The sequence below is a fragment of the Cupressus sempervirens genome, chromosome 10 (assembly GCF_028749045.1).
Source record: "Cupressus sempervirens isolate cs-2001-9-10 chromosome 10, ASM2874904v1, whole genome shotgun sequence".
Classification (NCBI taxonomy): domain Eukaryota; kingdom Viridiplantae; phylum Streptophyta; class Pinopsida; order Cupressales; family Cupressaceae; genus Cupressus; species Cupressus sempervirens.
In genome coordinates this window covers 376,644,780-376,788,958 of record NC_143127.1, presented here as the reverse complement: position 1 = coordinate 376,788,958, position 144,179 = coordinate 376,644,780, and positions in this window count along the sequence as shown.

The following is a 144,179-nucleotide window of genomic DNA, read 5'->3' as shown; positions in this document are numbered from 1 at the left end:
ATTTTTATTTTTTATATATATATGATAACAAAGATATTTTATTCACATCTATTATGACTTACATGTACATTCATTTAATAAGTTATAAATATAATCATAAATAACTTGCATGATATTAAAAATTTACCACGATTAATATTCAAATATGAAAAATATTGATTGTTTATTTATGGGTAAGAGCACAAACTTGGGTCACAATTACGTGGAATGAGACCTTTCCAGAAATGGGTACCCAATTTTAAAACATTGGGTACTCATTATGATTCGGTTACCTGATCCATATTTAGAAAATTAGATACCTAATTTTTGAATATGGATCAGGTGCCCAAACCATGTTTAAAAATTGGGTACCTAATTGCAAAAAACTACAAAACCCAATTTTCTGGGGTTTTTTGGCCATTTTTACTATGTGCAAAATGGGAGCCTGATTTTAGCACAGAAATGAGAGCCTATTTTCAGATTTCTACTAACTCCCTATTGCTCTTTTTTAGTATACCAGGTGTTTTACTTTGTTTTTTAATATTTTATTTCATTGTTTTTAGTTTTACACTTTATAATTCTGTTAATTTATTATTATTTTTCAATTTTAATATGTAAAATTGTAAATTTCCATTGTTAATAGTTTTATCTTTAGATTATTGTATCTATTAATTTAAGTTTCGTATATTTTATTTTTTTTAATTTGTAGATGTTCATTTAAAAATTATTATTTTATATGTTTTGCTGTATTTAGTAAAAATTACAATGTTGAATGATTAGATATATGTAAATTAGATTGTTTAAAAATGTAATTACATTGATATTTTATATTTATTTGAACTAAATAGTAATTAATTATAAATTAGTTTGAAAAACATATAACGAAGAAAGTAAAACTAACTATAATCCTAAGTCTAACCTCAACTTAACCATAATTGTACGATAACTTAATCTAAACCCTAAAGATAAAACTAAGTATTTAATGTGTAATGGCCAGTCGAGTGATCCAAACACAAAACTAAGTATTTAATAATTTTACTTATTTTATTGTACTTTGTTTCATTGATCCAATAGGGATGATGTAGTCTATTTTATAAATGTATATTCTTTCAGCCTTTCATACCATGTGGCATGTACATTGGATGATTGTGTATTTCAAATTAATGCCAAGTGGCATTCGAAACAAATGTATATTATTTAAATGGATTGAACTTGTAGTTATTCTTTCATGTGGATGTGTTATTTATTTTACTTAGTATTATTTAAAAATTAAATATGACTCAACATCTTGGGATCCTTAAGGAATGTAATCTGTTATGTTTTCTTATGTATTATTGTATGTTATTGTTTACTTAGTAAAACTTTAGGTTAGTTCTTCGGATCCCTTGGCGGGGTATTACATAATGTGTTTCCTTACCTTAAAACCATATCTTTTTTATTAAAACTACACACTAACCATAAACATAGTATTAACCTTGATGTAAAATCTCACTTTCACCATAATTCTAAGCCTAACCCTAACACTAATTAAAATTTCAACAAAATTATATAATTAAAATTGAGAAACCTAACCCTAATCATTAATAAAATTAATCCTAAATGTTAAACCCTAATTGTAATTGTAACTTCAAATCTTAAACCTAACACTTTATCCCTAGCTAGGCAACCATAACAATAGGTCCATAATGGAAAGTAATCTTAATCCTAGGTTTGAAAACATTATTTAATGATTTTAAATTGGGGTGAAGAAATATTGAAATCTTAAATGATAAACTATAAACTAGTGCTTCAATAAAAACTTATTTTGTACACTTATAATCTAATTATATTAATTTGTTAATATTTCTCTTGATAATGATATTATAAACTAGACGATTTGATAATTTGTTAAATCTCATGTTTTTATTGAAGCACTAGTTTATAGTTTATCAAACCGTTTATGTAGATAATACATTTCAATCGATATAGATTTTATCTTTAGATGTGTGTTTGATTCTTTTAACATGAGATTTGTTCACATTGGACATGTTTTACTATTTGATACATAATTTACTTAAAACTATATTTAGAATGGTTTTTATAATTAGACGTCAAGGTGTGAATAATTTCATGTCTATGTCTAAGTTAAATTTGGATTTGTTTTCTTGAAGCATTATTTGGTCAAGAGTTTTAGTTTTTGGGAAATATAACTATCTATTGTAATAGCTAGAGTGTCATAAATTTGACAAAGAATCCAATCCTCCATAAGAAAGAAAAACACATGGACATCCAATAGTATCTTCCAACTAAGATCTTGTTATCACCCTAACTATTACTATGATATTTACACAAAACATAATTGTGATCTACTAATAAAACATGAAGTTGCGTATAAGTAAACAACACTTTTTGATACACATTCTTGGTTACATAAATCTTCACTGAACATCTAAGGTCACGATCTACATGAGTCTCCAACTTAGCCTCTTTACTAAAATTTATATACTAGAGTGAGAAACAATATTCTAGTTACTTTTGACTACATCCTCCTCATGTTCACTAAAAAGATCTTCTAAAACCATTACTTTTGGGACCACCTTCTTCTATCGTCCATTAACTATCCAAAAATTTATTAAAGAAAAGGGCACTAAATCTTACCACCATGGACACCTCTATTCAATTATTGAAACATCACCTTGTTGAGAAGGGAGAAAAATTTTACCTACTTTTATTTTCTACATATCACTTGATAGTTCTTTAACATCTAAACCTTTTGAGAAACCCTTTTGAATAGTTTAATTCATAGAGCACATATCATTTCCTTTGGTTTACTAAGATCCAATAGGACTACAAAAAATGTGGCAATGATAGTGTTCACATGCATTGTATGTAAATTACTAGGTCAATTCTAAAAATCAACCCTTTTAATACTATTCTCCAAAATCACCCCTAAGAAAAGCATTTTTTTTGTCTTATATGAGTAATACTAATCAACATATCCATATGATGGCACCTTAAGTGCAAAGTGTCACTAGTGGAATAGAAAGGAAAATTAATATTTCTACCTAGCCCATGATATATATAACCTTCACTATCTTGCTTGATAATGATTAAATTGGTTTCTAAAGTCCCATTATTAATTTCCAAGGTACTGATAAACCTGGTGAGCCACTTGGGATTATTAAACTTTAGCCTTACAAAAATGATAATTCCCTTCTTATGGGGTAAAATTTATATTTTTTTATGAATCCATATTTTTGATAACAATAAACAAAATGAAATTGTCATTTCCATCTTTACATTACCAATGCATATTGCCCTTCCATTTTTGGATATGGCCACTAAGGGAAAGAAAATCTCATAATTCTTCCCTCTTCCATTTAGTGGTATCACCATATTAACTCCACTTTTGAATAATGATATTGATCACCATCTAGATTTATAAGATGGTATGCCATGCTTTCTTAGTCTATGTTGTTTCTTATGACTCTTTTTGCAACCCTTTTTCTAGGACATTTAAAGTCCCATTATCTTTTCGTATATATGAAAAATTCAAATATCTTTACATTTTATTATTATCTATGTGATTGGTCTGAACCATTTTTTAAAAAAATAATTATGTGTGATATTATATTACATAGAATTAGTGCAATGATAATGGAATCTCATTCAAGATGCACACACTTAGCATTAAGGAAAATCCTCCATTTTAACCCCAAAAGAGTAGCCCCAATCATAATGCTAATCCTAAATCTTATATTTTGTGCCTCAATCATAATGCTACTTACTCTACCCTAATTGTAAATGGATAACCCTAAATCCTAACCCAAACCACAATCTTATTTATATGTTCAATCCTAATTGTTTTAATATTGAACCTTAATCATACAAATTTTCTAAGGCATATTAATAAACATATTTATATAAGATATTTTTAGAATTAACATTTAAGTTGATTTATTAATATTGTTTTTTGGAGTATTCTTTTATGATTAGGCTTAAATTTGGTATAATGTTCAATTAGCCTTAACATTAAAGTTTACTTAAGTGTTTAACTTTATTTATTTAATTGACATGGTTTTAAAGATCTATGCATTTATATAATTGATATTTGAGATTCATATTATTAAATAGTAATTTTATGATTTTTTTATGTTGTTTAAATGTATATGCAGATTATATTTGATGGACCCATCCCCACCCCCTCCCCCTCTCCCACCCCCGCCTCTGCCCACCTCCATCTCCACCTCCACCTCCACCCCTACCTTCACAACCACCTAGTCCTCCTCCAACACCTACCAAAGAGGATCTAAGGGAGAGCATAAGGCACAACCTTCATGACCTCATGCACGATATTGAGACCATTAAGCATGAGGCCCACCGCCCCGCCCCCCCCCCCCCTTCACCTACTTCAGCTTGCAGATAGTATGCAAGGCATTGTTCACTATATAGAGCATTTGGATTATGATATTGACAACTTTAGATTATGGATGCAAAACATCTATGCCTTTTATTATGATGGCCTATCCTATAGAGAGGTCCATAAGCTCAAAATAAATAAATGACATTTTACAAGATATTTTGTAAACCCTAAGATGGATGATGAGATTAGCGAGAAGAAGCCTTACATTTCTATTAGATGGTGCACACATCCACATGTATCAGCACACTTTTGGGAGTGGTGGTGGATGGTATTTGACCATCCACAACACCCAAATCAAGAGGTGCCCATGTAATTCCTTAGGAATCTATGGGCTAAATTTGAATTGGGTTTGAAACCCAATTATTTTGATATTAGATCATTTCAGGGGGTTGGTGGAGGGATGCCTCAAGATAGGCCTTGGACAAAGATGAGTAATAGAACAAGAAATCACATATGGCCTTAGCCTCTTGTACCTCTTCCTGCACTAGTTGTCCTAGTGCCACACCATCATCAAGTAGTGTCATCTACATTACCTCATTGAGTGCCCTTTCAGGAAATTTAGTAGAGTAGTGGATGCAAGTGAGAGATATTTGTCCATCTGGACACATTTGTACAAGTTGTGGAGGTATATGCAGAGGCCCTTAGAGAAATGTTAATGTAGCACATGATGACCATTATACTGAGGGTGCTGATTTTGATGATGATGCATATGCTGCCCATGGTGATGGTAGTGATAATATTGTTGTGTCATCATTTGTTGACCTTCTACAAAGAGAGCCTAGAGACAGTAAAGAGAAACAAGTAAAATTTTAATTAAATTTTAAATAAAGTACATATTTTTTTTACTTTCTACATACATATGTAATTGTATTAACCATATTAATGTATGTTGATTTTGAAATAATAGAGGATGGATGATACTGCTCCTCCTAGGAGGCAGTATAGTCTTTTTTTGAGACCCATAGATGTTGGTATCCCTCATATAGTATGCACTTTGAATAACACTATAAATAATGTTCATTTGAATTTGAATATAATAACATGTCCTCATATGTTCTTTTTATCTAATTTTGTAGGGATTGTCAGCTGCTACATAGTTTGATGTCAGTACAGGTCCTGATCCATTGACCACTAAGGCATAACCTCAAATATCTATGGTATGAACATTCGACTGAAGAAAAATAATTTGTATTATTTTTATGTATGTACATTTTTATTAACTTATAATATTCAACTTTGATTCATGTATAAGTTTATATGTTTTAGTTTTATGAACATGAGATGGATTGTACTTATCCATATAGGCCTTGGTATAGTTTATTTTTGACTCCATCTTTTGACCATGTGAGACATGTTGATGACCATCATGGTAGCATATCTTTAGACACATCTATGACATTGGCTACTACTCAAGTATGATATATATGTTTTTATAGTTTATAAAAAATGTAGTTTAAATGATGTACTTTTTAGTTTACATACTTTGTAATTCATGTATATATAATTTTGACTCAATGTTTATGTATCCATAATTTTAGGACTATGTCACCATGAGGGTTGCTGAGAGTATGAGACTAAGCTAGATGGAGTTATCTACATCATCCTTTGAGGTTAGTGTTGTGATTTATGTATATACATATTTCATTATGCTCTTTATCAAATTTTAAAAGTGTATATATTGTAAATTACATGACCTAACCACTACCGCATTCAACAGCTCTCATAGTGCACCTCCTCCCATTATAGAGGGACACCCATCTCACGTGGTATTATTTTTATTACATAGTGAATATTTAATTTATTTGCAAGCTAGATTTTGAAACCCATTCCAATTAAGCATGTACATGATGAGACACCTCATGTTACACAAGATGATCCATCTGCCTCATAGGGTGTCCCACATGATGAGACAACTCATGTTACATAGGATGATCCATCTGAGTCCTCTTTTCATGGACTAAAGAGAACTACAGATCGGACATATTAGGTCTTTTTGGCACCTTTAGATTGTGCTTTTATGATGTAGATATTTTTTATTTTGATACACTTTGTAATAGGATAGTTAACTATATTATATGTATTTTTTGACTTCATAGATCATGTTATGACATGTTAGACCATATACTATTTTTTTACAACTTCTTATCATGCTAGTGTATGTAGTATAGATTATTATGTTATCACGTTGTAAGCATGAACCATTTTCTTTATTGCGACATATTTTAATCATGTTATGACACATTTTGTAAGTATATGGTACATGAACAATAATTTTAATAATTTTAATAATTTATATAGAAACATTAATTAAACATGTTTGAATGTAAAAGTAATGGGAAAAAATAGGAGTTCATTATTTGAATTGACAATTACTTTATAATATCAAGTGCACACCTTTAACTTTCAAATAGAAGTAAACTCCTATTTTTAAATGTTTACAACATGTCTCACAATATATGTAAGACAATGTCAATGACATAAATAGAAGTGAACTCAAAATATAAAATTGGATCAACACCTTTCTTCGAATGAGGTCCTGCAAAATAAAATTATAAAACAAAAACATTTTCTAATAAAAGCATAAATTAATATGAGCTATTTGAATTATGTAAATACGTGTAATTTGTATGTACTCACTATGTGTAATTGCACAAGATGTTGATTTAAATTTTCATAAATTATAATTTAGACTTGAATAAGAGGTATATAAAAGTCCTCTAATTTTCTATTGACAGCGCATACATACATATAATTAAATTATATAAGTACATTTATAAAAATAACACAATAAAAAACTTACATGAGTTTGATTTAAATGTAGTCATCCCACTATACCATCTGCATCCTCTATCTTTTGCAATGCATCTATAATTGTCTTGTGCTCGTCCATTGAAATTGTCCATAATACCTTATTGGTGGGTCTCCCTTTGTATCTTTCTAATTTGATATTCATTGCCACAACCAAATGAGAATAGTGTAAAATATTCTTTTCAGATTGGTAGTGTTCAAATGCTGGTAAACCATTTCCTCTTGTTAGCTATGTACATAGCCCCGTGCCAACTACAATGACAGACCCAATTGGATACTCAAAACCATCATCATCTACTTGATGATATATCAATTATTTCTTAGGTTCCACACATCTAGCTAGCCAATACTCATTCTTTTCATCATTATAGTTATATCCATGTCCTACAAGATAAGATAAAGTACATAAACACTTTAATCACATGTGTACATATATAATTAATATCTTAAAGAAATGTATTTGAATTATATTAATGACATGTACATAAATATATAATATAAACTGAACCATTATCAAGAAAAAATTTAATTTAATTGTGCATACCAGGTTGTATGAGGTCTAAAATATGATCATAGTCTTCTGATGCAAAAGTAAAATTTTTGCCTTCATTTACTATATCATCTTGAAAATGTGTGTCAGTAGGTGCTAATGATTTTTTATTCCAATCTTCAACCCATTCTGTATTCTCACATTCTTCCCATTCACCTGCAAGACAAAGCTAACAAAAACAAGCAAGCTCCCTAGTCCATATAGTCCAATTGTTAGAATTTGAACTCCTAAATGAATGCCATTTAGCTAACACGCTAATTGTATAAAAATCATATCTTGAAAGGATATTCTTCTCTTCAACTAGGTAGAAGAAATGTTTGATTGTAGAATTTTGACTTGAACATGTGTGTAAATATTTGTTACACCATTCGACAATCTCATGTGCATTTTTGAAATTGGCTTTTTCCTCAAATTTTAATTGCTCTCTATTAAGGGCTCTCTTCATGCATGTACGAGCACCATCATGTTCTGCTTTACCATGTCTAGCCTCAAAAAACTCCACACATGTTGAATATTAGTTTGCCTATGTGTCCTACTCAACCAATAGAATAGTCTAGCATTCTTAAATTGTCCTATACAATTATCTGACCATAGCTAATGTTGTGTCATTTGAATTTGTCTCTCTTTTAAATTATCATATAAGACCTTAAAAAAATATTGGAAAAACTCATATGAATGAAGTTTATTGTTACTCATATGGAAATGATACTTTCTCAATATTTTTTGATCCTCCTTTGTATTATTAGGTGCATGCCTATAAACTATATGAACATAAATTTTTACTTGCACTAAATTGTAATAATGTGGTTGTACCTCATCTTGTGGTGCAAGTGTGTAGTTCTCTACAAAGTCAACAACTAAAAGAATAGTAACAATTGGAAATGTATTCTTACATATGCAAAAAAATTCATCAAGTCATCTAGCATATTGAGAGTGTTTAACATATTTTATTATGATCATACTCTTAAACTCATCCATAAATGCATGACAATTAACTTTATCTATAACTAGATCACACCTTCTAGTCTTCACATCCTTTAATGGATATTCAATAGTTTTGAATCTTTTTACATCAACTAATTTTTTTCCAAAAGTAGTCAAAGCATTTTCATGCAAACATTCATCTAACAAAGAAAGATTGCCACACATATCACTTGTACTAGAAAGACATGCATTGAAAAGAAAGTATTGATCATTAGGTGGCTTACAAAACAAACCTACTATGAAATTCTTTATTGTTTGAGGTGGTAATTTTATACCACATTCCTACAACATTTCTTTACTATGCATGGTATGACGTATAGATTGAAATACATCATAATGGTAACGGAATTGAACATGAGTTTTACAACAACATGTGATTCTTTCCTTGTTAATATTACATACCATGGTTTACACTTTTCAAAAGATCTTTGACTAATGGTAATAGTTAACACCTTACCATCTACAAATTTTTTGAACAATTTAGTTTGAGTCATGTCCAAAAGGTGTTCAGAATGTGGATCATGTATTTTTGAGCAAACTCTCAATTTAAGAGCATCTCTCTAATTAGGTGATACTCTTGTATTATAATGCCAAAAATTTTCAACCAAACTTTTGACTTCACTAGTAAGTTTCATATCACATCTTAGGATTCTACCACTACAAGTCCACAAAATATTTTCTAGATCATATTCAAAGTTAACCCTTCTCTTTATAGCTCTTTCTAAAGTCTTACGATTCACATTAAGATCTCCACATATGTTACTAATCAATCTTTTGTAAATTGTTGATTTGTTAACTAAACTTGTTGTTATTTCTTATCGTGTTGCATGATTATCTTTAGACTGACTTGTCTTTCCAATAAAATCAAAGGCACTAGTAATAGTGGATACAACTTGTTCTAAAGATTCATTTTTTTTCTTGGATTTTGCATATATTCCCAACCTTTTCATTACTTTTCACATTTTAGATATTTTAATTAGTTCCAACATTAACTGACATTAAACACAAATTTTTTATTATAAAAAAATTTTTTATATAATATATTAGCATGTGTCCTAATTTGTCTCCATGAAACCAATCCCTCAAGATTATCTAGCACATCATTAGGAAAAAAAAAAATTATGTTTAGACACTTTAGTATCATTCTGACATGTTTATTCAATAATTGGTGTTTCTATGTCTACATTCATACAATTGTTATTTTCAATTGGCATTTCATTTTCATTTTTATTTGGAGTTTGAATCTCATTTTTATTTTTTCTTGGTATTTCTTTTGGGGCATGCATTTCTATTAAAGTTTGTTGTGCATGATCATTCGGCAATCTATTCTCATGAAGAAAATCTAAATCATTTAAATCATAACCTAGTTCTAAAAAATTACCACTTTCATCATGACTAAAAATTTGAGGGTTTGGAGATACACTTGTATTGAATGTTTGATTAGAATATGCACCTGAATCTCCTTGTATTGAGTTTTCTTCTTCAGCCTCTTCATCCATCATGTTATCCTCAATGTCTTTCTCCTTTGAAACATTGCTCAATTCTCTAATTCTTTGTCTTCTCTCTCGTTGATGTTGTGCTTCATTCTCTTTATTTTTTGCAATCTCCACATTTGTTAGAACTTTTATTTTCTTCTTTCTTCGTTGTTTTTTTTCCATGGTTGCACTAGTTTTGAATTCAAATCAATAGCTTGCAAATTGTAGAAGAAGACAAGAAAATAGAATAACTATGTCAAAAATTTATTGTTGCAAATCAAAACTATTATTCAATCATTAATATCATTGAAAATTGGTTTGTAGGGCATCTTTTGGGGCCCAACAGATAGATTAGAATCAGGTACACGATTGTTTAAATATTAGGTACCCAATTATTAAACAATCAAGTGCCCATTTTGGTTAATGGCTAAAACCAAATCGGGCATCCAATTTTTTAATTACAAATCGGGTGCCCAGTTCTAGTGACATGGGTAGGAATTTGGAATGGCCACAAATTTGTATGGGGTTTTGCCTTGCGGACCGGTATGGCATAGGCTTGGTCCCACCAAGCCTATGCCTTTATGAACCAATTTTTTACTAAGGCATTTAATCGACAGTTTCAAGAATTTTCATAATTTTTATATGATCGTCCCCTTTGAATTTTTTGACAAAACAAAAACCCATTATAACTCTTACTAGTCTGATTTCATAAATGTAAATTTTTTAGTATTATGAGTTCATTATATATTTTTCCATTATTTATAAATCAAAAGTATCTCTTAAATGTTAAATATAATAACTTTTTAAATTTTTCATATTTTGAAAATTAATTTACATGTTATCAATCCTCACACAATTCTTTTAAAGTTAAAAGTTTAAAAAATAAAATAAAATAAAATTTTGATTAAGTTTTGGTGTCTGTACATAAGAGGTTTTAGAAATTAGCTTAGTCGTCAATTAAAAATTAATAGAAAAGTATTCATTAAAAAATTCAAGAAAAATATTATCATCAATCTTTGGTGTGTTGGGTAACTTTGTTTAAAAGGATTCTCAAAAATTCATTTAGTTTTGTCAAAATATGGTATCTGTACATGAGTGTGATATGGTCCTAAAATAGGCATTTTAAAAAAGTGGTTTTTAAATATCCATACCAAAAAAAAATCTATCATATGGGTATACAAATAAATTCAATATTCAAAAAGAAAATCCTAGGCACTACTTTTTTTATTTTTGAAGTTTTTTTAAATCTTTAATCTCTAAATGGCTCAAATATTGGCATCAATTGATAATATATTTCAAAAAAAGAAAAAACACTTCCACTTTTTGGCCAAAAGTGAGTCCCAACTTCTTGCACTGACCCTTATCAAACATTACAAAGTTTAATTATTAGAATATTAAGAGGAGAATAAAATAGAATTAAAAACATTTCCAAATAGTTGATTGAATCATTATAATATTATAGATGGCAATAAATAAAAATAAAATATTTTATTTTAAATAATTTAAATAATCCAAATTTTTACTATATAACATTGATATTTCTACAATTACATCTTAATTATTTCATTATCCTACAGTACCTTCAAACAAATTAGTACCAAATAAAATTTTATTAATATCAAAAAAAATTTCTTAGTGATCTCGTTCAATGTCACAATTAACACTTATAATCATTTCACTCTAAACTATTGACTCATTGTTCCTATTATTACCGCTTGTCACTATTAGAACTGTTATGTTACCTAGTTGTTGCCGATCATTTGTCAAGTACCAGTAAATATTAAATATCATGAAAAATAAACTTGCAATGTAACAAAAAGCACACATTTGACATCAATTTTTTTAATGTGGAAACCCTGTAAACCTAAGTAAAACCATGCAAGACAAACAACCCAAAAATATTCACTCTTCTAAAGTGAGCTCTAGTAAGAGAAAACCTTATTAAAAATCAACATACACATTATTAATGTTGATAGTGTAAATAATTATTATTTACACTTTACTTAAGTTTACTTAGGATAAATGTATTATTTTATTATTTATTAGGTTAGGCACCTAGGAGTTTGCATACTCATATGAGTTTTCATGTTGACAACACAGGCGTAAGCAACTCTAATTTAGCACATGGTGTCTATAACAGTAGAGTATGCATAATCAACTAAGTTGTCATGTTGACAACACAGTTGTTCACACTCTTAATTAAGAAAATGGTTTCTACAACATAATTGTACATGACACACCTTTGTAGGCTTATCCTCTCATTATCACACTAATTCTTATGCTTAATAGAGGATAACCCATTCTTGGTGGACATGTTCTTAGTTGTGAGGCTTATCATATAGCTAACTCCTAGACATTCTAGATGCATCCTAGAGGCCTTTATATTCAGGCACCTCTAGTGTACTATAAAATCAATCAATCAATAAATAGAATATCATATTGTTATTCTGATCATACTTTGTTGGTCTATTTTGTGCTAGTTGTTCTACTTCTTGGTCTTAGGTGATTTTTTCTTAGGAAAAATTCTTACATGGTATCAGAGCTATACTAAATTTTTACATGATATCATAGCCATAAGAGTGCCATCTCATAGTCATCAAAGAGCATTCTTGCTTCACCTCTTTGAGGACACCTCGATTCAGATATGGAGTATCTGTAGCTATTAAGAGCATCTAGAGCCAAAGAAAATCTCACCATTGCATCCAGAGCATCGATTCGATGAATTTTGACTATAAATTTGCCTACATTGGGCAATAGTAAAAATTGAGTCAAATTTTTTTTGCAAACCAACACCCAAATGCCTAATTTGTAAATTTGGTATGATCATTTCAGATCTTTGTATTTAATTTTCAGATCTGCATATTTTATTATTTCAGTCTCTACAATTTCTCTATATTATTTTTTAGATTTGCATTATTTTCTAGAAATTTTTTGGCCATCATGCTTATAGTAGAGATTTTTTATAGGTGAAAATTGGAGATTCCTGGTGCAAATTAGATATTAGCATCATATTCATAAGGTCAAAAAGCTCCCAGATCAAATTTTGTTTCACCAAAATTAGACATCTGAGGTGAAATCTAGAGTCAATTGATTTTTGGAAGCTTGACGATGGTGATTCAAGAAAAATAATTGTATAAGTAATTTTCAAATAGTGATATCTCCCTCATATGGACAACTTTTTAGAAGATTTTTTTTTGTTTTGGGTTAGAATTTTGTGATTTACGCATTGGTGTAGGATGTTTGAGACCTTTGTTCCTAAATTTTTCTACAAATTGTAAACCCTGATTTTTGCAAATTCAAATGCTTAGTATGGGCTCATCTAGACACATAATCATGTTTCATTTTTTTAAAGTGAATATTTTTTTTTGTCTACTTTCTAGATTTGCAATCAAATTATAGGCTTGTATGGATAGAAATATCACTTTCAGAAATAGTTTATTTATTTGCATTGTATTGCTTCAATTTTTTGTATTTTTGAGCTACATTGTAAAGTTCTAGATTTGAACTATAATAGGAGGTTGTAAAAAATAAATTAGAAGTCTACTAAGGTCAAAATTGACAAAGTGGCCCATTGTAAATGCACTACCTATAAAGTGTTAGATCATACATTAGAGGGTGTTGATTGCTTATTTTTTCATTTTAGGGGGTGTATACATTAATTGATCTCATGGAGGTTTGTTTCACATGTTGGGGTGGTTTTAAACCAAAGTTGACAAAGGGGAACTATTAGAAATGGAGTGCCTTGATAATTGATCATCTAAGAAGAGAGAATAAGGAAGTATTTCCTTATCTATGTTCCAACAAACCACACTCTTCCCTTATTGAGGCTACCTTGGACATGCTACCTTGTTTGCCACCATATTTTAGGCATCCACTAGATTGGTTTGTGGCATCATCAAGGACTTGTTGACATCTAAGAAAACTTTAGAGGTAACATCCACACAAGACTACATTTGGATCCCTCTTCCTATCTAGAGTAGGAAGCATATTTGCACCTATACTTGGTGTATCTTCTTCCTAAACTGAGAAATGTTGTTTGTAGGCATTGGATTTTCTTTTTTCTCCAAGCACTCATCATTAGAAAATCCTTCACTAAGGGGGGGATTTCATTGATGGATTATCTATTGTATATGGATGATGTATGTCATAATGGGGGGGGGGGGGGGGGGGGGGGCTTGATTGTACTCCATCCATATATATATCTTTCTTTATTGTACTTATCTCTCTTTGAGGGAGGGTTTTTCCCATGGGGTTTTTCCTTTTTCTCCATTTGGAGAGAGATTTCATTGCATTTCAACATTACATTTATACTTGGGTACCTAATATGGCCTAGTAGTTGGGATCCATTATGCATTTCATCACAAATTTTGTCAGCTTAAGTGCATTTCTCTAAGTTGCACTTAAGGGTGGGTGTTAGTGTAAATAATTATTATTTACACTTTACTTAGGTTTTCTTAGGATAAATGCATTATTTTATTATTTATTAGGTTAGACACCTAGGAGTTTGTGTACTCATATGAGTTGTCAAGTTGACAACACAGGAGTAAGAAACTCTAATTTAGCACATGGTGTCTACAATACTGGAGTTTTCATAATCAACTAAGTTGTCAAGTTGACAACATAGTTTTTTGCACTCTTAATTAAGTACATGGTGTCTACAACATAATTTTATGTGACACGCCTTTGTAGGCTTATCCCCATATCATCGCACTAATTCTTGTGCTTAATGGAGGATAACCCATTCTTGGCGAACATGTGCTTATTTCTAAGGCTTATCATATGGCTAACTCCTAGACATTCTAGATGCATCCTAGAGGCCTATATCTATATAGTCACCTCTAGTGTACTAAATAACCAACCAATCAATCAATCAATAGAATATCATAATGTTATTTTGATCATACTCTATTGGTCTATTTTGTGCTAGTTATTGTGCTTCTTGGTCTTAGGTGATTTTTCCCTAAGGCAAATTCTTACATGGTATCAGAGCTATACCAAATTCTTACAAATGTGACCTAGTTAGAGGATTTATACCAAAAGATCATCTTGATCATTTCTAAAGAGTGTCATTCTCTAAAATTCTTATAAAGATGACTAATCGATGTTACCATATAGGATTTCATAAACTGGTTAAGTCCACTCGGTTAAGAGACTTTTCTACTACTGTGGTAAGAAAGTAATACTACAAATGATTTGTTAGGTTTAAAACTACCTTGCTTGTTCAAATCTCTATTATACTTAGTCTCTTCTTGATCTTTCTTCACCTAATCTCTTTATTGGTTGATTCACACATTTTCACTTTCACTTTTACTTAACTATTCTTTGATCTCTTATTTTCTCTTCTCAGTTCATCTTTCTTCTTTTAGCTTCAACAAATTTGTACTTTGATCTCCTTTCTTAACATTAGATCATCATTCAACTAGCAGCCAAAAAAATTCTCAACTACTCCTTAAATAATAGTCTCTCTACTTCCAAATTCTTCCATATTTTTGTGCTTAACCATAATCATCGATCTAAGGTTCATTGTGTTTAGTCACTTAGAAAACAAATCTTTCATAGAACTATGTGCTCATCCTTAACCATCTTCAATTTTTATCATCAAATCTTTTTTTTTTTTTTTTTCTAGTAACAGATCTTCTAACAAAATTTGACTCGTGTCTTCGAAATCTTAAACATTCTTTATTCTTACCAAAAATTGCCCTCAAATTCTATCTTCAAAAACTTATTCTTCTTTCTATTACTCAATGAATATATAATTTCATTTAGGCAATATTTCACTCGATTAATACTAAACTTACTTGATTTATATTCACTTTCTTATCAAACTGCTCAATGATAACTATAGTCATTCAATGAAAACTATCTTCTTTCTTTCACCTTGTAACTTAGTGTAGCTTGTGTAGCTCATTAAATCACAATATTACATGATTGTAAAATAATCAAACCAACATTACATTATCACATTCCAACTCATTCAAGTTCCTATTGAATACCATACTTATCAACTTTGTCATCAATATACTTTCTTCAAGTCATCTTCATCAATAAAATGATGTGGCACTCTGTGGAAGTAGCATATTGTCTAATCAACTAAGACTTTCACATAAATGACAATAAAAAAATTGATATGGCTCTTTTACATACATTCATAGAATTCTTAGTTACATCATTAGTTGGGGCCAACAATCTCCCCCTTTGGCATTGATGGAAACATAACATATGATTTTATATCACAAAACATTATATAAGATAATCAAATGTATATGTATTAGTAACAATACAACTATTTAGTTTTCAAACTTTATATGAGCTTCTCTGAATCATATTTTGTCAACATCTATACTTGATTTGTATTCACAGTAGAATTAATCTTTTGCATCATTTGCCCCCCTTAGGATATGATATTCTTCTTATGTTAAACAAAAAAATCATTCATTCTAATACCATTTTTATCATTCTTTATTATTTCTTATAGATTCTCTTCCTCTTAGTCATTTACTCCCATTTCAGTTATTTGCTTCCCCTTTAATCTTAATCTTTCTTACTAATATTCTCCCTATTCATTCTATCCACCTTTTTTGATCCTCATCTTCCCCTTTGACAACAATGCCAAAGGTAACTATAAGTTCCAATGTGAAACTTATAAAACTTTGTATATATCCTTATACCTTGCATGTATTATTTGTATTAGTTTCATTATAAGCATATTCACAACTTTGGGCAACTCGTAAAGGGTGAACTCTTTGCATTGAATCCATAAAGATATTTTTGTTCATTCATAAATTGATGTAGCATACATCTTCACCTAGTGAATTTTGGATTAGGGGTCCAAAGACACTCAATTTATCTCTTAGATACTCAAAAGTATCCCTAGGCAATGAATTAGTAAATATGGTTGTGATTTTTGCTTTAGACTTCACATATTCAAGCCTTACTTATTTCTTTTATACTTTTTACCTCAAGTAATGATACTGAATTGATATATGTTGTGTCTTTGCATGCATCACCAAATTCTTTGATATAATTATTGCACCAGAGTTATCACAATAAATAGTAATAGGCATTGTTATCTCTTCTTGCATACCTTTCAATAGTTTCCTAATCCATACAATATTTGAATAAATGGTTACAACAACAACAAACTCACCTTTAGTAGTAGATTATGAAATGGAGTTGTGTTTCTTTCTTAACCATGTTATTAATCTTTCTCCTAAAAATATAGCTCCACCACTTGTGTTTTTTCTATCATCAAAATTACCATCCCAATCAATATCAATATATACCTTAATAATAAAGTTACCACCTTTCTTATACCATAGGAAAAAATAATAAATTCCTTTAACATATATGAATATCCTCTTCACAACAGTCATGTATGTTTCCTTGGGATTAGATGAAAACCTTGCAACTATGCCAATATCATGTGCAATATCTAGTCTACTATGCACAACATAATGCAATTTACCAAACATTGATTTTTTTTTTTTCATTTATCTCTCCAATAGTATCTTCCTTTGATAATTTCACTCTAGTCATTGTAGGTATACTAACTTTTTTACGTTGGACTATCATTTTGCATGATGCTTAATGCTAGGAATCCTTTTGAACTCCTCTCTTGAAAAGTCAATCTTGGGGATCAACTCCAAGGTTTTGGGTGATCTTGTGACCTACTAGAATCCTCTCAGTTGAAGATAAATGTTAGTATTCATGAGGAGGCCTTTGTTGGTTTGGATAACTTTAGATAAGATGTAAAATCTATTTGTTGCTTCAAAAGAATAAAACACACAAAAGAACTATGTTTTTGTATTTTTTGTTTTATGATGAATGTAATCTAACAATGCAACTATATGAATTCCTAATTGAACCAAGGGGTCAGTAAAGAAAATAACAAAGATAGGGTGAGAAGAAGTTTAAGAAAGTAACATGAAAAGTAAATCCTAAAGGACTTAAGCCACAAAAAATAACGTGTCTATGAGTTAAGTTTTCGAAGAAATCTATGGGTAACCATTGAAATTAGGAGCAATGCTTCCTCAATTCTACTCATGCAATTATCAATGGGAATTTAGAAACCATAAGATGTTTCACTTTTCATCAAATCACAAGGCCACAGAAAGTGCACTCATGCAAGAAAAAAAGTTATGTAGGAACAAAATCGATGATCTCTTCTCAAATTAGCTATGTCAACACAATTCATAAAACTATAGCAAACACTAGAATTAAAAGATCACACAACCAGAAATAATGTAATAAAATTTTGGCTCAATTACATTCCATGAACATTCATCCACAAAATATAACACACTTAGGCAAGAATCAATACACTCCAAATGCGAGCACCAAAAGCATATATTATTGCAAAATAACGGCAGCCCATAATACATATTACATTCCTAAATTTATGAGAAATTCTCTCCTCAATTTGTGTTGAGTGAGAGATACCTTTATGCAAACACATGCTTCTAAACTAATCAAAAAAATCTATTTATGTACAAACTAATTCTCTAAATTGTGCTAAGTAGGACTCTACCCTTGTTTATATCATTTAATTGGTGCATGAGCCTTTACATGTCTTAAAACAAAGAAAACATGAGAAAATAAGAAGAAGAAAGCTATCAGACAATGCAGGAGTCTCTGGAGGTGGAAAAAATAGAAGCTCCATCTTCACTACGCATCTGCAGGAGTTAAACTAGCATCAGAATGAGTTTCCAATGCTTGGAGAGCTCTAGTTTTAGAACTAGCAATTAACTGTTAGTGCACCTTTGACTTCTTCAAAAAGTTTTGAGAACACCATTGAAAAAATGCACTTGTGCACTTGGTGCACCTATGACTTCTTGAAAAATATTTCAAAACAACACTGAAAAAGCACACCTATGCACTTGGTGCACCAGTATAGCTTGGAAGAAATTTGTGCAAGGTGCTAATTTCACCAAAAAATCAAAGTTCTCGATTTTGAAAATGATATCTGGGTTTTTCTCAAATGGGATTTTAGATTAATTTTTTGTACTTACTTTGATCCTTTCGATGATTTATACCCTCTTTATAGCCAAAAATGTTCATAGACCTGAACTCCTTTTGCTTCTAAAATCCCAAGGCACCTATGTCGAATCTTGTCATTAATAGTTGGATAAGATGAAAAATTGGTTCTAATTCATGTATCCAAGCTCTGTATGTTTTAACTTTAGTGCAAATTGCTTGATTCTTTCTTCTCTCTAAATGCTCGATCCTTCTTGATCAGAGACTAGATGATTGACGTTATCTAAAATGATCAAATGTTTGAAACTTTTCACAGGATTTTCTAGGCATTTTTAACTAGCTTTCTCAATGGTATTTTGCTCAAAATTTCAAGTTGAAACTTTCATCAGTCCCTAACACTGGGCAGCTAAAGGCTCATTGTTTTAGGGACTGAAATAATATTTTTAGTTCTTCTTTCCAATAGTGTAAATAATTTTGAATTCTGAGCTCTAGGTCAAAAGTTATGACCCCGACAAGTTAAGGATGCCTTTTTAGCTGCACAAAGAAGCAAACATTAGTCCAAAGGGTTGAAAATAAAACCTTAAAAAAAAACCTAATTATGGAAAAAAAGACTAACAATGCAAAAACATTGCAAAACACACAAAAACCTCATTCAAATCTCTAATAATGAAAAAAGAGCTCACCTGGCGTAGTACTGAGGTGCACTTGATGCACATCATTCTTTGTTAAGTTTTAATGCATGGGGTGCATATAAAGGTTTATCATAGAAAGGTTTAAGTATTTAAGGGTGCACAGTAACACACCTAATTAGGGTGTGCTAAGTTTTGCATGAAAAAGTAAGGTGCATAGTAGTGCACCTAATTAGGTGTGTTACCATGCACCTTAATTTAAAATCTAACATTTGTTTTGTGTTTTTTGGGTGGGTAGGAGAATGAAGGAGGCACACCTCAACTAGCATGATGATGCAGAGCTTAGAGTTTGGAAAAAAGCAAGTGAAGAGTTGGGGGGTGCACAGCTACACTAATGTACTGCATCTATTAGCTAACCTTTTGTGAGTAGTTTCTCCATTCTTTGGCACACTAGCACACCTAGGAAGGTGCACTAATGCACCTTTTTCTTTTGCAAAATGACTTCTTCCCTCAAAAAGTTGACTTTTAGTGACTGGGCTTTTGAACTGAGACCCAAATTAGGTTGAAAAACTTTAGGAAAAGACTTGAACCCCAGACTAAGGATCTGAAAAGCCAAAAATAAAGTAGTGGGTCCCCATTTCTAGTCAAAATGGGGCATGTTTTGTGAAACCACAAAAAATAGCCCCAACAAAAAGGAGAAATGACAAAGACATTTCTTCATCAACAAACATTCTTCTAATATGTGTCAAACACCAACTAAATCTGAAACATTCCAAGCATATTTCAAGTCACTTTACAATCAAGACCTTAGAATCTTGAATCTCCAAGTTTAATGTGTGTTTAGTGTATCTATTTCCTTCAACATCTCAGAATGTAGTCTATCAAAAAATTTTGACAACTTGGAAGCAATCTTCCACCCCATCTAATCCAACCATCAGGAATCTTGACGAAAACTATTTATCTATCCTTTATATTACCTTTATGAGAGAATTAGTTCAGTGGGCTATTAGCGGGTTATCAAATTTTATTTGAAGTCTTGGGTAACCTTTTGGATATATTCTTCAGGTAGCTCACATGTTTCCATTTGATTCTTCGATGAAGCAATGATTTTAATACTGGATAGTTTCTTTAGAGTGCATATCCCAATAATCAGATTACCTTTCATAGACTTTGTAGAATCCTTCATTCTTAACACCTTTCTTTCTTTTTTATTTTCTTTATATATCCTAACCATGCTTAGGCTGTGTGGAAAATACATTGGTGTCGTTTCACAGATTCAATATTTATTGAACATCCCTTGCATTCCTCTTTTAAGAACTTTTTTAGAAACTCTCACCCCAAACAAGGATCTTAGAAATTCCTTTGAGAAGATCCTTCCATTTGAACTATTATCTAGTTCAGACTATCCCATGGTTCTTTCATCCTTGGTTTGAAAACACCTGAGATAGTCGATCTTTAAATTTGCAAAGTGTTGAAAACTTGTTGAGTTGTAACTCTAAATTGAAGACTAAAAGTCACCTATTACTATAAGTAACATCCATTCCTCCGTATAAGAAAAAAAATATTTAAAATTGTTTGACAAAGAAATGCCTCTTCCAAAAACTTGAAACTACAAGGAGTGATTTATGAAATGCATCAAGAATGAGTCTTGATTGCATCAAATCCCCAGACTGACACAACTAAAAGAGAAAAAGAAACAAAAAGACTTGACTTAACAAAAACTAACACCTAACTAGAAAGACTAAAAAAAGACTAAGAAAAACAAAAACAAAAACTTATCCATAGAAAACCTTGAATAATAAGAATATGGGGTGGTTGTCAGTAGATTTCTCATGATGTTCAATACTAATGAACCACCCCATATAGTCCTAAGAAAAGTTGATTTGTCTTTGTACTCTAAAAAATAAAATTTGACCAATCTTGGTTGAAATTTTGAGCATAAATCACATAAAATAAGAAGTTGTGGTAACTCTCCATGACCATGATTAATCTACAAACAAATTCTTTTAGCTTTAGCATCATATTCAAATTGAAAATCATCAAACTAAGAGGTATAATGGAAATATATCACATGATCTAGCAAGTCTCCCACCATAGGGGTATACTCACACATTGTAATTTCTCCTTCTAGTGCTCTTATCTCTTGGTATACAAATCCATGCACACATGGAAACACTTTAGGTTCCTCCAGACTAGAAAAATCAATCATCGACCTTCCTTTCTAATTACAGGATTCACTACTATCATCAACCAAGATGTTTTTTGCCTCATATCCCAAAGAAGCCTATTGAAAATCATACTTTCCCTCCATTGCAATCTCCCAAGCAAGCTACCAAGGAATCAAGACAACTTTCTTCTGAATGGAACCCAAATGGGTGGATTTGACATGATCATTTATTGCATGGTTTGGTATATGATAAGAATACCCCCAAGTAGACATTTCCGCACTCAAGTTGGAAACCAAATTAAGCACTCTATCCATCTCTTCTTTAAATGACATGTCTTGTTTTGAGGGAGGTATCTTATCATTATCCAATGGGGAATCAATATCATAGTAGGAATCATTGGTATCCTTTTCTTGATGACTTCGTGATTCAAAAATCTTACCAACTTTAGGATCTTCTATATTTTCATCACTTTTTGCAACTTCATGGAGTTTTGGAACTTAAAAATTTTCTATGTCCTCAAAATTTCTAGGCATGTCCAAACTTATTGAAATATCAACACCTGGAAGAATTTCTTCATTGAATGGGGAAAAAAACTCCTCTTGACCATCTTCATCATTTTGTCCTCCTGCATATTTATCATATGATTCAAACACCATTGCACTAAACTGCAAATGTTGTTTCTCCATGATTTGAGAAGGCTGATGAGAAACATCATTGTACCCATATCCATTTTTAGTTGGACTCATACTTGTAATACCATTATTCTCATTGTTGATGTTACTATAAAGGCTGAAATTTTTGCTTTGATTTTGAGAATAATTGTTCTCGGCAACAAGTTGTCTCAGATGATCACCTTGATTTCTTCAAGAATTCAACTTTATTTTGATGAGTTCATTGAATAAAAGAGACAACATCTCCTTCATGTCCTTAAACTCTCTAGCCATATTATTTTTTGCTTCAATAGATGCAGCTACCTTTTGCTCAAAGAAAGCAGTCTTTTGGAGCTCATACATTGAGTATGTAATTGTTGGCATTAGAGTAGCCATAACCTATTTTTTGAATGTAACAACCTCTTTGAAGACCTTTTCAATGGTATCAATTTCTTTGGGTTGGAGCCTTCTTAGAAAAATAAAAGTTAATGAATCCATTGTTTCAAAATAGATTTGGATGGTAGCATCTTGTGGTACAATGTATGGAAACTCCATTCTTTGATACATCTTATAGAAGCAATGATTAAAATGTAAAATACTCTTGTGGGAATGCCACTTAATTGAGATGAACTAATGGTGTAGGATAGCTAGTTCAATATAGATTTTGAATTGTTCTAGAAATTTTCTTTGAAAAGAGTTCCAATCCCTTAGTGATGCCGGTGGAAGATTGAGGTACCAATTATATGTCGTTTCCCCTAAAGTGTAAGGATAAAGATGGCATGCCATATCCATATGCTAAATCTAGTTTCAATTACAGATCTCCTTGAAAATTTCAGTATGATCTTCTACAGTTTGTGATTCTCCATAGATGAACCATGGCCAAAACTTTTTAGGATTTTTGGGCAAGTCATGTAATGGACCAATTAGATTCAAAGGTGAACTTTGGGCATTGAATAAAGACGTGGTGCATAATAATGGGAATGTGTGAAGTAGTACATAGAGTGGATGATGATGAAAAAATTTGTAATGTAAATGGGTGGATTTCTTGGAATCCCTTTATCACTATGATGCTTGTGAAAGTGATTGAGTTCTAGGAAGTTGTGTTTATTCTAGAAAAGAACACCTCTAAGGAAGAACACTTTCTCAAACTAGTGCATCAGTGTAGCTGCTGAAAAATTCACAGACTTTTTTTTTCAAAAAATGTGGAATTTTCAAACACCAACTTGGGTTTTTTGAGTTGAATGGTTTTTAGGCCCTCCTTCTAGCACCACTTTTATTGAGCTTTCATTTTGCACGATGCTTAATAGCAGGAATCTTTTCAAATGCCTCTCTTGAAAAGTCAATCTTGGGGATCAACTCCAAGGTTCTGGGTGATCTTGCAGCCTACCAGAATTTGCTCAACTGAAGATAAATGTGAGTGTTCATGAGGAGGCCTTTGTTGGTTCAAATGACTTTGGATAAGATGTAAAATTTATTTCCTACTTCAAAACAATAAAACACACAAAAAACTATGTTTTTGTATTTTCTATTTTATGATGAATTCAATCTAACAATGTAACTATATGAATTTCTAATTTAACCAAGGGGTTAGTAAAGAAAATAACATGAAAATTAAATCATAATGGACATAATCCATGGAAAACAATGTATCTGCAAGTTAAGCTTTTGAAGAAATCTGTGGGTAACCAATGGAAGTAGGAGCAGTGCTTCCTCAATTCCATTGATGCAATCAATGATGGGAATTGAGCAACCGTAATATGTTTTACTTTTCATCAAATCACAAGGCCACAAAAAGTGTGCTCATGTGAGGCAAAAAGTTATGTAGGAACAAAATGGGTGATCTCTTCTCAAACTAGATATGTCAGGAGAACTCATAAAAACATAGAAAATTCTAGAATTAAAAGATTGCACAACCAGAAATAATGCAATTAACTTTTGGCTCAATTATGTTTCATGAACACCCACCCACAAAATATAACATACCCAGGCAAGAATTACTACACTCCAAATGAGAGCACAAAAAGCATATATTATTTCAAAATAACGGTGACCCGTAATACATATTACATTCTAGAATTTATAAGAAATTCTCTCCTTAATTTGTGTTGAGTGTGAGAGATCCCTTTATGTAAACACATGCTTCTAAACTAATAAAACAAATTTACTTATGTACAAACTAACTCTCTAAATGGTGCTAAGTAGGACTCCACACTTGTTTAAATCATTTAATGGGTGCATGAGCATTTACATGTCTTAAAAAAAAGAAAGCATGAGAAAATAAGAAGAAGAAAGCTATCAGACAATGTAGGAGTCTCTAGAGGTGGTAAAAATAGAAGCTCCACCTTAACTACGAATTTTCAAGAGTTAAACTATCATTAGAATGTGTTTCTGATGCATGTAAAGCTCTAATTTTAGAACTAGTAGTTAACTGCCACCACACCTCTGACTTCTTCAAAAAAATTCCAGAACACCATTGAAAAAGTGCATCTGCACACCTTGTGCACCTCTAACTTCTTTAAAAATATTTCAAAACAACACTATAAAAGTGTACCTATGCACCTAGCGCACCAGTGCAACTCAGAAGAAATTTGCACAAGGTGCTAATTTCACCAAAAAATCAAAGTTCTCAGTTTCGAAAATGGTTTCTGGGTCTTGCTCAAATGGGGTTTTAGATCATTTTTGTGTACTTACATTTATCCTTTTGGTGATTTATACCCTCTTTATAGCCAAAAAAATTCATAGACTTGAACTCCTTTTGCTTCTAAAATCCCAAGGCACCTGTGTCGAATCTTGTTACTAATAGTTGCATAAGATGAAAAATCAGTTCTGGTTCATGTGTCCAACCTTTGTATCTTTTATCTTCAATGTAAATTGTTTGATTCTTTCTTCTCTCTAAATGCCTAATCCTTCCTAGTTAGAGACTAGGTGATCCACATTATCCAAAATGATCAAATGTTTGAAACTTTTCACAAGATTTTCCAAGCATTTTTAACATGCTTTTTTGGATGTCTTCTACTCAAAATTATAAGTTGAAACTTTCATTAGTCCCAAAAATTGGACAACTGAAGGCTGACTATTTTTGTGACTAAAATTAGATTTTTTGTTCTACTTTCGAAGGGTGTAAATGGTTTTGAATTCTGAGCTCTAGGTCAAAAGTTATGACCCCAACAAGTTAAGGATGCCTTTTTACCTACACAAAGAAGTAAACATTAGTCCAAAGAGTTCAAAATGAAACCTTAACAGAAACCCTAATTACAATAGAAAAAATTCATAACGTAAAAAACATTGCAAAACACATAAAAACATCATTCAAACCTCTAATAAGAAAACAAGAGTGCACCTGGTGTAGCACTGAGGTGCACCTGGTGCGCATCATTCTTTGTTAAGTTTTAATGCATTGGGTGCACAACAACACACCTCTATGGTGTGTTGATGTGCACCCTATGATCTCTTTATCATAGAAAGGTTTAAGTATTTAAGGGTTTGCAGTAGTAGGTGAGCTCTTGCACACCTTAAATGAATGTTTTTGTTTAAGTTTTTTTGAGTTTTTTTTTCAGTTTTACATGAAAAAGTAAGGAATGCAGTAGTGCACCTAATTAGGTGTGCTATTGCACACCTTAATTTAAAGCATAATTTTTGTTTTGTGCATTTTGTGTGGGTAGGAGAGAAGAGGAGGTCACCTCAACTAGTGCATGATGCAAAGCTCAAAGTTTGGAAAAAAGCAAGTGACGAGTTGAAGGGTGCACAGTTGCATTGCTACACATCTTCGCAGCTGAGATTTTGTGAGCAGTTTCTCCATTCTTTAGCACATGAGTGCACCTAGGGAGGTGTGTCGGTGCGCCATTTCCTTTTGCAAAATAACTTCTTCCCTCAAAAAATTGACTTTCGAAGACTAGTTTTTCAAGCTAAGACCTAGATTAGGTCAAAAAACACTAGAAAAAGACTCAGACCCCAGACTAGGGATCTTAAAAGAAAAAATAAAGTAGCGGGTCCCCATTTCTACTTGAAATAGGGAATATTTTGTGAAACCACAATATTTTAGGCTCATCCATTCCAAATATTTTCAAGATTTCCCTTACATACATAGATTGAGTCACACATTTGCCTTTCTTTGTTTCATGAAATTGTAGATCAATCAAATTTTTTATCTCATCAAATATTTATATCTAAGATTCCTTACTCATTTTATTATAACATATATTACATCACATGTCATTTCCTTCAATTATAATATCATCCATAGATATTTGAGCAATCAACACTATATCATTAGATTCACATTTCAAATAGAAGTTACTATTTTCACTTTTTCTAGAAAATCCAATCTTAATCAAATAGGAATATAATCTTTCATACCATTCTCTAAGCTTTTATTTCAGTCCATATGCTGCTATATTCAATTTCCAAACCATTTTCCTCTAATCAAGTTTAATGAATCCTTCTGGTTGTTCTATATAGACTTCTTCTTCACGTATTCTATTTAGAAATGCAGATTTGATATCCATTGATATACTTCGAACTTCTTGTAGGTAGCATAGGAGAAATTTTTTTTTACACTTTCCAATCTTTCCACAAGTGCAAAAGTCTCACCATAGTATATTCCTTCATCTTGAGCATAACCTTTGCAAACCATCCTTGCAATTTTTCTCACCACATCTCCATTTTCATTCAACATATTTCTAATAATCCATTTTTTTCCTGTCAAATTCTTGTCCATAGGTCTTGGTACTAATGTCCCTTTGTTGTTCTTCTCTATTTGATAATCACTTCATTTGTAGCATTAATCCAATTCTCATTATCCAATGCATCCTTAACTATTATTCATTCAAAATCAACTATCAAATAGGTATTGTCTATTAATTTATTTCTTATCAATACCCAAGCACTTTTATCTCCAATGATTTGTTTGGGTGAATGATTCTTTCTCACATATTTGGATAAAATGGGTTCTAATTTTTCATTCTTAACATTTTCTTCACTCAATAGAGGGTTCAACTTCCTTAACTCCTAGTTGTAACTTGGGTAGTGTCTCTGGTAGAACTTCATACACATACACAAACTTGTTTTACTCTTTAAGTTCCTTCTTTTTTTTCAAATCATTCTTCTCTAAAAACTCATCAGTCCTTACATTTGCACTTTCAAGCATTTTTTCAGCTAGCCTTGTTCAAACATTTATAAGATTTCTATTAGATGAATTGTTAAGGAATATACCTTCATCTCCTTCTAAATCAAGTTAACCATTCATTTCATCCTTAGGAATGTAATACATACTTCCTTGAAGTATTTTTAAGTTACTTACATTTGGTGCATGACCATACCAAAATTCATAGGATGTTTTGTTTATTCCTTTCTTCAACAAAAATTAGTTGAGAGTATAAACAACAATACTAAAAAATTATGTCCAGGACATTTTTGTAACATCTTTCTCAATCATAAATATCCTTGTGCAATCAAAAAATGATCTATTTCTTCACTCATCAATTATATTTTGTTGTGGTGTCCTCGATGCATTGAACTATCTCTTGATACCATTCCTAGCACAAATGTTAGTGAATTCAATATAGATAAATTCACCACCTCTATCACATCATAAACATTTCAATAATTTACCATTGTCTTTATAAACTCTGGATTTTTACAATTTGAACATCTCAAAAGGATCTGATTTCAACTTTATGAACATGATAGTCATCACTCTAGAATAGTCATCAACAAATAAGATAAAATATCTTTCAACATAATATCTTTTTGTACAAATAGGTCCACAAAAGTCAGTACGCACAAGCTCCAAAAAATCATTAGAAGTGTGTGTCTTTCTTGAAAAGCTTTATTTTGTCATATTATTAAGTTGACATTATTTGCAAATAGCATTCTTATGCTTTTGCAGATTTAGCAAGCCTCTAACTCTTTTATTTCTACTAACTTTCATCATATTTTAAAAGTTTAAATGACACAAATATTTTTAACACAATGATACATCATCAACTTTAGAAAATAAATATGTCTCAATGGTAGGAACAAAATAAAATAAGTTACCTTTGTTTTGCATCCCAATTTTAATTAGATTTCCTTCATCATCATAGATCTTGACTTTTCTATTCTGAAACTCTATTTTGTGAGCTAAATTGTTCAACTGAGTAACACTCAAAATATTTTACTTTAGTTCTTGTACCTGGTAAGAATCATCAAATCTAATTTTATCATTCAAAATTAATGTTCCTCTTCCTTTCACTGGACATACTACATCATTACCTAACTTAATAGTTCCACTGTTATCAATTTGTTCAAGTTTTTAAAACTTACTTAAGTCACAACTCATATGATGTGAGAATACAATATTTATAATCCATGAATCATGCTTGCTCACATGTGAAATAAGGGTAGATAGTTTCATTCACATACCTTTCTCCATTTGAATCATCCTTGACAGAAACATATACCATCTCTACTAATTCCTTTTCTTCATCAACATTGGACTTGATGTGCTCTTCTTTGGAAATATGGCATGATTTCTTTCCTTTGGCTTTGTATTCCTTGTTCTTTTTGTTCTTGTAATATTTTTTAATATTTTTTTCACTCTAATTTTGGTTAGGACACTTAGTAGGAAATGACCAACTTCATTTTACTTGAAACAAATCACGGGGAAATTTACCTTTAACTCATGAAAACCTTCTAGTAAGAAATGCTTCAAGTTCATCCAAAACAATATCTTTAGATTCATACTCACTTTCTTCCTTACCTTTCTTCTCCTTCTTTGAACTTCCAATACTTAGTGAAGTATTTAAATAATTTCCAAATGTAACCATACTATTATCATAATTTCTCGATTGAAATGCATTCGCCCAACCAACTAAGCTAGAAAGTATCCAAACATTACCAAGAAAAGTTCTTACTTCTTGAATTTCAAAAATTTTTATAGCTTAAACAAGAAGAAGATTTCTAGGAACTTACTTAAAATTTCACTATGACTAATAATACCTCTAGAAGATTTGATTGTACTCACATATTATTTGATTTGGTTCACATATTGTGCAAAATTATCACCTTCTTTTATTCTCTTTCATCATACTTGCATCTAAGACTTTTAGCTTTAGCTTTCAGGACATTTCAATTTCCACCTTGTAAAAGTGCCAATTTGTCCTACATATGCTTAAAATTTGTATAGTTCTTCATATTTTCAAACTTGACATCATTAAGTGCAGATGCAATCTCAACCATCTGGTTATTGGGATTTTTCTTCTCAATCATTTCTTCCATAGTCATAGTTACAATAGGTGAAGTGTATTCAATGTCCAACTAGTTTTTTATATTAGCTCCAACTCTGGATAGGTGTAGCCTCAATATATCTTTCTATGATGAGAAATTCTCCTTATTTAGCTTTAGTATCTCTCTCTTATACATCTTTGGATTTTTATCTCATGTTCCTTTGAAATTACTTCTCCAAGCATTGTGCTCTAATACGTATTGTTAGATAACTAAAAGGGGTAGTGGGGTTGAAATAGAAATGCTTAGCTATCCTATAATCCCTTCAAAATATTTAGTACCAAATCAAACTTAACTAACATTAAAATCATTTACTTGGTGATCTCATTCAATTTAACAATTAACGATTATAATCATTTCACTCTAGAATATTAATTTATTGTTCCTCTTATTGTTGACTATCAATATTAAAATATTTTCATTACCTTGTTGTTACAAATCATTTTTTGAGTAGACTTAAAAAGAAAATATCATAAATATTAGCTTGTAAAATAACAATAATCACATATTTGACACCAAAAATTTTCATGTGGAAGCCTTGTAAAGTGAAAAAACACCTAAGATAGGAAACTCAAAATTATTCACTCTTCTCAAGTGAGCTCTTCTAGGAGTCAACCTTGTTAAAAGTTTACATACACATTATTAATGTCACCTTGTTAGAGGATTTACAATAAAAGATCATCTAGACCTTGTCAGTCCTTGATCCTTTCTAAAGAGTGGTCCACTTTAAAGGATTTAGAAACACCACTATTAAATGTTACCATATATAATTTCATAGACTTCTTATATCCACTTGGTTAAGATATTTTTATGCTACAATGGTAAGAAAATAATAATAAAACTAATCTATAAGCTTGACCACTACCTTTCTATCTTTGTTTTGCTTGGTCTCTTCTTGATTTCTTTTCTTTTGATCTCTTTACTGGTTGATTCCAACCTTCTCATTTTTACTTTATCTTAACTCTTCTTTGATCTCCTCTTTTCTCCACTTGGTTCACCTTGATTCTTTGAGCTTCAAGAAATTTTCACTTTGATCTTCATTCATAATATTCAATTAGCATTCAACTAGAAACAAAAAAATTTCTCATATACTCCTTAAATAGTAGTCTCTTTGCTTCCAAATTCTTCTAGATTTTTCTTCTTAACCAGAATCATCAATCTAACGTTCATTGCATATAGTTACTTAGAAAATATAATTTTGTGCTGATCCTTATCCTTCTTCAAACTCCATCATTAGATCTTCATTGTATTTTTCTAGTCATAGATCTTGTAACAAACTTTGATTTGTGCCTTTGAAATTCTTGAACATTCTTTATTTTCACCAAAGTTGGCCTCAAATTCCATCTTTAATAACTTGTTCTTCTAGTTTTTACTTTTTGAAGACATCATTTCACTCGGGTAATGCATCATTCGGTTAATACTGAACTTTCACTTTCTTAGCCAACTACCTAGTGACAACAATAGTCACTCAATGAACACTATCTTCCTTCTTTCACCTTGGTATTCGATGTAGCTTATATAAATCATTACATTGCAATATTACACTGTTAATCCAAGATTACATTATCACTATCCAACCCATCCATGTTCCCATTAAATACCATACTTATAAACTTTGTCCTCAGTATACTTTCTTCAAATCCTATTCATAAATAAATAGCTCTTCACCAATTGAATTATGTGGCATTCTAGTGAATTATCATAATGTCTAATCAACTAAGACTTTGACATTGATGAAAATAGAATAACTAATATGACTTGTTTACATACGTTCATAGTGATCTTAGTTGAATCATCACTTGGGGCTAACAATAATTATCTTATGTCATTATTTTCATCTCCAATCAAGCCAACATATAAATAATTTGTGTAGGTGCAATATATATTAATAAGTTTGTAAGTTCAACAAGTATAAGGTTAATTATGTCTTAAAATAGTACATCTATAGAAAATGCACATATGCACATATGTTCACCTACATAGGTAAAAGTAGAAAGTTGTGTCACCTTTTAGGCTAACTTATCAGAATGAATGAATTTGAGTATTTCTATCTCAAAATATTTCAAACATATGATCTAGATTAATTCATTCTAGCTAAGTTATATATGGTCTCACACTTTTCCAATTGAAAATGTCTATTAAATGCATATTTTCTACTAGTTTGTATCCAATTACTAAAGAACTAAAATCATTTCAGAAAAGTGGTGTTTCAATAACTCTTGCTATTTTTTATGATTTTTTTATTAACATATAAACATCATTTTATAGAGCTCAAAGTCAAGAATATTGTCATATATAATTTATAGTGTTTTAATTAGATATAGTATATTATACTTAACAAATTCTAAAATTACATATTTTAACACTTGTAAAGATGTCGATTTTGAGAAAGAAAAAATATTAAATCATATCAAAAAAATTAAAAAATTATATGACATTCTAGAGGAGAAAGTCCTCTTATAGAATGTATAAATTTTCTCCTTGTTAGAATAGATTTGTTTTGAAGAATGTGGTGGGAGATAAAAACTATGGATTACATGTGAGTTAAAATTTCAATCATTATAAGAGAGAAAATATAGATCTAAAGCTGATTTTTATTTTTGATTGTTCTAGCTATATATATTATGTATAACATAGTCTGAAATCAAAGGGAAATAAGTAAAATTCCATATAGTTTTGTGGTGGGAACTAGACCCCCAATTTTTAGTGTTTTTTAGTGGCTAAATTTTTTGTCTTAAACATTAGGAATATTTATCAATTCTTATTCTAAATAATTATTAAAAATTATAATCCTAAACTTTATCCAATTCTAAACATTTCGTTAGTTTACTTCATTTTTAAATTCAAAATAATAATCCCAATTTTATGTCATTGAAGGTGAATAGTTATACTTTTGTTAGCCTTTTCCTTTACAAAAGGGTGACATAGATTTGTGCTTTTACCCACCTTCAATCAACCTACATTTAATATATTTATTTAAGATTAACATTAAAAATTAAACCAATTTAATGGACAACCCCTTTAAGCTATTGGTTCGGTTTCCATTTATAAATTTATTATGCATGATATTTCTTGTTAGAATTTTCTCTAATACTGCATCTTTCCATATTTTTTGGTCCATACTAACTGTAGGTATTGACATCTTCTTGACTAAATAAAAAAACAACTTAATATGTTTTGTCCAAATGATCCACTTTTTAAATAAATATTGAAACTTAAAACCTTAAATCTTATCTAAGTCAGAAGACCACCTACATTAAAATAATTGTAAGATATTTCACCAAAAGTGATCTTCAATAAAACTTCAGCCTAGATTGTTTAAAATAAAAGTTAGATGAAATAATACCAAAATTGAGCACTTTTGGTCAATGATAATGAATTATTTGATATAAAATTAAAAGTGTGCAATTATTAATCATCAAGCTTGTTGCATATTGCAGCATCCTAAAGGCAAATCTTGATTTTTTTTACTAGTTGTTGCTCTTTTACATTCACTTTTGTAGTTAGTTTGTAATGCAGAAGCATCCTGGGTGTAAGAGCAATCTTGCATCACCCAAAAAATATTTTCTTTTCAGTCTTTTCTATTGTAATAAGGACTAGTAGACATGGTGGTTACTATTTATATGGGGTTACTATTTTTAGTAATTTTTTCATACTAGCTCAAAATGTTCTCATTTACTACATGAAGACTTATTTTAGAATTATAAGCCTACCATAAAAATCTCATTGCTCTAGCTTAAGTATCAAAGAAGTTATTGTGGATTTTCAATGGAAAATTTAGGAGAAAAATCTTAAGGCTCACAATTGGAGGCCTTAGAGTGCCTGATGAGGTCTAAAAATTTTATAAAATGGCATTGATTCTCCTTAGAGCTTCTAGATCAAGAGCTTACATTTCTAAAAAGTGGTTATAATAGCCAATCAAAGCAACAGTTCGAGAGTTATGGCTTTCCAAAGTTGGGTTAACCAAAATTTCTAAAATAATTGTCAAAGATGTATTTAGCTAGCTCTATGTGTATTGTTAGGGTCTGTTGGCCTTAGGTATTAAGTTTCAATCTCTAGAACCTTCCTAGGAGGCATACAATTGCCTATTTAAGAAGGCCTTGCACATTGTCTAGGAAACTCTAAGTGGTAGTTCATAGCTTATTCTTGTAGATTATTGTAATTAAAGTGCCCATGTGCGTTAGCATATTGTAAAGTGAATTATGTAATCTTGCATTTGTGGTGATAATAAGAATTCCATATTTTGTTCTCGCATTTGATTTTTTTCTTTGTTTTTGTTATGGGTTTATGGTATTAAGGGGAGCACCCTTCATCAAGTGGTATCAAAGCTAGAGTTATTGAGTGTGTGGATAGATCACTGACTGTGAGGTAGTTTGCACCAAGATCATGGTTTGGGTTGAGCATGTAGACATATCACCAATTGTGAGGTAGTTTGTACTAGGGTTTTAGTGGAAATGCAAAAATTCCTCCACAAAGAGAGCATGGTGGAAGAGCTTTAGGTGTTAAACCTGAGGGTTTTAGAGCCCTCCAAAGAAAAATGCAATCATTGGAAGAAAAAATGTTTAGAGGAATAAATCATCCCATAAGAGATGAAATAAAGGATGAGGAAAAAGTAGAAGAAAATTCCAAAGAAAAGGCAATTCTAAACCTAAACGAAGAGAGGCTTTTTAAGGCCATCTCCAAGATTCAGAAAAGACCTAAGTTTGAAGTTCCCATATTTTTGGGAAATCTTAACGTAGAGGAGCTAATTGATTGCATAAATGAACTAGAGGAGTATTTTGATATGAAGATATTGATGACCCTAATAGGGTCAAGTTTGTGAAGGAAAAATTGAAGGGACATGCAAAGATCTAGTGGCACAAGGACCAAATGGAGAAAAATACAAAGGGAAAGGGAAAAAAATGAGATTGGACTAGATGATAGCTAAAATGAAGCAAAAATTAATTCATGTGGATTATGAACTTGATCTATTGAAGAAAATGCAAGGGTTGAAGCAAGTAGGAAAATTTGTTTAGGATTATACTGAAGAGTTCTACCGAGGTCTCATTAGAACTGGCCATGCAGAAGCTAATAAGGAGAAAGTGGCCCATTATCTAAATGAGTTAAGGCCATGTATTCTAGATGAGTTGGGTTTGGTTTAGATGAATAGTATTGAGGAGGCATACTAGTTTGCCCTAAGAGTTGAGGAAAAACTAAGCTAGAAGTTTGACAACAATAATAGCGAGAGTAATCATAGTGGAAGATTTGGTGGTTGATCTTATGGAGGTAGTAATGATGATTAGAAGAATAAGGATGAGGCTAGGAGTAGTAGTTAGAATCAAAGGGGAAACAATTCCAATCATTTCCATGATCATAACAATCAAAATCCAAGAGGAAGAGGCAAAGGTCAAGGATCTAGAAGAGGAGGCTTCTATAGGAAATGTTTTCTCTATGAAGGAGAAGGGCATAGAGTATTTGAATGTTCCTAGTGCCAAGGAAGGACATATCAAAGAATAGAAGGCTAGGCTAGAGTTACACATGTTGATGAAGATGCAAGATCATCACATTCTAAAGATGCCAAAAGAGAAGTCCTAGTTAATAAAAGAGTCTTGTTGGGTGGTGAGAATGAACCTAATCAAAGAAGGAGCTTGTTTTGTGCAAGGTGCAAATGTGAAGATAAGTGTTGTGATGCAATCATTAATGGTGGAAGTACTAAAAATTTGGTTTAAGAAATGATGGTCACAAAGTTGAAGTTGAAGAGATAGAAACATCTGCATCCATACTATATTGCTTGGTGCAAGATGACCACAAGGTCATTGTCGATGAGAAATGCTCAGTGAAGTTCAAGATTAGAATCTACCAAGATGAGGTACTATATGATATTATACCTATGGATATATGTCATATGTTGTTGGGTAGGTTGTGGCAGTTTGACAGGCATGTTGTACATGATGGGTGAGAAAATACTTACACTCTAACCAAGGACGAAGTGAAGAATAAGTTGAAGCCATTGAAGAAGAAAGAAGAAAAGGTATGTAATGCTGATAGAATATGTTTTGTTGATGTAAAAATGTTTCTGAAATGTATGAAGCATAATCATATTTGTTTTGCTATAATTCCAAAAGTTAGTAAAGAAGAAGTAGAGGAGGTACCCAAAGAAGTTGTAGATATGTTGGGAGATTTTTTTGATATTGTATCAGATAATGTACTTGATGGATTGCCCCCAATGAGGAAGATCAATCACTAGGTGGATTTTGTTCTAGGAGCTAGTTTTCTAGACAAGGCAATGCACAAATCAACACTAGCAGAAAGTGAAAAGTTGAATAGATAAGTTCATGAGTTGTTATAGAAGGGATTGATCTAAGAGAGTCTAAGTCCATGTGTTGTACCACCCATATTAGCACCAAAGAAGAATGGAGAATGGAGGATGTGCATAGATTCTCATGCTATCATCAAGATCAGAATCAATTATAGATTTCCATTGCCAAAGATGGATGATATTATGGACCATTTGAGTGGAGTTGAGTATTTCACAAAGATATATTTGAAGATTGGTTACCATTAGATTTGTATCAGAGAAGGTGAAGAGAAGAAGATTGCTTCCAAGATAAAAGGGATTGTATGAGTGGTTAGTAATGTCTTTTCGGCTAACCAATGCATTGAGTACTTTCATGTGGCTCATGAATGAGGTACTTAAGGAGTTTCTAGGTAAGTTTGTCATTATTTACCTAGATGATATTTTGATCTTTAGTAAGACATTGGAGGATCATTTGATCCATATTCACAAGGTGTTTGATAAGTTGAGGGAAGAAAATTTTGTTGATAAATTCAAAGAAGTGTAGCTTTGTAAAGGAGTTGGTGTACCTAGGATTTATAGTCCTAGTAGAAGGTCTAAAAATGGAGCCAAAGAAAGTGAAGGATATCCTTTGATTGCCTACTCCAAGAAGGGCAAGAGAGGTAAGATCTTTTCATGGATTATCTAGTTTTTATGTAGAAACTTCTTAAGAGGTTTTAGTAGTATTCGTAGATCCCTGACTCAAACAATCAAAGGGGATAGGAAAGAATTTAAGTGGACTATAGGAGTCTAGATAAGAGTTTTAATTTGTTGAAACATAAAGTTATTGAGCATCCTATTTTAGCACTTCCTAAATTTAACAAGGTGTTTCAAGTAGACTATGATGCTAGTGGTACTTCAAATGGAGCTATTTTGAGCCAAGAAGGTAGACTTTTTTCTCTCTTTAATGAGAAGTTGAATGATAAAAAATTAAAATATTCTATTTATGATCAGGAATTTTATGCTATAGTTCAAGCATTGAAGAAGTGGAGACACTATCTTCTCCCTAAAGAGTTTTTTTTTTTGTATACTAATCATCAAGCTTTGCAATATTTGAATAGTCAAGGAAAACTAAACTAGAGGCATTTGAAGTAGGTTGAGTTTATGCAGAGTTATACATTTTTTTTGAAATATAGGAGTGGGAAGTCTAATAGATTTATACATGCTCTTACTAGAAGACAAATTTTACTGACAAAAATGTAGATAGAGGTGGCTAGGTTCAAAGAACCCAGTACTTGGTATCTAGATGATCCTAATTTTAGTGAAGCATAGAAGGCTTATACAAAACCTATTACACTTGATAGGACAAAGTGATTGGATTTCATTATCTAGGATAATATGATGTTCAAAGGAAGTTAGTTGTGCATTCCAAGAAGTTCAATGAGAGAGAATCTCATCAAGGAGAAGCATAATGGAGGATTGGCTAGAAATTTTGGCAAAGATAAACCATAGCTTTGGTTGCTGAGAATTATTACTGGCTATAGCTATAGAAAGATGTGAAGAATTTTGTATAGAGTTTAAGAGTATGTTAGATGGTGAAAGGAGTGAAACAGAATATAGGGTTGTATCAGTCATTACATGTGCTAGAGAGGCAATGAGAGGATGTCGGCATGGATTTTTTTCTAGGATTACCAAGGACATAGAAAGGGCATGATTCCATTTTTGTGGTGGTTGATAGGTTTTCAGAAATGGCACATTTTATTCCTTGCAAGAAGACTAGAGATGTTGTTCATGTCACAGAGTTTTTTTGAGAAATGTTGTGAGACTACATGGTCTACCAATGAGTATTGTTTCAGATCAAGATATCAAATTTGTTAGGTATTTCTAGCATCATCCATAGATGGATGAACACATAGAAGTTGTGAATAGGAGTTTGGAAAATTTACTAAGATGTTTGGTTTTGGACAAACCAAAAGGATGGAATCTGATTTTACCATAGTCAAAATTTACATTTAATAATTCTATGAACAAAAGTACTAGTAAATCACCATTTTAGATTGTATATGGAAGTAGACCTAGAAATTCTTCTGAATTATGGCAGTTGGATAAAGGAGAGATAAGTAGTGCTGAAGTAGAGGAATTTTTTGAACATTTGAAGAACATCCATGAGGAGGTGAGGAAGAACATCATAAAGATGAATACCATGTACAAGGTTAAGGTAGATGTGAAAAGGAGGTATAAGGAATTTCAAAATGTAGATGAAGTCATGGTTCATTTGTGAAAGGAACATTTTTTAGTGGGTACATATAACAAGTTGAAGATGAAGAAGTTTGGACCATGCAAGATAGTGAAAAGGAATGATTCTGGAAATGCTTATGAAGTGGAGTTACCTACTGAATTGAACATTTCACCAGTATTTAATATTTTATATTTGACAAAGTATTGTGAAGGAGGTGATGGAGATGAAGTTATAAAAGTGCAATGGATTATTCTAGCAGCTAGTTCAGCTACAAAGGAGATTGAGGACATAATAGATAGTCATGTTGGAAAAAGTATAAGGAATAGAACTTATGAGGAATATATGGTCAAATGGAAAGGGAGGCCAATAGAGGATTCATCGTGGGCTAGCAAGGGGGGAGGTTAACAATCTTTGTTTTCCTCTGAGCATCTAAGACTTGAAGGAGTCACTTCTCAAATTAATCAGAGTGTCTGATGCAAGATCATCCTGGGTGTAAGAGCAATCTTGCATCACCCAAAAATATTTTATTTTCAGTCTTTTCTATTTTAATAAGGACTAGTAGACATGGTGGTTACTATTTTTGGGAGCTTACTATTTTTAGTAAGTTTGTATACAAGCTAAGAATGTTTTCATTTCCTACATGAAGGTTCAGTTTAGAATTATAAGCCTACCATAAAAATCTCATTGCTCCAGCTTAAGTATCAGAGAAGTTATTACAAATTTTTGGTGGAAATTTTAGGAGAAAATTTTTTAGGATCACTATTGAAGGCCTTAGAGTGCCAGGATGACATCTGAAAACTTGACAGAAGGCCACTCACATCATACTAAGTCTATAGATTAGGAGCTATCATTTCTAAAAAGTGGTCATAATAGCCAGTTCGAGCAATGGTTCAATAGTTATGGCCTTTCAAAGTTGGGTTACCCAAAATTTCTAAAATAATTATCAAAGATGTATTTGGCTGACTCTAGATGTATTGTTAGGGACTTTTGGCCCTAGGTATTAAGTTTCAATTTCTAGAACCTTCTTGGGGGGCATAAAATTGCCTATTTAAGAAAGGCTTGAACATTGTCTAGGACAACTCTAGGTGGTAGTTCGTAGCTTAGTCTTGCTTATTACTATAATGAAGGCACCCATGTCGGTTAGCATATTGTACTTGTGAATTCTATAATTCTGCATTTGTGGCAATAATAAGAAGTCCATTATTTTTCTTTCATTTTATATTGTTTCTTTATTTTTTTTATGGGTTTATGGTATTAAGGGGAGCACCTTTATTAGTTTGAGTAGTCTCTAAACTGGTATTCATTATACCCTCTAGCAAAAATGACCCATCCAATGTGCTTGTTGGTAAAAATGGAGGAAATTGAAGTGAAACAAAAGAAGAGAAAAATGATAATAAACATAACATCCAAGTAAAGCCTTGGTAAATAGGAGTAAAATTTTTTAGATGATTTTTAGATGTAACTAACTTCTATATTGTATTGAATACTAACTAGGTACATTAAGTTAATAGCTGCACTACTAGCGAGTGGCTCACTTAAAAATTTTGATTCTGAAAATGCATACCTTTCTTGAAAAGAAACTAAAAGTGAAGGGCTTCCTTTCCTTATTAAAAAATAATTGATTAGTTAATTTGATGATATTTATGAGTCTCGACTCTCACCTTCTGCATCCAGAATTATGTTTTCTATGGAGCTATTTCAGTAATTGGGGACATTAGAGATGGAATTTTTATAAACACATACTATTTTGCTATCAAACACTCTCATCATCAATATGTTAAAAAGTGGTAGCTCAAGGGAATTGAAGGATTTGATTTTCTGGCGAACAAGAAACCTAGGGCTCATAGTCTTATCCAAATTGAGTTGTAATAACATACAATTCAAGGTCATTATTACATTCCCAATACCATTTCAAGTATTTAATGATTATAATTAATAATTATTTGATGCATAAAGGACTGCCACCAACTATTTTTTTAAACTGTCTTTCCAATGTAGAAAACTCAAATGCTTTCATTTAATAGAAAAACCCAATCATAGGCATGGCCATATATGTTTTATACCATTTAATGAACCAATTTGAATACAAATACAGTAGAGCCATTCATATTGATATATGTATCTTTCAACAAGTCAATCTTTAAGTGTGTCAACATATATAAATACTCCATTGACTACTCATTTGACTATAAATGAAGTCAACAAACATGAAACCGTAGTAGGCAATGGGTGACATGGCCAAAATCTCACATATGAATAAATATGTGTTGAAGAAGGAATAACAAAGACTCATCAATGAGCATGAAGCCCTAGCGAAAAATGGTAAGCATGAAGAATTAAGCAGCAGGGAAGGAGGAATCATGGGGCTCATCAGCTGGTTAAAAATAAGAATTGGAGAAACCTTAGGATATTTTTCATAATGTATTTTAGTGAATAAAGGAGCTTTCCTCCTCATAATATAAAGTTTCTCTTCATTCCTCCAATTAAATTAAATGTCCAATTCTTCGCCCACAAAAAAGAAAATGTTTCATAACAAAAACATGCACTTAATCTTCAATTATAAACATCAAGGAGATTGTTGTTATGCATTAGAGTGAATATAGGAACATGTAGATATAGTCAATGACACATCAATTACTCTTTCAACTTCCACTACTACATTTCTATTTTCTCATTCTTAATTTTTCTGAAATTTCCCACTCAAATAATGGAGAAGAATAGGAAAAATGTCCATAAATAATAAAACAAGAAATAACAATCACAAAATTTAGTTTGATAGGAAAATGGTTAAAACAATAGACTAAATGAAATATTTTTAAATTTTCCAATTTTTCAAAATTCAACTAATACTAAAAAAGCTAACTGAAAACTATAGTCTTATGCAAGGACGAACAAATCAAAATATATTATGTTTTTCCTTCAATTTTTTTAAGGTAACTTACAAGGTCTATAAATAGATTTGTGGTGGTACATATATTCATAGAGTGGGATGATAGATATCTCCATTACAATTGTCTATTAGTTGTGGAAAATGGTTAAAGATATTGTTTTTCGAATTGTAGCTAATGTAATCTATATTTTATTATCCATATTAGTGATCATTTATTACCTAGTATGGGTAGTTAAGTTCACAACATAATAATCTAAGATCGTGAATATAATCTAACTTTTATATTGTGATTTATTTGGTTGTGAAAAATGTTTTTGGATTACAATTAGTTTCTAATATTCTCCATAAAAATATTTCATTTGTTTCCATGTTTTCAACGTTCCTTAAGTTCCCATTCAAATAGGAATTTCAACTTATCTCTTGTGCTAATATAACCTAAACTAATCATTCTTAATGTGGCCCTATGAAAAAATATACTTTTATTCATGAGTTGAAATAAAAAATTGAGCAATGTATTTCAAGCTCACTAATTTCAGTTTTTTAAAATTTGGGGTTGTATGTTAACTTTGGGGATGTAAAATGAACAAAAGAGGTGGGCCAATGCATACAAGAGAGATTGAATTTCCATCCTCTTTCTAATGGAAAATAAAAATGAACATAAGACACTAGGCTTAAGGTATGACTTAAGTTTTAAGATTTCCAATGATCCTTCATAAACATCTATTAGAATAAGTTTAATAAAAGGGATATTGATTGGATGATCCAAGATAGAAGGATAATTAATAATTTCTATGAAAAGATTTAGGAAACATAAAATGGTAGAAAAAAAATTATAACTATAGATACCTAAAACAATAACCAATTGACCATACAAACTTCTCATTTCAATTTGGAGCTAGTATGCAGGGAAGAGGATGCCCAAGCCTCCCTACTCCATGGAAAAGATTACAAAAGCCATTTTATTTCTTTCACTTTTAGTTGATCTTACTTATATCCATTTCATCTAATTGAGTACTTTCTTAATTAATTCTCAATGTGTTTATTAATTTTTCCTACTCACATAAAATAGGGTTGAAAAAGTTTTTGCATATATAGCTCCAGTTAATGAATCAACCTTAAAGTATAGTTAATATTGAATATGTGCATATCATGTAAATAAAAAAGCTAAATATTTAATCTACCTTTTAAATATATATACCTTCATAAATGTATACTTAGATGATGATGTCTAAGAAGATTCTTTCTTGAATGTAGTTGTATGTTTACTTTAGTCTTGGAATATGAAGTTGAGTCAAGGAGGCGTTTCATAAAACCATAGATCCACAAGTAATCCTTAAATTTCTTCCCTAATTTTATGCTTGATAGGCTCTTTCTATGAGAAAGTGATGGAATAATGTGAGTAGACGGAGACAATTATCTTCTTTCTTAATTGAAGGAATCCTCTTCTTGTTCATGGGAGATTCTTATCTAAAATAAAGAAGATTGCCTTCAAAAAAATTATTTGATGCTTGAAACGTAATTTGGAATGCTCAAATGAAAATTTATAGGAGAACCTAAAATATTGAGATTGGTTCTTGCTAAAACAAGGAGATATAAATCATTTTTATATCTCTTACAATATCTTGTGATTAATTATTTTGAGGAAAGATAGCAAACTACTACTAATACCCAATAGATAAAACTCCAATCCAAATCTTGAGAAAAACATTTCTAAAGTGGATGAGCATCCTCTTCCTAACCAAGGATTCATCCTCTAGCTAGAACAGGATTGAATTATATTATAAAAAAAGGAGGAAAAAAAAAGTGTGTAATGTAGGAGGTATGATGGTCAACTAGACATAACAAACATAAAATCCTAAAAGAGCTAAAATGGGGATTAATTGAGCATCTAATTATAGGTTCTTACAATTTAGGATGGTATGAGAGTCATAATTGAACTTCTTTTTCCATTACTCTTTTTTCACATTATTAAATCCATTTAATCAAAGCCCTAAGTCCTTAATCTTTTTTCCTTTGATCAAGTTTTATATTTATGGTCTTTATTTATACCCTATGCTTTTGACTCATTCATGCAAATATTAATCACCATAAAAATTATTTTTGGAAACATATTAAATGTATTCTTTTTAGTTATCTATTTTATCCAACTCTCAAATTATTATAAATTGGAGTTCTATGAATTCTCTCATCTCTATAAATTTCTAATTATGTACTATGATTATTAAGTAAAAAAAAAATATACAACATTTCATTTAATATAGTATCCATATCCATGTTTCAAACATGTCAAATCTGATTTTTCCTAAAGATATACTATATGACAGTAAAATAAAATTTATTTTATCTTTTCTCTTGGTCAAATGAGAAACTAGGTCCATTTTTTGTGGACCAAGAACAAAAACATAAAATTATAGATTTCCCTCCTCTTAAGAATCTCATACTTGTGTATGTTTTTGATATAAAAAGAATTCAAAAATTGGTGACTAGCCTAACTAAATAATCAAGCAAAAAAACTACTTCAACCAACAACAATAGGAAGACCAACAAAATGAAAGATTTTCCAATACCATTCATTGACATAAAAAACAACCATAACTAAAAGAAACCCAACCAGATAATATCACTACTAGCTATCCATAAACAAAAATTTCATATAGCATCTATGAATAGTAGATTACTATAAGAACTTAACACATTAATACTACTAGTGATCATTATATTAGTTTATAGGATAAATTACCTAGTTTGACTTAATGAGCTAGGTGAAAGGAGATGAAAATGGATGACCATCTTACAAGAATTTGATCTAAAAATTCAACCTATGAAGTTAGTATGAGGACAATGCCTAACCAAGATGATGATGAATAATGTAGAAAAAGGCATAGTCTACTATTTGTATACCAATGACGGGGTCATATGAGATATTTTGAATTGAGATATTGTGCATTACCTCCTATATAATTGGTACGCCCAAGGCATGATTAGTTCACAATGACAAGACCTAAAGATGAAATGTGAGTCCTACATGCTTCAAGATGGGAAACTCTACCAAAGAAATTATGAAGGGATATACTTGAAGTCATTGAATCATGAGGATGCCAAAGATGTGTTGGAACAATATCACAATAAATGCAACACTTGGCATGGATCAACAAAAGCTATGAATCATCATATTTTTTGGTCCACATACTATTGGCCTACACTTTTGAATGATACATATGAGCATGTGTGGTCCTGTCATATCTGTCAAACTAGTGCTAGTAGAGAGAGAAATCAAACAATTCCATTACAACCTGTCTTCAAAGTTCACCCCTTTGCCAAGTGGGGGTTGGACTTTATTGGGCCTCCAAACAGACCATCTTCAATAGGGAATGCTTTGATATTGATAGCCTTAGACTATTGCACCAAGTGTACCGAGGCCAAAACATTTCAGAACTACACTACACAAGTGGCCACCAACCTTCTTAAAGAACATATCATGACTAAATTTGGGATGCCCTTTTTCCTAGTATGCAACAATGGATCCTCCTTTACATCAATCTTCCTTACCCAATGGGTCTTGGAGAACTAGGTGATAATAAATTTTTCATTCAATTACTATTTGTAAGGAAATGGAGTTGTTAAGTGAAGCACTGTCATAAAATGCTTCCTCGTAGAAAATCCAAGAGACTTACATACATATTTAAAATGCACCTTATCGACAGATAGATCCAAAGTGAATAATTCAATTGGAATCTCCTCTTATTTGTTGGTATACGATGAAGAGTTGGATGAGAAAAGTATTGTGGCATTGGAACATATGTCAAAACATAAAGCTCTCATCAAATGTTCGTTCAAAAAAAGAGCTACAGTAAAGACTCACAATCTTTGACCCAGTTCTCATGTGAGATAAAGCTAAGGAAAAACTAGAGTCCTACAAAATTCTAACACCTACGGATCAGGGCTTACAAGATCACAATAATTCTAAGGGTCAGTACTTTTAGGATGTGCACACTTGAAGGGGTTTGGATTCATTTTCCATTCAATGGCCAATTCCTCAAACACAATTTTGAGGTCTGATTTATAAATAAATAAATAAAAATTGAGTCAAAGTTAGATTGATTATTGGGTTGTGCTTATTTTGGTTTGAGGCAGGAGGAAGTGTGTATTTGGGTATTCCCTAGGTACATGAACTACCCCAACTAACCTTGGCCTTGGAAAAGCTATTTCTTCATCACAATAGTTGGACAACATTATCTCTTCCAAAGGCTCAATACTAGTGTCATGTGTAGGTAATAAGAATGCCTGGCTCAAATGCTAGGGGGATTGCTCACAACACTAATGATTCATATAAAGAAATGACCAAAAAAGTTTCTTAAAACCTAGATAGGTGGTGGCTAAGCCTAGTTTAAGGGTTTCTAGTTTGATTGAAGGTTTCTTTCCATGACCAAATCGAGATTTATTGTTTGCATGTGAGTTTCCAAAAACATCACTAAAAGAGGAATGCAAAAGATATCAAAAGATGAGGGTCCAAGAAACAAAAATATTCTAAGTGCAGTTGAGAGGGAACAAAAGAAAGAAACAAAAAAATAATAAATGATGTCACAAAAGAGCCCCCTCAAATAAACAAGGTTAGCAAGACCTAATCACTACCTTGTTGAGACAAACTAAAACTTCAAAGAATGTAATATCCCCATCTTTTAACAACTAAGTGGAGTTCTTAGCCTTCACATTCTCCAAAGGCTAAGTGGAGCATAAGAGAAAATTAAATTAATTTCTCATTAAGTCATTAAATAAATTTAAAATTAAAAGGTGACTTTTTAATTAATTAATTAAATTAATTACTGTATTACCAAGGAGAAGCTTCTAGAGTGTGTATTAATTTTGGAAAGGGGGAAGCCTCTAGTAATTTAATTTTCTAGAGGCACAATTAATTATTGTATTGCAAGGGAGGAGTTTCTAGAGTGCATTAATTATTGGAAGGGGGAAGCTTCTATTTCTTGTAATTAATTAATATTTGATTTCCTTTTAGAAGGGTCTAGGGAAAGTATAAATAGAGGTGAGAGCCTCATTGTTTAGCATTGGATGATGGTGAATTGCATTTGATAGGAACTTGGATGTAGATTTTTTTTCTTGGCATTAGAGGATGTTCATCCTCTCTTGTGACATTCTAGACATCATTCCCTTGGGGTTTGACCTTTGAAATTAATTTCTATCAACTCATTAATAGGCAGCTTGGATGCATTTCTACCTACAGGCTGATTGGATGTAATTAGTGAGTTGAACAGTTTGTTATGCATTTGATGATTAGCAAATTTCTATGTATTGAATTTTATTAGTTTGAGAACGAATAATATTTCAGCAGTAGTTCAATTTTTCATTTGCATGAATTCCTTTGTTTATGTTCATGTTATATGTTTATGTTATGTGGTTTAAATATATGCAAAGATCTTAAAATCTCTATTAGTAGTTGGTTCAGTTATTGGGCATTTCTAGGGTGCCCATTTCAGTGGTATTAGTGCTATAAGTCCTACCATCTTGTGGAGATCTTAAGAATTTATGTTTCAACATGCGACAAGGGCTTTATAATTTTTGCAATACCAAAGTAAGACAAAGTAGGAGTTCAGACTTGTAGAACGAACAGGGTAGCTCATCTGTACTGAGGGACATACAATCCAGTCATATAGACACATAGGAGATATTCTTTGAACAAGACAATAGTATGGGTGACCGAGATGATAGGAATATAGGATTAGATGGAGGCAAGAATACAGATTCAGATCAGGAAAATGTAATTTTTAGGTTATGGGTTACATTAAAGGAGGGGCAACGTATGCAATAGGAGTAGAATAGGTGAATGGATATGATGTTGCAGCTTATGGCTAGATATATGGGCATCAATATTAATCTAGGTGATGCGAACAATGGAAACAATAATAATAGGGGCAATGATAATGGAGGTCGAGGCAACATTAATGGTAATAATGGACATGACAACAATGGGAATGAAGATGATAACTTTAGACATGTTGCATGCCCAGCTCAAATAGCTAGCTTGAGACCTCTTCTACCCACTATCCCACCTAGAGATCCAGTTCAACTGGTTAATGAAGCATAGATTACGAAGTTACATGATCAGTTCAGGAGGGATTGGGAGGCTAGTGGACCAGAGTTTCAGGTGGACATTTCTCTCAGAGATTACATGGACTTGAGGATGAGACACATGCCCTAATCAGAAGGAAGAATTCAAAACCTTGAGCTGAGAAAGAAAGTTGGGAAACTTTCTTTACCTTATTATGATGCTTCAAGGAATATGATCACACTAGCTTGGGTGCAGAAGATGGATACATACTTGTAATTGAATATTATGCCTAAGGAGGAGGCTATAAAGTATGCAACTATTCACTTTAATGGACCAACACATGACCGGTGGCACCATGGCATGGTAACCTTGGGATATAATTAGATTACATCTTACGAGGAGTTCACTAAGAAGCTCATAGAGAGATTTGATACAAGGGATCCCGAATTATAGTTTAAGGATTTGGCACAACTCAAGTAGTGTGGATCAATTGAGACTTATATCAGTGAGTTCTAGAGCTTAATTTTGTTGGTCACAGATATTTCAGAGAGGAGGTTAGTAGTATTTTTTATGGATGGACTCTCAAAACCCTTGCGAGGTTGGGTCAAGCGGCATGACCCAACTACATTGCAAGAGGCCACTAAAAAGGCTTGTGACTTAGTACCTTCTTCATTTAGGAGTAGATTTCAGCATAGGGATCCTTATATGAAAAAAGAAAAGGAGAAGGACAAAAAAATTGTTCATAATGATGCTCAACCAAACAGACATAAGTTGGATAATGACACCTTGAATGATTTAAGAAAGAAGAAGTTATGTTTTCATTGCAAAGAGCCTTGGAATTTATCTCATAAATGTCCTCTCAAGGCTAAGGAAAATCAAATGAAGTATTTCTTAGTAGAGGAGTTACAGTCAGAGAGGGAGGATCAACACTCTGATTCAAATGAGGATAGCACTACAAAGGAGAGTAGTATTCCTAAGGATGAGAAGTCATTAGCACAATTAACAGGGGCCCAGAAGGCAATTACATTTAAGGTTAGGGGTACTATCCAACTGAGGTCTACAGACCGAGGAGCACATCGGGTTTAGAGTCATCGTAGCTAATGGTGACAAACTATTCTGCACTCAAAAGATATCTAATCTTCACATCAGGTTTGGAGATGGCTATGAGTTTGAGGATGAGTTCTATGTGGTAGACACAGGAGACTATGATGGCATCCTCGACATGACATGGATGGCCTCACTAGTAGAGTTCACACTTAACCTAGAAAAATTGGAGATGAGGTTTTAGCATGAGGGAAGAACTGTTGTACTTTGACGACTTTCAAATGGGAGTTGTGGAGTAGTTTCCCTTAGGAGAATGTAGAGACCTTTTCAGCATAATAACATAGAGTTGGCAGTAGAATGTTTCACTATGCCAACTTCACAAGAGTCACACATAAAGAGTCATCCACCAGATATCTAGGAGATACTTGATAGACACACTAAGGTATTTGACAAGATTTCGCATGGGGTTCCTCCCCACAGGTGGATAGAGCATGTTATTGATCTTGAGGAGGGAGCCAAACCAGTTATGATTACTCCCTATGATCATCCTAAGAAACATAAGGATGATATAGAGAAGACAATTAAGGAGTTGTTGGAAATAGGGCATATTAGGCCTATTAAGAGCCCCTTTGCTTCAGCAGTAGTGATGGTAAAGAAGAAGGATGGAACGATGTGCATGTGCATCGATTATAGGGAATTAAATAAAAGGACCATTAAGAACATATATCCCATCCCACAAATAGATGGGCTAATTGATGAATTGCATGGTGCATGTTTTTTTAGGAATATTGATTAACAGTTATGGTATCATCAGATCAGGATGAGGGAGGAGGACATTAAGAAGACATCTTTTTGGTTTCACTATGGCCACTTTGATTTTTTGGTTATGCCATTTGGGCTAACCAATGCCCCTGATACATTTTAGAGTTGCATGAATCAGGTGTTTAGGGAGCAACTTAGGAGATTTTTCTTGATTTTCTTTGATGACATTTTAGTCTTCAGTAAGGCTTGGGAGGAGCATTTACAACATCTTGAGATGGTGTTGTCCAAGGAATCTAAGTGTGACTTTGGGATGATTGAGCTACTATACCTTAGGCATATGATCAGTGCAAATGGAGTTTGGGTAGATACTGAAAAGATTAGGGCTATTGTTGATTGGCCTACTCCTATGAATCTTACATAACTTAAGGGATTCCTTGGTCTCTATAGGTTTTATAGGAGATTTGTTAAGGAATTTTCATAGATCACTGCACCCTTGATAGACCTTGCGAGGAAAAGGGCCTTCACATGGATAGGGGCAGCTTAGAGAAGCTTCAATCATTTCAAGAAGGTGATCTTATCATGTCCATTACTAGCTCTACCAAATTTCACAAAGCCATTTGAGCTTCATTGTGATGCTTTAGGAGATGGGATTGGGGTAGTGTTGATGCAGGAAAAAGCATCCCATTGTTTTTGAGAGAAAGAAGCTCTGTGGAGTGAAGAGGAGCTATTCCATCTATGATTGGGAGATGTTGGCTATTATGCATGCATTGGCTAAGTTTCAGCCCTACCTATTTGGGGGACAGTTTGTTATCAAAATTGATCACAACAACATCAAATACTTCATGAGCCAAGATGATTTGAATGATAGAAAATAGAAGTAGATTACAAAGATACAAGCCTATGAATTTGACATTGAGTTTGTCAAAGGTAACAAGAATGCGGTGGCATATGCTTTATCCAGGAGACATCATATTTGTTCTCTAGCTAAGATTATAGGAGATTGGAGAAATAAGATCACAGAAGAGTATGCAAGGGACACTTAGGCTTCTGGAGTAATTGCACGCACCATACATGATGATCATTATGTGGTGATGGATGGATTGATTAAGTTCTAGGATATGATATATATTTGATTCCTTCATCATAGTTTAGGGAAATAATAATAAAGGCATTTCACGATGCACCTACAACTAGACATCCAGGGGTCTTTAAGACCTACAGGTAGATCCATGAGTAGTTCACATGGAAAGGGCTCAAGAATGATATTTAGAATCATGTTAGGGAGTGTGTAGTTTGTGGGTAGAATAAGAGAGAACACACATATCTTGCAAGGTTGTTACAACCTTTGCCCATTCTGAATAGGAAATGGGAAACTATTTCTATGGACTTCATCACTGGGTTACCACGAGTACAAGGGAAAGATTGCATCTATGTGATTGTTGACCAACTGATGAATTTTGCTAACTTCCTTGCTATTCCATCCACTTACATAGCAGCACAGGTGGCCAATCTTTTCTTCAGAGAGACATTCAGGTTACATGAGCTACCTAGTTTTATTGTCACTGATCGAGATAGTAAACTTATGAGTACTTTTTAGCAGGAATTGTTTAGGTTGTGTGGTATAAATCTTACACCTAGCACTAGTTATCATCCACAAATAGATGGCAGATAGAGATTGTGAATAAATGGGTGGAAGGATATCTAAGGAACTATGTGACTACACAACAGAGGGCTTGGGTTAAATGGCTACATATGGGAGAGTACTGTTATAACACCACTTATCATATGTCCATCAAGATGACTCCATTCATGGCACTGTAAGGTTATGAAGTAACTAGTTTCATGGATTTGGTTTTGGGGGATAGAAGAGTGCCCAAAGCCAAAAACTTCTTGTAGGATAGTCAGGATATTTTGAGGGTGCTCAAGGAGAATATACAACAAGCCCAAAATGAGCAAAAATTGTATGCTAACCAACACCGGATAGAGCACAGTTTCGAGTTTGGGGATATGGTTTACTTGAGGCTAAAATCATAAAGATAGTCATCGCTCAAGAAGAGTGGAGTAGAGAAGTTGAAGCCTAAGTTTTATGGCCCATACAAAGTGATTCGCAAGGTGGGCAAGGTTTCTTACGAGATTGAGCTTCTAGAGGGCAGTTAGGTGCATAATGTGTTTCATGTGTCAAGGCTTAAGAAAGTCATCAGTCAGAGAGTTGTGCCTTCTATAGAATTGCCACCATTAGATGAGGAGGGAAATCTCATATTGATTCCTGAGGCTATTCTAGATACTAGGGAAAGGACTCTGCGAAACAGGTTGATTAAAGAATATTTAGTCAAATGGAGATATCTACCAGAGGAAGATGCTACTTGGGAGAGTGAGCAGGTGCTATAGCAAATAGGACTGAGATTGCTTGAGGACAAGCAATTTCAAGGAGGGTGGACTGTAATGTCCCCATCTTTTAGCAACTAAGTGGAGTTCTTAGCCTTCACGTCCTCCAAAGGCTAAGTGGAGCATAAGAGAAAAATAAATTAATTTCTTATAAAGTCATTAAATAAATTAAAAATTAAAAGGTGACTTTATATTTAATTAATTTAATTAATTATTGTATTATCAAGGAGAAGCTTCTAGAGTGTGTATTAATTATTGGAAAGGGGGAAGCCTCTAGTAATTTAATTTTTTAGAAGCACAATTAATTATTGTATTGCAAGGGAGGAGTCTCTAGAGAGTGCATTAATTATTAGAAGGGGGAAGCTTCTAGTACTTGCAATTAATTAATATTTGATTTCCTTCTAGAAGGGTGTAGGGAAAGTATAAATAGAGGTGAGAGCCTCATTGTTTAGCATCAGATGATGGTGATTTGCATTTGATAGGAACATGGATGTAGAGTTTTGTTCTTGGCATTAGAGGACATTCATCCTCTCTTGTGACATTCTAGACATCATTCCCTTGAGGTTTGGCCTTTGGAATTCATTTCTATCAACTCATTAATAGGCATCTTGGACACATTTCAAGCCATAGGCCAATTGGATGTAATTAGTGAGTTGAATAGTTTGTTATGTATTTTATAATTAGTGACTTATTATGTATTTAATTTTATTAGTTTGAGAACTAATAATATTTCAGTAGTAGTTCAATTTTTCATTTGCATGAATTCCTTTTTTTATGTTCATGTTATGTGGTTTAAATCTATGCAAACATGTTAAAATCTCTATTAGTAGTTGGTTCAGTTATTGGGCATTTCTAGGGTGCCCATTACAAAGAAGAATCAACCTAGAAAAATGCAATCTCTATGAAGATTGTAAGAGACCTACAAAACCCAATTTTTAAAAAAAATGATGTCTCATTAAGAGTGCTCTTAATTGGTTCTCGCATATGGTCAACAATCATTGAATGTCTATTTATGAGAAATTTTTGAAGCTCTTGTTGGTGAGCGAATTATTGTTTTGAACACTAGTTAATTCTCATGGTGACAAGCACTCAGGAAAGTTGGTAGAATTAAGACACTAAACACACATTGAGAGGCAAAGGGTTTTTTTGACACTTCTTAATGGTCATGGTTTCAAGTGCTTGGGAAAGTTGGTAGAATTAAGACACTAAACACACACAAAGAGTGAAGGTCGAAGGTTAGAGTTTTGAGTAAATTTTTTTGAATAACCTCTCATAACATTGGGAACCAAATCCAAGTTTGATGCATGACTCAAGATTTCTTGCTGATAAAGAAATGTCCTTGTCATTCCTCCCTTTGTTATTGCATGGATTTTCATTCATGACTTGTAAATGTTTAAGAAGTGCATTATCAGAACCAAGAACAATTATGATATGGAACAATATTATATTTGCAAATTAAAGGGTTGAACTCAAACAAAATGACTACCTATCTTCTCTTCAAGTCAGATAGTCAAATGTGATTTGTATTGTGCCATTATCACATTCTCTGATCCCAAAAACTTGTTGAAAACTTGATTGAATTTCAAAATTCCACACTATGAAGGATATGCTAATGCTTATACCTCTTTTCACAAAAGTTCATGAAGGAAACCATAGTGTTTAGAGAGGAAAAGAAACTTGTCACAAGTTGACTTTTCCAAATAAATGTGAGTCTATTTCTATAATAAACAATCACACACTTTGGTTTCTTTGTAACATTCAATCTTTGGTTGATAGATGAATAAGATTAACATGATTTATAAGAGAAGAACATGTTTATCCAAAAAAAAAAAAAGGCTACGAGATTTTTAAACTCTTTAAATACTAACTTGCATTATTTATTTATTTTTTGTACGAAAAATAATTATAAAAAAACTTTAGTAAAAAAGGAAGTGTTGTACATACCTAGAAAAAAAATTAACTTACATGGGTGGTAACCTATGTCAACATGTGTTTATTGGATATGATTCTATAATTTGTAGATTCAAAAGTGAAGTCAACTCAGCTAAGCAAAGTTAGCAACCCAAGCAAATGGTGGTAAATCTCATTAATGACCTTCCACATCACCAAGTGTTTTGTCCATAACAGCCAGTAACTATTTTCAAGAAAGTAGGAGTCAAAGCAAGAAATTCAGGGGTTGTGAGCTCCTAAATTCATGTTCCAGAATATGATTTCCTTTGTGTTTGTAGCTTGTTGAGATCAAATGAAAGTGATTTTGGTGAAAATGATTTTGGCAAATTCAGTAGATTCAAAAGTGAAGTCAACTCAGCTAAGCAAAGTTAGCAACCCAAGCAAATGGTGGTAAATCTCATTAATGACCTTCCACATCACCAAGTGTTTTGTCCATAATAGCCAGTAACTATTTTCAAGAAAGTAGGAGTCGAAGCAAGAAATTCAGGGGTTGTGAGCTCCTAAATTCATGTTCCAGAATATGATTTCCTTTGTGTTTGTAGCTTGTTGAGATCAAATGAAAGTGATTTTGGTGAAAATGATTTTGGCAAATTCATTTCTAAAAGTTAAAATCCTTTTGCTAAAAAAATAATGTGTTTTTCAAACCACCTACCTATTTAGTTTCAAGAACACAAACCAAAATGCATATATATTTTAGATATCTATTTCAATGTTTTAAATTAAACACCTAAATCTAAATATATACAAATTTAGTGTTTCTAACCAGATTCCAAATTTTCCCCAAGTTAAAACGCAACTTCTTACATATACCTTACAAAACCGAAACTATTTCCTAAACACCTATATGTATGGAGAATTGAACTTCAATGTTTCTTTATAACCTCCCGAATTGCCTCTAGTAAACGGACTTTTGAGTTAATTTTGAGACTAAACGTAAGCAAACTAATTTCCTTTTGCCCATGCGGGATAAGAAGATGACATCTGACTGCATCAATCAAGTTGAATTTTATAAGATGTTTAAGACAAGATGGTCCCTGTTTTTTTTAATTCAATGTTGGACTGCTCAACAATGGCAGACACGCGTCACGCAATCCCATGCCCTCAATTATGATTGTGCCACCTTCTTTTGAAGCACATTAATAATTATCAAGGCATTTGCACGTATTTTCATTGGCCAAATCACGCGTATTGCTGTTTAATCATGAATCGAAATTTGAGCAGGTGTATTTTAGCTTATTCAAAGACAGGTCTGAAAAAACAATAGAAATCTCTTGTACTTAATTCATACAATATAGAAAGCTTTTCTAATGGCTTTAGAGTTTCCGAGATTATGGGATATGTGCATTTTTTCGATGGGCTTATTTAGTTTTTTTTATGTTCTGTATTAATATCTCTCTTCCTGGCCTTGTTTACAAACGAGATTTAGGGTTTTATCGTAATCGTTTTTAATTTTAGCATAGTAATTGATTGTTTCACTATTTCTATCTGAGCTTTGAGATGTAATTTTTAACATTTCGACTCGAATAAGATTGATAACTACATTTCTATTCTTTCCTTGCGTTATGTTTGCATTTCATCACATTGCTAAATAGAAACACTCAGATTACATCAGAGAAATGGTTTATAAATACCTGCAGAGTACAATACAAATAAATTAGTCGAATTGTTCGATAGCCTATGTAACTGGTTTCTGGAAGAAATATTGAACAGAGTTGCAGCAAAATTTATGCATGGATTGATGGATATAAATCAAGCTATACCCCAAATGTGAGACCAAAGGAAGCATGATTCGACGCACCTCTCTTTCAATAACTTTTCATTAAAGTCTAATGCGGTTTATGTTGTATTCCATGTGAGAGCGAGCATTACTATTTTAATATAGGTAAGTAGTTTTTTTTGCATGTGTTAAAGTAGTTATGGAGTTTAAAACGAATGAGAACAAATAAGACATGGGAAACATGCGCTCCCAAATTTACTCAATCTCTCTCTATATATAATGATCTAGATTGCTTATAATTTTTTCTTTTAGAATGACTTCTTAAGATTAATTTTGAATGGACTACTTCCAGCCCAATTTCATACCTCAAATATTGTTTGAAAAGGAGATAAGTGGGACTTTATAGATCATATATTTCACTACAATTAGAAAGTAGTTTAATATAAGTTTCTGCATCTACTAACTTGACCTAAGTTTTATAATATTATTAATTAAACATATGATATCATATCTTTTAGAATAATTAATAGTTCATAGAGTTAATATAAACCTTATAAGCTTGGCATAGTATTATTTATAATATTCATCATCTATCATTCTTTTTCCAAAGATATTTGCTAAATCTACTTTTAAAAAGATTTTCTTTATAAGAAAATTCACTTCAAGATGAAAAATGGGGTCCCCATCTCTTGAACAATTATCTAGTATCTAGTCATTCAATATAGTTTAGTATGTTATTGATAGACAACGGTGTGGGATTAAACATTATTTTCTTTGGTGTGGTTCAATAACTGGGATTATCTAAATTCATCATTGATCCTAGGTGCAAAATTACCATTAGGGCTTATGATGAGGTTCAGAGATCTTCTAAGGGTCTTATTGTGTTACTTGTTTGAGTTGGTCCTATTGAGAAGGATGTGGCATTCCACGTATTAGATATTCCTCTTTCTTACAACCTTTTGTTAGAAAAATCATGGATTCATGACATGTAAGTCATGCCGTCAACCTATCACCAATGCATAAAATTCCCCCTTAATGCTACTAAGATTTTGATTCTAGGAGATAGCTCTATGTCTATCAATATGCTGACTTCTACTGATTCCTTAGTATCACATTATAGGCCTACCAATGATAGTACACCCTCACTTGCTAAATTTGAGAAGAAGATGAAAATGATGAGTATCGGTATGGGAGAATACACCTTAGACTATATTGTGACACTGCATATTTCTTGATGTCCCTATAGAAAGCTATTTGAAAAAATGAAACCAACCTCTTTGACTATAACTATCTATGACACATTTGTCTAGTCTTCAATTCCCTTAGAGGATCAAAAAGAAGATCAAGTTGTTTGAGACTAGATACATAGGGAAGATGACCCAATGATTGAAGTCACACTTGCTATCCCTATTTCTCCTTACAGATATGGGAAGTGCTAACAGTTTCTTAGAAAAATGGGTTATTGTGTCCAAGGACCTTTAAATGATAATAAAGATGCTCTCGTAGAACTTATGAGTCACAACAAGGGGAAAGAAAGAAGAGATACTATAGGCTTAGGTTATAGTGTTCATGATAGTTTGCTAGTTTTTTCCCAAGAAGTCCCCATAGCTAGTAAGTCTAAAGATACAGTTCAATCTGCTGCTACTACTTTAACACAAGAAGAGTAATTTACCCCTTCTATTTCATATCGCTCAGGGGGAGATGTGTTGTTCAATGATAACATTGTTGAAGTATCTACCTCTAAAAAACCTGAATTTAATGAGTTAGATGTCAAAGACCCTAATAAGGAAAGAGCTAGAAGAAATATTTCTCATCTTGTGGAGCATAACCAAACTATTGATTTGAATGACTATAAATGGGAGTCTCTTTTTTGACACATCTTGTGAAGTAGGGGTTGATCTGGTACATAATTATTTTAACCAAACTAATGTATTTATTGAGTCTCTCATAGTGTCTAACAAGTTAGACTTGTAACTCACTTTAGTAGATCACATTGGTGCTCCTAGGATTAATCCTGCCTTGGATTCCTGCAAAGAATTTCTTATAGACCCCAACTTTATTGTCACCAAAGATGATTCCTTTTGCATTAATAACCTTGAATCTTCCTCCTCATTATCTATTATATACCCCAATCTCATTGAAAGGTCTATACAAAATCAAAGACCTAATCCTCCATCATTCCAAAATGACTATGAGACCACTTTCTATTTGAATGTTGTTGAACCTCTAGTCTCTTCCTCTGGTGAACCAGTAGTTAACATGACTGAGTCAAACATTAGGTACCTTTGTCATAAGCTAAAGAGAAAAATCACAAATAAAATATTAGATGGAAAAAACCGCTTTGTGGCGGTGTCTAAGCCACAAAATAGTAAAAAGAAAGAAGTACCAAAGGGTGAAATTCTCTTCAAGATGACCGAGGGTGAGGTAATTGGTATTCTGCCCATTTATTTGTAAGGAAGGTCATTTGTTTTGATTGAACCTATGTAGCCTATCAAACTTGGTACTAAGGAGTCTCCCAAAATCAGATATTTAGCTCAAGCGAAGAGAAATAATAGATCACTATATTTTTCCAAGAGAAGAAGGTCAACTTTTTCTAGACCTATGTTGAAATGCTTTGTCTTGATACAAACCGTATTATGCATTATCTTTCTATAGTTCCTTGTGTTAAACCAGTTAAAAAATTTTTTACGAAGTTGCACCGATATGTGGCCCTACTTGTGAAAGTTGAGTTAGAAAAAATCCTAAGCACAAAATTCATTAGAGCTATTGATTATGTCAAATGGATCTCTAATATTGTTCATGTTTCTAAACATGACAATTCAAGTATGTACTCCAAAGGATGACATTCCACTCCTAAATATTAATATTGTAGTGGATATAACCAGAAGCTATGAGATGCATTCCTTTATAGATGGTTTCTCAAGTTATAATTAGATAAAGATAGCTCACAAGGATCAAGAGAAAATAGCTTTTACATGTGCATGGGGAGCCTTTTGTTGGAATCCCATGCCTTTTGGTCTTAAAAATGTAGGTCTTACTTATTAGAGGGCTATATCCACAAATTTCTATGACATGATGCACAAGAACATGGAAGGCTATGTGGATGACACCCTTTCCAAATCCAAACAAAGATGCACTTACCTAGCTAACAAGAGTTTGATATTAGACTGGTCGCATGGAATTATTTCAAAATAGGCTTAATTCAAAGAAGTGTATTTTCAATGTCAAATCTAGAAAATTGTTAGGTTACATTATATCATTTAAGGGTATAGAAGCTGATCAAAAAAAGGTCAAAGAAATAATGGAAATGCCACCTCCCTAGAATATCAGTCAATTAAGGAGTTTAAAAGGGTGCTTGCAGTCCATTAGGAGGTTCATCTCTCAACTAGTTGATTGATCCCAACTGTTTAACAAGAAATTGCATATGGGATCTACTTGTTTATGGAATGAAGAATGTGAGAAGAGCCTAACTCAAGTCAAGGACTACCTTGCTAATCCACTAATCCTCATGCCTCCTATTCATGGAAAGCCCTTGATATTATACATCTCCTCTATGAACACTTTTCTAGCACAACATGATGACAATAGGAAAGTGAAAGCTATCTATTATATCATTTGAACAATGGCTTCTTATGAGATCAACTACAAAAATATAAAAAGGGTTGTCTTGCTATAGTGTTTGCATCATAAAAGTTTTATCACTACACGCTTGTGCGTACTACACACCTAGTGGCTAAGATTGATCCTCTAAAGTACCTTTTGTGTAAGGTTGCACTTACAAGAAGACTAGTTAAATGGATGATGATTCTCTCTAAGTTTGACATTTAGTACATCAAACATAAGGATATCAAAGGACAAGCCATTTCTTATCAGTTTGCTGATTTATCACTTCAAGACAATTCCCCATGTAGAAAAATTTTCTAGATTTTTCCATTATGTATCTCATAGAAATAACTTGCAAAATGTTCTTTGATGGGCCCCACATGAAAAATAGGTTTGGTGCTAGCATCTTTCTCATTACATCTCATGGATATAAAAATCCTAAGTCATACAATTTTCTATTTCCTTGCACCAACATCATAGTTGAATATGAGGGCCTTCCTAATACTATCAAGCTAGCTATTGAATAGTGGATGACTAGGATGTGGATTTATAGAGATTCTTAGCTTGTTATAAATCAGATGAATAATGATAATCAAACTAGAGATAAAAATTTGATACCTTACAGAAAAATTATTGATGCCTTAAGGAACTATTTCACTTATGTTACATTCCAACAAATTTCTAAGGTTGAGAACAAGGTTGTAGATGCTATGGCTATGTTGGTATACATCTTGCCATTACAAGAATATGAATCTCTCCTTGTGTTTCTAGTGGAAGAACAATGTTATCATGCTTATGATTCCCCCAAAAACATAATTATTTGCACCATTATTTTTCATGGTTCCTCTCATTATGTCACCATCTATTCTTAGCTATGAGACAAAATTATTCATAATAATATTACTCATAATTAGAAGCACCGACATATCTACAATGCCTCACACTATACCCATGTCTATAGTGACCTCCTTAGGAAAGGTCTAGATGGAATGCTTCTTAGGTGTCTAGAAATAGGATGAGTCTAAGAAAAAGGTAGCCAATGTCCATGATGGCATTTGTGGGTCACACTCTAACTGTCTTGCACTTGTTGGGAAGCTACTTCGGGTTGCTTATTATTGGCCTACCATGTAGTAATATATTGTGTGCTATTCCAAAACTTATAAGAAATGTCAGCTACAGGGAAACCTAATTCATGCTCTAAGGCATGAGTTGATTCCATCCATCATGCATTGGCCTTTTCAGTAGTGGTTCTTTGATCTAGTTGGCAAGATCCATTCTAGTTCATTGAGTGGAAACAAGTTCATTATTACAACTATAGAGTATTTTAACAAAAGGGGTTAACCAAAGAGGTTGTGTCTCTTTCTATTCCAATGGGGAAGCATGTTTCTCTATTTATTTGAAATCACATCATTTTTCAGTGTGGAATTCCCTCCTCCATGGCTACTAATAATGGGGGAAAAATAATAAACAAGGACCTTAGGAAAGTCTGTAAGAAATTCAAGATCAAACAATACTTGTCCTCTATTTCCTATCCATAAGGGAATGAACAAGTTGAAGCATCCAATAAAACATTGCTGAAAATTTAGCATAGAACTCTACACAAATCTAGGAGAGATTAGAACCTACAGATCAATCATGCATTATAGGCTTACCAAACTAGTATAAGCACCCCTACTAGAGCTACCCTATTTTTAGTAGTTTATGGTTCTAAAGTTAAGTTGTCATTAGAAGTTGAGATTCACTTTGTGTGAGTCTCCTTAAAAGTCTAGATCACAGATGAAGATTATAGGGTTATGCAAATACATGATCATGAAATGTTCGATGAACAACCTAAGGCTTCTTTTTATTATATGAAAAATTATCAAACACGCATGTCTAAAAGATATAATAAGAAATTTTATCCTACAGAGTTTCAACTAAGAGATCTTGTTCTTTGTGAAAATCCAAAAAATCAGCAAAGTCAGGAACAAAAGGGGAAGTTTGAACTTAACTAGATGCATCTATAAACATTAGGAATATTTATCAATTCTTATTCTAAATAATTATTAAAAATTATACTCCTAAGCTTTATCCATTTCTACACATTATGTTAGTTTACTTCATTTTAAAATTTAAAATAATAATACCAATTCTATGTCATTGAAGGTGAATAGTTATATACTTCTGTTAGCCTTTTCCTTTACAAAAGGGTGACATAGATTTGTGCTTTTACCCACCTTCAATCAACCTACATTTAATATATTTATTTAAGATTAACATTAAAAATTAAACCAATTTAATAGACAACCCCTTTAAGCCTTTGGTTGGCTTTTAATTTATAAATTTATTATGCATGATATTTCTTCTTAGAATTATCTCTAATACTACATCCTTCCATATTTTTTGGTCCATACAAACTATAGGTATTGACATCTTCTTGACTAATAAAAAAACAACTTAATTTGTTAGGTCCAAATGATCCACTTTTTAAATAAATATTGAAACTTAAAATCTTAAATCTTATCTAAGTCATAAGACCACCTACATTGAAATCATTGTAAGATATTTCACCAAAAGTGATCTTCAATAAAACCTCAGCCTAGATTGTTTAAAATAAAAGTTAGATGGAATAATACCAAAATTGGGCACTTTGGTTCAATGATAATGAATTATTTGATATAAAATTAAAAAGTGTACAATTAATAATCATCAAGATTGTTTCATATTGCGGCATCCTAAAGGCAGAAGTTCATTTTTTTTTACAAGTTGCTACTCTTTTACATCCACTTTTGTAGTTAGTTTTTAATGCAAGAGCATCCTGTGTGTAAGAGCAATCTTGCATCACCCAAAAATATTTTCTTTTCAGTCTTTTCTATTTTAATAAGGACTAGTAGACATGGTGGTTACTATTTATATGGGGTTACTATTTTAGTAAGTTTGTCATACGAGCTTGAAATGTTCTCATTTTCTACATGAAGATTTATTTTAGAATTATAAGCCTACCATAAAAATCTCATTGCTCTAGCTTAAGTATCAAAGATGTTATTGTGGATTTTTGGTGGAAAATTTAGGAGAAAAATCTTAAGGCTCACCATTGGAGGCCTTAGAGTACCTAGATGAGGTTTGAAAACTTGACAAAAGTGCACTCATTCTCTTTAGATCTTGTAGATCAAGAGCTTGCATTTCTAAAAAGTGGTTATAATAACCAATCAGAGCAATAGTTTGATAGTTATGGCCTTCCAAAGTTGGGTTACCAAAAATTTCTAAAATAATTGTCAAAGATGTATTTTGTTGACTCTATGTGTATTTTTAGGGTCTGTTGGCTATAGGTATTAAGTTTCAATCTCCAGAACCTTCTTGGGAGGCATACAATTGCCTATTTAAGAAAGGCCCGAACATTGTCTAGGAAAACTCTAAGTGGTAGTTTGTAGCTTAGTCTTGTGGATTACTATAATGAAGCCACCCATGTGGGTTAGCATATTGTAAAGTGAATTCTGTAATCTTGCATTTGTGGTGATAATAAGAATTCCATATTTTGTTCTTGCATTTGATGTTGTTTCTTTGTTTTTGTTATGGGTTTATGGCATTAAGGGGAGCACCCTTCATCAAGTGGTATCAGAGGTAGAGTTCTTGAGTGTGTGGACAGATCATTGACTGTGAGGTAGTTTGCACTAGGATCGTGTTTTGGGCTAAGCATGTAGACATATCGTTGATTGTGAGGTAGTTTGCACTAGGGTTTTAATGGAAATGCAAAAATTCCTCCACAAAGAAAGCATGGTAAAAGAGCTTTAAATGTTAAACCTAAGGGTTTTAGAGTCATCTAAAGAAATATGCAATCATTGGAAGAAAAAATGTGTAGAGGAATAAATCATTCCGTAAGAGATGAAATAAAGGATGAGGACAAAGTAGAAGAAAATGCCAAAGCGAAGGAAATTCTAAACCTAAACAAAGAGAGACTTTTTAATGCCATCTCCAAGATTGGAAAAATACCTAAGTTTGAAGTTTCCATATTTTTGGGAAATCTTAACCTAGAGGAGCTAATCGATTGGATCAATGAACTAGAGGAGTATTTTGATATGAAGATATTAATGACCCTGATAGAGTCAAGTTTGTAAAGGCAAAACTGAAGGGACATGCAAAGATACTAGTTGGAACAAAATACAAAGGAAAAGGAAAAAAACATGAGATTGGACCAAATGATAGCTAAAATGAAGCAAAAATTAATTCATGTGGATTATGAACTTGATCTCTTGAAGAAAATGCAATGGTTGAAGCAAGAAATAATTTTTTTTAAAGATTATTCTAGAGAGTTCTATCAAGGTCTCATTAGAACTGGCCATGTAGAAGCTAATAAGGAGAAAGTGGCCCATTATCTAAATGGATTAAGGCCAATTATTATAGATGAGTTGGGTTTGGTTCAGATGAATAGTATTGAGGAGGCATACTAGTTTGCCCTAAGAGTTGAGGAAAAACTAAGCTAGAAGTTTGACAACAAGAATAGCAAGAGAGGTCGTGGTGGAAGATCTGACAGATGATCTAATGGAGGTCATAATGATGATTAGAAGAATAAGGATGAGGCTAGGAGTAGAAATTAGAATCAAAGGGGAAATAGTTCCAATCATTTCCATGATCATAACAATCAAGATCCAAGAGGAAGAGGGAAAGGATAAGGACCTAGAAGAGGAGGCTTCTGTGGGAAATGTTTTCACTATGAAGAAGAAGGGCATAGAGTATTTGAATGTTTGCAGTGCCAAGGAAGGATAGATCAAAGAATAGAAGGCTAGGCTAGAGTTACACATGTTGATGAAGATGCCAGATCATCACATTCTAAAGATGCCAATAGAGGAGAAGTCCTAGTTAACATAAGAGTCCTGCTAAGTGGTGAGAATGAACCTAATAAAAGAAGGAGCTTGTTTTGCATAAGTGTTGTGATGCAATCATTGATGGTGGAAGTATTGAAAATCTAGTTTAAGAAATGATGGTCACAAAGTTGAAGTTGAAGAGATAGAAACATCTACATCCATACTATATTTCTTGGGTGCAAGATGACCAAAAGGTCATGGTCAATGAGAAATGCTTAGTGAAGTTCAAGATTGGAATCTACCAAGATGAGGTACTATGTTAGATTATACCTATGGATATATGTCATATGTTGTCGGGTAGGCTATGGCAGTTTGGCATGCATGTTGTACATGATGGGTGAGAAAATACTTACACTCTGACCAAGGATGGAGTGAAGAATAAGTTGAAGCCATTGAAGAAGAAAGAAGAAAAGGTATGTTGTGTTGCCAGAATATGTTTTGTTGATGGAAAAGAGTTTCTTAAAGGTATGAAGTGTAATCATACGTGTTTTGCCATAATTCCAAAAGATAGTAAAGAAGAAGTAGAGGAGGTACATATAGAAGTTGTAGATATGTTGGGAGAGTTTTTTTATATTGTATCAGATAATGTACTTGATGGATTGCACCCAATGAGGAAGATCAATCACTAGATGGATTTGGTTCCAAGAGCTAGTTTTCCAAACATGGCAACACACAAATTTACACTAGCAAAAAGTGAAAAGTTGAATAGATAAGTTCATGAGTTGCTGCAAAAGGGGTTGTCCTGAGAGAGTCTGAGTACATGTGTTGTACCACCCATATTAGTACCAAAGAAGAATGGAGAATGGAGGATGTGCATAGATTCTTGTGCTATCATCAAGATCACAATAAATTACAAATTTTCATTGCCAAGGATGGATGATATTATGGACCATTTGAGTGGAGTTGGGTATTTCACAAAGATTTATATGAAGAGTGGGTACCGTCTGATTTGTATCATAGAAGGTGATGAGTGGAAGATTGCTTTCAAGATAAAAGGATTGTACGAGTGGTTAGTAATGTCTTTTGGGCTAACCAATGCACTGAGTACTTTCATGTGGCTCATGAATGAGGTACTTAAGGAGTTTCTAAGTATGTTTTTCATTGTTTACCTAGATGATATTTTGATCTTTAGTAAGAAAGTGGAGGATCATTTGATCCATATTTGCAAGGTGTTTGATAAGTTGAGGGAAGAAAAGTTGATGATAAATCCAAACTTGGGATTTGTTGTCTCAGTAGAAGGTCTAAAAATTGGCCTAGAGAAAGTGAAGGCTATCCTTGAATTGCCTACTCCAAGAAGTGTGAGAAAGGTAAGATCTTCTCGTGGACAAGCTAGTTTTTATGTAGAAACTTCATAAGAGGTTTTAGCAATATTTTTGGACCCCTGATTGAAACAATCAGAGGGGATAGGAAGGAATTTAACTGGACTATAGGAGTCTAGATAAGAGTTTTAATCTATTGAAACATAAAGTTACTGAGCATCCTATTTTAACACTTCCTAAATTTAACAAGGTGTTTCAAGTAGACTATGATGCTAGTGGTACCTAAAATGGAGCTATTTTGAGCCAAGAAGGTTGACTTGTTGCTCTCTTTAGTGAGAAGTTGAATGATGCAAAAATAAAATATTCTATTTATGGTCAGGAATTTTATTGTATAGTTCAAGCATTGAAGAAGTGGAGATACTATATTCTTCCTAAAGAGTTTGTTTTGTATACTAATCATCAAGCTTTGCAATATTTGAATAGTCAATGAAAACTAAACCAGAGGCATCTAAAGTAGGTTGAGTTTTTGTAGAGTTATACATTTGTTTTGAAACATAGGAGTGAGAATTCTAACAAACTAGTAGATGCTCTTAGTAGAAGACAAATTTTGTTGACAAAAATGTAGATAGAGGTGGCTAGGTTCAAGGAACTTAGTAGATTATATCTAGATGATCCTAATTTTAGTTAAGCGTAGAAGGCTTGTACAGAACCTATAACACTTGATAGGAAAATGTGGTTGGATTTTATTCTCTAAGATAGTATGTTGTTTAAAGGATGTTAGTTGTGCATTCCCAAAAGTTCAATGAGAGAGAATCTCATCAAGGAGAAGCATAATGGAGGATTGGCTAGATATTTTGATAGAGATAAAACCATAGCTTTGGTTACTAAGAATTATTACTGGCTATAGCTACAGAAAGATGTGAAGAAGTTTGTATAGAGTTGCAAAGTATGTCAGATGGCGAAAGGAGTGAAGCAGAATATAGGGTTGTATCAATCATTACATGTACCAAAGAGGCTATGGGAGGATGTTGGCATGGATCTTGTTCTTGGATTACCAAGGAGATAGTGAGGGCATGATTCCATTTTTGTGGTGGTTGATAGGTTTTTAGAGATGGCACATTTTATTCCTTGCAAGAAGACTAGTGATGTTGTTCATGTCGTAGAGTTGTTTTTTAGAAAAGTGGTGAGACTACATGGTCTTCCAATGATTATTGTTTCAGATCAAGATACCAAATTTTTTTGGGTATTTCTAGTGTACGTTGTGGAAGAAATTAAAAACAAAGTTTAAGTTCAGTTCATCGCATCATCCATAGATGGATCGACACATAGAAGTTGTGAATAGGAGTTTGGAAAATTTATTGAGATGTTTGGTTGGGGACAAACCAAAAGGATGGAATTTGATTTTACCATAGTCAAAATTTACATATAATAATTCTATGAATATAAGTACTAGTAAATCACCATTTTAGATTGTATATGGAAGTAGACCTAGATTTTCTTTTGAATTATGGAAGTTGGATAAAGGAGAGATAAGTAGAGCTAAAGTAGAAGAATTTGCTACACATTTGAAGAACATCCATGAGAAGCCAAGGAAGCACATCATAAAGATGAATACCATGTACAAGGCTAAGGTAGATGTGAAAAGAAGGTATAAGGAATTTCAAAATGTAGATGAAGTCATGGTTCATTTGTGAAAGGAACATTTTCCAGTGGGTACATATACTGAGATGTTTGGTTAGGGACAAACCAAAAGGATGGGATCTAATTTTACCATAGTCAAAATTTGCATATAATAATTATATCAACAGGAGTATTGGTAAATTACCATTCTAGATTGTATATGGAAGTAGACCTAGAAATTCTTCTAAATTGTGGCGGTTGGATAAGGGAGAGATAAGTAGTGCTGAAGTAGAAGAATTTGTTGAACATTTGAAGAACATCAATGAGGAGGTGAGGAAGCACATCATAAAGATGAATACCATGTACAAGGTTATGGTAGATATGAAAAGGAGGTATAAGGAATTTCAAAATGTAGATGAAGTCATTGTTCATTTGTGAAAGGAATATTTTCTAGTGGCTACATATACTAAGTTGAGGATGAAGAAGTTTGGACTATGCAAGATAGTGAAAAGGAATGATTCTAGAAATTCTTATAAAGTGGAGTTTCCTGCTCAATTGAATATTTCACTAGTATTTAATATTTTAGATTTGATAGAGCATTATAAAGGAGGTGACGGAGATGAAGTTGCAGAAGTGCAATGGATTATTCCAGTAGCTAGTTAAGCTACAAAGGAGATTGAGGAGATAACAAATAATCAAGTTGGAAAAAGTACAAGGAATAGAACTTATGAGTAATATATGGTCAAATGGAAAGAGAGGCCAGTAGAGGATTCATCATGGGCAAGCAAGGGAGGAGGTTAACAATCTTGGTTTTCCTCTAAACACCTAAGACTTGAAACTTCTCAAATTAACCTGGGTGTCTGATGCAAGAGCATCATGGTTGTAAGAGCAATGTTGCATCACCCAAAAATAATTTCTTTTTAGTCTTTTCTTTTTAAATAAGGACTAGTAGACATGCTGGTTACTATTTTTGGGTGCTTACTATTTTTAGTAAGTTTTTCATATGAGCTAAGAATGTTCTCATTTTCTACATGAAGCTTCATTTTAGAATTATAGGCCTACCATAAAAATCTCATTGCTATAGCTTAAGTATTAGAGAAGTTATTACAGATTTTTGGTGAAAAATTTAGGAGAAAAATCTTCAGGATCACTATTGAAGGCCTTAGAGTGCCAGGATGAGGTCCAAAAACATGACAAAAGGCTGCTCACATCATACTAAGTTTATAGATTAGGAGCTGACATTTCTAAAAAGTGGTCATAATAGCCCATTAGAGCAATGGTTCGATAGTTATGGTCTTTCGAAGTTGGGTTACCCAAAATTTCTAAAATAATTATCAAAGATGTATTTGGCCGACTCTAGATGTATTGTTAGGGTCTTTCGGCCTTGGGTATTAAGTTTCAATGTCTAGAACCTTCCCAGGCGACATAAAATTGCCTATTTAAGAAAGGCTTTAACATTGTCTAGGACAACTTTGGGTGGTAGTTCACCGCTTAGTCTTGTAAATTATTGTAATGAAGGCACCCATGTGGGTTAGAATATTGTACTTGTGAATTCTATAATTCTACATTTGTGGCGATAATAAGAAGTCCATATTTTTTCTTACATTTTCTATTGTTTCTTTGTTTCTATTATGGGTTTATTGTATTAAGGGGAGCACCCTTATTAGTTTGAGTAGTCTCTAAACTAGTATTCATTATACCCTTTAGTAGAAATGACCCATCCAATGTGCTTGTTGGTAAAAATGAAGGAAATTGAAGTAAAACAAAAGAAGAGAAAAATGATAATAAACATAACATCCAAGTAAAGCCTTGGTAAATAGGAGTAAAATTTTTTAGATTATTTTTAGATGTAACTAACTTTTATATTGTATTGAATATTAACTAGGTACATAATAGCTGCACTACTAGCAAGTGGCCCACTTTAAAATTTTGATTGTGACAATGCATACCTTTCTTGAAAAGAAACTAAAAGTGAGGGTCTTCCTTTCATTCTTAAAAATACTTGATTAGTTAATTTGATGAGATTTATGAAACTCAACTCTGACATTTTGCATCTAGAATTATGTTTTCTATGGAGTTGTTTTAGAAATTGGGGACATTACAGATGGAATTTTTATAAATGCCCCACATATTATTCTGCTAACAAAAACTCTCATCGTCAATATGTTAAAAAGAGGTAGCTCAAGAGAATTGAAGGATTTGATTTTCTTTCAAACAAGAAACCTAGGGCTCATAGTCTTATCCAAATTGAGTTATAATAACATACTATACAAGATCATTATTACATTCCCAATACCATTGCAAGTAGTTAATGATTATAATTACTAATTATTTGAAGCACAAAGGACTACCACCAACTATTTTTTTTAACTATCATTGCAAAGTAGAAAACTCAAATGATTTCATTTAATAGAAAAAACCCAATCATAGTCATGGCCATTTATATTTTATACCATTTAATGAACCAGTTCGAATACAAATACAGTAGAGCCATTCATATTCATATATGTATCTTGCAAGAAGTCAATCTTGAAGTGTGTTAGCATGAGGTTCTTTGTAAGTGTGTCAACATATATAAATGCTCCATTGACTGCTCATTTGATTACAATGAAGTCGGAAAGCATGAAACCATAGTAGACAATGGGTGACATGAAAAAAATCTCACATATGAATAAATATGTGGTAAAGAAGGAATAACAAAGACTCATCAATTAGCATGAATCCCTAGTGAAAAATTGTAATCATGAAGAATTAAGCAGTAGGGAAGGAGGAATCATGGGGCTCATCAGTTGTTTAGAAAGAAGAATTGGCGAAACATTAGGATATTTTCCATAACGTATTTTAGTGAATAAAAAGAGCTTTCCTCCTCATAATATAAATTTTCTCTTTATTCCCCCAATTAAATTAAATGTGCAATTTGTTGCCTACAAAAAAGAAAATGTTTTACATAGGAAAATGCTGATATAGTCAATCACACGTCAATTACTCTTTCAACTTCTGCTACTACATTTCTATTTTCTCATTCTTGATTTTTCTAAAATTTCCCACTCAAAAAATGTAGAAGAATAGGAAAAAAGTCCATAAATAATAAAACAAGAAATAACAATCACAAAATTTAGTTTAATAGGAAAAATGTTTAAAACTCTAGACTAAATGAAATATATTGAAATTTTCCAATTTTTTAAAATTCAACTAATACTAAAAGAGCTAAATGAAAACTATAGTCTTATGCAGAGACTAGAAAATCAAAATATGTTATGTTTTCCCTTCAATTTTTTTAAGGTAACTTGGAAGGTCTATAAATAGATTTGTGATAGTACAATATTCATAGAGTGGGATGATAGATATCTCCATTACAATTGTTTAGTAATTGTGGAAAATGGCTAAAAATATTGTTTTTGGAATTGTAGCTAATGTAATATATATTGTATTATCCATATTAGTGATCATTTATTACGTAGTATGGGTAGTTAAGTTCACAACATAATAACCTAAGATCTTGAGTATAATCTAACTTTTATATCGTGATTTATTTGGTTATGAAAAATTTTTTTGGATTACGATTAGTTTCTAATATTCTCCACAAAAATATTTCACTTGTTTCCATGTTTTCAACATTCCTTAAGTTCCCATTCAAATAGGAATTTCAACCTATCTCTTGTGTTAATATAATTTAAAGTAATCATTCTTAACGTGGCCCTATGAAAAAATATACTTTTATTCATGAGTTAAAAGAAAAAATTGAGCAATGTATTTCAAGCTCACTAATTTCATTTTTTTAAAATTTGGGGTTGTATGTTAACTTTGGGGTTGCAAAATGAACAAAAGAGGTGGGCCAATGCATACAAGAGAGATTTAATTTCCATAATCTTCCTAATGCACAGTCAAAATGAAGATAACACGCTAGGCTCAAGGTATGGCTTAAGTGTTAAGATTTCCAATGATCCTTCATAAACATTTATTAGAATAAGTTGAATAAAAGGGATATTGATTCGATGATCCAAGATAGAAGGATAATTAATGATTTATATGACAAGATTTAGGAAACATAAAATGGTAGAAATTCTTTTATAACTATGGATACCTTAAACAATAACCAATTGACCATACTAACTTCTCATTTCAATTTGGAGCTAGTATGCAAGGAAGAGGATGCCCAAGCCTCCCTGCTCCATGGAAGAGATTACAAAAGCCATTTTATTTCTTTCACTTTCAATTGATCTTACTTATATCCTTTTCATTTGATTGGGTACTTTATTAATTAATTCTCAATGTGTTTATTAATTTTTCCTACTCACATAAAATAGGGTTGAAATTTTTTTTCTATATATAGCCACAGTTAATGAATCAACCTTAAAGTATAATTAATTTTGAATATGTGCATATCATGTAAATAAAAATCCAAATATTTAATCTACCTTTTAAATATATATACCTTCATAAATATATACCTAGTTGATGATGTCTAAGAAGATTCTTTCTTGAATGTAGTTGTATGTTTACATTAATCTTGCAATATGAAGTTGATTCAAAGAGACCTTTCATAAAAATATAGATCCACAACTACTCCTTAAATGTCTTCCCTAATTTTATGCTTGATAGGTTCTTTCCATGAGAAAGTAATGGAATAATGCGAGTAGATGGAGAAAATGATCTTCTTTCTTAATTGAAGGAATCCTCTTCTTGTTCACGGGAGATTCTTATCTAAAATAAAGAAGATTGCCTTCAAAAATTTTCTTTGATGCTTGAAACATAATTTGGAATGTTCAAATGAAAATTTATAGGAGAGCCTAAAATATTGAGATTGGGTTTTGCCGAAATAAGGAGATATAAATCATTTTTATATCTCTTACAATATCTTGAGTTTAATTATTTTGATGAGGATGACAAAGATAGCAAACTACTACTGATACCCACTAGATAAGACCCAATTCAAATATTGAGAAAAACATTTTGTCAAGTGGATGGGCATCCTCTTCCTAACTAAGGATTCATCCTCTAGCTGGAATAGGACCAAATTATATTATAGACAAAGGAGAAAAATACATGTGTAATGTAGGAGGTATGATGGTCAACTAGACATATCAAACATGAAATCTTAAACGAACTAAAATGGGGATCAATTGAGCATCTAATTCTAGGTTCTTACAATTTAGGATGGTATGAGAGTCATATTTTAACTTCATTTTCCATTACTCTTTTTTCACATTATTGATAATCCATTTAATGAAAGCTCTAAGTCCTCAATCTTTTTTCCTTTACTTGAGTTCTATATTTATGGTCTTTATGTATACCTTGTGCTTTTGACTCATTCATGCAAATATTTATCACCATAAAAAATATTTTTGGCAACATATCAAATGTATTCTTCTCATTTATCTATTTTATCCATTTCTCAAATTAATATAAATTGGAGTTCTATGAATTCTCTCATGTCTATAATTTTCTAATTATGTACTATAATTATCAAATCAAAATAATCTATAGGACATTTCATTTAATATAGTATCCATATCCATGATTCAAACATGTCAAATCTAATTTTTGCTAAAGATATATTATATGATAGTAAAATACCATTTATTTTACCTTTTCTCTAGGTCAAATGAGAAACTCAGTCCATTTTTTGTGGACCTAAGAATAAAAACATAAAATTATAGATTTTCCTCCTCTTAAGATTCCCATACTTGTGTATGTTTTTTCTACTAAAAAAATTCAAAAGTTAGCAACTAGCCTAACTGAATAATCAAGCAAAAAAACAACTTCAACTAACAACAATAAGAAGACCAACAAAATGAAAGATTTGCCAATACCATTCCTTGACATTAAAAACAACCATAAGTGAAAGAAATGCAACCAGATAATATGACTACTAGCTATCCACAAACAATAGTTCCATATAGCATCTATGAATAGTAGTTTACTATAAGAACTTAACACACTAATACTACTAGTGATCATTATATTAGTTTATAGGATAAATTACCTAGTTTGACTTAATGTGCTGGTGAAAGGAGATTAAAATGGATGATGACCATAATAGAATTTGATCTAAAAATTCAACCTATGAAGTTAGTATGAGGATGAGGCCTAACCAAGATGATGATGAATAATGCAGAATAAGGCATAGTCTACTATTTGTATACCGATGAGGGGGTCATATGAGATATCTGGCATTGAGATATTGTGAATTACCTCCTATAGAATTGGTATGCCCAAGGCATGATTAGTTCACAATGACAAGACCTGAAGATGAAATGTGAGTCCTACATGCTTTAGGATGGGAAACTCTATTAGAGAAATTATGAAGGGATATACATAGTCATTGAATCATGAGGATGCTAAAGCTGTGTTAGATCAATATCATAATAGATGCGGTACTAGGCATGGATCAATAGAAGCTATGAATCATCATATTTTTTAGTCCACATTCTATTGGCCTACACTTTTGAAAGATATGCATGAGCATGTGTGGTCCTGTCATATCTGTCAAACTAGTGCTAGTAGAGAGAGAAATCAAGCCATGTCATTACAACCTATCTTCAAGGTTCACCCCTTTGCCAAGTGGCGGTTGGACTTTATTGGGCCTTCAAACCCACTATCTGCAATAGGGGATGCTTTTATATTGATAACCTTAGACTATTGCACCAAGTGGACCGAGGCCAAAATAGTTCAGAACTATAGTACACAAGTGGTCACCAACCTTCTTGAAGAACATATCATGACTAAATTTGGGATGCCCTTTTTCCTGGTATGCAACAATGGATCCTCCTTTACATCAATCTTCCTTACCCAATGGGTCTTGGAGAACTAGGTGATAATAATTTTTTTATCCAATTACTATTTGCAAGGAAATGGAGTTGTTAAGTAAAGCACTATCATAAAATGCTTACTTTTAGAGAATCCAAGAGACTTGCATACATATTTAAAATACACCTTATGGACAGATACATGTCCAAAGTGAAGAATTCACTTGGAATCTTTTGTTATTTGTTGGTATATGATGAAGAGTCTTTCTTTCACGTCAATCTCACGATATCAGTGTTGAAATTCATAAGGGCATATGTTGAAAATGCAGATAGAATCCAAGTTAAATTGATGAATCTTTTGGAGTTGGATGAGAAAAGTATTCTAACATTGGAACATATGTCAAAACATAAAGCTCTCATCAAATGTTGGTTCAAAAAAAGAGCTACAGTAAACACTTTCACAATCTCTAACCTAGTTCTCATGTGGGATAAAGCTAAGGAAAAACTAGGAGTCCTACAAAATTCCAACACCTATGGATTAGCCCCTACAAGATCACAATAATTCTAAGGGATAGTACTTTTAGGATGTGCACACTTGAAAGGGTTTGGATTCATTTTCCATTCAATGGCCAATTCCTCAAACACAATTTTGAGGTCTGATTTATAAATAAATAAATAAAAATTGAGTCAAAATTAGATTGATTATTGGGTTGTGCTTGTTTTAGTTTGAGTTAAGGGGAAGTGTGTATTTAGGTATTCTCTAGGTACATGAACTACCCAACTAACCTCGGCCATGGAAGAGGTATTTCATCATCAAAATAGTTGGACAACGTTATCTCTTCCAAAGACTAAATACTAGTGTCATGTGTAGGTAATAGGAATGCTTGGCTCAAATACTAGGGAGATCACTCACAACACTAATGATTCATATAAAGAAATGACCAACAAAGTTGCTTAAAACCTAGATAGGTGGTAATTTGATTGAAGGTTTCTTTCCATGACCATATCGAGATTTCTTGTTTGCATGTGAGTTTCCAAAAACATCCCTAAAAGAGGAATGCAAAAGACATCAAAAGATGAGGGTCCAAGAACAAAAATCATTCTAGTGTAGTTGAGAGGGAACAAAAGAAAGAAACAAAAAAATGAGAAATAGTGTCACAAAAGAGCCTCCTCAAACAAACAGGGTTAGCACCACCTAATCGCTACCTTGTTGAGACAAAATAAAACTTCAAAGAAGAATCAACTAGAAAAATGCGATCTCTATGAAGATTGTAAGAGACCCGCAAAACCCAAATTTTTTTTAAAATGATGTCTCATTAAGAGTGCTCGTAATTAGTTCTTGCATATGGTCAACAATCATTGAATGTCTATCTATGAGAAATTTTTGAAGCTCTTGTCGTTTAACGAATTGCTGTTTTAAACACTAGTTAATGCTCATGGTGACAACTTCTTACATATACCTTACAAAACCGAAACTATTTCCTAAACACCTATATGCATGGGGAATTGAACTTCAATGTTTCTTTATAACCTCCCAAATTGCCTCTAGTAAACGGAGTTTTGAGTAAATTTTGAGACTAAATGTAAGCAAATTAATTTCCTTTTGCCCATGCGGGATAAGAAGATGACATCTGACTGCATCAAGCAAGTTGAATTTTATAAGATGTTTAAGACAAGATGGTCCCAGTTTTGTTCAATTCAATGTTGGACTGCTCAACAATAGCAGACACGCGTCACTCAATCCCATGCCCTCAATTATGATTGAGCCACATTCTAATGGAAGCACATTAATAATTATCAAGGCATTTGCACGTATTTTCATTGGCCAAATCACGCGTATTGCTGTTTAATCATGAATCGAAATTTGAGCAGGTGTATTTTAGCTTATTCAAAGACAGGTCTGAAAAAACAATAGAAATCTCTTGTACTTAATTCATACAATATAGAAAGCTTTTCTAATGGCTTTAGAGTTTCCGAGATTATGGGATATGCGCATTTTTTCGATGGGCTTATTTAGATTTTTTTATGTTCTGCATTAATATCTCTCTTTCGTGTCTTGTTTACAAACGAGATTAATTTTAACATAGTAATTGATTGTTTCACTATTTCTATCTGAGCTTTGAGATCTAATTTTTAACATTTCGACTCGAATAAGATTGATAACTACATTTCTATTATTTTCTTGCATTATGTTTGCATTTCATCACATTGCTAAGTAGAAACACTCGGATTGCATCAAAGGAATGGTTTATAAATACCTGCAGAGTACAAAACAAATAAATTATTGGAATTGTTCGGTAGCCTATGTAAGTGGCTTCCCGGAAGAAATATTGAACACAGTTACAACATAATTTATGTATGGATTGATGGATATAAATCAAGCTATACCCCAAATATTAGACCAAAGGAAGCATGATTCGACGCACCTTTCTTTCAATAACTTTGCATTAAAGTCTAATGAAGTTCTTGTTGCATTCCATGTGAGAGCGAGCATAACTATTTTAATATAGGTAAGTAGTTTTTTTGGCATGTGTTAAAGTAGTTATGGAATTTAAAACGAATGAGAACAAATAAGACATAGGAAACATGTGCTCCCAAATTCTCTCTCTCTCTTTCTCTATATATAATGATCTAGATTGCTTTTATTATTATTTTTAGAATGACTTCTTAAGATTAATTTTGAATGGACTAGTTTCAGCCCAACTTCATACTTCAAATATTGTTTGAAAAGGAGATAAGTGGGACTTTAGATCATATATTTCACTTACAATTGTAAAGTCATTTAATATAAGTTTGTCCATCTAGTAACTTGACCTAGGTTTTATAATATTATTAATTAAACATATGATATCATATCTTTTAGAATAATTAATCGCTCATAGATTTAATATAAACCTTATAAGCTTGGCATAGTATTATTTATAATATTTGCTAAATCTACTTTTAAAAATATTTTCTTTATAAGAAAATTCACTTGAAGATGAAAAATGGGTCCCCATCTCTTGAATAGTTATCCGGTATCTAGTCATTCAATATAGTTTAGTATGTTATTGATAGACAATGGTGTGGGATTAAACATTATTTTCTGTAGTGCAGTTCAATAACTGGGATTATCTGAATTCACCATTGATCCTAGGTGCAAAACTACCATTAGGGCTTATGATGAGGTTGAGAGATCTTCTAAGGGTCTTATTGTGTTCTTGTTTGAGTTGGTCCTATTGAGAAGGACGTGGTGTTCCACATATTAGATATTCCTATTTCTTACAACCTTTTGTTAGGAAGATCATGGATTCATGACATGTAGGTCATGTCATTAGCCTATCACCAATGCATAAAATTCCCCCTTAATGGTGCTAAGATTTTGATTCTAGGAGATAGCTCAATGCCTATCAATATGCTAACTTCTGTTGAATCCTTAGTATCACATTATAGGCCTACCTATGATAGTACACCCTCACTTGCTAAATTTGAGAAGAAGATTAAAATAATGAGTATTGTTATGGGTGAATAGACCTTAGACTATATTGTGACACTACATATTTCTTGATGTCCCTATAGAAAGCTATTTGAAAAAATGAAACCAACCTCTTTGACTATAACTATCTATGACACATTTGTCTGGTCTTCGATTCCCTTAGAGGATCAAGCTATTTGAGACTAGATATATAGGAAAGATGACCAAGTGGATGAAGTCACACGTGCTATCCCTATTTCTCCCAAGAGATATAGGAAGTGCTAATAGTTTCTTAGAAAAATTGGTTATTGTGTCCAAGGAACTTTAAATGATAATAAAGATGCTCTTGTAGAACCTATGAATCATAGCAAGGGGCAAGAAAGAAGAGATACTCCAAGCTCAAGTTATGGTGTTGATGATAGCTTGCCAATTTTTTACCAAGAAGTCCCCATAGCTAGTAAGTCTAAAGATAGAGTTCAACCTACTGCTACTACCTTAACACAAGAAGAAGAATTTACTCCTTCTACTTCCCTTCTTTGGGGGGAGATATATTTTCCAATGATAACACTATTGAAGTATCTACCTCTAGACAACCTAAATTTAATGAGTTATATGTCAAAGACCCTAATAAGGAAAGAGCTAGAAGAAATATTTCTCATCTTGTGGAGCATAACAAAATTAATGATTCGAATGACTATTAATGAAAGTCTCTTTTTGACATATCTTTTAAAGTAAGGGTTGATCTGGTACATACTTATTTTGACCAAACCAAAGTAGCTAATGAGTTTCTCATAGTGTCTGACAAGTTAGACATGCAACTCGCTTTAGTAGATCATGTTGGTGCTCCTAGGATTAATCCTACCTTGGATTCCTGCAAAGAATTTCTTATAGACCCCGACTTTATTATCACTAGAGACAATTCCTTTTACATTAATAACCTTGAATCTTCCTCCTTGTTATCTATTATATACACCAATCTCATTGAAAGGTCTATACAAAATCAAAGACCTGATCTTCCATCATTCCAAAATGACCATGAGATCACTTTCTACTTGAATGTTGTTGAACCTCTAGTCTCTTCCTCTAGTGAACCAATAGTTAACATGGCTGAGTCTAACATCAAGTACATTAGTCATAAGCTAAAGAGAAAAATTAGAAATAAAATATTAGATGGCAAAAGCCACTTTGTGGCAGTGTCTAACACACAAAATAGTGAAAAGAAAGAAGTATCCAAGGGTGAAATGCTCTTCAAGATGCTCAAGGATGAGGTAATTGGTATTCTACTCATTTATTTGTAAGGCAAGTCATTTTTTTTAATTGAACCTATGCAGCTTGTCAAACTTGGTACTAAGGAGTCTCCCAAAATTAGAGATTTTGCTCAATCCCTATTAGGTGAAGAGAAATAATAGATCATTCTATTTTTCCAAGAGAAGAAGATCAACTTTGTCTAAACCTATGTTGAAATGCCTAGTCTCAATATACATGTTATTATGCATTATCTTTCCATAGTTCCTTGTGTTAAGCCAGTTAAAGAAAAATTGAGGAAGTTGCAACCATATGTGGCCCTACTTGTGAAACTTGAGTTAGAAAAAATCCTAAGCACAAAATTCATTAGAGCTTCTCATTATGCTGAATGGATCTCTAATATTTTCCATGTTTCTAAACATGAAAATTTAAGTATGTACTCCAAAGGATGACTTTCCACTCCAAAATATTAATATTGTATTGGATATAACCACAAGCTATGAGATGTATTCCCTTATAGATGGTTTCTCAGTTTATAAGTAGATAAAGATAGTTCACAAGGATCAAGAGAAAATAGCTTTTACATGTACATGGGGAACCTTTTGTTGGAATCCCATGCCTTTTGGTCTTAAAAATTTAGGTGCTACTTATTAGAGGGCTATATCCACAAACTTCTATTACATGATGCACAAGAATATGGAAGTCTATGTGGATGACACCCTTTCCAAATCCAAACAACGTTGCACTCACCTAGCTAACTAGAGTTTGATATTAGACTCCATGGAATTATTTCAACATAGGCTTAATCCCAAGAAGTGTATTTTTATTGTCACACCTAGAAAATTGTTAGGTTACATTATATCATTTAAGGGCATAGAAGTTGATCCAAAAATGGTGCAAGCAATAATGGAAATGCCACCTCCCTAGAATATCGACCAATTAAGGATTTTACAAGCGTGCTTTCAGTCCATTAGGAGTTTCATCTCTCAATAGGTTGATTGATCCCAACCACGTAACAAACATTTGCATAAGGGATCTACCTGTGTATGGAATGAAAAATGTGAGAAGAGCCTAACTCAAGTCAAGGACTACCTTGCTAAGCCACCAATCCTCATGCCTCCTATTCATGGAAAGCCCTTGATATTATACATCTCATCTAAAAACACTTTTCTCACACAACATGATGACAATAGGAAAGATCAAGCTATCTATTATATCATTCAAACAATGGCTTCTTATGAGAACAACTACAATATTATTGAAAAGGCTTGTCTTGCTATAGTGTTTGCATCACAAAAGCTTCATCACTACATGCTTGTACATACTACACACCTAGTGGCTAAGATTGATCCTCTAAAATACCTTTTGTGTAAGGTTGCACTTACAAGAAGACTAGATAAATTTACGATGACTCTCTCTAAGTTTGACATTGAGTACGTCAAACATAAGGCTATCAAAGGACAAGCCATTTCTTATCACCTTGCTGATTTCTCACTTCAAGACAATGCCCCATGTAGACAAACTTTCCAAATTTTTCCATTATGTATGTCATAGAAATAACTTGCAAAATGTTCTTTGATGGGCCCCACACCCAAAATGGGTTTGGTGCTAGTGTCTTGTTGACTACACCTCATGGATATACAAATCCTATGTCATACTACTTTCTATTTCCTTACATCAACATCATAGCTGAATATGAGGGCCTTCCTAATGTTATCAAGCTAGCTATTGAATAGTGGACAACTGGGATGTAGATTTATAGAGATTCTTAGCTTGTTATAAATTAGATCAATAATGATAATCAAACTAGAGATGACAAGTTGATACCTTACAAAAAATTTATTGATGCCTTAGGAATTACTTCACTTTTGCTACATTCCAACAAATTCCTAAGCTTGAGAACAAGGCTACAGATGCTATGGCTATGTTGGCCTACATCCTACCATTACAAGAATTTGAATCTCTCTTTCAGTTTATGATAGAAGAACTATGTTATCATGCTTATGATTCCCCCAACAACATAATTATTTGCACCATTATTTTTCATGGTTCCTCTTGTTATGTCACCATCTATTCTTACCTTTGAGACCAAATTATTTCGAATAATCTTACCCATAATTAGAAGAACCAACATATCTACAATGCCTCACACTATACCCATGTCTATAGTGACCTCAATAGGAAAGGTCTAGATAGAATTCTTCTTAGGTGTCTAGAAATAGACGAGTCTTAAAAAAGCTAGCCAATGTCCATGATGGCATTGGTGGGTCACACTCTAACTATCTTGCACTTGCTCGAAAGCTACTTAGGGTTGGTTATTATTGGCCTACCATATAGGAAGATGTTGTGTGCTATTCCAAAACTCATAATAAATGTTAGCTACATGGAAACCTAATTCATGTTCTGAGGTGTGAGTTGATTCCATCCATCATGCATTGGCATTTTTAGCAGTGGTCCTTTGATCTAGTTGGCAAGATCCATCCTAGTTCTTTGAGTGGACACAAGTTCATTATTACAACTATAGATAATTTTAACAAAGGGGTTAACCAATGAGGTTGTGCCTCTTTCTACTACTATGGGGAAGCATGTTTCTCTATTTAGTTGAAATCACATCATTTTTTAGTATGGAATTGCCTCCTCCATCGTTACTAATAATGGGGGGAAAATAAAAAAACAAGGACCTTAGGCAAGTCTATAAGAAATTCAAGATCAAACAAAACTAGTCCTCTATTTTCTATCCATAAGGGAATGAACAAATTGAAGCATCCAATAAAGCATTGCTGAAAATTTAGCATAGAACTGTACACAAATCTAGGAGAGATTAGAGCCTACATATCAATCATGCATTATAGGCTTACCAAACTAATATACACAACCCTACTAGAGCTACCCTATTTTCACTAGTTTATGATTCTAAAGCTACTTTTTCATTAGAAGTTGAGATTCATTTTGTATGAGTCTCCTTAAAAGGGTAGATCACATATGAAGATTATAGGACTATGATAATACATGAGCTTGAAATGTTGGATGAACATTGTAAGGCTTCTTTCATTCATATGATAAATTATCAAACACAAATTTCTAAAAGATATAATAGGAAAGTTCATCCTATAGAGTTTCAAGTAAGAGATTTTGTTCTTTGAGAAAATCCAAAAAAATAGCAAAATTGGGAACAAAAGGGGAAGTTTGAACTTAACTAGATGGGTCCCTACAATTTTACTACTTCTTTTGGAGCCGGTGTGTATCAATTATCTACACTAGAGGGAGAATAGCTCCCTAAGCCCATTAATATTCATCTAAAAAAATTCTATGCTTAAAACCTCTATTTCTAAAATATTTGTATCAATAGACAATAGGTGCTTGATGTATCACCAATAAAAATCAAATATCTCTAAAACACCAAAAAAAATCATAAAAAAATCTTGAAAAAAAAACAAAAAAAAACTACCAAGTGGTGAAAACTTGGAAATAGTGACTACTCAAGACCCTTGCACCCATGTTTATTAGTCTTTCTTTGTACTCATTTCACTTCATTTTTTCTTTGCCTTGCCTAGTTTGGAACTCACTCTCATCAAGGTCTAGGGGGCACAAAATATTTAGCTTATAAGGGTTATTTTATGCATCGATGTTTCTTTGGAAAATTTTGCAACAATATTTTTCAACACTTTCCCTTGACATTGAGTGTTTCTCAACACTTATCAAATACCTTAGCTAGAACCTAGGATGTTGCGATCTCACTGGAAGATTTGAGTGCTGAAGATATAGTCATGTGACTTACACACATGCACTTGAACATCAAACTTCTTGAGACTTGTTTCCTTTATTTTTCTTTGTGTGATGGACCTATGATGGTTTATTTGTTGAATGTTCCCTCCTTAACATTTCCTTGAGGATTTCATGAACTAAAGAACTGGGGGCATGGGGCATGTTTTCTCTTATTTTTTGTTTATGGCTATTCTTTGTCGATCTTAAGTGTCATGAGAATTAATTCTTCTCCTACTTGACATTTGGGATCTACAACATGTCATCCTTGTATATTTTTTGGAAGACCATATTTGAGAGTTATCTTGGCACTCAAGCCTTGATACAGGTGTAATCATGTTATATCGAACTTAGGGAATCTAATTGTACTAGTCATCTTGACCTATATGCACTTTGATGCATAGTTTTGGTTATTACATTTCAATTCGATATAGATCATATTCATATCCTCATATTTATACTTGTGACAATTGTATGATCTTTTGATGTCCATAATAAGGCTCAATGATGAAAAACTAGAGTTTACTTATGCATCCCTTGTAATTGTACCCTTTTCATACTATTTTGTATCTCTAGACTCATTCTCTTTTAGCTTTCACATTTTTTATGTCGAGAGAGCTCTATTTTTATCTCTTATAGACATGTCAGCTAACTACATTCACCTTTTTCTGCTTCCTCTTGATGATGTCTTTCACTCCTTGTTGGTCTTATCAACTTAATGATTCTTTGATTCCTATCCTCACAAGGATTAATATCATCATCATATATAATATATTCAAGTGCTAATTTTCCAAATCATAAGTCTATATCATAAGATGAGAGCTAAACATCTATAGGAGAGATACATACATACATCCATAAGCAGATAAACATAAGATGAGCATAAACATAAACATGAGTACTAAAATATACATGAACCTCCATGACATAAGAAAGAAAGAGAAAAGTACATAATGCTTTATCAAATCTAGTATCTCATATATATAATGATGAATGGGTAGAAGTACAATGTGAGATCGAAATGTGGATTATGTCTCCCAATATGATACATCAAAATGTCATAAGGACATCAAAAACCTATACCTATAACTTAATCCCTCCCTTGTGTGTTGGAGGAGGCTATGGTAGTGGTGCATGTGTCATGTCTAGTGGTTGTACCACTCCCTTTGACCTACCATCTCTTTTAGAGTAGTCAGGTTGTCCATGTCCTAGAGCCACAATGCCTCTATAGGTTGCATAGTAATAAGTTTCCCTAGCTCCATGTTGCTCAGACTCTCATCTAGTCATGTCCTGCTCTCATCTTAGCTCCTCACTCTAGTCTTTCTCTTCTATTAGATGCTAGTCTCACACACCAATGATGGTTTGTGCATGTTGCAACTTTGTCTCTAGTGCTCTGATCCTTTGGTCCCTAGGATCATCCCCCTTTAGCTAGTGTGAGTTACCCCTTCCTCTTCTCTTGTCTAGGATTCTACCTCTCCACTCTATGTTGTCTAACCAACCTCTCCTCCTCTGCTAGCTCCTCATCATCATCCTCCACTACCCTCTACACCCTACTTCTCGACCTAGTTTGATTCTCAAATGGACCCACAGAGCTACTCGTTATGTCTCCTCTCCCTCCTCCCCAAAAATTGCTAGGCCTACCTCCTCTCCCTCCTCTAAACTATATATCTCCTTTCTCCCTCCCTTCCCTTTCATCTCCACCCTCTCCTCCATATCCTCCATCACCTACCCATCCATCATCTCCTTGGAGTGCATGAGGCACTGTGAACCTAGGAAATGGGTGTCTCATCTCGCATGCATAATCTGGTGATACTCTCACATCTATTTGTGTAGGAAGATATTCCTATACCTACCTCTACAATTCTGCTATCTCCTAGAGACATGCTACATAATCAAGCATCAGTAGCCAACCCCTTGTGGCTAGCTCCAAAAAATATAACCCATCTCATTATAAGCCTCTTATCATCACTCACAACATATATAAGGTCTCCACTCAAAAACTTCTAGCTCATCAAATTTATGCCAATAATAAGTCACATCGCCACTATGAGGCTATGATATGAACCCATAATACTTATATATGTATGGGTACCTCCTCTCCCTTGTCTGAACTCTTGTTCAAATCACTACAATGTGATCCTATGCCCAGACATGACCCTCTTAGTACATGATCTTGTATAACTCATGGTACATATATACTAATATAGATAGACCTCATGCATCCATTGTGGTCTCTTTACTAGGTCCATCACCAATCTGCCTCAGCTGCAAGGGAAGCCTCTCTAACTCTTTTCTGTAACTTGTGTCTGTCACACTAGGGATCATACTATTCACTCCACTGGATACTGATCTTTGTAATCTATGATCAGTCAATCCCATCCAATATGTCTATCCAAAATCATCACACATGGAACAATTCCTAGAGTGTTGCTCTAACATCTTGTGGGGTCTGCTCATAATACTCATGTGACACATAATATTATATCAACACGCACATCAAAAGGATCTATGTAGAAAATAATCAATAAACATGTTCCTCACACTTACTATTTCTCCATGATAGGGTACTCGTAGGATGCGATACACATCCTCTAGTGTGAAAGTGAAATGTTTTATGCTCATTGTTCCACCACTCTACTAAGGTTTTAAGGAGACCGTAGTTTTCCTAGATATGGGGCATCTATAATAACCACCCAAACCCCATGGTCTATAGTCTATCTCTGTCTACATCATCAAGTTTTCACACGAGTCTTAAACTGACCACCATGAGTTCCCTAACATTAAGGGCTGGGAACACCTCTTACATCTTCACAATTCATAAAATAGCTAGACTCTATTAGATGACAATCAAAGTGACACTAAACACATCATAACTTACTTGTTCAAGGATGCATAAAGCATGCAAATATGGAAAAACCTATGAAAAGGACATCAAACGTATCTAGTCACTCAACAAGTATAATGTGGTACTTTTATCAATAGGCATGTGTTACGTTATTTCCATGTGATACTTTGCATGGTATCATCTGATAGATGGGTAGGGCCCATATGATATTCTGCATACTGCATGTGAGATACTTTCTGTATGCCACAATTATCGCATGATGGTTTTCATAACTACCATGCAATACTTTCTAAAATATCGCATGACTATTTGAAAAAAACATATTTTAACCTAGAAACATGTGCTAAAATGCTAATAAAACCACTCAAAATGCTTGAAAAGTCAAACAATTACCGGTGCTTCATACTATAAAGGCTAGTTGTGGAGCTAGTTGTGATCAAATTAGTGTTGGTTGGTTAGAATTCCTTGCTAGGCCATCATAATCACTCTATAGATTCTCTTGTCTCTCAAAATATAAATAAGACAAATGAATTGAAAATGATTCCTTGGGCCCCTTTGATACCCTTTTGACCTAATTTTTGAACTCCTCACATTTGCAAAAAATTTGTATCCTTAGCTAATTTTGACATACTAGATCCATTTTTGGGATCCAAATAAAAATCTTAGTTCTTCTTGATAGTCAAAATCACATTTTAAAATTATCCCCCCTTCTATGCAATTGGATGACCTCCTTAAGGCTTAATATTTGAATCTCATCGAGGCATCATCATTTCTTCATTCATTTATCATTTCTACCCTCTTTTTCTCTTCTTATTCATTCCATTTCGGTTCATTTCACCTTTCTTCTTATTTTGACCTAATTCTGATGCTCTTCCTTTCTTGGTCAAATCTAGTCAAGGGCATAATATCACTTCTTGGTGTTCACTCTTTAGTTTAATCACTTATTTCTCATCTTGGACCTTACTCTATCTTGGTTGATTATATTTGGCTTATTTTTGCACCTCTATCTCATTTCAATTTTGATCCTAAAGAGGTAGGAATATTCTATTATGGCTACAAATTACATTTCTATGGCTATCTATTTCTTAGGATCATAGGCTTGACCTTTCATTTTCTCTTGATCTATCTTCTTTCTTTACTTGACATATTAGCATTTATCTTGGGTTCTGATTCTCTCTCTCTCTCTCTCTCTCTCTCTCTCTCTCTCTCTCCCCCCCCCCCCCCCCCAATATAGCCTCTAACAAACTATGCATTTAGGATGTGTTATCAAGCTCCACTTCATTCTTCAAAGTCAGATCATTTTTTCACTCACTTGGCTTCTTCATTGTTTGACTTAATGTGTTCCTATATCGATCACACATTATTCAAAGAGGGGAAAATGTAATCAACAAAAAATGGTCATCTAGACTATTAGCTCCCTTTCTAGCATTTTTTTCTAAATTTATTAAATCACTTATTTGATTAAATCTTCAAAAAATTATTTATTTGATTTTAACCTATAGTTTGACCACCATATCCTAAGTTATTATTTAATTAAAAGGAACATGCCAACCTTTAATTAAATAAAATACCCTACTCCCCACTTATCCTAAGCTATGGATAGATAATGTAATATTCCCACTTTAAAAATAAAATAAAATCCTTTTTTATCTCATATGGGGCACAAAAGTCAAATCTTTATTATGATTGGTGGAAACTATTGTGCACATGGATCACTCTGCTTTGATCCTCCACCCTTGATTATATCAATCATTTCTCATGATATCCACTTTTCATTCTTCTTTAAAAGGGAGAGCTTTCTCCTCATTTCACATCACTCATTTTGGTACTAACATTATGTTGCAAGAATCTTGGGTACCCGTTGGATCTTTTGAAAACTTGTTGCATCACCTCATCTCTTGCACATCATAATATAATAGTATCATATTTTTATTAGCATACCTTCTATTCTCATGCATTATAATAGTATATCTAGCTTAAATAGGAAGGTTGTAACACTTCATGTTTGTTGGTTAATCTTGCATTTCTCATTCTCTTAGTTTAGCTACACTTACATTGCATAGCATCTTTGGTTCTTGGACATTTGAATTCTTTCTCTTGTTCTTGAATCTCCCATTTCATAGTGCACCTTTCAAGGGGCTACATATCTAAGTTTATTTGAGAGGCACAGTCCTTCATTTGCACCCTTTGCACATCATGACCAGGGAGCTCTAAGTTTCCATTCAAACTTCTCAATCTATGAGATACCTTGGATAGAAGGACTTAGAGAAGTGCACTCTTTTGTGTGTACAATCATAATTGTTGAAATAATCACAGAGAAACCACTTTGAAGACACCTTGCAATCCTATAGAAAGGGATAACTAGAAGGCTTCTTCCGAAAAGAAATAACATTGTTTTCCTGCATTAGTTTGATAGCCATGAAAGAAAACACCCTCATAGAGTTCTTTGTATCTCTAAAGATTTCATTATTTCTTTCCTTCCAAACATTCTAGTAGATTTTTGGGGGGGTGAATTTCAAAAGAAGCAGTGCGGGTGAATGAGTGGAGGGGAGCCATTATCAAACAAAAAAGTGATGAATGCTCCCCCCAAGTATCCAAGAGAGATAAAATTTCTTTAGGATAAAAGTTTATGTTTCCAAGACAATTGGGCAAGAGAAAAAGAGGTGATAAATGTATTTCTTTGTGTTCTTGCAAAGAACACATTTATTGAAAAGTTGAAATTGCCTCCTCAAATTATTCATAGTGAGAATTTTCTCATGCATCGTAGGCTACAAAAATAAGTTAATTTTGGGTGTTAATTATTGCATCTAATTAAACATTCTTCTAGTAGATTGGAGAAGCCTCCAAGAAAACCAAAAGAATATAGGCGTAAAAGTAAAAATCTATGTCACCTTTTAGGCTGACTTATTAGAATGACTGAATTTGAGTATATCTATCTTAAAAACTATTTTTTTAAACATATGATCTAGATAAATTTATTCTAGCTAAGTTATATATGGTCTCACACCTTTCTAATTGGAAATGTCTATTAAATGCATGTTTGCTACTAGTTTATATCTAATTACTAAAAAAATAAAATTATTTTAGAAAAGTGGTGTTTCAAAAATCTTACTATTTTTTATTAATTTTTTTTTAATAATAAGCAAAGACCATTTTCTAGCGGTCAAAGTCAAGAATATTTTCATATATAATTTATAGTATTTTAGTTATATATAGTATATTGTAATTAAAAAATTCTACAACCATGTATTTTAACACTCAAAAAGATGTTGGTTTTGAGAAACAAAAAAATCTTAGATCATATCAAAAAAATCTTAGAATTATATGATAATCTAGAGGAGACATTCCTCTTCTAGAATGTATAATTTTTCTCCTAGTTAGAATAGATTTATTTTGAAAAATGTGCTGGGAGATGAAAACTATCGATTTCAAGCAAGTTGAGATTTCAATCCCTACAAAAGAGAAAATATAGGTCTAAAGCCAATTTTTATTTTTGATTGTTCTAGATATATATGTTATCTATAACATAGCATTAGATCAAAGGGAAATAAATTTATTTCCATATAGTTTTTAAGCACCTAAAAAATTATCTATAAAAATTAGGAAATTATATCAATTCTAATTCAAAATAATTTAAAAAAATTATAATCCTAAACTTCATCCATTTCGACACATTTCATTAGTTTACTTCATTTTCAAATTCAAAATAATAATACCAATTTTATGTCATTGAAGGTGAACATCTATACTTTTGTTATCCTTTTCCTTTATAAAAGGGTGACACAGCTTTGTGCTTTTCCTAATAGGAGAAGCAAATGGAGGAAACTCATGTGTAGCATTTATCCTAGACAAACCTATCATTAGCGGGAGTAATACAGATTTTTCAATGATCAACCAATTGTTAGAGTTCCTTCACTAGCTCAAGGTTCTAATAGGACCACCTCAAATCCATATCAAAGCTTTTCTAAGAACGTAGACAAGAGATATAAACCCTGACCAAAAATATGAAATGTTCCTTCATATTATTCATAATATGAGATAATTATTTAAACATAGGAGACCTTCCATCTGTCTAGTTATCCTCCAAAAATTTAATTTTATCACCTTTATTCAAAATCCACCTTAGATCCTAAATAAAAGAAGTATAGTTCTGAATCACATTATGTCTAATGTTTGATCCATAAGTGAGGTCATTTTCAAATAGATGAAAGGTGGATGAGGAGTTATGAATGTACATGTACTTCATGATCTATTTCCACCACCTTGAGACCTTCATTAGGTTCCAACCAATTTTAGTGAGGAAATCCTTATTATGATCCCCCAATTTTCTAACAGCCAAGAAACCTGAGGTTTTTTATTTGCAAATAATTTTTGAGTTGACCAAGATGATCCTAGCTTTCTCTTCAAGACCAATCCATAGAAAATTCCTTTGGTTACTTTCTAGGATCATATCCATAGAGTTATATATTTAATAAGAAGAGGAAATAGATTGGGATACCTTGAACAGAGGTAGTAAGGAGTGGATATTTTCCTGCATTACTAAGAACATTCCCTTTCCATCCTATAAGCTTCATATATAGCCCCTCAAGGATAGAGTTCTAGAATTGTTGAGTGACCTCCTTGAGAGTGAGAGGGAGACTCGAATAGGTTTCTAGAATGGTAGAAACTTTCAATACGAAGATATGGGTAATGCAATCCTATAGGTTAGTCTCTACTTTGATGAGATGGACCTTTCTTTCTCAAAGTTTATATGTTCACTAGAGACCTAGACATTCTTATGTGTTTCTACTTATCCCCTCTCAAATTTAACAATCTATGTATCCTTTTTATGGTAGTTTTAATTTCATATTGTGACATTTTTAGGATATCACTTCCTAATCTCTAGACATTTCTCAAGACCCATTTAATCATGTTTGTGTCTTTTATCAAGATTTATTTAGTCACTTTCATTAGTCAATTTTTCCTTAAAAATATTGGTTTACATTATCTTGTTCATATTTTCCATTTTCCCACTAATGATTCCAGTGTTCTTAGAATAATTATCAATCAAGAATAATATATCCATATTTTTCATTTATCATTGACTTCAATCATGATTTTTTTAGTTTATGTAGTTATGTAATCATGTCTAAAAAATATTTAATGAAATTCATTTTCATTGACATTGTCCAAATTTTCAGATGGTGGTGTGAATTAATATCTATAATTTAAGCATTCATTAACTTCTGTGTTATTTGAATAGATATGTAGAATTAATGGAAAATATACACAACACAAGCCACACAAGAAAAAAAAAAACTATTTGGAAAACCCCATAAGTGAAAAAACATCTAGTGAAGAGGAACTCACATCATATGAGAAATATTTACAAGAGGATCATTGTTCAACTTGCAACTAAGAATCACTATTTTAGTAAGATATTCAATAGACTCTTAAGGTAAAGATTAATTCTTCAAAGAAAGATACAATTTGATGAAAATAATATTATGTAATATTGTAGAAGACACATCAAACTAAGCTAATAGGTAAATCCTTGTTGAAGCTCTATTCTTTTGTTACATTTTCTCTATGCACTTGAACACTTGATCTCCAACCAATTTTTCCAATACCAACATTCACATTGATTCACATAATGTTAGAATTTATGTATTATTCCTTGTGTATTCTTCACAAAATTCTAAAGCATCAATTTGGTTGGATCATGGGAGACACAAAATTGATTAGGTCCAAACATAGAACACAAATAAGGAGAGATTAAATGCTTATCTAAATCAAAAGTATATATTTAAAGAACATTAAAAACATTAAAAAAAGTACATGTCATAACACTTTATAGATTAAATAATCCCTATAAAACCCCCCTTTCTCACAATCTGGCCATCTCTCCAAAAAAATGTATTTGAACCTTGAAGATGAGTTCAAGATGACCCATGTTTAAGTTTAGAGACAAGATTTAAATTTTGAATTGTGAAATCTAGATGTTGCAAGAAAAAAATCATATTTTAATTAGGAAAACTAACAAGGTAGTTCCAAAAATACAATCCAACTTTTGAAAAACATAATTTTTTTTAAGTCCAATTAGCGAATCGGTTACACTATCATAAAGCACATTATGTGAAATATGACCTACATAATGTATTTGACCATTCTTGTATTTTGGAGGCCATACAAAGCAATTCATTTCTTAAACCTAACCCCCCAAATATTTTTTTGGTAGATTTTTAGAAACTTATAAAATTAATAACTTTGAAGAGATGAATTCTTTTAACTTGATTCTTTTTACAAAGTAATAATTTTCCAATTTTAGGATTACCTTAATTTTATTCTTTTATCTACCTTAAAATCAAAACTTACTAAAGATAGCAAGTTGACCAAAAAATGTCGCAATGGAAATTTGAGAGTTGGAATTTCTAATTTTATTGAGAGTTGGGTATCTTGAAATATACATAAATTAAATTCAAAGTAGAACAAAGTAGTATTTTTTAGTGATGCAAGATTTCCTTGACATTGTTAGATGCTCCTATATCAAGAAAACAAGCACGTCACCGAGAGTCGATAAGCTCTAAGATTATAATTATACCAAATTAGGACATAGACAACCCTAGAACATGATTGAACCTTGAACATGTTATAACACATCCTTAAAACCCAAATGGAAGAGGACAAAGATCAAATGCAATTGATGGAATACACATAGTCCACCCAATATCAACAACACTATTAAGGTTTCCAACTATTAATCATTTTACCATAAAGGGGGGACATGAATCATCACATGGACCTTTGCTATGGCATATATAACATCTAATTACTTTCTAAAAAATGCCTTTAATAGATAAATCATCAAGCTCTAGTACCTGATAAAATCATCACTAAACTTGTAAACACTATACAATCTGGACCAACTATAATGACATCTACATGATATATACTATGGAAGAAAGAGCCAACACATTTGAAGCTTATTTCACTAATGGAATTCATTATCCTAAACACCTTCCTAAAATTCCAAGGTCATCCCACTCATTGCAATACAATGTGGAGTATTCTAGTGATCCAACTAAAATATTTCAATCTAATAAACACTGATCCAAACTTAAAAATCTTATAATTTTTTATATGGAAGATACCATGGATAACTCAAAAAATTGACAATAGTTCCCTAAAAAGTACCTTAATCAAAATCCTAAACTACATAACCATAGTATGCAATATGCTAAATGAAGCTAAAAATAGTATCTTATAGTCATAAGGCAGTTTACTAGTCCAATACTAAGAAAATTTCAATATTCAGTAAAAAATGATTTTTAGTACAAAATAAATCCACTAATCACTAAACTAAGAATGTAACTACCAAGGGCCCACAACATGTAATTAAACTAAAATTCAAGTGATCAATACATGCTATGGATATGAATTAGTACACTATTATATGATGAACCTAAGGAATTACTTCTATGTTTCTTAATATAATAACATGGTACACCATCTCTCAAATACATCTTAACCTAAAAATGTATCTTATCTAAAGTATCATAGGTTCTTTCCAACATGAATCATCCAAAAAAATAAATTGAATCACTAATGACTACATAATAAATTCATATAACTTAATGACAATACACATTATCAAACATTATGTTGATGTCAATGAAAAATATATTATTAACAATATCTCCCTTTTCATTAAGAAAAATAATGTAATATATGTCTGCAAAACCTATATGTGTGTGTAGACTTATCCTTTCACCAACATCAGACAAAACCACTCTCTATCTTTGCCATTAATGATAAAGGATATAATACATATACATCATCAAAATAATATTTGAAATAATTCTATAAGTGTGGATATATTCAAATTCTTTCATTTGAAGATGGAGAGAAACCAACATGTAGATATAGGATCTAGAAATTTTGTTGGAAAAACTATCTTATTTTATGTTTTACATTAACCCTTTTTATAGTAAAATGCCTTTATAGTTTACCTTGATATATAAAGGCCTTAAATCATAATAAGTGTGTATTGAGGTGCAAATCTATTTTTTACTTTGCAAATACAAGTCCTCTATAATATCATTACCATCCAAAACCTTCATTTTCTTCTACCTATTATTTGTCTATGAAGGTTCTAGATAGAGAAACCAACTCCATATATACCATTTCTTTTAGCTTGAAAATATGTTTCTTAATTTTATCTCCTTTCTCTTCCAAAAAACCTTGCTTTACATGAAGTTGTTTTATTTGAAGGAATATTGTGTAGTTCTTATAAGTAACAAAAATTTATGTAATGTCTAATTTAAAATTTGTGACTAAATCAAAATTTGTCCACCTAAAAAGTTTGGAACCATGTATATAGCCTTTTAATTTATTAAAATTATCCTAAAAATACATGTGTGCATTATCATATTATTCGTATTAGTTAGAGACCTCAACTATATTCTTATCATTTTTCCTTCATAAAACATCATCCTCTACTTAATTCTCCAAATAGTTTGATAATATTTAGAATATTACATAAGTCACTTTAACCTCTATTGTCTATTTATTTAAGCCCTGGTATATCATGTATATTGCATCAACTATTACAGTTGTTTTATTTTCATGATCTTGTAGTATTTTTTGTTATTATTAAAGCATGTAGAAAACCTCATGTTAGTAGTAATTTTGATTGCACCAAAAGGACAACCTTTATATTTCTAATGCAATCACTAGACTTATAGAAGACACAAGAGGCTATTGAAACATTTCATTAATTAATGTAAGGGTAAAGCACCACCAATAATTTGCCTCCCAATGTTACTTATCATAGCTTGTGTAGATTTGAACTTATGACCAAGTGGAAAGCTATTATATTACTTGTTACAATTAGTGATTGTCATTACAACAAAAGATAAACCTTTAAATTTTGTACTCAACTAGTAGACTTATAGGAGACATATAAATTTTTTAAACCATTTCATGGACCCCCCTAATGGATGTTGGTAGCTATCAAAATGTATAAATAAGGCAATGTTAGAAAAGTCATTTTTTCATAATACTTTGGCATTTTCAATAATTATGGAGTTACCAAAGGATAATACTAAATTTGAAATTTTCATAAGCCTTTGAACAAAATAGATAATTTTTCATTGTCATCTTTAGTTGAACAATCCACTCATTCTTATCCACCTCTATAAAATATTAAGAGTGTTCACTTCCTTGTCTCATCTATCCATGATCATTCTATCAAACTTTTAATTGTCTTTTTTTAGAAATTATTAGAATAACTGAGGGGAGGGGGGGGGGGGGAGTGAATCAGTTACTAATGGTCTATATTTCCATTTGAACAATTAAATATTAAACACTTCATTGTTCTAAGTATCCTGTTGTTGCTAGGTCTCTACTCTAAAACTATCATAAACATAACTTGCATTGCATAATGGAAACATTGTCAAATATAAACATTCATAAAACATTCGTCACAATTTGACACTAGGATTTTTCAAGAAAACATAATTTGGAAAAAACAATTAGCAACATGTCAATCTTTTTTACTTGTTTGAAGTGAGCTTCATTAGGAGCCAACCCTATTAAAGGTTATAATACACATTGTTAAATGTGACCTAGTTAGAGGATTTAATCACCTTATTAAGAGTTTCCTTGTCAGAGGACTTTCATCATTCCATTTAGAATATCACCCAGTTAAAGGATTTATACAAATTGTTAAGTCTTCAAATGATTGTTAGTTCAACCTCTATTAAAAGGATTTCATTAAAAACTATTCATAATGATAAGAAAGAAAATAGTAGGTTTGATCTTTGTGATTACAACTCACTTTTTCTCATTCAAATCTCTATTCAGTCCATACATTGGTTCACTAATTAGCCTTTCACTATCATCTATGATCTTGATCTACTTGGACACCTTTCAAGAAATCAATCCACTCTTCTCATCAACACTTAATTTTTCTGCTCTAATTCACTTATCAATAACATCATATCTGCAAGGTTTCTCCTTTAGCTTCATAGTCAAATACTTTTGTGTTTCTAATCAACATTTCTCTGTATGATTTTCTTCACATACAAAATTGCTAATACACACACTAGCTGGGATCAACTAGGCTTGAATTGACATGGCACCAAATGTTTAGTTTTTCATCTCTTTAAATAGGAAATTATTGCTTTACCATTTTCTACATCCACCATAGATCTTAGGGTTTATGATCAGATTCAATTTGATTCAATGTACCTATTCATCTTCTTGATCATCCTCTTGAAACTTCTCTAGAATCCATTTGTTAGGTTTTTACCTAATTACCTCCTTGAATTTAATGGTCAAACTCATCAATCTTATCTTCAACATATTTTATGTCTCCCAAGAAATTAGCTGAGTTGGCCTAATCTTACGTTTTCTTTGAATTTTTTTCCTCTTACTATCACTCAACAATCTCTAAATTTTGATACTCAGTCAACACCAAAATACTTAATCCCTATAAAGCTTTCTAGTTTGGCATCAACTAACTTGCTCGATCAATGGTAATACTCAGTCAACACTAGATTTTATCAGCACTAATAGTAGCTTGGTTGACACTAGCATTACTTGACACTGCTTAGTATTTTACTCTTTTTCTTGGCTTAGCTTAGAATTCTTGACATGAATAATTACTTTCCTTTATCAAAGTCTATCTAATCAAATGTCCATTGTAGCTTTCTTTTCATGACTTTAAACTTTTCTCTAGGTGCTATAGTTTTGAGTAACTTCTCAAATCCTCTTCATCAATCAAATAGATATGACATTTAGATTAGGTAGCAATATGTCTCATCCATAGATTTAACATCAATGACAAAATAACAATTGTTCCAATTGTATTTTCCAAAAATCTCCCTCTTTTGCATGGATGGAAACATCTTAAACATCTAAATACTAATAGTAGCTAGGTTACCATATAATCCAAAAAAATTCATTGCCATGAGTGACCAATATCCTTAATTTCATTTTGATTCTCATCCATGTAAACTTTCCTCTATCAATTTGTTTCACTTTCTCTCTTCTTACTAATCTCCCTCTTTGACAACAACACCAAAGATGTGTAGCTCTCTTAGCTTCAATGATGCAAGGAGAGATGAAATAACCAGGGCTAAAGGCACACCCATCTATTCAAACCTCCTACATGAGTAAACACAATGGAGAACAACACAATAACAAAAAGCATGGGAGATAGAGGAACAAATGCTTTCATAGATTCATCAAATCATCTGATACATGCCCAACTATATGGCCTTATGGGTTATGACCAACATTACAATTTAGATTCAATCCACAATGATAATCTTCAAATCTTAGCTTTCCTTCTACTCATCCTACTTTACTTTGATTTCCTTCTCTAACCTCTTACTAAAACTCTACAAAAGCCCCCTTTTTAAATACATGCATGGCCACAAGTCGGCCTATTGAAAATAAAAAAAAATAAACCCATACATTAAATGCTAAAACAAGCAAGAATCAGGGATAACTTTAAGGAAACCCTCCCCAGAAAAATATGTAAAATGCAGGTGAATTCAACATTTAATATGAAGGAAACTTTTCATATCGAGGGTGATCTTTCTATTCAAGGCAAGGTAAAAAATTATTTTCTATTGGCAAAAATTTCCTTTTCGTATCAAAATTTAATAATAATTGTGGCGAATTAAATTATTATTTTTGTGCATGCAAATAAATGTAGGCAATTTTTTTTTGGTCATAAAATTTTTTGTAATGTAACAAGTGAATTAATTTTTTTATATAACACAAAATATTAATATAGTTGGCTAATTTGTTAGTTGCTATAGAGAGATTATTTAATTTTATAGTGATTTTAAGCCATGGGTGGGCCATGACCCATATGACAAGTTTACAATGGCCAATGTACTTGTAGTCTATCATTCCATTAAGATTAAATTAATAAAGTGTCATTTCTTATTTCCAACTTGGTCAACGTGACAACATCATTTTGCATGTTATCATTGTTATCGTAAAAGGAATTGACGTAGACCATTGACGTAAGATAGATCAATGGCCTAAACCCTATTTTGGGCCTAATTTTAAATGTTATAACATAAACTCTAAATCTTCCCAAAATTAAGACACGTGTCCCAAAGTCCAAAATATAAAATAGTTGGCTACACTAGGGTAGTTGGAGACATGTGTTGGTAAGATGGTAGGCGACGCTCGACCCTAGGAAATATTTTATTTTATTTTAAGAGCGAAATTTCATTATCCAATAAGAAGAAATAAGGTGAAGGCTAGCAAATAGTTTAAAATAAATATGTCCTAAATGTATATTACATTGGCAATTGAACCAAGATTTGGGACCAATTATGAGTAAACTAATCTGCGATTAGCATAGGATTTGGACACAAATTATTTAATATCTTGGCAACCTATTTGACCCCGTATGTAGGTTTTATTTGCCAAATTGTGATTTCCCAAAGATATAGAATAGCCATTTGGTGAAGATTCACCACTAAAAAAATCACTGGCAAGAATTTGTCTCTCAGTAAATACCTAATATGAAATTAAATGCAAAGGTCGACTCCGACTATACACCGCACACAAACAACTTAACACACGAAGGGCCAAACAAAATATTTCAACTCAACAAACTCAAAAACCAAAGGAACTTGGAAACCAAAGGAACTCGAAAACCAAAGAAACTTGGCAACCAAAGGAACTTGACAACCAGTCTAACAAAAAAACCAAAAGGATAACTCAATAGAAACTATGAACTTGACAATGTAAGACATAGCAACTCGAGAGTAACTAAGAAACTTGGTAAATAGGCAGGATAGCAATGCAACTGAGGATGCTTTTGTGTTAAAAAACCAAGGTTGAAAGAAATGATTCTCTTGAATCATTGAGATGTCACAACCCAATCTAAATCCAACTTATATTAGAAAATCCATCTATCATATTCAATTGGTTTGTTCTTCCACTTTACCAAATACTCATAGTAATCTTTCCCTCTTGTGTTCTTACCAACTCTTTGATCCAATATCTATTCAACTTCATGAATTTGATTCTTAGGATAATCATCGCACACAAAAACTTCATTATATGACTCATGATACTTATACAAATAAGAAATGTTGAATGTAGGAGATATATCTATGTCATCACATAACTTAACTTCATAAGAATTTCCACTATAAAACTTCTTCAAGATCTTATAAGGTCCAAACTTTTTCATCTTCAACTGACTATATGTTCCAATAGGAAATCTTTGTTTCTTCAAATGAACCATCACCTCATAACCAATTTCAAAGACATGATGTCTTCTAGACTTATTAGCATTGTCCTTATAGTTTAGATTACTTTGTTCCAATCTTCATTTTACTTCCTCATGCAAATTAGCAAACTCTTCTCCTGCAACACTTCTCTTCTCTTCACCAATAGTATCTCTTAAATCTGATATCCCTTTAGGTTGTATTCAAATAACAATTTCAAAAGGTGTTTTTCTTGTACTCCTATTCATAGAGCTATTATATGCAAACTCATCTTTTGCTAATACCATCTCGCAATTATGTGGATTGTCTCCAACTAACAATCTCAAAAAAATTTCCAAGATTATATTCACAATCTCTGTCTATCCATCTATCTGTCGATGGAAAGTAGAACTAAAGTTCAACTCAATGCCCATCTTCTTCCAAAAGCAACCAAAAAACTTAGTATCCCTATCAAAAAATATTACTTTTTGGTAATCCATGCAATCTAACAATCTCTTTGAATAAAATCTCAGCAACATGCTTGGCATCTGATTTTTTCTTACAAGGTATGAAATGACTCATCTTAGAAAATCTATCCACAACAACAAAAATAGAATCATAGCCCTTTATTGTCTTAGGAAATCTAAGAAAAAAATCAATACTGATGTCACTCCAAGGTTTCTCAAGAATAGAAATAGGTGTATACAAACCAGTATTTTGACTTACTCCTTTTGCTACTTGAAAAACTCCACAACTCTTTACAAAATTCTAAACATCCTTGTACATTTGAGGCCACTAATACTTCTCTTTCAACAAACTCAATGTCTTATCAATTCCACAATGTCTAGCCAATCCACCGCTATGATTTTCCTTAATCGAATTCAATCCCACATAACTCTTAGGAATACACAAATCAATACTCTTAAAAAAATACCTTTCTTGAATAAAAGATTCAATAAACTTACTTGGTTGTTCTATCAAATGAGTTGTCATGTACCCTCTCCACATCTCATAAAAATCAAGATCAGTATCATACAACTCCATCTCATCAAAACCAAGAACTTCAACCTTTCTCTCGATCAACAAAGAACATCTTCTACTCAATGCATCAACAACTCGGTTAGTGACTCCACTCTTATGCTTGATAAAAAATATAAAACTTTGCAAGTACTCAACCCACGTCATATGTCTCTAATTCAATTTATTTTGACTTCCCAATTACTATAAGGCTTTATGATCAGCATACAACACAAACTCCTTAAGAATCAAATAATGTCTCCACTTCTTCAATACTTGAGCAATAGCATAAAACTCTTGATCATACATAGAATACTTCCTTTTGGCATCATTTAATTTCTCACTAAAGAAATCAATAGGTTTACCTTCTTGACTTAACACAATTTCTATTGTACTACCACTTGCATCACATCCAACTTTAAATACCTTATTGAGATTAGACAAAGCTAATACAGGTAATTCAACAACCTTTTGTTTCAAAGTCTCAAAGTTATTATCAGCTCCTTGTTTCCACTTGAATTCCTTTTGATCTCCTCTCATTGTATCAGTTATGGTATTACAAATAGAGCTGAAATTCCTTATAAACTTCCTATAAAAACTAGCCAAACCATGAAATAATCTTACCTCACCCACATTCTTAGGTGTAGGTCATTCCAAAATTACTTTAACCTTCTCAAGATTCATCTTCAAACCATCAGCTAAAATAAAAAATACCAAATACACAATCTCTTCTTGCATAAAAGAACACTTCTTGAGATTAATGATCAAGTTCTCCTCTTTCAATCTCTAAAATACTTGTCTAACATTCTCAAGATGTTCTTCCTTAGTCTTACTGAATATCTGAATATCATCTAAATGAATAATCACAAAAAGTACCCAAGAATATTTTGAGAACTTCATTCATGAATCTCATGAAAGTAATAGGTGCATTAGTCAAACCAAAAGGCATTACCAACCATTCATACAAACCATATTTTTCTCTTGAAAGTAGTCTTCCATTCATCACCTTCTTTGATTCTAATTTGATTATAGCCACTCTTCAAATCAATCTTGGTAAAATACTTTTCTCCACTCAAACAATCATTTATGTCATCCATCCTCAACATAGGAAACCTTTGTTTCATTGTGATCTTGTTAATATCTCTAGAATTAGTACACACTCTCCATTCTCCATTCTTCTTAGGTGCTAATATAGCAAGTACTGCATATGGACTCAAAATTTCTCTTACAATCAAAATGTTCTGCAATAGCTCATGCACTTGTCTATTAAGTTCTTCATTTTTAGTAGGTGTCAATCTATATGGTACTTTATTCTAAAAAATAGGTCTAATAATTAGATTCATGCAATGACTTATACCTCTTATTGGAGGTAAACCATCAATTATATCTTTTGCACAAGTATCTTTATACTCATTCAGAAATTTTGCAATTTTCACTAGCACTCGGTCAATACTACCAGTTTCTATTGTCACTCGATTACCATTAGCTTCTATTACTGAGTTAGCATTATTTTATGATACTTAGTTACTACTGGAAAAAGACACTTGATTCTTCTTTATTTCCTGTTCAAATTGCTTTCCATTAACCATGCAAATTATTATAGTAGTACAATTAACATCATCTAAACTTTCAATCAAAGAAAGCAATATTTGCTTTTTCCCATTCACCCAAGGAGTATATTGATTCAATTTTCCATCATGTATAGCATATCTATCATATTTCCAAGATCTACCCAACAAAATATGACAACAATCCATAAGCATAATATCATACAGAACTTCATCAAAATAATTTCCAATCTTGAACTTCATAATGCATTGTTCACTTACCAATATCTTATGCTCATATTTCATCATTGAAACATGATAAGGTTTAGGATGCTCCAACCTCTACAACTAAAACTTTGTAACCAATTATTTTGATGCCATATTTGTAGAAATTCTAGTTTTAATAATCACCTTGCAACATTTTCCAACCATCTTACATCTGGTCTTGAAAATACTTCTTCTTAGGACATGTTCCTCGTCACTTCCCTTATTACATAAAGTTCTTCTCACCATTAGATTTTCTCAAGTCTTATGTACACTAGATGAACCCTCAGTGTCTCCTTGAACCACAACATTGTTTTTACCTTGCCCACTTTCGAAAGATCTACATTCAAAGGATCTATGCCCTTCTTTAGCACATCTGAAACAATTACAACAAAAGCCACCTCTAGAATAAGAATTACCTCTTCCTCAATAAGAACCAGTACCTCCTCAATAAGAATCACCACCTTTCCACTTGTTCTTTCCTTTATCATCATTATTCCATTCACATTTTCCTTTATCTTGCATAGAGTTGTCAAATCTTCCACCTTCTCCATAAGCTCTACCTCTATTTCTCTAGGATCTACCATCTCTACCTCTTTGCCTTTGTTCATGCTTCTTTGTCAAGATCTCCTCATATTTCAAGGCATATTGGTATGTTTCCTCTACACTTTCCAATTTCAAAAAACTTATCTCATCTTGAATTCTAGATCTCAATCCATTTAGATATCTAGCAATTTTCTCAACATCATCATCGACATGTCTAGATTTGATGTCCAATCTATAGAAATCCTTAGTATACTTCTTCACATTCATGTCTTGTTATCTCAAATTTTGCATCTTTCTCAACAAGCTAACTTGGTAATTAGTAGGAAGGAACTTGCTATTTACCTTGTTCACCATATTCAACCAAGTCTAGACCTTATCCTTTCCTCTTCTTTGTCTATCAATTTGCAAATGCTCTCACCATAGTGAGGCATGTCCATTCAACCTTGTAACTACAATCTTCACCATTCTATTATCAGGAGTATTTTCATAGTCAAAGAACATCTCCATTTCAAAGATTCAATCCAACATAGCTTTGGTATCCAATTTTCCATCATAAGGAACAACTTCTACAGAAGGTTTTTAATTTTCTCTAAACAATACTCTCAACAACCTTGCCTCATCTTGATCTTCTTCAAGTTCTAGATTACGGTTTGATGTTGTTGCTTCATCATCACTTACATCATCAAGATGTGCTACTCTTCTCTAGGTTGTCTCTATAGCATTTAATTTGGCTACAAATTGTCTTAGTGCATCCAATACAACATTGTAAGAATTTCCTCTACCTCAAACCATCTTTTCAATTAGGTTCATGCAAGATTGTAACCCTCTGCAAGTTATAGGCCAAATGTGCAGATCTGCTACCCCATAACCAAATTCACTTAGGGTTCTACATGATCCAATATCCACAAGGACAAACATCTACTCTAATACCACATGATGCAAGGAGAGATGAAATAACCAAGGCCAAAAGTACACGCAGCTATTCAAACTTCCTGCGAGAGTAAACATAGTAAAAATAACTTGGTAATGCATGTCATTGCAACTCAGCAACAACTAAGAAACTCGATAAACATCTAGTATAGCAATGCAACCTAGGATGCTCCTACATCATTCAAAGTCTCATTACATCTGAATTATGTAGATTTTCCTATCTAGCTGATACTTGCCATCTGTCTATGACTGGTCTGTTTATGTTGTACTAAAGTATTCTACCTTAGGAATGTCCCAAAGTAGATCTATATTGCACCACTATGTAGAATTTTTTGATTAGCACTTGTGATGCAATGCAACTTGTCTTCTTAAGTAGCCTTAGTGAGGAGAATCACCCCTAGTTTACCTATAAGATATTCATGAGCATCTTTGGGTAATGGTTTTGTGAATATGTCTACAATCTATTCCTTTGTATTTATCTATTCTAGCTTCACTTCTTTGTCTTGAACTAATTCTCTCAAGTAGTGATACTTGATAGCAATGTGCTTTGTCTTTGTGTGCATCACTGGATTCTTTGAAATGTTGATATCACTTTTGTTATTACAATAGATAGCTACTAGATATATAATATTTTCTTTCATACCTTTCACCCATTTCTTAATCCACATTATGTTTTAACAATTCACTACAACTACCATATACTTAACTTTAGCTATTTATTGGGAAATACAACTATGCTTCTTTCATGTCCATGACACCAATATTTTTCCTAGAAAGAGTGCACCTCCACTGATTCTTTTTCAGTCATCAATACTTCTACACTAAAAATCTTTAGTTCAAATCTATAACTTCTCTTGTAATATAATCCATAGTCTTTTGTATCTTTTAGATATCTCAATATCATTTTTATGGCCATCAACTAATTCTCTTTAGGATTTTTTGAAAATATAGAAACTATCCCAACTACTAAAGCTATATCTAGCCTGTTGTGAACAACATATTGCAATTTTCCTATCATCAATCTATATAGGGTATGGTTCACATTAGAAGAATCATTTGTCTTCAATAGCTTATTTCCTATATACATAGGTGTACTTATAGGTCTTGATTCTTCCATACCAAAAGTTTTTAGTATTTCCTTGATGTATTTGGATTGTGAAATGAAAATACCAAACTTCATTTGACATACTTGTAATCCAACAAAGAATTTGATTTCACCAAACATACACATGTAAAATTCATTTTTAATTTCATTTTCAAATTATTTACATAATTCTTCCCTTCCTCCAAATAAAATATCATCAAAAAATATCTTAGATAATAGTACTTCATTGTTCTTACCATTCTTCAAATATAAGTTATTGTTATCATTTGTCCTTTCAAAACTAATTTTAACTAAGTAGTTATATCGTCTTTCATACCATGCTCTTACAACTTTCATTAATCCATAAAGAGCTTTATTTAGTTTACATATCATGTTCCTTTTTTCTAGATCTAAAGATCCTTTAGGCTATTTGATGTATACTTCTTCCTCTAATATACCATTTAAAAATGCAAATTTGACATCCATTTGATAAACCTTGAAATTCTTGTAGGCTAAGCATGCAAGCAAAGTCCTGACACCTTCAAGTCTTGACACAGTAGCAAAAGTTTCTCCATAATCAAATCCTTCTTGTGCAAAACCCTTGCATACCAGTCTTGCCTTATTTCTTATTACTTCACCATTTTCATTGAGCTTTTTCCTAAAAGCCCACTTTTCTCGAAAGAAATTGTTGTCTTTAGGTCTTCGTACTAAATTCCAAGTATCATTCTTCTCAATGGTGAATTTATTCATTCATTGCTTGTATCCAATCTTCATTATCTAAAGAATCGTTTATTATCTTGGGCTCATACTCACAAAGTAAGACTATATTGTCTTTGAGTCTTCTTATTTTCATTAAAATTGATTCAACATCTACAATGATTTTTTTAGGTTTATGATGTCTTCTCAGATATCTTTCTAACATAGACCTAGTTTCCTTATTGGTTCTTCTCCAAGTTCATTTAGAAAAATAATCTCAGGCTCATTTCCTCTTCCCTATTTAGGTTTAGGTTCAAGTTCTAAATTCTTGGCATCCACTATCTAATGGTCAATAATTCCTATTTGTGAAACGACATCTTCAGTCTGTTGCTTGGCACCCACTCTCTATTGTTCGACAATTTGCATTTGCACTCCATCATTTCCAGTCTCATGGGAACTTGTAGGTTGGCTTGTCTATTCACTTTGAGTGCTAGGAGCATCATCATCCACATAGATGAATGTACTATAGTCTTTAGGTTCTTCTTTACGTGAAGTATCGTCTCTTTCTATAACCTCATCAACTCTCACATTTACACTTTTCACAACTTTGTTAGTGTTAGAATTTAACTTTTAATGGAATAACCTAGGAATATTCCTTCATCACTTTTCTCATTAGGCTTTCCATTCCTATTATCTTTCAGTATATAGAATCTACTACCAAAGATTTTGAAATATTTAACATTGGAAGCATAGCCATACCATAGTTCAAAATGTGTAGCATTTGTACCTTTCTTGACTTTTACTCTATTTAGGGTATAGATAGTAGTACTAGTTGCTTCTCTCCATTATTTCTATGACACATTCTTCTCCATCCATAGTGTTCTTGCATGGTCCATTATTGATATGTTTCCTCTTTCATCTATCACATTCTAAGGGTTCCTTATCTTTTGATTCCTCTATCATTGCTAAATGTATTGTACTCATGTGAAATGAACTCACCACCTCTGTCATATCTCAAACACTTCAAACTTGTCCCTCTTTCATTTTCAACTCTAGATAAATACCACTTGAGTAACTAAAAAGCATTAGATTAAGCTTTAAGAAACATCACAGTCATCATTCTAGAATAGTCTTCTATAAATAGAACGAAATATTGACCTCCATGGTAACTTCTAACACCAATGGGTCCACATCAGTCGATATGAACCAATTCCAAAATATCATTAGCAGTATATGTTTTTCTCTTGAAACTAAATTTTGTCATCTTTCCTAGTTGACACTATTTACACATAGCATTATCAAGCTTCTTTAGTTTAGGAAATATTCTTACTTTCTTTATCTTGGTGATATTCACCAAATTGTTAAAGTTCACATGACATAATATTTTGTGTCATAACCAAACATCTTCTTGCTGTACAAACATACATGTTTTGCTTCAGAGGTCTAGATAGAATAAGTTACCTCTTATTTGTTCACTAGTTCCAATCAACTTACCATCACCATCATGTATCTTGGCCTTTTTGTTGAGAAATTCAACTATAACCTATTCTATTCATATGTTAAGCTCTCAAAAAATTGTAGTTAAGTCCTTCAACCCATTAAACATTGTCACATGTTATCTTTCTAGTCAGTTGAATAGTGCCTTTACCTTTTATAACACATGGGATATCATTACCAAATTGAGCACATCTGCCATTGTATGGACTTGTTGATCAATAAGTAAGATTGAAAAATGAGTGTCAACACACTTAACCATTTTCACCATAGATGTCGAGCAGACAATGGAAGCTGAGCTAGAATCTCTTTATGTGTCATTTTATAGATAGTGCCGAGCAAACTATAGTTGTTGCCGAGCACAACACATTACATTATATGCCGAGCTATATAGGATACAACAGGAAGCCGAGCGATGAAGAAAACCAATAGGTTCCAAGTAACATAGGAACTACAGAGGATGCCGAGCAATCTGGAATAGATGATGCCAAGCATTAGTATTACTTCATGTGCCGAATAATGCAGGATCAGCATGAAATTTTGTGCAATCGCAAACAAAGATGTAAAACGGTTATGCATGACTCATTGACAAGAAAAAGGGATAAGATCAAATCTGCTCAATCACCTATGCAATCCTTATGCAACCAACAGGTGAATTTCAAGGGTTTGAGTAGGTACATTTTAATCAAGGATGCATAACAAACCACTAGTCTTTATAAGGGAGTTATGACACCATTAAAAAAGAGTGTAGAGAGTAATCATGAGAAGGAAGAGAAGAACCTATTAAGGTTGTTGCAAAAAATTGGTGTCAAAGATTTAGTGGAAAGGATAGCATTTACACATCCAGTTGATCAGAACAGAACAAGAAACACAATCAGCATATTAGATCTAAAAGAGATCAGTTAATAGTAAGAGCAGAACAAGTACCTAAGATCAACATTAGAGATTGCATCAGATCAAGTGTATTATTCTAATACTCTCTCACAATTGTATTAGGAACTTGGAAATCCCATGGATTTGGGTAGCTTTAAAAACCTTATGTAAATCCTTTAACAAGGTGGCATTCTAAGTTGAATTTTCTTAAATCCTCTAACAAGGCACACTCCTAACAGGGTGTTGAAATCTTTTAACAGGGTCACATTTAATAGTGTGTTGTAGCTTTTAACAGGGCAAACCATCAGAAGTGGTTGAAATCAATTGCTGGAGTAAGTTTGTGGGTATCATCCCCACCCCAGTTTTACCTTCTTATTCCTGGAGGGTTTTTGGGTCACCAAAATCTCAAGTGTTATGTGGTGATGCCTGTTTGTTTCTCATGATTGTTTAATGTTTATATGCATGCATGTTAATTTTAGTTATATGTTATTAAGGGTTTAAAAAGTAGTTAAAAGACTAGTACTTCTGATTCACCCCCCAACCCACACTCTCAGAAGCATTCTTCCCATTAAGACATTTCAACAATTGGTATCAAAACCTAGTTCTCTTAAGAAGAAGCCTGACAACTTGGAGGAAAATATTTGAAGATGGAAGTCTTCAAACTTGGGAAGATCATTGAGAACTAGGTGATAGATGTACATCTCACTCCACACAAGGTAGAGGAAGCTAGAAAGGAATTAAGAAAATCCTTAAAAAGAAGGAAGGAAATAGTTATAGCCAAGAATGATATTCACTACAAGGAGATTGACACCACACAAGTTTTTGCCAAAGGAGATTCCAAACAATTTGATGCAACAATAGAAGAACTGATGGAGAAAAATAGAGTTCAAGTAGAAGAGATAAGAACTCTTAAGATAGAGCATGAATCACAGGCCATGATGCTATGTGAAATCACTGAGCAAAAGAAAAGAGTAGTTGAGGATAGAGTCATGATGGAAGATGACAAAAGAAATCTTGCAAATAGACTTGAAGAAAAATGTATTGAATTAACAAGGATCTCAAACATGCAGAACTTTCCCAAATGATGAACCTTCATCATGAACTCAATATGAAAGACATTGAGATCTCTAATTTAAAAATGCAGAATGAACAACTACAGAATGAATTGAATAGAGAAAAAGAAATAGTAGATAATCTCAACAAGTCAAGGGAAGCTATCAAGTACTTTGAATAGTTGTTGAAATTCCCAAGATCAGCCCATGATACATCAGGACTTGGATACTCTAGCACTAAAGTTGAAGAATCATCAAAAAATGCTGAGCAAAAAAGTGACAAAGGTAAGGATTCCAAACCCACTTGTCATTACTATAAGAAAAAGGGGCATACTACTAATTTTTGTAGGAGTAGAAGGATCAATCAAACAAACACACCCAAAAGCAAGGGCTACTGTCACAAGTGCAACATGCAAGGTCACATGACACAAGACTGCAAAACTTAAGTCACAAGGACACAAAGATTTGATGGACATTATGAAATGTCCCTTTTCTGATATTTTATGATATTGAAAGCCTCTAATCAGATTTTAAAATCAAACAACCAAATATTTTAGAGATCCACCAATTTCTCAATAAAACCCAAATCAGGTATGCCCGAAATAGTGCCAAAAACTTCACAGCTTCACATATTATTAATAAATCTGAAAGTAGACATTTTTACAGAAATTTCACCAGAATAATAGCCTAAAAATGACATGTTTAGATCTGTATATCATTTACACAATAGCTCCCAAACATAGGACAAAAACCATCCTCATCGGGCTCCCAAAATTAACACAAAAATGCCCAGAAACACCACAAAAACACTAATAATCTATCACAAAAGTATAATCATGACCAAATAGATATATTCAGATCTATTTTAACATCTAAATTTCTAAAATACAGCAGCAACCCAAACTGATATGAAATACCTAACCGGAAGCACCAAACTCTTACAAAAACACAACCGAAAATCCACAAATTTGCACTGTTCAGCACAAGGGAAAACTCTGCATGAGCTTACACATGGAATGGCTTTAAACTCCCATCCTTAGAATTCCTAGAAACTTTCAAACTCCTATCCTTGGGTTTCCTTCTCCACAGATTTGGCAGCCTCTAAAGAACAACAAAGCAATGAGCAAAATCAAGTTCTGGAATAAGCCCAAAATGCCTCCAAATCCCTTAAAAGAGGGCATAACCCTAACTCATGTCCAAGAGGGGTTAATAAAACATATTATAATAATAATTTTCATTTATTAGTCCATTGGTTTCCAAAGATTAGCCCCTTTTGCTGAAACTTCATCTTTTTGAGCCTGCTTGCTTTAGCAAAGATTATTATTTTTAATTGTTTGAAAAGGGGACATAAAAAGTCCTCCACTCCCAAATATTGCTTGTCCTCAAGAAATGAAGGTTGGAATTCTCAAGAATATGTGCTCATTCCCAAGTTGCATCTTCCAGTGGTAATCCTTTCCATTTGACCAAATGCTCTATGATGCTCTTATTTCTCAATCTTTTCTCTCTTGTATCCAAAATCTCTTCTGGTATCAAAACTAATTTCCCTTCATCATCAAGAGGTAGTAATTCTATAGATACTATGGTTTTTTGGCCTAGAACCTTCTTTAGGTAAGATACATGGAAAAAATTATGTATTTTGTTATTTGGTGGGAGCTCCAATTCATAAGCTACCTCTCCTACCTTCTTGATAATCTTATATGGCCCATAGAACCTTGGCTTGAGTTTCTCTACCCCATTCCTCTTCAAGGTACTTTGCTCATATGGCTGCAACCTAAAAAATACCAAATCTCCCACCTCAAAAGATCTTTCAGTCCTTTTCCTATCATCATACAACTTTTTTTGGTTTTGTGCATGTTGTAGATTATCTTTGAGGGACCTTATTATGTCTTGGCTTTGCTTGATGAAATCACTTGCTGCAGGTACTCTGCTATCTGAAAGTACTAGATCTACAAAGGAAAGGGCATCATAACCATAAAGAGTATGAAAAGGAGGCATACCAATAGACATGTGATGAGATGTATTGTAACAATACTCCCCTAAGTGCAACCATTTCACCCAAGCATGTTGTTGATTTGAAACATAGTTCCTCAAATATCTCTCTATCCATTTATTAACTATCTCTATTTTTCCATGTGTTTGAGGGTGATAGCTAGTACTGGGAGTGAGTTTAGTTCCTACCAAATGAAAGATCTCCTTCCAAAAAGAGCTGACGAATCTACTATCCTGGTCACTGACAATGTTTCTAGGCAAGCCATATAATCTAAAAATTTCTTTGAAGAACAATTCAGCCACTTGTGATGCCCTAAAATTAGATGGGATAAGAAAGAAATTTGCACACTTAGTTAGTCTATCTACCACCACATATATGCAATCCTTACCTTGAACCTTTGTCAATCCAGTAATGAAGTCCATGGAAATACTTTCCCATTTTTGTTCAGGAATAAGAAGTGGCTGCAACAACCCTGCAAGAAATTTTTTCCCACTCTTGCTTTGGTGGCATACCATACACTCCTTAATGTGTTTAAGGCCATCCTCCTTCATACCCTTCCATGAAAACCACTCTCAAATTTTCCTGTATGTCTTGAAGTATCCCTGATGACTAGCCAAAGGTGTGTCATGAAAGGCCCTCAATATCCTCTCCTTAGTTTTTGATCCTAGCACTAAGAAGATCATGTTCCTGTAATAAATCAATTCATCAACAACATTGTACTTGTTATCATCCACTAACTTATCCAAAATCTTGGTGGCAAAGGAATCTTTAGCATACTCTAAAATTATGGAGACTTTTCGATCAGAAGAGATAGATGTTAAGGAACACAAAGTGGGCTTTCTTGAGAGAGCATCAGCAACCACATTATTCTTTCCTTTTATGTATTCAATATCAAAATCATAAGCTTGCAATTTTCTTATGCATTTTTGTTGATGATCATCCAAATCCCTTTGGTTCAAGAATAAATTGAGGCTATTATGGTCTATCTTTACAATGAATCTCCCACATACCAAATATTGTCTAAACTTATGAAGTGCATGCATGATTGCCAACATTTCCTTATCATAGATGGAGTAACCTTTCTTTGATTGATTCAATTTTCTACTCTCAAATGCTATTGGATGTCCCCTTTGAGTTAGGACAGCCCCTATACCTTCTCCGGAAGCATCACATTCAACAACAAAAGGTAAAGATAAATTTGGAATTGCAAGCACAAGGCATGAACTCATTACCTCCTTAAGCTTATCAAATATTTTTTGTGCATCTTTTGTCCAAAGAAAAGCTCCTTTCTTTGTCAAATCATTCAAGGGGGCAGGAAGCTGAGAAAATCCCTTGGAAAATCTCCTATAGTAGCTACACAACTCGAAGAAACCTCTCAACCATGTAAGATTAATGGGTGGAGTCCAATCCAAAATTGCTTGGAGTTTTTATTGATCAACTTGTACTCCTTTAGAACTTATAATATGTCCCAAATATAGTATCTTTGTCAAACCAAACTCACATTTAGATAGCTTAGCATAGAAGGATTGCTGCTCCAAGATTCCCAAAATAGTGTCTATGTGCTTTAGATGCTCTTCCCATGTTTTACTGTAAATCAAGATATCATCAAAAATACCAAAACAAATTTTTGAAGATGCTGGCTGAATACCTTATTCATACAAGATTGGAATGTTACAGGTGCATTAGTGAGGCCAAATGACATAACAAGAAATTCAAAGTGCCCATAGTGACATCTAAAAGCAGTCTTTTCCACATCTTCACTCCTCATTCAGATTTGATGGTACCTTGATCTTAAGTCAATTTTTGAGAAGTATACAGCACCATGCAACTCATTAATGAGTTCATCTATGCATGGTATGTGATACCTATTTTTTATGGTCTTCTTGTTTAGAGCCCTGTAGTCTATACACATTCTCATTGTACCATCCTTTTTCTTGACAAGTACCACATATGATGCAAATGCACTAGAGCTAGGCTTTATGAATCCCATGTCTAGGAGTTCTTTAATAGTTTTTTCAATTTCTTCCTTATAACTTCTTGGATGGTAGCATGGGGTTGTTATAACTAGTTTGGCACCCTGTTCTAACTCTATAACATGCTCAGAACCTCTATCTGGTGGTAATCCTGGAGGCAAGTAATTGAAAACTATACTATGCTTATCAAGAATATTTTGAATTTCAAAATGAAAATTACATTGATTCTTTGGAGAGCTTGTTGGATGGATTATGACTCCTACTGCCCATGCTACTTGTCCTCTTCGAAAAGTCCTCTCCATCCTCTTTGTAGAGACCGTCTTAGGTTCTCCATTCAATAAGCCTCTCAATAAGACTTCTTTCCCATTGGAATGAAATTTAAACTCCATAGTTTGATGGTTCATGTAATAGCCTCCAATAAAGTGCAACCACTAAACACCTAATACAAGATCTTTCTCCCCAATGCCAACCACATATAAGTGATCACATAACTCATAATCTCCTAAGGTCATCTTGAGTTGTTTCACCACCCGTGTGCAAGGCATAGTGAATCCATCAGCTATAGTAACATTGAATCCCTCAGAATCTTCTGCTTTAAGCCCTCTTTTCATTACAAATCCCTCATCAATAAATTTGTGAGTTGCCCCACTATCAAGAAGAACTGTCAACCTTTGCCCTGCTAGTACCCCTCAAATTCGAAAGGGATGGTATCTTGGGACTCCTGATAATGCTGCTAAAGTGCCATCCTTGCTGATTTCTTTTTCTTTCTCTTCTTCTTCCTCCTCCTTAGTGTCATGAAATTCCTCATGCTCATCTGAATCAGATTCTGAAGCAACTTCAATATAGTGCACTTGACCTTTTCCCAAACATCTTTGTCACGGAACCCATGGTTCTCTACAAGTGAAACAAAGCTTTTTCCTTCATAATTCACTCCTAGTCTCTTCATCTACCTTCTTTTTTGCCACATTTATCACATCTTTTGGTGGTAGTGTTGGAAAAGTCTTTTTCTAAAAATTCCCCTTATGTTGCCCAAGATTTGGGGGTTTTTGAGTAGTGACTAGTTTCATAGGCATGCAATTTTCAAGTTGCAAGCTTCTTTTGATAGCTTCCTGTAAGGTTGAGGGTGAGAAAGCCTTAACCAAACCCTTAACAGAATCATCCAAACCATCAAGAAAAAGATAAAAAATCCTCTTTTCACTCATATCAGGTACTATAATAGCCACTTTTTGAAACTCTTCTATATACTCATTAAGTGATTTGGTTTGCTTCAACTTTGACAATTCTTTAAAGTACTCTTCATCATCCTTGAGGTCAAATCTATCTATCACTCTTTGACTAAAATCATCAAATGTAGTTACCTAGTCATGCCCTTGAGTAGTCATTCCATGATGCCACCAATCATAGGTTGCATCTTCCAAGTGTAGACTTGAAAATTGAACAACATCACTCTCCTTCATGGGGTTAAGTGTGAAGAAGGTCTGTAATTTTTGTAGCCATGCTCTAACTAAAATTTTATTTGTTCCATCAAAAGTAGGTGTTGTAAACTTACTTATTTTATTTTTGAGCTCTCTTCCACTTATGTCATGATCCCTCATGTACTCTTTCTTGGGCATCAAAGTGTTCATCATATCCACATATTCTCTAAAAGGAACCGAACTATGAAAGTCATCATTTAAGCTATTGTAAGTAGCTCTTAATGCAATCAAGTTACCTGTAACCTCTTCCATGAGATTAAGGGCTAGATTTGGTACTAGTGGCTCATCTGCAGGCAATAAAATAGTTTTTGTTGATTTAGAGAGTGTGGGTTTCAGATTTCTTGGCTCCTCTGAAGTGCTCCCTTTCTCATTAATAGATGCAACTCCTTGCAATTTTTTTGTTAATATCTGCAAAGCCTCTCTAGTTTCTACCAAACTATCCATTGTTTGCTTTTGAGAATTTTGGATGTCTTGGAAAAATTTCTTTGCCATCTCATCTTGATCAGCCATACTTTTTCCTTCCTTGGATTTTGTACTTTTACTTTTAACTAGAGTTTTGATCAAAATTTCTTTATTCTTTTCTCGCTGCAAATATCTCTTTTCTCTTTCACTTGGTTGCATGCAAACTTCTACAAACCCTTAGGCTGGCAAGATCATAGCTCTGATACCACTAAAATTTCCCTTTTCTGATTTTTTATGATATTTAAAGCCTCTAATTAGATTTTAAAATCAAACAACCAAATATTTTAGAGATCCGCCAATTTCTCAATAAAACCCAAATCGAGTATGCCCGAAATAGTGCCAAAAACTTCACAGCTTCACATATTATTAATAAATGTGAAAGTAGAGATTTTTACAGAAATTTCACTAGAATAATGGCCTAAAAATGAAATTTCCAGATTTTTATAGCATTTACACAACAGCTCCCAAATGTAGGACAAAAACCATGCTCATCAGGCTCTTGAAATTAACAAAAAAATGCCCTGAAACACCACAAAAACACTAATAATCTATCACAGAAGTATAATTATGACCAAATACATATATTCAGCTCTATTTTAACATCTAAATGTCTAAAATACAGCAGCAACCCAAACTGATATGAAATACTTAACCGAAAACACCAAACTCTTACAAAAACACACCCGAAAATTCCCAAATTTGCACTGTTCAGCACAAGGGAAAACTTTGCATAAGATTGCACATGGAATGGCTTCAAACTCCCATCCTTAGTCTTCCTAAAAACTTGCAAACTTCCTTCCTTGGGTCTCCTTCTCCATAGGTTTGGAAACCTCTGAAGAACAACAAAGCAATGAGCAAAATCAAGTTCTGGAATAAGCCCAAAATGCCTCCAAATCCCTTAAAAGAGAGCATAACCCTAACTCACATCCAAGATGGTTAATAAAATGTATTATAATGATAATTTTTATTTATTAGTCCATTGGTTTCCAAAGATTAGCCCCTTTTTCCGAAACTTCACCTTTTTGAGCCTGCCTGCCTTAGCAAATATTATTATTTTTAATTATTTGAAAAGGGGACATGACACATTGCTACAATTGAAAGAAGTATGTACATAGAGCCTTTGAATGCAAATCAAAGCCTATGTGGATACCAAATCAGCATGTAAGAAGGAACAACTATGTACACATTTACAATTGGGACTACAACACAAGGCAAAGTTGTCACTATTGTCAAGAGTATGGACATATACCTCAGAACTACATAAGAACACACTTCAAGGGGAACTATAAAAGATGGTTGAACCAAACTACTTGCTTCAGTTGCTTGAAAATTGGACATGTCAGCTGGAATTGTCCAACAAAAGCCAAGGCACCCAAAACTAAAGTAAATAAGGGCAAAGAGAAGATTGATGTGGAACACATCAGAACAAATATGAAGAAGATATGGCAGAAAAAGGATGGACCAAGTACATCCAATGGAATGGTCACTTCACCCACGAGGTCAATTGTTCATTTCTCATCCAGCTATCACAAGATGAGCCTATGGGGCTAATACATATAAGGAAGTATCAGACATCAACCCTAAACCGTGATGAAGCACTGCAAATTATAAATTTGCATGAGACAAGATGCTAAGACAAAACTTGAATGATGATGTCGTGCTATCTTTGGTTGTCGAGTTATTAACAAAGTTAGTAGATGCCGAGTGAAAATAGCTGTCGAGTGGATGCCGAGGTGAAAAACCTTTGGAAGGTGAGTGTCCAATGAAAGTACAAAAATGCATTAAATGCAAGGTTTTTAAGCCACTTAAAAGTAAAAATTGATTCATTTTGAGTCATTCAAACAAAGAGCGATTACCAGGAGCATGATTGAGCAATTTTCAAGTATTTAACCAATGCTTAGCAGCAATTTAGCATCTACCCAAGTAATTTCAAGCATTTAACTAGGTATTTCCTTCAAGTGTCGAGTTTTACAGTTTGTGAATTTTGTTTTAAACATCAAACCCTAGTTCAGTCAAAATGGCATCTAGTTCAAAATCGGTCCAAAGGAAAGAGAGTCATGAAATTCAACTTTTTAGCAATGAGGTTAAGCAACCCTAATTCAAGCCCATCCCAGAAGTTGCATATAAAAATGATCCTGCTAGTGCCCTTTCTGCCATCCTTGAAAAAGTTGTTATGGTTCAGGATGTGCAAAAGTGTTATAACTACAAAATAGTAGCAATAGGAGACTTGGAAATCTTTAATGCCTTTGACAAACTCTATGATAATGGAATATTGAAGGATGAATTTTCAATCATAGAGAAGAAGGGTTTAACCAAAGCCCTAGTTTTTCCTATCGTATTCAAAACTGAGTGGATATGCATAATACTTAGTAGAATCCATGATGGAGGATTCTAGTTAGAGAAAAGACCAGTTAAGATTACTAAGAAAATGGTTCATAGGGTCACAGGTTTTCCAACCCTAAATCGGCCAAAGACACTGAGAAGTGACAAAAAGGAAACAATAGAAAAGAACATAGGTGCAAAATGGAATAACAGGGGAATGACAATTGACATAGTAAAAGATCCCCTATAAGATTTTGTTGTGAGGATCATATCACACAAATGTTATCAATCCAGTAGGTTGAATAGTGTACCCTACATAGCAGTGGATGTGGCATACAAACTTGTAAAGAAGGACCACACCTATGACCTTACAGAGCTCATGTTGCAACAAATTAATGAAAATCTTGGAGCTATTAGAAAGTCCAAGGGAGCGCAATGTAAATTTGGGTTAGTACTAGTTGGTATGTTCTTTTATGTAATGAAGGAATTTCCTTCATTTGGTAAAGTCAACTGGAATTAGAACAAAAAAATTGTTGATCAAATAAATGATTTCATTGCACAAATGGGAGAAAGCTTTGATGATCAAATGTTTGTCTATTTTGATGATTTCAAGAATGCAATGAAGAAAAGAATGCGGATACTAGTTTCACTAATAGAGAAGCATGTAAATGACATATGCTTTCTTGTTGATATTGACTATACTTATATCCAAGCAGTCCTTTGAATAATAAGATGGCTCAAACCATTAGGATACAAGCTTGATGTTGATCAAGCTTCTACAACCATCACAACATTACTTGCAGAGGGAATGGACAAATTTGCAAAGGCATTTGGGACATATGACACTGTCAAATCAAGAGTTGTTACAGAACTCAAGACAGCCACAATAGTAAAGAAAATAAAGAAGAAGTTAGGTGTTGGAGAAACAAGTGCAATAGGCGAAGAAGAAGAAATTAGTAAAGATGAAGAGGAAGGTAATGATGAGAAAGATAAAGACGAGCTAGAACAAGAAGACAAATATGAGAGTGTCAAGGAAGAAGAAGCCAAGGAAGCACCCATCAAAGAAAAATTCATCAAAAGGAAGACAAAAACACCTCCTACTCCTTAGCCTAAACCAAAGAAAGCTGCCACACCAACAATCAGAGCTGCAACAAGTGCCTACACACAAAAAGCCAAAGAGGAAGTCACAAAGAAGAAAGCAACCAAGAAGGCATAGGAAGAGCCAAGGAAAAGAAGAAGATATATGGCTCAACCTGATAGTGAAGAGGAAGATCAAACTAAAAAGGTAAGTCATCCTCCTAAGTCTTCAATTGATACATTACGTGAAAAGATTAGGAATGTAGACTTAAGTAACATGGAAAAGATTGAATTCAATAAGTTCACAAAAGATGAACAAAATAGCATAGAAGAATCAATCTATGTAATGATGGCATAGTTCAAGTATACACCTCTTGAACTTGATAGGCAACTACCAAAGGAATTGTCCAAAATTATAGAAGATAGATGGTATTTTTGTCTAATGATGGAAAAGGAGATGAGGGAATCAACCCTAGCAAGCATACTGCCTAATTTGACAAGGGAATGGATATTTAAAGCATTCAAAAGGCATAACACTAGGTTTAAACCTAAGTATAGGGAATTCTCCATTCTTCAAAACAAAATTGAAGAAGTAGTACAAAAAACCACAAGATCATGGAAGAATTTATATAAGAAGATTGAAGATGTCCTTGAAGAGGAATACAAAGAAGAAGCTATTGCTAAACTAGAGGAAAGAAGGAAGAGGAGAGAAGAGAAGATAGAAGTCGAGAAAAAGGTTGAAGAGGAGGAAAGTAAAGGTACTAATGAGAAAAAAAGTGTGCAAGACACACAACTACCACCTCCTAGTCCTACTCACTCTACTATCACACTTGCACAAGTCATAAATATTAAGGATTTTGTTGACACCTCAAGTCAAAACATCAATCCACTAACTACAAAGGATCTTACTAAGATCCTTGACCAAACAACTCTTCAAGCACAATTGTGTACAATTCCCATATTGGTCAGTGTAGATGAGCTTCAAAAGGTAGTAGATAAACTCAAAGAAGCCAAGGTGTCATCACAAGAACCACCTCAAATCACTCAAATTACTGGATTCCCATTTCTACTACCTCCATCACTACCAATAATAGCCATGCAAGCTCATCAGGATTTGAGTGCAACAACAAGGGAAGCCACAGGTACACCAGTACAGACAACAAGTACACCCCCAATAGTAGTGACACAAGAAGAAGATAAGGAACAAACACAGGATAAGGAGGAGTCTACAATACAAACTTTGCTTGATTTACCAAGAACAGGAACTCCTACCAAATTTGTTTAGCGGCTGAGTACTAACAAGTTAACCTTACAAGTTAGTACACCAAACTCAAGTTCTACTAGGGTAGCCAAGACCATTCATTATGGTATTCCTAAGCTTGATGAAGAAATTAAAATACCTTATTATGATTCAAGCACTCTAACTAAAGAAAAGATGAATGAAATATAGAGTGCATTGGACAAAAGGAGGCAAGAGGAAATGATGAAAGACATAAAATACAAGTAGGCAATGAATGAAATCAAAGATATATTCATGGATGCCTTCAGCCTACAACCTCCAGATTCAAGCAGGCCAATCCTTGAGCAAATATCTGATATAGTTGACCAAGTGAATAATGAAGACCATGATACAAATGTAAAACTCATGGAATGGTCAGAAAAGAAGTTTATAGACAACTTCAACCAAAATATAGATAACAACATTATTTTGGGACAGGTTGACCTAGCCAAGAAACTAGATAATGTAAAGATTGTATTAGGGACTATCTTTTTCCTATATAGCAAATCATGTGATGTTTACAAGTTCACACAAGAAATAAATCAAAAAAATTTGAACCTTGAGAGCAACCTTAAGCTCTCTAGTATGCAATTACCCTCAAATCCTACATAGAGTGAGAAGCATTTTATTGAAATGCTTCACATTCAGAGGGAATTAGATGCATTATGAGCATAAGGGGCTACTGTTAAAGAAAAGCTAATCCAAATGCAAGCCTCAATCACTCCCCATTTAGAAGTTTTACATAAAGAGAAAATGTATGTAGAAATAGTCCTAAAGAAAGATCCAAATATTTCTACTCATGAAGGACTTGTTGATCTAGTGGCCAAGCTTGCAATCCAACATAAGTCATTAGATATTGCATTGAATAACTAGGATGCAGCTCTCAAAATTCTCCTTGAGGTAAATAAAATATTTTTGGCCAAGCATGGCATTACTATTTAGAACCCTTTGACATAAGTATCAAAAAGGGGGAAATAATGTAGAAATGGGGAGATAATATAGAAAAGGGGAGATATAGAAAAGGGGAGATAATTGATAATATAGAAAAGGGGAGATAATGTAGGAGATATATTAAGAGGGAGCACAATTGCCAAATTTTGAAATTTTGTTCAGCTTGAAGTTGATTGACTGTAAATTGAAATAAAGGAGTCAAGGGATATGAAAATTTTGGTAATCATATTCAAACAGGGTCATCAAACAAAGAAAAAACAAGATCAGAAGGCAAGAACAAGATTAGAAACAAATAACATTAGGCACAATGGTATCATTTTCATGACATGACAAGGCATAATCAACTCAGGGGGAGTTATAAGTTAAGTGTTTTTGAAACTCATGTCAAAGGGGGAGATTTTTGATCAATAAGTAAGATTGACAAATGAGTGTCAACTCACTTAACCATTCTCACCATACATGTCGAGCACACAATGGAAGCCAAGCTAGAATCTCTTTATGTGCTGAGTTATAGATAGTGTCGAGAAAAATATAGTTGCTACCAAGCACAACACATTATAGTATATGCCAAGCTATATAGGATACAATAGGAAGCCGAGCAATGTAGAAAACCAATAGGTGTCGAGTAACATAAAAACTACAGAGGATGCCAAGCAATCCAAAATAGATGATGCCGAGTAATGCAGGATCAGCATGAAATTTTGTGCAATCGCAAACAAAGATGTAAAATGGTTATGCATGACTCATTGACAAGAAAAAGGGATAAGATCAAATCCACTCAATCACCTATGCAATCCTCATGCAACCAATTAGAAAATTGGAGATTACATGCAGCCAATAGGTGAATTTCAAGGGTTTGAGCGGGAACATTTTAATCAAGGATGCATAATGAACCACTAGTCTTTTAAGGGAGTTATGATACCATTAAAAAAGAGTGTAGAGAGGAATCATGAGAAGAAGGAAGAGAAAAACCTATTAAGGTCATTGCAGAACATTGGTGTCAAAGATTTAGTGGAAAGAACAACATTTACACATCTAGTTGATTAGAATAGAACAAGGAACAAAATCAGCAGACCGGATCTAACAGAGATCAGTTAATAGTAAGAGCAAAAAAAGTACCTGAGATCAACATCAGAGATTGCATTAGATTAGGTGTATTATTCTAATAAGCTCTCACAATTGTATTAGGAACTTGGAAATCCCATAGATTTTGGTAGGTTTAACAACCTTATGAAAATCCTTTAACAGGGTGGCATTCTAAGTTGAATGTTCTTAAGTCCTCTAACAAGGCACACTCCTAATAGGGTGTTGAAATCCTTTAACATGGTCACATTTAATAGTGTGTTGTAGCCTTTAACAGGGAAAACCATTAGAAGTGGTTGAAATCAATTGTTGTAGTAATTTTGTGGGTATCATCCCCACCCAAATTTTACCTTCTTATTCCTAGAGGGTTTCTGGGTCACCAAAATCTCAAGTGTTATGTGGTGATGCATGTTTTTTTCTCATGATTGTTTAATGTTTATATGCATGCAAGTTAATTTCAGTTATATGTTATTAAGGGTTTAAAAAGTGGTTAAAAGACTAGTACTTCTAATTCAACCCCCCCCCCCCCCCCTCCCCCTCTCAAAAGCTTTCTTCCCATTAATACATTTCAACAAGACCAATATCTTCAAATTTTCCTCTATCTCTAGTCATATGATTGGAACATCCACTATCAATTATCCATCTATCACTTTTGTTCACATAACAAATTAATGTAGTTTTGTCATCTTCATCAGAATCTTCTTTCGTAGCAACATAGACAACTTCATCATCATTCCTCCCAAATTCATTAATAGGCTTTTCTTTAGAAATATAACAAGATTTCTTACCTTTTTCATCCTTGCTTCTCCTGTAGTCTTTGTCATCTCTTCTTCCTTTGTACTTGCTTTCCTTCATTTCATCCTTATCTTCTCTATTAGGGAATCTAATAGCAATATGACCAACTTTGTTGCATGAAAAATAAATGATAGATAATTTACCTCCTCTTCTTCAAAAAATTTTTGCAATGAGAGCTTCAAGTTCATCAATATCATCATCACAACTATCACTTTCAATCTTCACATATTTTCCTTTCTTCTTGCTAAGAACAAGTTGTGACTTGAAAGAAGATTCAATGGTAGCAAGTGTATAGTTATCAAAATTAGACATCTCAAAATAAGTAATTGTACAAATTATACCTTCTAAGGTCAAGTTGTTACCTGGTGTGCATCTCAGTTCTTGGATTGAAGAAACTTTAATGGCATAGATAGGGAGGAGAGCCCTCAATACCTTACTTATCACTATTTCATCATTGATTTCTCCATTTGCACCCTGAATGGCATTAGAAACCTCTTTAAATCTTTTCCAATACTATACTATGTTCTCACCTTCCATCATTCTCATGCCATCAAATTTTCCTCTCAGGCTTTTTGTTTTGGCTCATAAAACATTGCCATCACCTCCATATATGGTCTTGAATCTATCCCACGTATTATTTTCCATATTGCAATATTTTAGGTCATCAAACTTGGCATATTTAGCACTTAGGCAATCCCCAACATTTCTTGCTTATGACCTAACTTATGTCTCAATTCTTCAGCAGTCAAAGGAGAAGTTGTTACTTCTACATATTCATTGTCTAGAAATTTGATGGTAGCATTATTGATACTAGATATGCCTAACTTCATCAGGGTTTTCCATGTAGGAAAGTTCTCCTTGTTCATATTAGGTACATGATTTATCTTGTTCATCATGATATTTATGTTTAAGTGCCTTCAAACTTTTCTTTTGTAAGCACCATGCTCCGATAAAAATGTTATAAATATTTAGGATAGTTGAGAGGGGGGGTGAATAAGTTACTCAAGGTCTATACATACCACTAGAACAATTAAACATTAAACATTTCACTATTCTGCTTGTAATATTGTTACTTATTCTCTACTACAAAACTATCATAAACATAACTTGCATTAAATAATGAAAACATTATCAAATGTAAAAATTCATAAAACTTTCATCATAGTTTGACACTAGAATTTTATGTGCCAACCCAATTTGGGAAAAACCACTAGCAACATTCCACTCTTTTTCACTCTTTCAAAGAAAGCTCTTTTAAGAGCCAACCCTATTAAAGGTTACAATCCACATAGTCAAATGTGACCTAGTTAGAGGATTTAATCACCCTATTATTAGTGGCCTTATAAGAGGACTTTGACCATTTAATTTAGAATGCCACCTAGTTAAAGGATTTAAACATATTGTTAAGTCTTCAAATGAATGTTAGGTCAACCTTTGTTAAAAGGATTTCAATACAATTTTTTTACAATGATAAGAAAGAAAACAATAGGTTTGATATGTGTTTATAATCCATCATAGATCTTATTGTTTATAATCAGATTCAATTTGATTCATTGTATCTATTCATCTTCTTGATCATCCTCTTGAAACTCCTCTAGAATTTGTCTATTAGGTCTTTTCATAATTACCTCCTTGAATTTAATGGTCCAACTCATCAATCTTATCTTCAGCATGTTTTACATCTCCAAAGAAATCAAATGAGTCATCTCGATCATACAATTTCTTTGAATTTTGTTCTCTTACTGTCACTTCACAATCTCTACATTCTATCTATTCATCTTCTTGATCATCCTCTTGAAACTCCTCTAGAATTTGTCTATTAGGTCTTTTCCTAATTACCTCCTTGAATTTAATGGTCCAACTCATCAATCTTATCTTCAGCATGTTTTACATCTCCAAAGAAATCAAATGAGTCATCTCGATCATACAATTTCTTTGAATTTTGTTCTCTTACTGTCACTTCACAATCTCTACATTCTAATACTTGGTCAACATTGAAATACTATGTTGCTATAAATCTTTTTGGTTTTGCATAAACTAACTTGGTCAATTAATGGTATGCTCCATCAACACTAGATTTTCTTAGCACTAACTGTAGCTCAATTGACACTAGCATTAATCAACACTCCTTAGTATTTTACTCTTTTGCTCAACTTAGCTTATCTTTCTTGACATATTAAATTACTTTTCTTTATGAAATCTTATCTAATCAAATATCCATTGTAGCTTTCTTTTCATAATTTCAACCTTTCCTCTACATGTTATAGTTATCAGTAACTTTTGAATCCCTCTTGATAAATCAAATAGATATGACATTTAGATTAGGTAGTAATATGTATGATCCATAGATTTAACATCAATGACAAAACAAAAATTGTTCTAATTTTAAGTTTCCAACATTACTCATTCTTAGATTGGTAGCCCAAATATCATCTAGATTACTAAATTTCTAAATAGCTTTTTTTGAACTTTTATCAACATCATCTAGAGGAATGCTTTCCTCGTTTCTATTTAATTAGAAATGTGTATCAATATTAGATTTATCTACCATAGAACTCACCTCCTTATCTTTTCTTTTTCTTCTTCAACCTTAGTTGAATGAAATTCAATTTTATATGCATCTATGTCTTGTTCAATGTTCATATTAGGGGAAACTCCTCAAACAAAATTTCCTTCTTTTCATTCTTTCAAAATTTTCAAATTGATTCATTCTATTTCTATTTTATAATTTCTACAAATTATCTCCCCATATCATTCTCAAATGATCTCATAATCACATTTTTAGATCCTATATCATAAGTGATTTATCAATTTCTTCTTTTGACAAAGTAACATTAGAATCAATAGGAGCTTGATTTCTTAGTTTTTCTTCAAGTTGTACTACTTAATTTCTTTTCTTATTTATTGCATGAGAAAGGAGTTCTAGAAGTATATAATGAATATTACTTAAGAATAGATCTCACTTTAACATGTTTATTAAGATAGTGTTCTCTAAAATTCCTTTATTTTACAGACTTACGTCTAGATAAAGTTCTATTTTTTCCTTGATTCCCGATGTCTTTAAATCCCTTAATTGATTATTTCTAGGAATAAGGGACATAATTTGGAAGACTCTAATGTGTTATTAACTATTTCATTCCCTTTTCCTTTTCTTTCCTTTTAAGGATGTCTTCTAATTCACTCATCTTCTAATTCACCCTATTTTGCTTTATTTCTATTGCTTTTTAAATAAAAACCTTTCATACCTTCTTGTTCTTCATTTTCCTCTTCATCATTGTTAATCACATTATCCATGTCTCTATTTTCTTGTTATTTCTCTTATTTTTTCTCTCTTCCCTACAAAATATTTAGATTTCTAAAGAGTAGAAATAGTAAATTGATTTATTTTAGGATTTTATGTTGTTATGGAAAGTTTAATATTGGGGTAATATAATAAGTATACATTCTAAATCTTCTTGTAATAATTATTAAATGTGGGCAATCAATATTATCTAAAAAATTCTTAGCACAACTACCAAGCTTCTTCTTGAGGTTTCCTTCAATTTTCCAAAACTTTTCATCTATGTTTTTCCTAAATTCATTATTTAATATCTCTTTATGGATTGTACCTCTCTACATTGAGTTATTTAGGTTTTTTAATCAAATACATATCATAGGAAACTCATTTATCTCTATGGAACTCATATTGTAGCTTGGGAATCTAAGAAGTCCTAGACTCAAAATAATCCATAGATAAATTATCTTTATATGCCATCAAAATGGCAAATTCCTTTTATTTTGACCTAACTAGAATTCTACATCTCATTTCATTATTCCCTATGATATTTTTTTTGGAAAATCTTCAATAATAACTTTCCAAAATCTATGCACATGGTCACTTATTTTTTAAAAACTAGTCATTCTCATTATATATATGATGCTCTTATTACTAATACTTCCTCTCCAAAAATATTAAATGTATTATATCATAAGTCTATAAAGCATACCTAGTCCCCTTGGACTTCAAAATACTTTTCTTTATTTACCTTTTGATTTATTCTATCAATTATAGTGGACACAAAAGAATCTTCCATTTTGGTGATATACTAGGTGATATATCACAGCATACCAAATATCCAAGGAAACAATTGCATCAATAATAAGTGTGATCTTGTAATACTTTTCTCTAGTTTCAAATGTAATTCCCACCCATAGTTTTCTTTTATGTTTTGATTGCCAAATTCTTTTAGGTCAATTTTGTGCATTGATTAGTTTTAGAGATACAAGATTTATAGTATTATCATATTATTTCATGACTTTTATTAGTGATGTATCAGTGATGATTACTTGGTTCACTATATTTCACATGTAGTTTAATGACTATGGTTACTAGTGCATTAAGGATGCTTTATTGATTTGTAGTTAACAAATGAGATTTATTTCATAGTGATGTGAGATGATGTTTTTAATGATGACAATTTTATATTCGTAATGATGCATTGTTATAAATAAGCATTTGATGTTTGACTTGTTATTTATTATGGTACTCACCCCATACTTATATATGTATGGTGCACGTGTCTATTTTATCTTCTATCTAATGTATTTGATGTAGTTAAGGAAGGGAGTCGTAGTCACCTATTATTCAAGATCTATAGGATGTACCACTCCTACCATTGCCTATTTAGTTGAGATATATTTATATACATGTCCATGCTCGTCTTTTATGTAGGATGCAAGTACCGGGCATTGACTTCCTGGAATTGCCAAGATGAGCATGCCCAACTACAAATACTCAAATAGTGAGAATGGAAAAATAATGATCAGATACAATCCCAGACATAGCTTAAATACTTGTCCTACAAGGAGGACTCATAATAGACTATCTACCCTTTTTAAAACCCATGAGTTTATCTTTGTCGGTGTTGTTTGATTTTGAACTTTGGTCTATTTTGGTAATGTTACTTTATGTGTATTTCGCTATATGATTTATTTGGTAAATGGTTTAATTATAATATTATAGTTAATCATATAATATTGAGAATTATTAAATATTATTAGATTAAAAAGAAAATATTAAAGTATGAGAATATTTAATTCATTAAAAAAATAATTAAATATGTTATTTAATTTTTAAAAGTATTAATCTAAATTTAGAAGTCTAATTTAGAAAACTAGTTAAAGAAAAATTAGAATATGATGATATTTAATTAATTATAAATTAATTAGATATGTACTTTAGTTTAAAAGATTTAATATAAAAGTCTAATTTGAGAAGTTGGACAAATAGATAATTAAAATATTAAAATATTATAGATTTAATATTCCTTTATTATAATTATTTATTTGATAATAATTAAATTAGAGTTGCATTTAAACAATAAGCTTTGATTATTATTATTAATTTAAATAATAAAGTATGCTCTAATTAGTGCTTGTACTAATTAATAAACTAGAGCAAAATAAAATATAAAAGAATGAAATTTAAAGATAAAGTTATAGTTCTAATGATGGCATAGTTATAGTTATTTAATTTAATGATAATTATTTAGGAGTTCTATTTTAATAATAAACTCTAAATAATACTATTAATTAAATTTTAAAATAAGTATATTACTAAAAAAATGATTCAAAATTAATTAAAGAGAGAAAGATAATTATTTATATATCTAAAAGAGTTGTGCATGAAAAGGTAAAAGGTAATAAAGTAATAAATAGTAATTGACTAGTGAGTTCTCTCTTGTGATTGCACGATTAGAGCCCCACTTTAGTGGAGAACTCTTTATCAAAGATCTAGAGCTCATTTTGTAAGGATGCAAGTTTCAAGGAACACATTTTTGGAATTGGAACAAAGAAATCTTTGGAAGCTTTGAAGGGTTAGGATTAGCAAGGGTTTCACCAAATTGTTAGTATCAGATCAGGGTAGCATTTCATGAACCATTGTAGAGATACTTTTGGATCTTTTTCTTCTTCGTGCCTACCATATTTGAGATATTGTTGCAAATTCTATGAATTAGAATTCTACAATAGATGGATTTGTGTCATGGAAGGTTGGATGAAATTGTATTTGAAATTTGAAAACCCTTGTGTTTAAAATAATAGATCCTTACTATTAAAATTTCTATTGGAAAAGTAAGAATAGATTCAACATTAGAAATGTAGAAAAGATGAGAAAGATCAGATCTAAGGTTCTTGAATTTTCTAAATATGACTTTCTATTAGATTATCAAATTTCTTTTATTTGAAATATAGAAAATTATTAAAAATAAAATAAAATATGAATTATTTATTCTATTTAAAAGAATGTGTGTAATATATATCTATGACTATGACTATGACTATGAATTAAACAACCTTTCTATTCAGAATATTACAACTTTAAAATATCTTAGTTCTTTTTAAAAATAATTTATTTTTATTTTTATTAAAAATACTTTTTTTTTTTTTTCTATAGATTTTTATATTAAAAACATTCTTCAATTTAAAAAAGAAAAAGAAAACACAAATCATTTATATGTATTGTTAAAATATACAAAGATATAAATGATTTGTAAACTTTTGGAAAATGCATCTGCCATTTATTTCAACCATTGCTTTATTCTTTGTTTAGTTTCAAAACAAAGAGAAAAAAGAGGAAAACAATCCCTATTTAATCGCCTTAATAGTAGGTAGACTTGATTTAATTAGAACGATTACTTGGCATGCCTAATATTATGTAAAACTAAAAGGTAAAAGCACATCCCACTTCCATGCTCACATGAGAATGAGAAGGAACCAAAAGGAAAGTATTTAGTATTTTTATATTAAAACATAAAAGAAAACAATTGTAATCTTTTATTATGAGATTAATACATAGTTAGGTTTTTAGATTTTTATTGTAATATTACTCAATTCTTATTTAGTATAATATTATTGGCTGTTATTTGTATTTTAATTAATATTTTCTATTATTTATCTATTTATTGTAAATTAATAAATTAAATATTCAGATTATTATTATTGTTATATTTTAATTATTTTATGATTTAGTTTATTTTAGATTATGATTAATTAAATTAAATTGATTATATAAAGAATGTTATTATATATACATGAATTTAGGAACTATAGTTCTCTTATATCAAACATTGTTGTTTTCAATTATTATTCAAAATATGTATACTATTGATATCAAACACATCTTATGGTTCAAACTAAATTTGAGAAAATGATTTTATTAAATCTTATGACTTGAACCCTTTTTTTTCCATGTGCTTTAATTGGGGCTTGTGGTATTTATTTCATGACAATTTTATTGAGTTATTTTAGTGGGCCAACTAGGCGTACACTAGAGGCATTTGTGATTCTTTTGTGATGTTTATTTGTTCAGGATATTGTAATAGGCTTATGTTTTAAACTAGAAGTTACATTTATGAGATATGCTTTATGGCACAATTATGTTTACTTGCGTTGGGAGAAACAACTTGTTTTCAAATTGTCTATTAAGGAATGGAGTTTGATCTTTATGGGTGTTGTGATATGGGCACAACTGTGTTTTATGTGGTTAGGAGACATTGTCTAGGTACATGTCTTTGGGAATGGCTTATAGTAGGGGTTCGAGACCCAAAGTGGTTAGTGCCAGGGTAACCTATTGTAAGTTATGTAATAAGTGATAATCTAGTAATTAATATCTTGGGGAAATACACTAAAAAGATAAGTTAGAGATATTTGCCCCACCCATGCCTTCAGTGCTTGTATAGACTAAGGATGGGAATGGGATGACAATATGACTAGTTTGTCTCATCTTCTTGAGAGGGTTTTTTGGTTTCGCATGTGTCACATTGAGGCTCTAGGGTCTAGAGTAACTAGTCTAGGGTAACTCAAGACTTGAGGGTTTGGGGTCTATTGAGAGACTAGTCCAGGGTAATTCAAGTAGTTTGACCATGTGATGACACTCCCTAGTATGTAGCTTAAGTATCCTCTATAGATTTTGTGTGTACCTCTAGTGGTGTACTTATTGTTGGATGTGTTTATTGTGGTTATTTACTTTTATTGATGATGATTGGTGATTCATGGATGATGTACTTTTGACATGTGGTTCTTGACTTAAGGTGGATATCTTTCATTGATTTTATCTTATGATTTTGGTGATTTTATCTATTCTTGGTATGTGAATGATGTTTTGTTATGCGGTATTGGTATTGGATTAAGTGTTCTTTCTTTTGGAGTATCTTATCTTCTTGAGTAGTATGTGTTATTTGTAAGGTAGTTTTGGCTACTATGAATTCCTTGCCTAGGATTGTATCTTGACTGATTAGCAATATGTGGATTGCTCATTATCTTCCCTACACAATGGGAGTGGAAGCCTGACTAGGTGACTACGTGGTTAGGAGGTAGTGCCTTCTTATCATTTGGGTCCCCCTCATATTGTCATTTGTTGAATGTTCGTTGCAAGAGATGTACTTTTATCATTCTTATTTCTTATCTCAGAGACTTCTTTTTAGTTGATGTATATATGTTATCATGTATTCTAATGCATTATATCTATTCTCACATACCTTGCAACATGTGTAGTAGATGTCAATTATTGGATGTACTTTCATTGTATTAGTTATACTTATGCATTTTCTTATGCGATTTTGTATCTGCTATTTCTTTAAGATCATGATGTACTTGAAAATTAAACTAATTAATTTAAACTTCTTAAGTGCGACTCAATGTGAAGGAATCCTTAAGGAATTGAAGCTATATTTCTATTTCTTATGTTATCTTGATGTTGTTTAAATTTTTCTTTTAGATAGTTCAGTAAAATTTGTTACATGTTAGGTTTATTTTTCTTGGGTTCCTGAGTAGAGCATTACATCAAACATAAAAAGTTTTGTTTACTCTTTGGAAATTATTTGTTTCTAACTTTAACTAGCCATAATCAAATGATTCTCTAAAATTTGCTATATTTACATGATCATATATTATTGTTTGAGAATGTTTATGTAGATTTGTACATCCACGGTGTAGGTAATATCAATTGATATGCATGACAACATCCCAATAACATCAGTGAAAATATATTTGCCAAGTAAATTCCTAAAAATAGGATATTAAGGTTCTCTAAGAAATTCTTAAAATTACCCAGAGAATCGATAGCTAGAGTTTACACACAGGTGCTCTTGCAAGCTTCTCTTTACTTCTAATTTTGTCTCACTCTTGAATTATTTAAATGGGGTAAAAATGATCAAATATTTAATTTATTCTTCTCTCATCTATGCAGTAAAATGCTTATTAATAATGAATGCGAAGATGACTCTGCCATGAAAGTCAAAAAAAAATAGCGAAAAAGAAGGCAACACTCTTTTCGAAAACTAAATATGATTTTTTTCTCCCTCTGCCTACGACGAACAACTTTGACATCCTTTAACAGCTCTCCTCAAAATACTTAGCATCTAAGCACGATATCAGTCACTCCTCTAATCCATAAATTGGCAAAACTTTACCTGCTCAACCACCAGTTTTTAGGCCTAATCATCTCAAGCCGCTGGAATGAAGGTTTCCCGACAAGAAGAAACCTGCAATTCTTGAAGAACAAAGATGGATTCATAAGTCTATACACAATCTGACTTCAAGACTTGGCAAGGAAAATTTCCCTTTCAACACTAACCAACACAAGCTCTCATTCATGTCACTGGTTAGATTGCATAACATCAATGACCAAGAAACCATCAAAGAGAAAGGTCTAATGCTTCACTAAATTGAAAATCTAGGAGGGTGGATTCAGGTGTGAAATCATAAAAAGCTTCAAAAACTAGCTAAACCGTAACCCAAGATCGACATAGATCTAACTCATATTTCCGACAAACTTAGTGATGAAAATATCTATAGCAAGAAAACTAAGATTTTTTCCTGTACCAAATACACTACTAACCCTATCTCTGCCCTATTACCAAAAGCTTTTATCTGTTCTTCAGCAGACCGAAGTGTTAATCCCAATTCAATCAAGCCTGCATTGTTTGCCGTAGAAAATAGCACTCCTATTGGCCCTAAGAAGCCTTCCGATCTCTCTAGATTGACCTTAAACGCTTCCAACCCGGTCTCATTATCCAGATGCCCCCAATCATATATCCATCCCCACAGGAAACCCAATTATCAACTCAATTCCCACAAAGATCTCAGCACCTTCCTATCTAATCCCATCACTAATCCACACACACATATATATATACCTAAATCAGAGAAAAATGAATTTAAAGATCTCTTGATTATTAGCAATGAAGACTCTGAAGAAAGATAGAGGGATTGCCAAAAATTAGGCATCTTTGAAAGTTGGATTGGCCCTCAAGAAAAAAAACTCAGAATATTATGAAATGGTTAAAGAACTATTGTAAGGACTAGGTAAGTATTTCTACATAATGTAATTTTTTATTGTATCAACAGTGACAAAAAATAGAAATTAGAAATGATTTAATTGTGGTATCATATTTACTTTACAAAGGACATTTGGTTAAATTTTTAGCTTGGGAACCTAACTTTAGAAAACTAAATATAGAAAAAATTGTAGTTCCTTCATGGTATAAATGTAAAAGTATCCCATCTGAATTAAACCATTGTTAGATCTTGCATAAAAATGGTTTAGAACTAGGTAGTTTGATAGGAATAGAAAATTTCTCCAACCAATCTAACAATGTCACCTTCCTCATTAACACATAATTTGGGTGTAAGTAACCTAAAACCAAAATGATCATCACCAATATATCCATATATAGTCTAGCCTTTAATAGGCACATGGGTAAAATCAATAACATTAAATGGCTTATATCTAATAGGATGTGGGATCAGATTGAAAGGACTTCCAATATTAACAATATTCTAAAGAAGATAAATAGACTGACTAAGAGTTCAGAGGATAAAATATATAAGATATCAGAGACAAGCACAAATATTACATACCAGCACCAGGATAGAAGCATAGGGAAGGGAAAGTTAGTGGCATTAGATGTCCAAAATAATCATCCAATGGGAAATTTACCTCTAATAAATATGACAATACATGAGGAATTGGTGATTTGGAAAGAAAGTGAGCCCAATAAGAGTATAGATGATTTAATCAATATAAGGACTTTATCAATGACTTAAATTCTAGTATAAAAAACTATCACAAAGTATCACATGATCTTCTTCTAAATCAAAATGATATATATGATCAAATATTAGTAGGACATGAGGACCATAGGGAACATATTATCCAATTCCAAGAATCAATGCTTGAAGAGAACCACATGAAGAAAGCGTAGAGCTCATAAATTTTAGCAAATGGTCAGAAAGCAAGTGGTAAATATATTTCAGATCAATTTTTTTGAATCTATAGCCTATCAAAAAGAGACAAAAAATAAAGATATAAACATAGCCGACAATAATGTACATCAAATAATGGAAGAATCAACACAAGGTATCAAAGAGGAAAATTTAGAAACTAACAAAGAATGGTTGGAAGATCAAAATCCACCAGTAGAGAATATGGACAATATTAGCAAGATTAAACAAGTAAATCTAACACCAATCTATAGCATGGATAGTCAATATCCCTCTAGTAGCATCATAATAATGAAGTAATATTACCATTCACAAAAAAGCCAAGAAAAGATTACTAAAATTTTGTAAAACACTAGATTATGGAAAGAATTCATTTGAAGATTTAGATATGGGGAAGAAATAGGGAGAGGTTTGTAAGGGACATTACAAAAACCTTAACATTCTAGTGGAAGTTGAATCCATATTAAATAAAATAATTTTAGTAGAAACAGAAGATCAAGAAAACATCAAAACACCAGCATGAGAAGAAGAGAATGAACTTGAAAATAGTCAATCCTAGAAAGAATTTGGAGTGCTAGAAGAAATTGAATAAGAAATAGAGGATGATGGAACCAATAAAGTAGTAGACCATCATTCAACGAGATTAATATCATAAGTCTTTGAAACAGAGGTGGGAGATCAAATCATTCAAGAATTGGAAGATGAAGAAGAAAAAGTGGGGGGGAGAAAAGTCTCCCTCAATTAATGGAAATATTTATGAGAAGACATAATCTAGATATTTCAATGAACCAGCATGGTCTTAAACTCCTAAGGTGTGGAAAAATTAAAATGAAGTAGGGTAGAAAGCCTCTAAAAGAACTAAGAGATGAAATAGGGAAAGATAAAAACTAGAAAAAGATTAATGAGGTTCTAAATGGAGGGAAGGGGTAGGTCCTTCCCACAAAGGAATGAGAATAACTTCATGCAATGCTAGGGGTCTCAATGCCCCTAGCAAGAATCTCTTATTAAGACACAATCTAACCTTATTTGAATCAGACTTAATCTTAATCCAACAAATCAAATTAAATGAAGAAGGGATTAAATTGGAAAAAAATTAAGAAATCAAAAATCGTATCTCATTGAGTCAAATGGTGCATTAAGAGGAGTCAAAATTATATGGAATCCAAGAAAAATTGAACTCAATAAAATAACTTCACGAAGAAATTTGATGGGAGCTATAATCAAAAGTTTTAGGCACAAGATCTAGTTAACCCTTATTAATGTTTATAGATCTACACATACCATGGATGAAAAATAAGTGTGGAAGGAAATCAGAAAATTTGTAGAAGATAAACTTGGAGGTAACTTTAATGTGATTACAAGCCATGAGGAAAAATATGGGAGAGCTCACAAATTTTCTCAAGCAATTATAGACTTTAGGGAGGGGCCAAAAATTAATAATCTTATGGATATGCCTACCAATAAAGGATTTTTTCCTTGGAATAACAGAAGAGCATGTTTCTTTAATATAGATGAAAGATTAGATAGATTTTTATTTAAAGGTGATCTCAGTACATTAGGTCTAGCCTTTCAATCCCAAATTCTCCACCTTACTAGATCAAACCATAATCATATTAGATTAGAATTTTTGGACTCGGTTAAACCATCCAAAAACCTCTTCAAATGTTAAAATTGTGGTTTATAGATGAAAAATTTATAGAGAATATAAAAATATGGTGGAATGAGTCATCATTCAAAGGTTCCAAAATATTTTGTTTTATGTCAAAATTGAAACGGTTTAAAGAATATATTCTAAAATGGAATAAAAATCATTTTAACAACATATTTAAAGATAATGAAGAAGAGCTTAAACAACTAAATGAATAATATTTTTAACATGGCATAGATAATGATAAGTATTTGAAAGAAAAAGAACTATTAGGACAACAAGAGAACATACTAGCAAAAGAAGAGATATTTTGGAGAAAAAAATCAAGGGAGACATGGCTATCTAAAGTAGATCAAAATACCAAAATTTTCCACAATAGTAAATTAAACAAATATATTATCAATAGAATTACAAAAATAAAAAATTCTATAGGAATCATTCAAGAAGAAACTAATAGAATAGTGGAAACTTTAGTAGAATAATACAAGAAAATCCTTAAAAATTATGAGAGTTCTAATGGGATAGCGCAAAACAAAATGCTTGGTGTTTTACCTTAAATCATTATAGATGAAGATAATAATATGCTAAACAAGCCTTTTTCAATGGATTAAATTAAAACAGCCCTATTTAAAATGAATCTAGATAAATTGCCAAGCCCAGATGGTTTTCAAGCCTTATTTTTCCAAAAAAGTTGGGATATAATCAAAGAAGATCTATGAAAATCCATAGAGTGAACAAGAAATGTTGGTTCATTATTAATAGAAATCAATTGTACTTTTCTAACTCACATTCCCCAAAAGGAGGAATGTGATAAACTAGGTCATTTCAGACCTATAGCTCTTTGTAATACCATATATAAAATATTATCCAAATCCCTCAATCTCAGACTAAAAAGAGTCCTCCCCAAACTCATATCAAAAGAAAAAATGGGTTTTGTCCCTAGAAGATCAATTTTAGATGGTATTATCACCATACAAGAAACTATCCACTCAGCCCAGTGTAATAAAGAAGCATGCATGCTCATCAAAATAGACTTTCAAAAAGCGTACAATATGGTAGATTGGGGATTCTTATGTAAATCCTTAGAAGCATTTGGATTTTCACATAAATGGGTAAACCTCATCTTTAATTGTATCTCTACATGCAAGATATCTATCCTCATTAATGGCACTACTGAAGGTTTCATTAATATCTCTAGGGGTATAAGCAAAGAAAACCTATATCATCCTTATTATTTATTATCATGGTAGAAGATTTCAAAAGATCTATAAAAAAAGAATAGGAAGAAGGGATAATTAAAGGAATAATGGTAATAGAAAATATCCCCACTATTACCCATCAACAATTTGTAGATGATACTATCTTACCAGGTATCACCTCCTTAGTAGAAGCTCAAAGTTTCAAATAAATCATTCTAAAATATACGAAAGCTTCAAGAAAAAAGGTAGATGTCAAAAAAATTGAAATCTTTTTCATCAACACAATGCCTGAATTAGAGAATGGTATTTGTATGCCCCTATTATTCTATGGTGTAGAAGCTAGTAAATAAGCTAGAATCACAACATAGGGGTGGGTCCATGCATGTATAATGGGACAAAAGAAAGATACATTCCCATGAAAATATTTAGGTACTCATCTAGAAAAGCATAACAAGAATCCCAAATATTGGGATCTGATTTTTGATAGAATTGACAATCAAATTTCCAATTGGAAAGGGAAATGGTTAACGAAAGCTGGTAGAGCTAAAAAGATCAAAGTAGTTCTTTTAGCAATACCCTCTTACCAAATCTCTTGCTTCCCTTTCCCTAAATTCATTAATAAAAAACTTGAGAGAAAACTTTAAAAATATTTTTGGAATGGTACAGATGAAAACAAAAAAAATAACCTTTAATGGGAAAAAGCATGTAAACCTAGAGAACAAGGTGGATTAGGAATCAAAAACCGTAGTTGGAAAAATGAATCTTTTGGGGGAATGGATTCTTTATCTTAAATATTTAGGAAAAGAAGATCCCATATCACTACTCTAGATTAAAAAAACCTTCAATGGTTCTAGTACATGGAACTTTACATTAAAATGTAGACCACTTATTAGTAAAAATATTACTTGAGACATTAGGAAAATGGAGGAGGCTCTATTCTAGGAAGACTCATGGGATGGTCTTCCTTCCCACGATAATTATAACCTTACTAACAATATCAAAAGGTCTCTAATTCAACTCTAGGGGACATAGGTAGCTAACTATAGAAACATTTTAGTAATGAATGGAGAGCCTAGATGGGAATGGAGATCCCTAGAAGAAATTAGTCTATCTTAGGCTGAAAAAAAGGAGTTCTCAAAGTTTAGGGACCAAATAATAGTTTCATGTAAGAATAGATAGGAATAGACTAATATGGGGACCCTCTAAAGATGAAAATTACAGAGTTAGAAAAAGATGTGAGATTCTAAATTACACCTATTATGGGGAGGAAACCTATATTCCCCTTATAACTTATGCTAGGATCCAGGTTGTTTATCTAGAGTAAGAATTCTCTTATTGGCTTTTATCCAAAAGAGGATATTAACTACAGATAGATTCACCAAAGTATGTTTTGAAGGACTGTCAAGATGTATATTATGAAAAAAGCATTCACAAGACTCACAATACTTGTTATATCAATGCTCTTTCTCTTCACATTTTGTGAGTGGCTTAGGAAGAAACTAAAATGGTTAGCTCCCCTTCATGAAAATTTAGAGAAACACCTAAAAAGTTGGCCTCATTACATTAGGAAATAAATATATAGAAAATTATGGAACATCTCATCATCTATTATATTATGGGGAATATGAAAGGAAAAAAATATAAGAATCTTCAATAACGTGTATATGAATATTATGTCACTCCTTAATAAAGTGGAGACAAGTATCTAAGAAGTTATGAACAATTATCTAAGAAGAATAACCTTGAAGGAAGGATCATTCTTAGAATGGGATGCAGAGATGAAGAAAAATTGGTCTAATCGGGTCAACCCTCCCTTATTACATTCTAGTAAAAACCTCCAATAACTCCAGGAATGTAAGTGGGAACCACCTCCAATGGGATGGACAAAGCACAATTTTGATGGAGCCTCGAAAGGGAATCTGAGCACATCAGGAATAGGTTACATTATACATTTGGATACTAGAAATTTGATAGTAAAATGATCAAAACCAATTAGTGAATCATCAAATAACATGGAAGAACTAGAACCCCTTAAAGAAGGTCTAAATCTAGGTCTAGAACATGGGATAAGGAAGCTAATAATTGAAGGGGACTCACAATTTTTTCTCAATGCATTGAGGAAGAGATCTACCCCAAATTGGAACATGAGTTCTAAATTGGAAATAATCTTGCCTCTACTAGACTCATTCATAGAAATTAAATTCCAACATATCTATCAACAGAGAAACAAAGAAGATAGTCTATTAGCCAACAATAGAGTGAATGGTGTAGATACTACTGTATAACCTTGAACCTTCATTTGTACCATTTCTAAATGAGCCTTCACACCTAATTCAGTTCCTATTTCCTCCTTTGTATTTTATTTTATATAATATTCTAATCACCATTTTTAATTCTTCCTTTATCCCTATTATTATATTTCTATTTTTTAGATCTCCTTTAAAATATAACCCATTTAATATCTATATCTACTCTTAAACAAAGAGAAGATTTTGCCAACTTCCTTTCAATACATTTATTACCTTTATTAAACCTTAGCATAAACTCTAGCATAGTTAAAATATGATCTCCATAATAATCTTTTAAGGGATAGAGAATAGATTTGAATTTCTCATTAAAATTTTATCCTTCATACACTTGGAGTTCATGGTTTTTAAGGTTCTTATAATGATGTAAATTTACACACTGCATGATGATATTTGAGAATTCTAGATGGTTCTAGGGTCATCCAGAGTGAAAATAAAGTAAGATGAGTAAGCCTCAATTCTTTTTCATTCTGTACACTTGGCATGTTGAATTAAAATAGTGTTAGGTGTCTTAAGGCATAGATTTTTGAGTAAGGATGGGTTCTACAATCAATTTGTTTCACTCATTTGAAGTCTGAACTATGGATTTTCAGGGTTTTGTAAAGCCCAAATGTTAGAATAGGTTCCTTAATTTGGTCGATGACATGTCTAGGGTAGCCATTATTAGGGTTCTAGGAGAAAGGTCCTTTAACTATGATTTCACCTAGATCACTAACAAATCTATTATAGGCTCCTTTATCTCTTATTTGGCTAATGACTATATAGCCCATTGGGATATCATATGACTCTCACATAATTTTTTTGACCCTACATGACTAGAAGGTTTAGATCAGTTTGTTTTTAGTATAGATAGGAACCTAAAAATCCCTTATTCAAAAGACTACATGTCCCACCCTCTTGATATCTTTGTCCATGTCATTGTTCCTAGATGCACTATTTTATGCATTAGAGATCATAAACTCTTCAATAAGGAATGACCAAATATGAAGGTATTCCTACTCGGGTGGAGAAACATTGTGGAGGATAAAAGCATTGAATGACTCCTCAATTATCTTAGAATTTATGACTCCTACATAGACATGGGTATTGATTTTTTGGACTTGAGCAAAATGCATTTCTCTCTGTCTAATTTCAACAAATCTAGCCAAGAGAAAATGATCTTCATCTTATCTCTTGGACAATAGCCAGTTGAAATCAATGAGCTTGATGACCTCATTATAGTTTATTAGAAATTCAAAGATCAAATATAGGTTAGATCTAATCATTTTTTTCCTTTTATCCTCTTGATTCTTATTTTGGTCTTTTGTTTTGTTTTTGCCCCTTTTTGTCTATCGTCTCTTGTAAGTAGGGTTGTTTTCTTTTTGCTCCATTTTTGGTTCATGTATCTTTCTTACCCTTTTAGGTATCATAGTTAGGAGGCTACCCTTATTATTTTTAGGTTGGTCCTAGATGGGATTTTTTCTTATTTTAATATGACGTAAATCTTTATGACAACAAATATATTATTAGCTTTGTGGTTCTCTCAGCATTTTTCTTGTCCTTCTATTATTTTGTTCCTCTAGCTTAATTCTAAAATGTATGATATTTGATTTATTTCCCATATTCCTCAATATTATTTAAGGTGGCAATTACACAATATAAAGATCTCATATTTAGTTTTGTTAATAAATAGATAGAGTTAATGAACAAATCATAACAAGCATAATTTACAATTTGATTATGAGTTTAGATCCTATTTATGCACTAAATTTACCTCAATATGATCACATCTTAACAAATTAAATTAACATCTTAGAAGTTTACTTGTGGTATCTTGTTGTATTAAAAGAATACTATGTAAAAATCGATCAAGAAGCAATGGCATTTATTTTGTTGGAGCATTTTTATGATCAAAGTATATTGATGTTTTGATCATATCTAATATTTGACCATAACAATTAGATAGCATACTAGATCTCCAAACATTTTCTTTTTATATAGACAGATTATATTTAGTTTTTTTCAAAATACACCATTTGAGCATGTAATTTCATTCTTGTCATTTCATTTTATCTTCTCCTTTAGCTCCTCTAGAGAACTACAAAATTTTGGCTTCCTCTAGCATTAGTAGAGGAGATTGAGGCTCCTCATGATCTAGAAATTCTTCTAGCCCCTCACTAGGCAATTCCAATAATCTAGTGTTAAAATCTTATTAGAGTCCCATGTATTCAACTTATCCTCATGTAGATATTCATCCATCCAATTATCTCTAGCTACTAGCTGAACATGAAAATAGACCTACAGGAATGTCATATTTCTTCTCACAATGAGGAGCCAATTTATTAGTCAAGTAGTGTCAAAATTTGACACCAATGGATAGAGGGGAAAGAGCTAACAATTATCTCAAGGAAGATCATAGTGACAAGACTAGCATATATACATTACCCTCTTAAGTATTTGCAAAAACTATATCTATATTTCCTAAATACTCTTCCTTTAAGAGTCATTTGTAGAGCACATGCAAATTAGCCTTATTGGACTCAACCAGACTCCCCATGGCTATGAACATAGAAGGAATATCACTTGGAATCCTGTACCACTCAGTATTATTGATGTATTCCTTCCCCAATATTTGGTAAACTACCCTTATAATCAAAAAATGAGTATTTAAAAGCACAACAAAGAGATGGGAACTAGAAATTGGATCATCAAATGTCATTTGAGGAATTAATACATTTGATTTTATCACACTGTTAATGCTTGTAACACTGCTATTATTACTCAAATCAATAATTGTATTAATCAATCTAGCAAGTCACTCACATGAACATTGAACATCTATATTTGGTTAGTCATTGTCAATTTAATAATGAATTTTGGAAGCTTTTTCATTGAATGATCTTTAGGAATTAGAAAAGATGATCTTTAGGAATTGGGAAAGATGGATCTATTAAACTTCCTCAAGGTTTTATGTTCATGTCTCTTTCCATCATCTATTAATCTATGACTATCTACCAGACTAGTGGCATACCAATAGTCACAATTATCATCATCACACTATGAATTAAAAATTGATTATTATTCTAGAAATAGATAGGGAGATTATTTTATTATAATTTATTATGATTAATCTAAATATGTTAAAATTTAGATATATTAAGTCATTATGTTAGGTACAAAGGAAAATGCTTATTATCTTGTAATCTTCAATTGATGTACCTAATCAAGTAGTATTGTCATTGATCCTAAATATTTGGAGGATATTTATGGTATTTGGTAATTAACCTTATTTGTCTCTTTTGTATGTTGAGATCTCTATATAGTATGTTAAGATTTAGTTTTTTAATACTTCTCAAAAGATCATCACAAAATGTTCTCATTTATTCTTACGGTTATTGATTCTTTATCTTTTTCTAACAACTAACCATGATCTTGGTTAAGATGGGTCTTCTTTTAAAGATTCACTCAACAACCCCATAAACAAAGTTAGCAATTTGGAAGATCTACAAGATGGAAACTAGGAATTAGCTCTCAATGATAAAAAAAAAAGTTATGGTTTATTTTTGCATAGTAGGTGTAAACATTAAAAAGATGTAAATATTGATAACATCTAGGAGGTTATATCCTTCAGTAGTCTAGGAAAATGGGGTTATGCCCCTTTTAATTTTGTACTTTATATAGGACCTTGGTCTCAGGTAAGACTGAAGGTTTTCCTTCTTCATTCTTTCTAGCCAGTGCCTATTTGAACAAAGCCTTTATAATCTCTTATATTGTTAAAGAATATAATCTATAGGGCTTCAACCTTTTACCAATTAAAAGAATTCTTAATAAATTCCCTTTGATTTTTAGCTATCTTTTATTTCTTGTGAATTAGCAATAACATAACAAATTCTCTATAATTCATTGCATAGAGTGCATTTTCTCTAGAAATAAAAAGATCAACTCATCAATATAATATCAAAATGTTTGGATCCATGTTGATAATATATTGAATTTTCTACCATATAGATAAAACTCCCTTTAAAATTATACCTTTTCAATTTTTATAGATAAAATAAGAAACCTACAACATCATAAGATATAGATCCATCCTTCAAAATCTTCTTTTTATTTTATTTTGAATTATTAACCACGCATTCGCATTTTCTTTCTTTCTTTGAGAAATTTAAACTTTATTATATTGAACAAGAAACCTACCATATTTTCCTCTATGAAACTTAGTATTATATTTATTTTTTATTTTTTAAATGTGATATCATGCTACATATCATATCTATTTTATCTCACATTTTATCTATATTTGGCAGCTTCATCACCATATTTTCGGTATTCGGAGTAAAAGCACAATGAGTTGTCACACTTTATAAAGGAAAATATTAACAATAATTAAATTGGTAAGCTCAATGACCAAAATGCCATATTTTTGTTAGGAAATTGAAGATGATGTAAACTCATGAAATATGTAAAAACAACAAACAGATTATGAATATAATTTTTTTTTAAAAAAATAATAAGAATTGACATGTTTAAACTTAAACTTGATTGTTTTATGGCTAAAATGTCTTGAAAATTAAGGGTTTTACTTCATGCCATAAAACTATATGCAAAAAATATTTTTTTGGTCTAAATTTAAAATATCTATTAGGAGACACGTATAGCTAGTGCAAGAATAAAGAAAGATTCTTTTTTTTTTATCTATGTTTTATGATTTATATCTTTTCAATGTTAAACTTTTTGGAAATTGACAGCTTTCATCTCCCACAATCATTCCCTAATGAAATCTATACCAAACAAAAAACCAATTATGTATTCTTGAACAGGACTCTTTCCTCTAGTGCAACATATAAATTTATTATTTTTGGACATACTTTACTATTTTTCTTTTATTTTTGAATCTATTTTTTGTGAAACTTAACATACCCACTTTCATTATTTAATAAACTAAAAATTATTTCTATTGTCCAATCTCTATAAAAATTATATGTTCAGATTTGTGTGTGAGAGATCTACAAAAACATATTTCTTTTGTTTTTCATGTTTGCCAATTTTTAATGGGCAAATTGGGCCCTACAATCCCTAATTTAAAGAAAACACAATCAATGAGGGATTTAAATTTTTGTTCTAAAAGAAAATTAATCAAATAATTCACATACTTATTTTTTGGCTACTTACTAGCACTTTGGGACAAGATAGTGGAAGAGCAATTTTTTATTGTCGAATATTGAAGTGATTTATTTTAATATTTCAAATGTAATGAGAATTCAAATAAAAAGAGCAAGGAAATACAATTGAAAGAGAGATGGAAAAATGAAAGGACATACAAAACATGTTCAACAAGTTTTTGAAGATGTACATGTTTGTATTAATGTTGAAGATGAAGATGTCCCTGTATATGTTGAAGATGCAGAGGTACCTATTAATATTGAATAGAATACAAGTCAAGACCGAGAAGATGTTGGTGCTAGTAATTGAAATATTTTTTATGGCATCGAACATTTGACAAGAATGAATGAAGATCCTCTTTTTAATCAAGTTTCATCTTAAGACATGGTACTTGATAGCTCAATCAAATTGCATCTTAGAAAATTGTGGGAAGAATTTTTTAAGAATAAATATTGGAAAGGAAAAGAAAAATTATTTGTTGGATTATTTAGAAAAAGAGAAATGACACCAGTTTTAGATTTTTTGGGTGTTAATGATAAGAAAACCTTGGGAGGTCAAGTAAAAGAAACAATACTTGAAAATGTTCTTGATGCTTTGAATGTTGTCTAAAATAAATATCAAGGAATCAATTTAGCTGATGCACATAAAGCATTGATGACTATGATTTCTAGCAAGAGGTTGACACATAAAAGACAAGTTTAATCATTTTTTGGTTAACTAAATTTTTCAAGAAGAACCATTCAAAGGTATATTCAAAGGAGAAATTTCAGATAAAAATATTGAAAACAATTGGGACAATATTTATAGACTTCCTCAAAAAGACATAATTTATGATGATATGTTGTTGAATGTTGGACCCATCACTCTTATCTTTCATCTATAGAAGGGACATTATACAAATAAGAGATAAAGAGACGAGTAGAAATATTTGACATAGAAAACATTTTGTTGATACAACAAAACTGAGTTGTTTGGTGCATTCAAACAAGAATTTCCAAAATGTGAAAATAGGTCAAAGAATGTTTGAGATGTTACATCCTTTCTTAATATGCATAAATAAGGTTTGTGAAACTTTTTCTTGCCAAAATAATGTTGAGTTTCATCTATACTTTCAATCATATAAAAATTTAAAGGCGGAAGTTAATGAAGATGTTGTTGCCCCTGGAAGTATGACGCATTTTGTGAAGTCCATTCTATGTGATAAATAAGATGATGTAGACAATTTCAATGTCTAGTGTATAAAATGTTAATGCATTCATTGTGGAAATTTACAAAAAAAATACATTTCAAACTAAGAATATTGATGTTATAAAGTTAGTTTTGTGGAAGAGATTTGAATATGAGATAGACAAAATAAAGATTGGATAGAAATCGCAAAAAAAATAGTTGAAGGAGAGTGGATTGCCCTACCTTGAGTTTATGTATAGATTTTGTACTATGATTTACCCACATTTTCAACATTGTCATAGTGCAGGATGGCAAGTCAAACATTTTGTGAATCTAAAAATTCTTTTCCACTTGGTTGTATTATTTGAATTGTAGATTTTTCTAAGAACTACACATTTTCCCTTCAATCGCAGCTTCAAGCACACTATTTTCATTCTAACCAAGTTGAAATATTTGTAGAAGTGACTTATAGATATGCACAATTTGATTTGGATGGGATAGAAAGTACTCCAATGAGTGAATTATCAATTAAGGAAGTGCATTTCTATATTGGTGATGATAAGGTAGATGATAGGAGATATGTGTGTCATTGTTTTGGAATGTTTTTTGATGATCTTGCACAATGCATCATAAATGCTTCACAACATTGGATTTGGTCTGACAGTTGTGTGATTAAGTTACATATGTATTACATTCTCTATATTTTCAAACTTGATTTTAAAATTTTTATGTCATATAAATTTATAATTTATTTATCGGTTT